Source organism: Ranitomeya variabilis, chromosome 1 (assembly GCF_051348905.1).
Source record: "Ranitomeya variabilis isolate aRanVar5 chromosome 1, aRanVar5.hap1, whole genome shotgun sequence".
Lineage (NCBI taxonomy): Eukaryota > Metazoa > Chordata > Amphibia > Anura > Dendrobatidae > Ranitomeya > Ranitomeya variabilis.
Genome location: NC_135232.1, coordinates 1,067,891,224 through 1,068,035,402, shown reverse-complemented (window position 1 = coordinate 1,068,035,402; position 144,179 = coordinate 1,067,891,224). Strand labels below are relative to the sequence as shown.

The following is a 144,179-nucleotide window of genomic DNA, read 5'->3' as shown; positions in this document are numbered from 1 at the left end:
AATTTCATCTAATTTGCAGAATAATATTAGAAATGTCCTATATAGGAGAACAAAGACCTGGTGGAATAGAGCATTTTTAGAAAATTATGTCAAGAAAGGTTTTATACCGAGAGGATTACAAATTTTTATATGCTTTACTCTATTATGGTGTACAACCATTTTTTTGTCCTGGATTATAATAATTTTTAATTATATTGTGTAATTCACACTTGTTGCTTTTACTTTTGATTCAAAATGAAATACTGGACCAGGGCTCATCGCTGCTACACAGTTGCTGCAACATGTGCAGAGTGGAATTCCACCGTGTCAGAACATCGCAAATCAAACGGTTAACTGCTTTCTGCAGCAATGCATCCAGGCCAGGATAATTGTGGAGAAATTGCTGTAGCACAGGTTGAGGACGTGAGCCATGCAAGGCACATGTGTGAGGATGCACTGGCGTAGGTCCACTACCAGGTTTTCACCGTTATTGCACACGGCCTTCACTAGCTCCAGGTTCAGTGGAAACAGCCATTGCTCTAACTCGGCCTGGATAGCTGTTCACAACTCTTGAGTTGTGTAGCTGAAATCTCCAAGGCATATTAATTTGAACACTGCCTGATTGCGGTGAGCCATGGCTGTGCAGTACGGAGGTGGAGGGGATTCTATTTGCACTGTTGAAATGCGTGTCTGATTAAGGGAGAGGTTGAGGACACAAGTGGAGGGCCTACAGGAAGTGGAGGAGCCAGGAGCAGTGGAGGAACTGTTAGATACAGAAGTTTGTCCTGCAAGCCTTGGGAATTCAAAGACTTGTGGAGCAGCCTCTTTATCGCCTGCCCCACAGCCACCACAGTCATCCAGTGTCCAGTCAGTGAGATGTAACACCGCTGCCCATGTTTGCTCGTCCAGGTGTCAGTGGTGAAATGCACCTTGGCAGATATAGATTTTTTCAGGGAATGGGTGATATCTGCAACATGCTGGTGTAGTGCAGGCACAGCTTTCTTAGAGAAGTATTGGTGACTGGGCAACTGGTACTGGGAGACTGCGATGACCATCAACTTTTGGAAACTGTATCCACCAGGCGGAAAGGCTGTATTTCCATGGCCAACAGATTAGAGATGGTGGAATTTAAGCTCTTAGCTTTGGCATGTGTAGTAGGAAACATTATGTGACCACAACTGCGGACCGAGAGCTGGCTGCTGTGCTGAGAGAGGGTGAAGTACGGAGAACAGAACAAACTGCTGGACTGTGGGTGAGGTGCAGGCAGAGATGTTATGATAGATTCAGAAAGATGTGCTGTGCTTGGCAACACAAAAACAGCAGTCATGTCCACTTCCGTACCAGCTGACAGTCTCTCACTCACCCTGACTGTAGGGGATAAACAAGTGGATTTTCCATTGCGGGGACCTGTGTGAGAACACTTGGCACAGTGACGGAGGAAGTAGAAGCAGCAGATGTGGTTGATGGGACGGCCGGTGGTTGGCATTTTAGCAAAGTGAGATTCCCAGACTAATTGATATTGATCGCACATGGGGCTGTTCATGCATGTATTATTGCAATTTTTGCCTGTTTTTTGCAAATTTCTCCGACAACCTGAGGTGGGTCATTCTTTGAGTTCTCAAAAAAGGAGAAGACATAGGCAACCCTTGCCACCCCTGCACACTCATTTTTTGGCCACACCCAAAGTTGTCGCTAAGGATGCAGTGGTTGTTGTGTTTGCATTACTTTGTGTCTCTGTGGGAAGCCGCAATGTAACCTCCTCATCTTCCTCCACCTCTACCTCTTATGTTGAGCTACTCAGCTGGGTTCACACCAAGTGGGATTTACAACCTCATCGTCATTCTCTCTGTTCTCACACTCCTCACCCTGAGAGTCATCCTCCTGCTCTTCCTGCCCTGACACCACAGTAGAGTCTCATCAGGATCACTTCCACCCCTGGTAATTAACGTCTGGTGATAAGGGTCTGGATTCTGCTTGAATCCTACTTTGTCTGGCCCCCGGTCCAACATGAAAAAATTTGGTCATCAGTGCAGATGCTTTCCTCTTCTGGATTCTGGGATTCTTCAGAGCAGACCTCTGATGTCCATGGAATAGAATGTGTGAACAGCTCTGCATAATGGCCCATCTGTGATTCCCCACAATCAGTTGGGCATTTGGAAATTTGTGATGCGGGGCGAAACAAGGGTGTTTGGGGTGCCACCTCTGAGAATTGTACTATTTGTGATGTTAAGGTGGAGGAAGAGGAGAGGCCAATTTATGCAGCGCTCACCATATACTGGAGCAGGTGCTCTTTCTGAGGCTCATCTACAAAGGTGTACCACTGTGTGGCTGCCAAAGACAGGGAGTCTAGTAGCCCATTCAGTAACAGATGTCAGTGGTCTTTGGATAGGACGAGATGGTGTTTGTTCAGTTGAGCTGTCATTAACACCTAACCCACATGCACATCGAACATCAAGTCTATTCCCTCTTTCACCATAACCTCTCTTTTTCCCACTCATGTTGTATGTAGCCTTATCCTCCACTCCTGCTGTCACTGTTATTACCAGCAGCAGGTGTCGGATGATGGGAGTAAGAGTCCCAAAAGCCCCCACCTGCTGTCTTCATTCTGACTTTAATATAACTCTCATCATTCTCCTCTGCTCACGCCGATCGCCGGCAGAGCAGGGGAGAATGATGAGAGCTGTCTTCAGCACCTGCCACTGAGAACAGCACTTATTGTAGCGTTTCTTCCCTGGCGGCCGTCCCTGTGATACTGATGCGGCACACGGGTAGCACACGGTTGCCACACCTGTGCCGCAAGTATTACACACACGGACACGGATATCTCCGATACCGGTTTTTCCGGTACTGGAAATATCAGGACATGTGAAAGAGACCTTATTTGAAGTTCAAAAGGCATAGAAGTTATCGGATTTCCCTCACAATTATTATTATCTTTTTGCTAATAATATAACATTTCCTTTACCAAGGACCTAGTGATGTAAAACATTTATGCATACAATTAGAGCACATTACATTTATCCAACTAATAACATATGTCCCCACAGACCAGGTATAATTTCCCCCACAGCTCCCAGTATAATGTACACACAGTCTAACATGTAATATGTTCCTCCAAGGCCCTCTTGTGTTAGCCCACACAGTCAGCTCCTCGTTATGACGCCACTGCCAGACCCACATATGTCCCCACAACCAGCCCCTCTTATGTCCAAATGGCAAACCCCTTTATGTCCCTATAGTCAGCCCCTTGTATGTCAACACAGCCAGCCTCTCATGTCCCCACAGCCAGCCTCTCTTATGTCCCCATAGCCAGCCGGTCTTGTAATGTCTCCCATTTATTGGCAAACATATATAAGAAAAGTGAAAAATGCTTATACGCTCCTTATCCAGGCTCCACTAGGCGGTGGATAGTGTCATTGTATCGTGCCATCCGATGTCCCCAGCATGCGCCATCTCCAAAAATGGCCTGCATTCTGATGGAGTCACCAGTGTAGCAGAGAGCAGATTACAGCTCCTCTGCTTCTGACCCAGGCGGCACTTACAGCAATAGTATTGATGTTTGAATACCAAGTGGCCACAGATATTCAGCAATGTCACTTTCTTTTGCACCTCGAGCAGCAGGAGGTGAACAATGAACATCAATGGTTTGTATTGTGGGATTGCAAGGAAAATCCACTATTCTCCAAAAAGAGTATTACTGTCCATCTGCAGCTTGCTAAAGATCATCTTGGCAAACTAGAAGACTATCGGAACAATGTTTTGTATGGATAAGATTAAAATAAAGCTTTTTGGTATAAAATGAGAAGTGTTATGTTTGGAAAAAGAAAACATTGCATTACAGAATAAATCTCATGCCATCTGTGAATCACAGTAGTAGTTGTATCATGGTTTGGGCTTTTTTTTATTTGCTACATCTGGGCCAAGACAGCTTGCAATCATTCATGAAACAATGAATTCTGATTTTTTTCAGGAAATTCTAAAGGAAAATGTCAGGAGATCTGTCAATGAGCTGATGCTCAAGAGAATCTGGGTCATGAAGAAACATTGACCCAAAGCACAAAAGCTGTTCTACAAAAGAATGGTTAATAAAGAATAAAATAAAGTTTTCGAACGGTCAAGTGAAAATCCTAACCTTAACCCTATAGAAATGTTTTGGAAGAACTTGAAGCGAGCAGATCAAAACAAAAAGAAAAAACAAACAACATAAAAGAGTTGAAGCTTTTTTGTGGCAGGAATGGACGAAAATTCCTCTAAGTCGATGTACAGATCAACAATTACCAAAAACGTATAGAAACAGTTATTGCTGCAGATGGTGTTCACACCAGATACTGAAAGGGAAGGTACACATACGTTTACATCTTACAGAAATGTGATATTGGATAATTTTCCTCATTTAAAATAAAAGGTTAATCTTTTTTTAATCATTTAGTTATTTTCATCTACATTTATGACTTGTCTGAAAATCTAATGTAGTTTTTCAGTCAAATTTATGTAGAAATATGGAAATTCGGAAGATTTCTAGCATCACTGTATATTACAGATTTTTAGGATTCAGCAAGCTGCAGTGTTTGCTAAAAATTGCCCAAGAATGTACTACCCCTTTAATACATTAATTGCTCTGTAATTCAGTAGTTTATTATTATGCAGGTTCAAAGACAATACGAACATTAGAAGTGAGATGAAAGGAATGGTAATCAGATTTCTGATAAGGGATACGTTTTTATTTTGACGGAATCAGGAAGCTAAGTTAATCTAATTCTTCTAAGACCCCTGGAAACATCTCTGAATCCCAGGTCACTGCTGGGAACAATGTTGTCAGAGTATTATGTCACTTTAATGGACTGACAATAAAACATACAAAACCGAAGACAAAATGGATTTGACAGAAAAATTGATAAGAAACATTCTTTCCTGGGTATTGACTTGTATATAAGGCAAAATACCGTATATACTCGAGTATAAGCCGACCCGAGTATAAGCCGACCCCCCTAATTTTGCCACAAAATACTGGGAAAACTTATTGACTCGAGTATAAGCCTAGGGTAGGAAATGCAGCAGCTACCGGTGAATTTCAAAAATAAAAATAGATGCTCCATACCGTTCAATATTGCCCCATAGATGCTCCATATAAAGCTGTGCCCCATATAATGCTCTGCACCGTTCATTATGGCCCCATAGATGCTCCTTATAAAGCTGTGCCATATAGAATGCTCTGCACCGTTCATTATGGCCCCATAGATGCTCCACATAAAGCTGTGCCATATATAATGCTCTGCACTGTTCATTATGGCCCCATAGATGCTCCACATAAAGCTGTGCCCCATATAGAATGCTCTGCACCATTCATTATGGCCCCATAGATGCTCCACATAAAGCTGTGCCCCATATAGAATGCTCTGCACCATTCATTATGGCCCCATAGATGCTCCACATAAAGCTGTGCCCCATATAGAATGCTCTGCACCGTTCATTATGGCCCCATAGATGCTCCACATAAAGCTGTGCCCCATATAGAATGCTCTGCACCGTTCATTATGGCCCCATAGATGCTCCACATAAAGCTGTGCCCCATATAGAATGCTCTGCACCGTTCATTATGGCCCCATAGATGCTCCACATAAAGCTGTGCCCCATATAGAATGCTCTGCACTGTTCATTATGGCCCCATAGATGCTCCACATAAAGCTGTGCCCCATATAGAATGTTCTGCACCGTTCATTATGGCCCCATAGATGCTCCACATAAAGCTGTGCCCCATATAGAATGCTCTGCACCATTCATTATGGCCCCATAGATGCTCCACATAAAGCTGTGCCCCATATATAATGCTCTGCACTGTTCATTATGGCCCCATAGATGCTCCATAGAAAGCTGTGCCATATATAATGCTCTGTACCATTGATTATTGCCCCATAGATGCTCCATATAAAGCTGTGCCATATATAATGCTGCTGCTGCTGCAATAAAAAGATCACATACTCACCTCTCTTGCTCAGGACGCCGGCACTTTCAATATTTACCTGCTCCTCGTGCGGCTCCGTCTCCTCTCCAGCACTGATGCTCAGCAGAGGGCGCGCACTGACTACATCACCGCGCCCTCTGACCTGAGCGTCACTGCCAGAGGACGCTGGAGACTGAGCCGCACCAGAGCGAGGAGCAGGTAAATATCGCGCAGCGCTCCCCGTATACTTACCTGCTCCTGGCGCGGTCCTTGCAGTCCCTGCTTCTCCCGGCGCTGCATCTTCTTCCTGTATTGAGCGGTCACAGTTACCACTCATTTTCAGTCATGAATATGCGGCTCCACCCCTATGGGAGGAGGTGGAGCCGCATATTCATTTCTGTAATGAGCGGTACCATGTGACCGCTCAATACAGGAAGAAGATGCAGCGCCGGGAGAAGCAGGGACTGCAGGGACCGCGCCTTCACACACCTTGGGCTAAGTTCATACGTAGTGTTTTTGCTGCATTTTTGCATAGCTTTCAATGGCAAAAAAAAATTCCACCTGAAATGTAATTTTATCATTTTAATACCTTCTCTGTCCATGTGGTGTTTGAGACATGATTAGACACATTTCATTTTTATGGTGGACGTTCAAAGATATTTTGGGGTTGTTTTACTGAATCTGACCGTTGGTTTCAGGATGGTAAGCAGAGGAAAACAACAGGTCAATCCCCAATCTCTTACAAAACGCTCTCCTGAATTTAGAGACAAACTGCACCCCCCTATTGGATACAATGTTCAAAGGAATGCCATGCAATCTCACCACATGATTGATGAATAACCTAGAAAGCGTCTCAGCATTAGGTAACCCTGATAACAGAACAAAGTGAGCTTGTTTACTGAATCGGTCAACCACCACTTAAATAACAGTTTTCCCACTAGACAAAGGCAAATTAGTGTTGAAATTCATGGACAAATGAGTCCACGGTCTTTCTGGAATAGGCCAATTCCCCGGCCGGCCGGTTATGATAAAATTTAGCGCAGGTGCAAACCTCACAAGCAGATACAAAACCTTTAATGTTGTTAAGCATGGATGGCCACCAAAAAAGTTTACATATAGCTTTCTGCATAGCAGTGACCCCAGGTTGACCACTCAAGGTAGAGCTATGATACTCTTGCAACAGACGTAATCTGAGATACACGGCCACATATAATTTAGATCCAGGAGTAGCAGGAGCCAAAGACTGGAGTTCGTGAATCTCAGCCTTCAACTCCGAGGACACCATAGAAATTACTATACCGTGAGGAAGAATGGAGTAAGGCTTTTCTGGAGGAAAAACTGAATCAATGCTGTGTGACAAAGTGTCAGCCCTAGCATTCTTAGAACCCAGCCTACATGTGATAGAAAAATTTAATCTAGAAAAAAATAAGGACCACCTGGCCAGTTGAGGGGTTAAACGTTTAGCAGATTTAATGTAAGCTGCATTTTTATGATCAGTCACAACCGTGACCTGATGATTATCTCCCTCAAAAAAATGCCTTCATTCCTCAAACACTAAATTGACAGCAAGTCACGATATCCAACATCTTCATTTCTCTCAGCAGATGAAAATTTCCTAGAAAAAAATGCACATGGCCGTAAGTTCATAAGGGTTTTAGGACCTAGAGATAAAACAGCCCCCATCCCAACCTATGAGGCATCCACCTCTAAACAGTTTCTGAAGATCAGGTTGGGTCAAAACTGAAGAAGACATGACGCACTCTTTTAGTTTATGAAAGGTCTCAATGGCATCTGACGACAAAACATTAAGATCCATCCCCTTACATGTGAGATCGATAAGAGGTTTAACGATCTGTGAAAAACCCTTAATAAATTTTCTATAATAATTGGTGAATCCTAAAAACCACTGTAGTGCTTTAAGGTGGTGAGGTTGAATCCAATCAATTATAGCTTTCACTTTCCCAGGATCCATCTTAAACCCTTCAGCAGATATGATGAATGCCTGAAATAATATTTCCCGAACAAAGAAAGTACGTTTTTCTAATTTGGCAAACGAAGAATTTTCCCTGAGTCTCTGTAAAACATAACGAACATGCTCATAGTGCGAATCCAGATCAGATGAAAAAATTAGAATGTCATCAAGGTATACCACAATAAACCTTCCAATGATATTAAAAAAAATGTACAGTAATTCATAAAATCCTGAAAGACAGCAGGTGCATTGGTTAAACCAAAAGGCATAACCATGTTCTCGAATAAACCCTCAGATGTTAAAATGTTGTCTTCCACTCATCACCTTCCTGGATCCGTATCAGATTGCAAGCCCCTCTAAGATCAAGTTTATAAAACCATTTGGCCTCAGTAAGCTGATTATATAAGTCGGGGTTGAGCGGAAGTGGGTAAGTATTTTTAACAGTAATTTTGTTTAGTTCACAAAAAATTGAAGCAAGACAGTTTCCATAGCACAGTATAGCAATCACTCAGAGCAGAGGAATTGTGACACATATCTAACATTGAGTTCCAACGCATGATGACATCGCATGCCAGTCGTTGAGCAGGAAGGGTGGCAGCAGCTGTAGCCAACTTGTGGAAATGGACATACATGTGTCGTACTTTCACAAGTAGCTCAGGTAGATCTTGGTAGGTTTTGAGAAACCGCTGAACCATTAAGTTAAGCACGTGGACTAGGCATGGTATGTGTGCTAGGTTACCAAGCTTCAAAGCTGCCACCAGTTTACGGCCATTGTCACAAATAACCATGCCTGGTTGTAGGTTCAGGAGCGATAGCACAGATCAGTTTGGTCTGTTAGATGTTTGAACAACTCCACGGTGGTGTGTGGTTTGTTACCTAAGCAGATTAGCTTTAGCACAGCTTGTTGCCGCTTGGCCGAGACAGTGCTGCAGTGCTTCCAGCTTGCGACTGATGTTGACATTTTTGAGATGGAGAGTGAGGATGAGGTGCAGGAACTGCTATAGAAGGTGGGGTCAACCCTGATTAAACCAGGTCCCGCAACCCTTGGTATTGGTAACACGTGTTCCGTCCTGGGGTTCGACTGGGTCCCGGCTTCTACAATGTTCACTCAGTGTGCCATCAGTGAAATGTAGCATCCCTGGCCACAAACACTTGTCCAGGTGTCCGTGGTTAAGTGGACCTTCCCAGTCACAGCATCGGTGAGGGCACGGTTGATGTTATGTGACACGTGCTTGTGTAAGGCGGGAACAGCACATAGGGAGAAAGAGTGGCAGCTGGGGACCGAGTATCGAGGGACGGCCGCCACCATGAGGTTGTGGAGAGATTCTGTCTCTACAAGCCTAAACGGAAACATTTCTAGGGCAAGCAGTCTGGAAATGTGGCCATTTAGCATTATAGCCAGTGGGTGGGTGGCTGCGTATTTATGCTTGCATTCCAAGGACTTGGGTAGGGACAACTGTGTGTTGCGCTGGGAAAAGGACGTGGACATGGTTGCTAATTGTGGTTGCAAGTGTGCAATGACAGGTTCAGAGTGGGAAGCATCTTTGCCTACGTCATGGACAGGGGATTAGCATGCCTTTAGAACAGGGAAAGAGGCAGTGGTGTCACCCGCAGATACTGTTTCTGGACCCTGGCATTTGCCCACGTCGTCGGGTGCTTTGCTTGCATGTGCTTGAGCATGCTGGTTGTGGTGATGCTGGTAGTTGTGCTGCCCCGTTGATGCTAGCATGGCAAATGTTGCCAGTGGCATTTTTTGGGTTAACTGGACTGTATTTAAAAAAGTGCCATACTTGTGAAGACCTAAACCTTGGCTTGGCAACTTCACTGTGTTGGTGCTCTGGGTATCAGTTGCGTGCTTGTGTCCCTGACCACCCCAATGCCTCTTCCTGCCTGCTGTGGTGCAGAGGTTCCCTCCACCTGTGCAGGCCTGTCCTCACTCTGCATGTCACCTTCCAGGGTTGCGTCAGTGACTTCATCGTCCACCACCTCGTTTACCACTTCCGCACCCTGGTTCCCCTCCTGACTTGCTGACGTAACAGCATCACTTGCTGGCAATTGTGTCTCATCATCATACAGCTCTTGCGACAGTAATTGCATTTTCCTACCGTCGCCTTCTTGTGAGAGTGTCTGCTCAAATATTTCAGCATGGCTACATGAGATCTCCTCATGTCCCAGCTGGAACGGGCAGGGCGATAGGCCATAATCTATAAATGGAAATGTAGACAGCTCTTCAGAGTGTCCAAGTGTGCCATGTCTCCAGGCACTCGGCATGGTGGGATAAAGGAGGATCAGGGTGAGGATTATATGGTCCAGAATCACGGCTACTGAGAGAATTGTGTGGTAGACAGGGTAGTGCTGGCAAAGTGACTGAAAGCATTTTCTGCTATCCATACAACAACCTTTTGTGTAACGCTCCCCCTACAAAGTGACACAGAAAGCTAGATCGACATGATGTGTGCTTGTTGTGCTCCTGTGGCAGGCACAGTTTCACCTTGACCACGTTCTCAGCCTCTGCACTCACCATCAGCATTACGCCCACTTCCCCATCCCTTAACCTTGCCCATTTTACACTACGTATGATATATCCCTGTTGAGAAAATGTTGCAGACAGTATTATAATGCCAGCAAAATTTGCCCACTACAGGTGGACATATAAGACTGTAGTATCAATATAGCAATGATATTTGAAACCAAATTTTTTTGTGTGTGCGTTTTGAGGCTCAACTCTTTTACGATAAATGCCGTATAAAATGACACTGCTGAAAAATTGCAGTATTACAATGCCAGCAAAATCTGCTGACTTCAGATTGACATATAAGACTGCAGTATCAATATAGCAATACGATTTTTTTAGCAAAGGTTTTTTAGGGGGTGCTTTTGATGACCCCTCTAGCATGATAAATGCTGTATAAAATGTCACAGCTCATAAAAAAGGCTATATTACAATCGCAACCAAATTTGCACACCTCAGACAGACGTATGAGACTGCAGTATAAATATAGCAATATGATTTTTTTTAACCAACAATTTCTCTTTCAGGGGGTTTTGAGGTCGGAATATAGCACAATAAATACCGTATAAAATTTCACTGCTCAAAAAAATTGCAGTATTGCAATGTCATGCAAATTTGCCCAATTGAGATGGATGTATGCGACTGCAGTATCAATATAGCAATGCTATTGAGATCCATCCAAGTTTGGCTCTATGCTTTTGATGCACAGCTGCTGCAGTAAAAATGGTGTATAATATTTTCCTGCTCAGAACAATTTGCAGGATTAAGAACAAAAAGAATATTGTTAGCCCTGAGAAGAGGTTTTGGTATAAGTTGCAAATTGCAGCGTAATGAACGTGCAATTCACCCTATCCTGGTCTACATGATCCTTTCAGCACACTCTCTCCCTAAGTGCTGCTAACAGTAGTATTACTATGTATTAGCCCTAAGATGGACTGTTGTTGTACTTCACATAAATATAAATGTTATTGAATCTCTGGCTAATATGCAGCTACAATTTCATCCCTCTCTTATCAGCATTCAGCACCTCTCCCTACTCTACCTGTTTCCAGGGTACAGTGTGACGAGCAAGGCGTCATGGGTCTTATATAGACCTGATGAAGCTATGTGGCCAGCCAATCACAGTAATGCCACAACCAAGATGGCTACAGCATTACAGTGACTGGCAGGCAATCCTCACATGTTTATTGGCTGTCTAAAAAGTGCCAAACATGTGGGACAGGGACTCCAGCTCCCGCTCGAGCATTAAAAAAATACTCGCCGAGTAACGAGCATTCCGAGCACACTGATGCTCAAGCGAGTCACGAGTAGTGACAAGCACACTCGCTCATCTCTAATCACCGGGACTAGAAAACATACGTTGTACATCAGATGTGTGTTATTGTTGCAAGGGATTTAAAATTCACTTGTAAGAGTTATGAAAGAAAGATCAAAATCTTTATACTGTTAGGGTAAGTACACACATGTGGCCCAATTCATCAAAGCTTTGATTCCATGAAACAGGTGCCAAACGCTTTGAAAAGTCGCTACATTTTTTGACAAGGCACATGGAAAGGTCAGCCACTTATAAGATGCACCAAAATTATTAAGTGGTGTGCATCTCTTAATGAATTAGGTATCTCGTACTCCAGCAAGCCCTTCATTATACTGGTGTTCTCAATGCCGGTTTTAAAGGGATTCTTCACTAATCAGACAACCCCTTCTCTGTCCTCTGACTCTCCTTTTTAAAATAATAACACATTGTCACCTCTGGTGCCAGCGCAGTTTCAGAAGGGGCCGGAGCCGTACCTGTAGTCAGAAACCCACATAACGGTGATTGGGCCAGGAGAGGGATATGAAGTTTGAATGGGGGCTATGGGATTTAATCATGAAGGAGTGGGAGGGGCAGTAAATGGGAGGTATAAAAAGAAAAGTGCTGGAAAAGAGGGATCATTCTTGTCGGCAAATCAATAACAAGAGTCCACACACACACTCCCTCACCTCTTTACCTTTCAGGATGTCTAATTTGGAGGCCCTTATGGCCCAGCTGAGAACTGCGGCAGGAGAGAGGTGAAGCCTGGCTGAAAGAGCATTTATCCGAGCTGCTGGGGAGAGGAGAGACCCAGCCTTAGCCTGAGGTATCCGGTCGGCGGACGAGGAGGAAAAGGCCGCCGGAAAGATTGAGCCCCGATGTGACCCCTTGCTGCAGGCGTCGGTTTAGGAGCCTCACTGGGGACCTTCCGTGCAGCGGGCACCTGCAGACTACATCTGGACTGCGCCCGTGGCCTGGGAGGAATCCTAACAGCCAGCCTGGGTCTGCAGGAGGAGTTAGGCCGCAGCGTGAGCAAGTTGCCCAGCCTGCTTCTCCTGGAAGACCAGAAGTGGATTCCTCTGTGGCAGGCTCTACAGGCGATGCTCCTGTCAGAGGGCCCGCTTGTAAAATGGGAGACCGTTGACATCTAGTGGACGAAGTTGGAACTGCAGGTGGACGGACGACTGGAGCTGGATCCAGAATGCAAGGAGAGAAAGGTTAGGCCTCTTTCACACTTCCGTCGTCTGGCGGCCGTCACAATCCGTCGGTGCAACGTATTGATGGATGCGTCAAAAATAGTGTAAAACGGATGCAACGGATCCAGTTTTTCAACGGATCCGCTAGACGGTTCCTTCTAAAAACTGGATCCGTTACATCCGTCTTATCAGTTTTTTCAATCCGTTTCATCCATTTTTTTGACGGATCCGTTTTCTATACCTCCAAATGGGAGGCTCCCAAATGTGATTGGCTACTGGAAAATAATGGAAACCTATATATTGAGTGTTTAACACCCCATCTTTGAGAGGGTTTAGAGCAAGTGGCAGAAATGGAAGGAGTTCTACCAAATATTGTGACCATCTATGCATCTATCCATCAGACAGGTTGCTGGCAGGCTTCTTGCTTGTATGCTTCTCGCTGGCACATTGAGGAATGACATGGCAGGTTTATACAGATTTGGGGCTGTCTGGCCAATTGGCTACTAAATACTGATTTGGAGCATGCTCAGTGTAAAAAACGGAATCCAGCACTGGATTCCGTCATGTGACACCACGACGGATCCTGCGTCCATAGGCTTCCATTCTAGCCAACGACAGACGCCGCAGGATCCGTCGTGGCACGTTTTTTCGACGCAGACAAAAAACGTTTCATTGTACGTTTTTTCAAGACAACGTGTCAACAAATTCCGATAGATCCAGTGCACGATGGACGAAACATGTGGCCATGCGTCGCGATCCGTCGCTAATACAAGTCTATGAGAAAAAATGCATCCTGCGGGCAAATTCGCAGGATCCGTTTTTTTCACAAAATGACACATTATGATAGAAATTGAAAGACGGAAGTGTGAAAGAGGCCTTAGGTGGCAGGTCCCGGTAATGGGGTTCCTGATGCAGCGTCTGCTAGTATCACTGAACGGTGACTGAGGAAAGGAGATGGTACCCAGGAAAGGAGAAGACGAGCCACGGGGAGAGGTCGTCAGGCAGGCAGCAGGCGCAGGACCAGGCAGCAGTATGCTGGCCTGGTCAACGAGGAATCGGCACTTGGTTTACAAACACCCCCAGCCACCACAGAGGTGAGGGGTGAGGGACAGATGGAAGACAGAAGCGAGAACGAGACATCAGGTCAGAGAGCACTGTTCTGAGAGAGGCTGGATGCAGGATCTGTCACTGGCAGGCTTACTGCACCTGCGCAGCTTAGTGAGTATGGCTCTTTGTTTTTTCCTTCAGAATGTTAGATTGTCAGTTTTGGGGGTAGGAGGACAGCTGGGGTCCCCTTTGGTTACTCCAAGCAAAGGAGGAAGTAATATAGACATTTCTGGTATTAGGGATTTATTAGGCAATGTGAAAGAGTTCTTGTCATGTTTGGAGCATGGATCGGGAATGGGGAATAGGGTATGCCCAACTACAGCGTGGTTATCAGATCAGGTTAGCCCGTCAGGGATAGGAAGCACTTGCGCGGGAAAGTGAGTCGGGGCAAGGAGGGGTATCAGTGTCAGTTCAGACGGAAAAAGAAAAAACAGATGTGGTAAAACTAGATGATAGAGCAAAAGGGGAGTTATACGTGTGTTTCGCGGGGGGCTCATTTAAAAAAGGAGGTAAAAGAAAAAATTTGGAATGATGAGTATGTGGAGATATTTTCCCTGCTACCATTAGAGAAGTTTAATCTTGATAGGGGGAAAAAAGTAAGATAGCAAAAAAGAGGAGGAAGAAAAATGGAGATACCGCAGACTTTTATAAACTGGCTATAGGCATTTGCAATTTCAGCAAGTGTAATCAGTGAGAAGGCTTCTGAGAACTGTTTCCTCCTTTTTTGCTATATGGACGCTATAGGGAATGCACATAGAACATATAGGAGACAAGCCTGGCTTCGCTACGACAAACAATTTAGGCAAAGGAAGGCAGTACGCCCTAGTATTAGGTGGGACCAAAGAATATTGGACTATGGTTAATGGTTATGGCTCCTTATAAATATGGCCAGTCCTTTCTTGGGGGAGCAAGTGGAGGGAACCAAAACGGATCTGGCGGAGGCAGTGGTCAGGGGTCACAGGAAGAAAAAGAGAAATCAGGAGCATGTTGGCAATTTAATGAGTAGCAATGTAAATATGGGTTCAGTTGAAAATTTAGCCATGTCTGCTCACATTGCTTGGGTCATCTCACGGGGCAGCCAGTTGATTTAAAAAAGGGAAGGGAACAGGTGGTACCATTAATAAAATAAGAGGAGGCACCGGTGAGTCTTCACGTAATGGTTCCCTTTCTAAATAGAATTCCGGACGGCAGACAGAGGCAAACAGAGACCTTAGACCGGAACAAATACAATGAATAGGGAGGTCGAGCTCTGTTCAGTATAAGTCTTATATTTGTCATTAAGATGTATGAGCAGTAGTGGTTGTTTAAGGTAGGCATGAAAATTGGTTGATATTTTGAAGTGTTATTTGTTTTTTTCTATCCGTAGTAAAGGTACCGTCACATTAAGCGACGCTGCAGCGATATAGACAACGATGCCGATCGCTGCAGCGTCGCTGTTTCGTCATTGTGTGGTCGCTGGAGAGCTGTCACACAGACAGCTCTCCAGCGACCAACGATGTCGAGGTCCCTGGGTAACCAGGGTAAACATCGGGTTACTAAGCGCAGGGCCACGCTTAGTAACCCGATGTTTACCCTGGTTACCAGTGTAAATGTAAAAAAAAACAAACACTACATACTTACATTCCGGTGTCTGTCGCGTCCGCTGGCGTCTGCTTCCCTGCACTGTGTAAGCGCCGGCCCTAAAGCCGAGCGGTGACGTCACCGCTGTGCTTTGCTTTATGGCCGGCACTGACACATTCAGTGCAGGAAGCTCTGAGCAGCAGCGCGGACGCCAGGGGATGTGACAGACATCAGAAGGTGAGTGTGTAGTGTTTGTTTTTTTACTTTTACAATGGTAACCAGGGTAAATATCGGGTTACTAAGCGCGGCCCTGCGCTTTGTAACCCGATATTTACCCTGGTTACCATTGTAAAACATTGCTGGCATCATTGCTTTTGCTGTCAAACACAACGATACACGCCGATCTGACGACCAAATAAAGTTCTGGCCTTCTAGCTCCGACCAGCGATATCACAGCAGGATCCAGATCGCTGCTGCGTGTCAAACACAACGATATCGCTATCCAGGACGCTGCAACGTCACGGATCGCTATCGTTATCATTGTTAAGTTGTTCAGTGTGAAGGTACCTTTAGCCTGGCTTTTTGGACATTCGTTTGTTCATTGGGGGGCTCGCCTTGCAGATATCAGACCTGAGATAAGGCAGCTAGGTTTTCAAAGAGATGCCCTGATTGTTAGATGGTTTGGATTTAGAGGTATGGTATGAAGCAGGGTTTTACCTGAATTGCCCAGGGCTGTGCGTTTAGATAGGATGCCGGATATACTAGTTCTGCATGTAGGTGGAAATGATTTAGGCAGGGTCAGACTGGGATGTCTGGGGCCCAAAGGGGGAATTGACCCTAGGGGCCCACCCTACAGCTATATGCAAATAACATAGCTGTGATTCCCGATATAGTGGAGTGTCAACTGTAAAACACAGGCGGCTGCTGTACATCTACTGTGCGCCACCCTAATTGTGATGTACAATTACGGCAGTTTGCATTAAAGCGTGCTATCCGTAGGTTAGGTAGGTGATAACTTAATGATTGGTGGAATTCAACCATTGAAAACTGCACCGATCAGAAGAATGGAGAACTCTCCCTAGCTCCTGAATGTCTCAGTATATTGCATTGATTTTCTATGGTATGCTGTGCTTACCCGATCACTCTGTATCCACAATGTATTTCACAGCTCCTGCATTTGCACACATATCTGAGTGGTCAGTCTACCCCTCCCCCCTTTTATGACCTTTTGTTTAACCCCTTCCCAACATGCGCCGTACTAGTACTGCTCTGCGGGGACTGAGTTCCCGCAAACCGCAGTTCTAGTACGGCGGCACAAATGCACAGTCTCACAGTGAGCACCATGGCGATCGCATGCGGGTGTCAGCTAGCGCCGATCGTGGGTATTTAACCCCTCTGATGCCGCTGTCAGTAGTGACAGCGACATAGAGGGGCATCGCGAAGGGACGGAGACTCCCTGCGCTCTTCCACCGGAACAACGCGATGTGTTCTGGAAGGAGTCCCCGCATCCAAAATAACCGTGGGGCTCCTTCTGGGTCCTTCGCTGAGGTGGCTTGCCTCCTGCACTGCCTGTCAGATTGCTGATCTGACACAGTGCTATGCAAAGTGTCAGATCAGAGATCTAATGTAACATAGTGATGTCCCACCCTGGGACAATGTTATAAAGTAAAAAAAAAATCCCCAAATAAAGAAAAAAAAAAATAAATATTTTTCAATAAATCCATTTATTTATGTAAATAAAATAAACAATAAAAGTACACATATTTGGTATCGCCGCGTCCGTAACGACCCGCTCTATAAAACTATCCTACTAGTTAACCCCTTCAGTGAATGCCGCAAAAAAATAAATAAAAAACGAGGCAAAAAACATTGCCTTATCATCATACTGCCGAACAAAAAGTGCAAAAAATGTGATCAAAAAGACGGATATAAATAAACATGGTACCGCTGAAAACATCATCTTGTCCCATTAAAAAAAAGCCGCCATACAGCTTCATCAGCAGAAAAATAAAAAAGTTATAGCTCTCAGAATAAAGCGATGCAAAAACAATTATTTTTTATATTAGATTTAGTGTGTAAAAGCACCAAAACATAGAAAAATGATATAAATGAGGTATCACTATAATCGTACTAACCCGAAGAATAAAGCTGCTTTATCAATTTTACCAAACGTGGAATGGTATAAACGCTCCCCCTAAATTTGGAAATTGCTGGTTTTTGTTCATTCTGCCTCCCAAAAATGGGAATAAAAAGCGATCAAAAAATGTCATGTGCCCAAAAATGGTACCAATAAAAACGTCAACTCGTCCCACAAAAACAAGACCTCATATGACTCTGTGGGCCAAAAATAGATAAATAATAGATCTCAAAATGTGGTGATGAAAAAAACTATATTTTGCAATAAAAAGCGTCTCTTAGCGTGTGACAGCTAAACAAACAAAAACCCGCTATAAAAACCCACTATAAATAGTAAATCAAACCACCTTTATCACCCCCTTAGTTAGGGAAAAATAATAAAATAAAAAAAATGTATTTATTTCCATTTTCCCATTAGGGTTAGGGTTAGGGTTGGGGCTAAAGTTAGGGTTGGGGCTAAAGTTAGGGTTAGGGTTGGGGCTAAATTTAGGGTTAGGGTTGGGGCTAAAGTTAGGGTTAGGGTTGGGGCTAAAGTTAGGGTTTGGATTATGTTTACAGTTGGGGTTAGGGTTGGGATTAGAATTAGGGGTGTGTCAGAGTTAGGCTAGTTTCACATTTGTGTCTAAATCTGCAGCATTTAAAACGCATCCGCAAGTGGTGGAAAAAACGCATGTAAACGCGTACAAATGCGGCTTTTTTTGATGCATGCGTTAAAAAAAACGCCGCGTTTGTACGCGTTTACATGCGTTTTTTCCTGCGTTTGCGTTTTTGGTGCGCATGATGAGAAATTTCACAAGAGAAAAATAAAGATAACCAGACACCGCCAATGGGACTACAGAGGGCGTGTTATGGAATCTCTATATATAGACCCTAGGGCTACTGAAATTTTTACAGTTTGCTACTGTATCCTGTGTCATGATGGATCTTTGCATGGAGAGCTTTTATTTCAACCTGGATTTCAGGTTCAAGCTGTTTCTTGCCTGTGCTTTCGCTTGGGAGCCAGACAGACAAATCGCCAAAGATGGAGAAGAAGACAACGTAGGCATTTTTGGAGGCACCCCATTATCGAACTACGTGAGAGCCGTGGAGCCTACCACACGCTCTATGCCGAGCTTAATGCCAACCCGGAGAAATTCCAGGAATACACACGAATGTCGCAAGACTCATTCCTGGATTTGTTGTCTCGTGTCCAAGGAGCCATACAGCGACAGGACACCCAGCTCCGTAAAGCTATTCCACCCGAGGAACGTCTGCTGGTTACATTAAGGTACGTTCAAAATCTAAACCAATGACAGTCCAAATTTAGTGTTTTCTGACATGTATTTTTTGGTTATTTTCCTTTCTTTCTTGAGCGTAATCACACCATAAAAAGAATAGATTGTAATGGTTTTTGTGTTTGTTTTTCTTACAGATTTCTGGCCACCGGAGAGAGTTTATCATCCCTCCACTTCCAATACCAGCTTGGAATATCCACCCTGTCCGGAATAGTTGTGGACACCTGCCGGGCTTTGTGGAATGTACTCCAGGAAGAGTTTATACCCCTACCCACCTTGGACATGTGGCTAGAAATTGCAGAGAAATTCTGGAGTGTGTGTGATTTCCCCAACTGTTTAGGAGCGGTGGATGGACAGCACATCCGCATTATCAAACCTGCCAGAACAGGATCGGAGTATTTCAACTACAAAAAATATTTTTCTGTTGTGCTCATGGCAATAGCCGATGCGAACTGTCGCTTCATCGCCGTGGACATTGGATCTTTTGGCCGTGGCAACGATTCCCAGACTTTCAAGAACTCGGATATGGGCCGCCGTGTGTATGGCAAAAATTTCAATTTTCCCCCACCACAACCTCTTCCCAACACTCAAGGACCACCGATGCCATTTGTTTTGGTTGGGGATGAGGCCTTTCAGATGTGTGAAAACCTACTGAAGCCCTATTTCAGTCGGGATTTGAACCACACTAGAAGGATCTTTAGCTACAGACTGACCAGGGCCTGAAGAACTGTAGAGTATACCTTTGGCATCCTGGTCGCTAAATGGCGCATTCTTGCATCAGCCATGAATCTAAAAGTGGAAACAGTCGACGAGGTGGTCAAAGCCTGTGTGGTTCTGCATAATGATATAATGGTTAAGGAGCAACCCCATATTGAACTTGATGAACCAGTTGCACACCCACTGCCTGATTTCCAGCATCACCCGTTGCGGTCAACAGCAGCAGTTGGTCAAATGCGGGACCAATTTGCGGCCTTTTTTGATTCAGATATTGGACGTGTGTCATGGCAGGACAATGTAGTGTAAATGTCCTGCTGTCCTGTAATTCTATCTGTACCAGTTATTTTCTACAATGATAATAATATTTCTCATTAATAAACTTTAGTTTTGGTTGAGTTGACCGTGTCTCCTATCTTTTTCCTCTCCAAACCCAGGGTGTCCTAAACTTCCAATATTTGATCTGTATGTAATATCAGTTTTTATAATCCAAAACCAGGAGTGGGTGATAAAAGCAGAAGTGCTAGTTATTATGTTAATATCATAATTTAACTCTAATGCTTCCACTACTTGTTTTGGCTTACAAATACTGATATACAACACTGGCCACATACTGCTAGTAGTGGCAGCCATGTTGCTTTATTGGTAAGCTTGTTGGCGTCATTGCGTTATGATTCTCTTCTCCTGTATCCATTGGACACAAGATGAAGAGACAATCACTGTCACACTATCTATACTCATCAAGTCAGGTGTCAGAAATATTGAATTCATGATAAACATATAGAGGCTCATGAATTCACTATTTCTGACACCTGTGCAGGTGAGCATAGACCACCATTGTCCCTCAAGTTGTGTGTAATATAAGAAGAGAAAATGGTGGTTATACAAGGTATTTCTCTAATCAACAGGTCAGCTGTCAGAAATAAAGAGTTTTTGACACCTGACCTGTTTAGTAGAGGTCTGCACTGTATTTCCACCATTTTCTCTTCAGAGTGGCACACTAAGCACAGACCAAAAGAGATTATGGAGATACATGTAATATTTTTTGGGCCACCTCATATCTGTATACTAAAGACACATAAAGCTGCAGTCTTTTTATTTTTTTAACTAGTGGAGATATGATGTTGCCCAAAAAAATAGTGTGTGGCGAAGTTTCATGGCACACGGTGTGTGTTGCCGGCGGCAGAAGACGCAATAAACCAAACATAATTGTGGCAAATCAAACTTTTTTTATTTTGTTAACAACTGAAAAAAAATTATTTTTTACTGCGCCGGCTTGGGGTAGAGTGATGTAAACGGGGTGTGTGAAGTACTGAGGCCTGGCTAACCATGGACGACGCAGAGGTGGCAGGAGAAGGGGCAATGAAACTAGATGGGTCTGGAAGTTCGGGGATTGGGCTTGACACATGAGAGGCTTCAGATGCACTGGAAGGGTGAGACAAACCTGACATTACAGACACATTGGGAGGTGAAGGGGGAGGAATGCTAAGAGTCCTCGGTTTTTTAGGTTTTGGTCCTTTTTTTTGGCTTGCCTGGTTGTGGGAGGTCTTGGTGGGCTCATATGGCGTGGCGTGGTGGCAGGTGACCTGTCAGGGTCCGGCTGCACTGTGCCAGAGTCCATACCGCTCGTAGAGGGTGCAGCCATGCCAGAGTCCCTAGCGCTCGTAGAGGGTGCAGCCATGCCACAGTCCATAGCGCTCGTAGAGGGGAAGGCCATGACAGGGTCCTGCTGCATCATGGAGGAGGCGGTACGGAATGCCATGCCAGGGTCCTGCTGCATCATGGAGGAGGCGGTACGGAAGGTCATGCCAGGGTCCTGCTGCATCGTGGAGGAGGCGGTATGGAAGGCCATGCCAGGGTCCTGCTGCATCGTGGAGGAGGCGGTACGGGAGGCCATGCCAGGATCCTGCTGCATCGTGGAGGAGGCGGTATGGAATGCCATGCCAGGGTCCTGCTGCATCGTGGAGGAGGCGGTACGGAAGGCCATGCCAGGGTCCTGCTGCATCGTGGAGGAGGCGGTACGGAAGGCCATGCCAGGGTCCTGCTGCATCGTGGAGGAAGTGGAGGAGGTCCAAGCAGGAGCAGCAGATGTCATGGTGGTGGCGGTGGGATGTCCAACTGCACTCGGCATGGTTGTGGTACTGTAGTGGTGTCCGGCCGTGGAAGGAATTGAGGTGGCCGTGCAGTGGGATGCAGCAGAGGTGGACATCAAGCGTGACAGTGAAGGCACAGGTGGATATGCCCCCACTGTCTGCTGAAAATACCAACTCTGCTGCATAGCCTGCACGTAAGCAGCATTGCAAGTCTGCATGACACTCAGCTGGAGATTAAGAGTAAGGTGTTTCGACATGCCCTGCTCAATTTGATTCAAAAAATGATGTGCTGGCCTCTGGAGATCGGCTTTCACTTGATCAAGGCTTTTGCTGACCTCCTGGATACGTGCATTTAAGAGGTTATGCAAAGCATCCATTCGGTCACCCAAAGCCTTGATCGCATCGTGTAAAACCGAGCTCAAGTGCATGAGTGACCTGTCCGAAGCCCCCTGCCGCTGCCGGGATGAGCCCAAAAAAAGGGGGCAGTGGAAGAGGACTGGGAAAGGGGAAGACCTGATGGACCAGCTCCCTGGTCTCCAGTTAGTGTGGAAGGCCCACTTGCTGCTGCGCTGGTGGATGGCTGGGACGGGTCCATGGCTGTCGGATGAAGGACCGCTCCAGAACCTGGGCCGACAGTCGTGCTGTATGTGCTGTGAAAAAAGGAAAAAGATAATTAATATAAAAAAAAATTACCAGACGCAATATTCTGTGGAATTAAAAAATACAGATTATGGCAATACAATACAACCTAATGCACGTGATAAATACTTACGTTCTCTGGGCAAGGACCGGTCTTAAAAATGCCAGAACCCGATGGTATTTGTATCTTCTGATCCTTGCTCCTGAACCACTGGGAACACGGCTCTCTTGACGCAGGTCCTTGTTGAAGCGGTCCTTCATCGAACGCCAATGTGTTTTGACTTTGGCTACTGTTAAAAATAAAATTGTGGTCAGAAAAAGTACTTTTGGCCGTGCTCACACAACTGTGTGTGATGAGAGAAACTCCTGAGAGTTTCTTTCATCACACACAGTCGAGTGAGCACGGCCAAGGTCTCTGCTACTTCACACTGCAGTGCAATACTTACCAAATGCAGCTCGGACCCGTGTGCAGTGGATCCCGGGTGTCCCACAACGGGACTCGCTCCTGGACCAGGGTGATAAGGAGGTCATTCTCAATTAGGTCATCCTCCCGTTGTGAAACCTAAAAATTAAAGAAAGTCATTAAAGTTTGCTCAATTTACATAAGGAAAAGAAAGAAAAAAGATGCTGAGAAATGGCATGAATAGGAAAGTCAACATACAAAAGGATTCCAGAAGAAAAAAGTTAAGAAATACGAATGGAAAGAAAGGAAGATTCAAGAATAATACACTGAGGACAGTCAGCCTTGTATACGTACCCGCTGCCATCTTTCCACCGGACCTTGACTCCGCTGCTCCTGCCCTGTCTCATCCGCAGTAGAAGAGCTCTACAAAACAGAAAAAAACAAATTGTCACATGTGTCGATGTGACAGTGAATACTTACCAATCTGACGAGGCAAGTACTCACCTCAATGACATGCTCCACTTCCGACTGTCCTGGCCGAAACTCCTCACCAGATGAAGAATCCGAAGAAGACATTCTGATGCATGTAGAAAGAAAGAAATGGCAGAAATTAGGACATGTAGAGACAGAAAATAGAAAATGAAGGCATTGGCTAGGATATACTCACATTGTTCAGGGTCTTGTTTTCCTCCAAGATGTAGCCTGTCTGTGTCCCGTCTGCTTCAGAGTCTGGTGAGAAGTGACCTGCAACTGTCCACACCCTCCCTTTTATCACCTTGATGGTGGGGGGTGGCTTATCAGTGTCTAGACATGTTTTTCTCAATTGAAACGCATGCGTTCAAAAACGCAACCAAACGCATGTGCAAAAAAACGCATGCATTTACATAGACAGCAATGCGTTTTTTTGCCGCAATCCTTGCGCAATCGACCGCATGCGTTTCCTGGCGGCAAATAGATGCCTCTAGAAATTACTACATGTTGCCTTTCCGCGCCAAGCCGCAAACGACGAGATGACGCATGCGTTGTCAAACGCGGCAAAGCGCGAAAAAAGAAAACGCATGCGTTTTTAATGTTAAATATAGGAAAACACGACGCATGCGTTTATATGCGGTACAAACGCTGCGGCAACAAACGCAAATGTGAAACCAGCCTTAGTGGTGTGGTTAGGGTTATGGTTAGGGTTGAGACTAGGCATGGTATTAGGGTTAGGGGTGTGTTGGGGTTAGGGGTGTGGTCAGGGTTATGGCTAGGGTTGGGATTAGGGTTAGGGGTGTGTTTGGGTTAGGGGTGTGGTTAGGGTTATCATTGGGATTAGGTTTAGGGGTGCGTTGGGATTAGGATTGGAGTTAGAATTGGGGGGTTTCCACTGTTTGAGCACATCAGGGTCTCTCCAAACGCGACATGGCGTCCGATCTCAATTCCAGCCAATTCTGTGTTAAAAAAGTAAAACAGTGCTCCTTCCCTTCCGAGCTCTCCCGTGCACCCAAACAGGGGTTTACCCCAACATATGGGGTATCAGCGTGCTCAGGACAAATTGCACAACAACTTTTGGGGTCCAATTTCTCCTGTTACCCTTGTGAAAATATGCATTATAAACTTTAGCAAAACACTTGGGGGTTCAAAGTTCTGACAACACATCTAGATAAGTTTCTTGGGGGTCTAGTTTCTAATATGGGGTCACTTGTGGGGGTTTCTACTGTTTAGGTACATCAGGGGCTCTGCAAACGCAAAGTGACGCCCGCAGACCATTCCATCAAATTCTGCATTCCAAAACAGCACTCCTTCCCTTCCGAGCTCTGCCATGCGCCCAATCGGTGGTTCCCCCCACATATGGGGTATCAGTGTACTCAGGACAAATTGGACAACAAGTTTTGGGTTCCAATTTCTCCTGCTACCCTTGGGAAAATAAAAAATTGCGGGCTAAAAGATCATTTTGTGGAAAAAATAATTTTTTAATTTTCACGGCTCTACATTCTAAACTTTAGTGAAACAATTGGGGGTTCAAAGTGCTCACCATACATCTAGATAAGTTCCTTAGGGGGTCTTCTTTCCAAAATGTGGTCACTTGTGGGGGGTTTCTACTGTTTAGGTCCATCAGGGGCTCTCCAAACGCGACATGGGTTCCGATCTCAATTCCAGCCAATTTTGCATTGGAAAGTCAAACGGCGCTCCTTCCCTTCCGAGCTCTGCCATGCGCACAAAGAGTGGTTTACCCCCATATATGGGGTACCAGCGTACTCAGGACAAATTGATAAACAACTTTTGGGGTCCAATTTGTCCTGTTACCCTTGGGAAAATAAAAAATTTGGGGCGGAAAATCATTTTGTGAAAAAAATGATTTTTTTTTTTTACGGCTCTACATTATAAACGTCTGTGAAGCACTTGGGGGTTCAAAGTGCTCACCACACATCTAGATTAGTTCCTTAGGGTGTCTACTTTCCAAAATGATGTCACTTGTGGGGGGTTTCCACTGTTTAGACACATCAGAGGCTCTCCAAATGCGACATGGTGTCCGATCTCAATTCCAGCAAATTTGCATTGAAAATTCAAATGGCGCTCCTTCCCTTCCAAGCTCTGCCATGTGCCTAAACAGTGGTTTACCCCCACATATGGGGTATCGACGTACTCAGGACAAATTGTACAATGACTTTTGTTGTCCAATTTCTCCTGTTACCCTTGGTAAAATAAAACAAATTGGATCTGAAGTAAAAATTTTGTGAAAAAAAGTTAAATGTTCAATTTTTTTACAACATTCCAAAAATTCCTGTGAAGCATCTGAAGGGTTAATAAACTTCTTGAATGTGGTTTTGAGTATCTTGAGGGGTGCAGTTTTTAGGATGGTGTCACTTTTGGGCATTTTCTGGCATATAGGCCCCTCAAAGTTACTTCAAGTGTGAGGTGGTCCCTAAAAAAAATGGTTTTGCAAATTTTGTTGTAAAAATGAGAAATCACTGGTCAACTTTTAACCCTTATAACTTCCTAACAAAAAATTATGTTTCCAAAATTGTGCTAATGTAAAGCAGACATGTGGGTAATGTTATTTATCAACTATTTTGTATGATATGATTCTCTAAGAGCATAAAAACTAAAAGTTAAAAAATTGCAAAATTTTCAAAATTTTCGCCAAATTTCCATTTTTTTCACAAATTAACGCAAGTCATGTCAAAGAAATGTACCACTATCATAAAGTACAATATGTCACGAGAAACAATCTCAGAATCACCAGTATTTGTTGAAGCATTTCAGAGTTATGACCTCATAAAGTGACATGGTCAGGAAGTTGAAAACAGGCTTCGAGGTGAAGGGGTTAAAGGGAATCTGTCACCCCTTTTTTTATATGAGGTAAAAATATTGTTCAATTTAGCGTCAGCTCTGCATTAAAGCAGTACCTTTCATACCCCCTGACTCCCCACCTTTGATGACTAAATACCTTTTTATTCTCTCCAGCTTTGTATGTAAATTTCCTCGGTCTGGTCCGATGGGCGGGGCTTATTCGCATTCTCTCCCCCTGCTCCTTTGCTTGCTGGACGTAATGAGATCTGTGAATAGCACAGATCCTGTACAGTTTCCGCGCGTGCGCATTGAATTGGCCTCTCGCGCATGCGCAGTATGTTTCGCCCAACTGTGGTCAAAGCATAAAATCACTATTGCGCATGCGCCCGCATTTTTCATTACGTTCTATACCCCCTTTCATGGCAAGGCTTCCGGGGCACAGAATGTAATGTAAAATGCCGGTGCATGCCCAGTAATGATTTTTAGGCTTTGCCCACTGTTGGGCAAACCATACTGCGCATGCGCGAGAGGACTTTTCAATGCGCACACGCGGGAAATGTACGTGCACTTACCAATGAAGAAAAATAAATGCGTAGAGCAAGACAGGAGGTGGGGAGAGAAGGCGAATAAGCCCCGCCCATCGGACCGGACCGAGGAGATTTACATACAACGCCAAAGAGATTAAAAAAGCATTTAGTCATCAAAGGTGGGGAGTCGGGGGGTATGAAAGGTACTGCTATAATGCAGAGCTGATGCTGAATTGAATGATATTTTTATCTCATATCAAAAAAAAGGGGTGACAGATTCACTTAACTCTGAACATGTGTTCTGTCCACACACCCCCACATCCACTCACAGCTGAGTGATCTTAGTAGCACATATATTCAGAGCCATGCGTCTGATCCAGACATAGTCAGATTGAGGCATCTTTCAAATTACAGATTTCTAATTACACTACTCTGAATTAGACTAGAATTGGACTGGCATTGACTGTAAGGTAACGGAATATAAAAGCACTGCAAGGTTTCGGTTTCTTTTCACTTTCACCCCATACTACTCTATTTTTTCCTACCTCCTGTAATACCCCCATCTAGTAAGGACCTAGTAATTTCCCCTCCATCCTCCCCAGCCATCTTACCTTCTCCTCACAACTGTTCCACCACATACAATCCTTTTTTGCCAGACACACGGCCGCATCATGTCCTATCCTGCTCCCACCTTCTAACGTTCTGTCTGCTACTCCTCATTGCTGGTGACGTATCCCCAAATCCTGGTCCTCCTCAACACATCCCCAGACCCATTTCTAACCCCCTGCTACGATCCTCTACATGTTTTCCCAGCCATGATAACCTCATACCCATTCATCCAGCACCCACTCCCCCGGTCCCCCTACCTGGAGCACTATGGAACACACGCTTTATCAACAACAAACTGTCATATATCCATGACTTCTTCATCGCCAACAAACTCTCCTTCCTTGGCATCACTGAAATATATGAGGGGGCTACATTATACTATATGAGTGGGCTACATTGTATTCTATGGGGGCTGCATTATATTCTATGGGGGGGCTAGATTATATTGTATGGGGGCTTCATTATACTCTATGAAGGGACTACATGACCGCGTATCGCCAATGCAGGATCCTGTTAGTCATGAATCCTCCAACCCCAACTACCTTGCTCCCCATTAAAACCATACCCTTTTACCTACCCAATGAATTGACACCAAGACATAAATTTCTTTTGGATAATTTGGCCACAGCGGCCATTTTATTAACAAACAAATACATTAATAACAAATGTAAACATGGTAAATATAAAAACCTCGAGGGGAGGGTTCTTGGAGCAAAAATCTGGCTCATAATAGGCCGAAAGCCTACCACAAAATTTGACCGAAAACACGTATTTACCCTCAGCCGTAACCACCAGCTCGAGGGCACCATGTAACCCGTTTTGGGCAAAACCAACCCCAAAGCTCCCGAGGTAAACACCCCGTCCAGAGCCTGTAACAAAAGCCAGATCAACCCTCTAAGCATCATCACCAACTCCAAGAACCCCACCCCCCGCCAAACCGCCACTGTGACGATAATAACAAAAATTCGTTCACCTGATAAATAGAACATAAAAAATTGCAAACAAAATTAAAAATAACAAAACACGAAGATCCCCACCAAAATATGTTCCCTTGGATTGCCACCAAACAAAGGGAGGGTGGGCGGGACTCACTTCGGCTGTGTCTAACTGACTGACCCCCTTTCCCGCACTTTTCCCAGGTCCCCCCTCCCAATCCCATAGAATTCCCCGCCCCCACTGCTATCCACCAATCCTGAGCCTCCCTTCTAATTTTTTAAAAGAAAATTACTACCCTGCTCCCCATGGCAACGCAGTCATGTGGGGGCTTCCTCTTAGCTGCGCCCCATACAGCCCCCCCTCTTGACCGCGTATCGCCAATGCAGGATCCTGTTAGTCATGAATCCTCCAACCCCAACTACCTTGCTCCCCATTAAAACCATACCCTTTTACCTACCCAATGAATTGACACCAAGACATAAATTTCTTTTGGATAATTTGGCCACAGCGGCCATTTTATTAACAAACAAATACATTAATAACAAATGTAAACATGGTAAATATAAAAACCTCGAGGGGAGGGTTCTTGGAGCAAAAATCTGGCTCATAATAGGCCGAAAGCCTACCACAAAATTTGACCGAAAACACGTATTTACCCTCAGCCGTAACCACCAGCTCGAGGGCACCATGTAACCCGTTTTGGGCAAAACCAACCCCAAAGCTCCCGAGGTAAACACCCCGTCCAGAGCCTGTAACAAAAGCCAGATCAACCCTCTAAGCATCATCACCAACTCCAAGAACCCCACCCCCCGCCACACACGAACAGCCCTGACCACCTCAGGCTCGTGAGTGCCCCACCATCGCCAAAGCTCTTTCTACACCGTCCTGCAGACCGAGCGCCCATAAATCCATGCCAATCTCGTTAAGGTGCACTCCATCATCTCGCCAGAAATTCCCAACCCCGGCCTCCAGCTCAAAGTGTCTAACGGCAATACCACCGTTCCGCGACACAAAACTCGCCACCGACCTGTTCAATTTCACCCTGGCCCTGTTAATCCCTTTGTGGGAACGGGCCTCCCGCCACGTCCGACGTGGCACAATGTCCGACCACACCGTCAGAATACCAGGGAAAGAAACCCACAGTCTCATAAAATCGAAACGGATATCCCGAATCAATTCCCTCACTGGTTTAGCCCCCAAATCGTTACCTCCCAAGTGAACCACCAAAATGTCCGGGGGGCGATCCAGGCGTGTGGCACGGGAGAATTCCGACAAAAAACTACGCCACAACATTCCACGACGACCCATCCAACGAATAACCACTGCCTCCCGACCAAAACCCAGTTGCCTACCATTCAACCTAGCGTCAGCCCGGAGGGCACCCCAGTAAACGAAAGAGTGTCCAACAATCCAAGCCAAGGAGGGGGGCCGACCTGCAAAACACAACCACAATTAACAAAAAAAAAAAAAAAAAAAAAAACCAAGAAACACACCTCCACTTTTCCGAATCAATGTCGCACATAAGACAGGTAACGATTAGAACTCCACCTGCCTATCTTCTTAATCACCTCCGGCCCCAGTCCCAAACCATCGGCCTCGGACGCAGCCCCAATCCGAAAAGAGTGCGAACCGAAATTCTCCGGATTAACACCCAAATATTCCAAGCCTCTCTTCAAAATAGCTATAAACTGGAAACGCGACAAAAAATCCCCTCCTTGGTGTTGTAACAAAGGACCAAACCTAACCAGGCACACGTTCCAATAAACCTCCAAACAGTGTTGCGGGCACATCCCGCTACCATCCACCCTTCCTAAAACTACCTTCTTTCCCCTGCCCAGCTGGTCCGTCTTCGATTGCCTTATCCAAAAAGTAATACCACCATCCCAAAAACCCACATCTTCCGCCAAAAGACCCCCTGACCTGTCCCTGCTCGGGGAAACCAATTCCCCCAACCGCAAGGCACCAAAAAACGCTAAAGAAAAGGCCAAACGAAACAGTACCACCTCAAACTGAGAAGAACAAATGGAAACCAAGGCCTCGCCTAAACGCTGCAACATTTCAAAAGAAATGGGCCTGCGCTTATCAAAAGTTACATTACCCTTACGAAAACCCTTCAACGCCTGCCGTATCACAAAATCTTTCGTAACGTCCCTTAACCCTTGAAGCTGAAAACCAAAAACCAAACCTGCAATGAACTTATTCAACCTAGACACAGACCAACCCCATTCCACCACCTTACCTATCAGGGCCAATAACGCCATAGTCCTATCGCCATCAGACTCAGTCGGGCCACATTGAGACAACCAACCTTCCCACATAGCCCAAGATGCCGTGTAATCCAACCAAGTCCTATTTGACACTGAAGCTCTAATCAGCCGGCCTCCCGTTCCGTAACCACCTGCCACAGCTGCAAAGGACATGCCGCTCCTGTCGCCTCCGAATCTGGAGCCAATTCCCGGAAACGGTCCCACTGCAAACGAGACAACGCGTCAGCTATGTTGTTCTGAACACCTGGCACGTGCACCGCCGAAATCCATGCGTTCAACTCCAAACATTTTAACACCAATTCCCTGACCAACCTGATTACTGGGAGGGAAGAAGAAGATAAGCTGTTAATCACAGACACCACGCTTGAGTTATCGCAATGAAAACGGACGCGCCGGTCTCTAAAATTGTCGCCCCAAATAAACACCGACACCACAATTGGAAACAGTTCTAACAACGTCAAATTCTTAGTAAGCCCCGTCTTTTTCCAATCTTCAGGCCACACACCCATACTCCATTTTCCTCCACAATAGGCACCATAACCAACACTTCCTGCTGCGTCCGTGTAGATCTCACAGTCAAATGCATTGACATCTTCCCACTGAATAAGCGACCTGCCGTTGTAGCTAACCAAAAAACGCTGCCACACAAGGAGGTCATCCTTATGCTCTCTACTCAAACGGATAAAATGGTGGGCTGACCGAACACCAGCCGTCGCCCTGGACAGTCTGCGGCAAAAAATCCTGCCCATCGGCATAATACGGCAAGCAAAATTCAGGCGGCCCAGCAACGACTGCAACTCCTTCAAGGTAGTCTTACGCATTTTACTGATCCTGTCCACTTCCTGCTTAAGCAACAGCAATTTATCATCAGGCAACCTACATTCCATTTTTTCGGAATCAATGAGAATCCCGAGAAAACTCAAAACCTTGCAGGGGCCCTCCGTTTTTTCCTGCGCCAAAGGAACGCCGAACTGTCCGGCCACCCATTCCATGGTGGCAAGTAGATGACCACACACCGCAGAATCCGGTGGACCAACAAACAAAAAATCATCCAAGTAGTGGATGACAGAAGGAACGGCTGAAACATCTCTCACTACCCATTCCAAAAAGGTACTGAAAGTTTCAAACAAAGCACACGAAATCGAGCATCCCATGGGCAAACACCTATCCAAGTAAAAACCCCCTTTCCAACAACAACCTAACAAAGGAATGCTCTGCGGGTGAACCGGCAGAAGCCGAAAGGCCGACTCAATGTCTGTTTTTGCCAACAAGGCCCCGGGCCCGTACCTGCGCACCCACTTTACCGCCGCATCAAAAGAGGTGTAAACAACAGAACACAACTCATCCGCAATCCCATCATTAACCGACGCACCCTTGGGATAAGACAGGTGCTGAATCAGCCGGAACTTATTCGGCTCCTTCTTGGGCACCACCCCAAGCGGGGAGACAATTACGTCAGCCATAGGCAGCGAACTAAATGGCCCCGCCATTCTTCCCAATTCAACCTCTTTTGCCAGCTTAGCCGAAACAATCTCCGAATGCAAACTAGCCGATCTCAAGTTTTTCGTAGAAAAAGGGACAACATGCGTCGGGTGAGGGATCTTAAACCCCTCAAGAAAACCTTCTCTAATAACCTCTGCCTTAAGAGAATCCGGGTATCTATTTAGATAGGGGGCCATCTTTTGAAGCCTCACCGGAGTCTCCCCCTTGACCGCCACCCACGGATGGCTTGCCCCGTGATTTCTTAAAACATTTAGCGGCCCCATGTGAGGCCCCGCTACAGTGGGAGCACACATGTTTAAACTTACAGGTTGCGCCAAACTTACACTGGCCGTCGTTAAACTGCCAGCATGTCCCCGTCTTTTCCTTAGCCTGTGACCCCTGACCTCCTCCACCGTGTCCTGACTGCTGACCGCTACCCCCTCCGCCCCCTTGAAAGGACTGCCCGTAACGCACCGGTGCCATAACCTTCAACCACAATCCAATGTCTTTTTGATCCCATCTTATCTCGGGCCTCACCGCCTTGCGCTGCCTGAACTGTTCATCGTATCGCAGCCAAGCCTGGCCCCCATAGGTACGATGCGCTTCGCCAATAGACTCCAAATAACAAAAAAGGCCCGAGCAATTCTCTGGGGACTTTTCCCCTATCACGCTCGCCAGAATGTTAAATGCCTGCTGCCAGTTAACAAATGTCTGAGGGATAAGGCGCCAACGCCTCTTTTCCTCCTCCTCCTTTTTACTATCATCTTTCTTTCCTTTATCCAAATTAAATTTTTCTAAAGGAAGGAGAGAGAAAATCTCGAGGTATTCGTCTTTCCAAATCTTTTCCTTCACCTCTTTCTTCAAATGGGCCCCCAGCGGGCCCTCAAAGCACACGAAAACCTCACCTCTTGCCCTGTCATCTAACTTGACGGTATCGCCCCTCCCCGACTCGGTTTGTACCGACACCGACACACCAGCCGCTGAAGACAGCGGCCCGCTAACGGAACTAGCAATTTCGCTCGAACCCCCAACTCCATGACCGGCAACCGACACCCAAGCCCCAGCGGGCGACGCTCGGGCACTATCCGCAACCCCGCCATCCAATCTACTCAAAATCTGTGACATACCCGCCAAAAGTTCTCTAATACCCGGAACCTCACCACCATCCCCACTCCGCTCAACAGACCCCGAAAAACCCGCCACCGGAAAAGGACTGGACATATACTCACGGGGCTGCGCAGGTGCTGTGTCCCCACCAGCCGTGCTTCCTGAAGCCTGCCGCTCGCTGTCTTCACGATGCTCACTCCCCGAGTCGTCGCTGTTTCTTCTCTGCCCCAGGCCCGCGCCCCTGGCCTCCACGTCACCAGGGGGGACCGAGACTGGCGAAGGCGACCGCTCCCTCGACCTCCTGCTGGACCTGGATCTGGCAGCTTGCACAAGTCCCCTGGGTGCCGCCGCCGGACCATCCGCTCTGCGCGCCGCTCCTGCGCTGCCCCGACCACGTGCCCCTTGCCGCGGTGATGCCACTGGCCTGGCCGCCATCCTGCTGCTCCGTCCTGTCCCAGAGCCAGGTGCACCGTACGGCAAAGATCCAGGTGCACCCGCCGCAGTACTTCCCGTGTCCCGGCTCCTGTCATCTGCTGTCGCTGCTGCGCTCCTACTGCGCACCGTCCCCGGAGTCACCGCCGCTGGAGCGGCTCCCCGGCGGGTCTGGCGTGCAGAAATCGGCGCTGCAGCGCTCCCGCGCCCCCTGCCAGGCCGAACCGGAAGTGCGGCCATAACATCCTGTGAAGCGCCGGCGTCCTGCCGCGCTTGCCCAGCTCCTGCAGCGCCTCGTCGTCTCGCGCCGGCAGGGCCGCCGGGTGGATTCCTGCCGGAGGGGGGGGCGGGCGGTGTGGCTGCGCCGCGTCCCCCAGCCCCCGCAGGGTCCCGTGAGGGGCTCCGCGGCCTGCGCCTGCCGCGCGGTGTAGAATCTGGGGACAACCTCTCGGGCGGCCTCGACCTCCTGGAACTCCGGCCCCGGCTCCCGCTGTCCTGGCTGTCACCTCCTCCTAGCAGCCCGGTGAGCTGCTCTTCTAGCCATCCGGCCCTCCTGGATCTCGCCTCCCTCCTAAGCTGCGCGACCAAGCTGTCCACCGCGGCCATGGTGAGTAACGCTGCGGCAGCTGGTCCACTCACTTCGGCTGTGTCTAACTGACTGACCCCCTTTCCCGCACTTTTCCCAGGTCCCCCCTCCCAATCCCATAGAATTCCCCGCCCCCACTGCTATCCACCAATCCTGAGCCTCCCTTCTAATTTTTTAAAAGAAAATTACTACCCTGCTCCCCATGGCAACGCAGTCATGTGGGGGCTTCCTCTTAGCTGCGCCCCATACAGCCCCCCCTCTTTATATTCTATGGGCGGCTGCATTATACTATATGAGGAGGGCTACATTGTATTCTATGAAGAGGCTGCATTATATTCTGTTGGGGGATACCATATATTCTATGGAGGGGCTGCATTATATTCTATGAGGGGGTTACATTATTTTGTATAGCGGTGCTGCATTATACTCTGAGGGGGCTGCATTATATTATGTGGAGTGGCTGCATTATACTCTGTGGGGTGGCCACATTATACTCTGGGGGTGGCTGCATTATGCTCTGTGGGGTGGCTGCATTATACTATATGTGAAAGCCGAAAAGAATGGATACTAGAGCTAATTTAGACAAAATATAAACCTTTATTATAAATAATTAAAACACCACAATAAAAATAGTAATAGATGCAACAGAAAAAAGTGACAGAGAACAACCTAGTACCGCATCAGAAAAACAGAAAACACAAATGGCACTGACAGAAGCCACAAGATAATGTAATACAACTTGTACAAAGAATCAAATAATTCTATCACAGAAAAATCAAGACGGACTGAATGAAAAAACTAATGTGCATATACACACGGGCGCAATATCTCAAACGAGTAATCAAGTCATAGAAAAGTGCCAAGTGCCAAAGTGCATTGCAGAATATAGCCTAAAGACATGGCCACAGACTCAAATTATCCTACACATGATTTCCTAATTTTAAAGTGCATAGTGCTTAGATGCTACTGATAATAAATACATGCAATAACCCAACTGACCTATATGACTAGAACTAATTGATAACCCATAAGTTGGGGATACAGAGCCAATATGGTCTACTAGGGTATAAGTATTCTAAATATACATACAAGCATTATGCAGCACTATGTACAGCCAAAGTAAAAATACATAGGGCAAATTTGCGACATAGGGACAATGAGAAGCATAGGGTAAATGGTAGATAGAGCCAGCCTGTACCTGAATGCGGAAAGAGGGACCCCAACGCGCATTTTGCACACTTGCTTCCCCCCGAGGAAGGTCAATTTTGGTCTCATCTGACTAGACTATATTCTCCCAGTATTTCATATGTTGTCTAAATGTTGTTTAGTAAACTGTAAACTCGCTTCAACATGCTTTTTGCTCAGTAATACAGTAGAGTCATGCATGGTGAACATACATACAGGGGATGGATTTTTAGTGCATTATTTATAGTTTTCTTTTAAACACTTGTACCTGCTGATTCCTGGTCTTTCTGTAGCTTTCCACAGGTCATCCTTGGCTCTTGGACAACTCTACTGATAATTATTTTCACCCCTGTGTTTGAAATCCTGTGGGAGCACCTGGTCATGGATGGTTTATGGTGAAATTATGTTTTTTCATCTTCCGGATTATGTCCCCAACCATGCTGACTGGAACCTTCAGTAGTTTAGAAATCCTTCTGTAACCAATGCTATCAGTATGTTTTTCAGCAATAAGGTTGCAAAGGTCTTGAGACAGCTCACTGGTTTTACCAATCATGAGATGTTTCTTGTGTGGCACTTTTGTAATGACACACCTTTTATTAGTCATCAGCTGAACCTGCTGACATTATATTTCAATAATTGGCAGGATTGCTTTCTAATTACTGATAGATTTCAGCTAGTGTCATGGCTTTCCATGGCTTTTTGCACCCCTCTTTCTTCATGAAGGAAAAAATATAAATAATTTCAGCTCACCACTATGACGGCCGTTTCGGATGCTACACCACAGAAGTAGTACAGTCCAGACTAAGCATAGCTGTACCCAAGCAAAAAAAGGGAGTGTGTCCAGTGAGCGTAGAAGGAAGTGATACATGTTTATGCAAAGAACTTCTCAATATTTAATGAATCCAAAAATATTACATGAATAGACAAAAATTTAACCCCTCACTCCCCAAACCTGAGCGTTTCAGCAGATGCCTTTTTCAAGATGCTTCTTTCTTCATGTGTTCAATACTTTTTCCCCATGTCATTTCTCATTATTGGGGCTTGCTGACATTGCCGTATATTCTCCCATACGAAAGAATCGGATTGAATATGCTAATGACACTCACCGAAAACCCCCGTCAGAGTTTTATCCGAGTGTCATCTTACTGTGGTCTGATTCTCTCATAGCTGAGAAGATGGAGAACTTAATTTCTCCATATTCTCCATTCTCTGTGTACTCGGAAATTGAACTGCACTCAGATGACATCCAAGTGCAGTGAGATGTTTCACATGCACCCAATAGACTTGTATGGGTGTGCGTGATCTGATTATGAGACACACTTGATCTCCACTGCCCCATAGTATAACATTGGGTTGAGTGCTATCCAATAAAACATTGAATAAAACTTATACGCTAGTATAAAAGAGTCTTTACACATAACTTAATTTATGGACATCAATGGTTTGATTTTTTTTTGTGTGGGTTGGATGGGTTGTTACCGACACCTGGTGAGAATTTCATGTCAATAGCACCTGTAGAAAATTGGTGATGTTTCCAGTACTTATTTCATTCGCCGTATATCTAAACCCAGACTAACATTGCCCAGTATTTTAACTTTTTCGAAAGTTTGCAGAAAATTATTTACATGAATCGTCTCCTGTTAGTCTCACTTGTCTTGGTCTGTATTGTTCAGTGAGTTCCTTGTGAACAATCCTCAGGCCCCTTCCCTTTGTCCCTGTCCCCTAACACAATCTGCCAGAAACTCTGCTACCTGCCGAGTCTATGTGACTAAACCAGTCCGGCAATAGTTAAGCCTCTCTCGCCCTGCAGGTAAAGAGTTACACATTGTAGGTCTAGGAAGTATGAAAGAATTTATTTCCATGTCAGGTCACGTGATGCCTTAATTCTCGGTGTCACCAGCTCCAGTCCCTCATTAGGAGAGGTCATGCAAACTGCAGGCGGCTCCAGCAAGTCACATTCATTTCACATTCAAATCCAGAAGACGGACTGAAAGCTATGGAACCTACATAGAAGAAGACGTCTCCACCCCGGGCTGAGAGAAAAGACAAGTAAGGAACCTTCTACCTTCTATATAGCGCTGTGCTCAGCTTCTGGCCGGGTTCACCTGTCCTACCAGCCATGAGTGCTGCCACACCTGTGACACCAGGACAAGGACGCTACTGTCTGTCACCGCCACCACTCCACTCAATCACTCACTTCACTAGATAGAACTTTTCAATTAATTTAACTTCAAATAACCTGGGTTTACCTGCCGTCTTGTGTCCATTAGAAACTACCTTTTTTTCCCCATTTTTTTAAGCTATGATATTACTATTGGCCATAAAATAAAGTTAAATATTAGATCAAAGTTTTACAAACAAACAACAGAATTATTACTATAACATGTAGAAATTATATCCAGAATGGAAATAATTAAAATCACAAGCCATTTACGAGATAACATGCAGGGGTGTAAGTATAGAGAGTGCAGGGGTGGTAGTCGCACTTGTGTCTTAGAGTTTACAGGGGCTCACTAGAGAAGACTAATGCTATTAGAGGCCCGGACTGTTGGGGGCCCTGTTGGAGATTTTGCAGTGAAATTACGGTAATGGTTAAAGGAAATGTATTAGATATTATTTCACTATAGAATACGGACAGATCATTGTGGCAACCAGGGGTCCAACAGGTAAGGAAGGGGGTCACCACTAACCTCAAAGCAGATGGGATGGTGCACGATGATGAGCTATTGGGCTGCACAGGGCTCATATAATGTTCTTGCACAGTGGGCTCTTTTCTGAGACCCCCGGCGTCAGTCACAGTGCCATATGTCTGGGTGAAGTTGTGAATGCCGGGAGTTACAGCCTATTCTGCTACTTGTTAGAAGGAAAATACAGTGATGCAATTGAATATTTTCAGTTTTATACTTACCTGCGTATTGTGGCCAGAAGCTGCAACATAAATCATTGTACGATGTGAGTGCAAATAAACAAAAGCATGTTTTGTACATAAAAGCCAGTAAAAGTTGGCACGGTGACATCCCGGATAATATACATGGAGCAGCACCAAGTTTGTCATTTGTTAGATTTTAGGTTTACATCGTATTGTATGTTAAAGTCATTGGTGTGCCGTTAATGTTCAAGGACAAATCGTGCTATGCTACATCTGTGGCTGAGGTACTAGAGTCTTCCGAGAAAATTGGTCCAGTTATACAGTGCTAATCACACTCTGATCAGAGTTTAAACAGAGTATGATCAGAGTGCGATCAGAGTGCGATCAGAGTGTGTTCAGAGTGTGATCAGAGTGAGTTCAGAGTGTGTTCAGAGTGCGATCAGAGTGCGATCAGAGTGTGTTCAGAGTGTGATCAGAGTGCAATCAGAGTGCGATCAGAGTGTGTTCAGAGTGTGATCAGAGTGAGTTCAGAGTGTGTTCAGAGTGCGATCAGAGTGCGATCAGAGTGTGTTCAGAGTGCGATCAGAGTGTGTTCAGAGTGTGATCAGAGTGCGATCAGAGTGTGTTCAGAGTGTGATCAGAGTGAGTTCAGAGTGTGTTCAGAGTGCGATCAGAGTGTGTTCAGAGTGCGATCAGAGTGTGTTCAGAGTGTGATCAGAGTGCATGCAGTGTAAGTTCAGAGTGCAATCAGAGTGCGTTTAGAGTAAGTTCAGCGTAAGATCAGAGTGCGATCAGAGTGTGATCAGAGTGAGTTGAGAGTTCAGAGTTTGATCAGAGTGTGTTCAGAGTGAGTTCAGAGTTTGATCAGAGTGTGACCAGAGTTCGACCAGAGTGTGTTCAGCGTGTGATCAGAGTGTGATCAGAGTGTGCTCTGATTTTCTCAGATGTGGAAAAAAATGGGAAAAAAAGCCAAAAAGCCTTTCTCCATCCTCTCCATTCTGTAAGTCCATAAAAATCTTGATAACATTTTTGGCGGACCCATTTGATTTGCATGGCTGAGTGCAATCCAATTTACAGATGAAAATCGCACATGCGGCAATATTTTCCATGGACAAATTCATGCAGAGGAAAAGAATCTGACTTATGCACCATTGAATAACGCTGTTCCGAGTGCAATCTGGTGTTTTGTCGGATCGCACTGGGACGGAAAATACGGTCTTCAGCATGATACCTGAGAAAGAGACCTGACGTGTCAATCTGCCATAACTTTCAGGTTACTTTTGGCTACAAGCTGTTATTACTATTATTATTATTATTTATTTTTAGAGCAACATAGATTCCATGGTGCTGTACATGACAGGGGTTACATACAAAGCACAAATATAAATTACAGGCAAGAAGCTAACACTGACAGACGGGTACAGAGGGGAGAAGGCCCTGCCCTTGTGGGCTTACAGTCTATAGGGTGAAGGGGAAAGGGACAGTAGGTCGGGGTGGTTGCGTCATTTCCGGTGGGAGAGAGGTAGCAGTGGGGTTGTTGCAGGCTGTATGTTTTCTTGAAGAGATTTGTTTTCAAATTCTGTCAGAAAATTTAACGTTTGGTGACGCTAAAGAGAAAAAGAGGCTGATTTATCAATGCTTTTATGCCTTTTTCTGGAATGAAAGTGGTTCTAATACTGATTTTTTAAATCTTATTTGTGCTTAATTAATTATTTAATTTGCGCCTTTTTTAAGTTAACTTTACTTGGTTTCATCTATTTTGTTTTTGTTTTGTTTTTTCAGCATTATGAGCCTTGTTTTGGTTATTCAGAAGTTTTAGCCTTATTCGTAATTTGTGACTTTTCAAAACATTGCAACATTTTGGTGAAATTGTTCCCAATTAGCGGAGTACAAAATCTATCTAATTTTTTTTGTGCAGTTGAAGACGAGTGTGCAACACGTTACAACATATTGAAAATGATCGTACATCTTTTTACTTTTAAAAATAAGCAAACAAACCAACAAAATAGCCATTTTTGAATTTTTGCCAATTCATAAAACATTGTGAGCCAGATATTAATGAATTTTGGGCAAGAACCAACAGTACAAAATGAAAGACAAAAGAAAAAATTACTTAGTTTGTACCCAATTCATCAAAATCAGCAACATTTACGCTGATATTGGTGAGAGGACGTGTCGGAGTTAGATGCTCCTGATTCATTAAAAGGAGCACGTCCCTTAATGAAACCTGTGTGTCTGAAAAGTGGTGTGCGCCTCCATGCACCTCGCCAAAATTCTTACTCTAGTCATGAACTGGAGTAAGATTTCCGGCATAAATGGTGACACAGCTTGTCATGAATTAGATCAGCTGTAGCATCACGCTCCCGTTCCACTCCAGCTCTGCTAATTTTGGTAGAACTGGGTGAAATTGCAAAATAATCCCCAAAGATCATAATCTTCAAGAATAAGGTATCTGAAAGTGTGCTCAGCCTTTTGTATTTTGGCTTTGTCAGGGTCTCAGCCCAAACAAGGTCAAAACCTGGCTCCTGGATAAACATAGAGATACATGTATAAAGTTGTATGGATGTGGATACATATACAAAGAAACAATCCCTTCTGCAGCAATATTTCTTGGAACTAGACCTTAAGGCATATCTGCTATTTCAGGTAACTTTTCAGAATAAGTTACGTAAGTACTTGAAGAATAACATAATCTCTGGCCAATACATGACCCGAATCCTGTATTTTGTCACCAGTTTTCCCTCTGCAGGCTTGATATCTATTTTACAGCTGTCTCTGAGCTAGTGAGTGGAGACTAGTTGTTCGGATTCTCCCATATACAGTACAGCCCGCAGAGATGGATTCTTGTTCTTCTTTCTCTGTAGAACACAGAGAGAATCACCAACAAGGTAGACATTACACATGAATACAAAAAATAAGTGAAATACATTTGCTAGACGCTGCAGCTCGATCTGCCTATGTCTGTCTGATCTCTCACTGTGCTGAGTGCTCCTCACTCCTCCTGCCCTGTCTACTCTCCATAGAGTTTAATAGAAACTGTAACCTGACGCCTCACTGGGCCTGTCTTGCTTAGACCATGACAGATCTGAGCTGATTTTTTCCAGAGTGAATGAGGTCGGGGCGGAGGGGAAAGATGTGATATAGGGTTAATCTGCAGGTAAATAGCGTTGCAATGATGCCCGGACGTCTTAGTGCAGATTCTGGGAAAAAATGTGCTTATTTCCTCCCAGGAGCTGCCGGCTTTCAGTCATAATGCACAGTACAGCAGCACACAATAGTCTGTAAGGTCGCCCTGGTACTGTGATTGACAACCGACTCTTCAGAGATGCAGTAGTTTTCTTTCCCTTAGACTATGTTCCCACAATGAGTTTTTGGTGAGTTTTTAAAACTGCGTATTTTCAAAAAAAAATGCAAGTAACCTAATGGGTGCAGAAAATCTGCAACAACAAAAACTCACCAAAAGCTCGTTGTTGCAATGTAACCTTACGCTCCAGCATGCAATGCAACTGCATCTGCCGCTGTCTAATAGCTTGTCTGCCCTGCACTGAAAACCTACCTCTCTGTAGGCTACAATCACACATCCAATGTACATGCCTCTGTGCTGTCTGCTTTTTAAAAGGACAGCACACTGACCCAAAAAGTTCCATTGATCCATACATACATCTGTTTTATAAATGGATCGGTGCGTCCAGTCCGTGTCCCATTCTTACCATCTCAGTGGATCAGACTTGAAGTGACCATGACGGCTCATACAAGCTGCCCGATGCTCTGGCTGTATGAACTCAGACATGTTCGACTCTGAAGTGTTGAAGGGTTTCAGAGGAAAATGTACCTTAAAAGCTGCCAGGGACTGAGTCGCACGGGAGGCTAGTCAGACAGGAGGATCCCTCACACGGGAGGCTAGTCAGACAGGAGGATCCCTCACACGGGAGGCTAGTCAGACAGGAGGATCCCTCACATGGGAGGCTAGTCAGACAGGAGGATCCCTCACACGGGAGGCTAGTCAGACAGGAGGATCCCTCACACGGGAGGCTAGTCAGACAGGAGGAACCCTCACACGGGAGGCTAGTCAGACAGGAGGATCCCTCACACGGGAGGCTAGTCAGACAGGAGGATCCCTCACACGGGAGGCTAGTCAGACAGGAGGATCCCTCACACGGGAGGCTAGTCAGACAGGAGGAACCCTCACATGGGAGGCTAGTCAGACAGGAGGATCCCTCACACGGGAGGCTAGTCAGACAGGAGGATCCCTCACACGGGAGGCTAGTCAGACAGGAGGATCCCTCACACGGGAGGCTAGTCAGACAGGAGGATCCCTCACACGGGAGGCTAGTCAGACAGGAGGAACCCTCACACGGGAGGCTAGTCAGACAGGAGGATCCCTCACACAGGAGGCTAGTCAGACAGGAGGATCCCTCACACGGGAGGCTAGTCAGACAGGAGGATCCCTCACACGGGAGGCTAGTCAGACAGGAGGATCCCTCATACAGGAGGCTAGTCAGATAGGAGGATCCCTGTGATTACAGGTCTCTCCCTATATGCGCACCGAGAGAGATCTGTCAATCTAAGTGCAGAGAAGCCATCGGGAACCCTGTGGCTCGGGCAGCATGTATCTGCTGTCAGATTTCCTTGAGGATCCATTAAAAGCAGATGAAAAATGGAAGACAATCAGAGTTCTCAGCGTTCCATCCGTGTTTTATCCTTTTTTAACTAATCCACTGAATGAATAAAGCAGTTCATCTTCTTGAGTTGTTAAAAACAGATGAGAAAAAATACAGACGCAACACAGATTTCAAATAGAGGCAAAAAGGGATCAAATTGAGTGAAAGCTCTCTGCTTTACACAGATATAAAAGTAGCGCAGAGGTGTGAACGTAGCCCTACACCTGTGTGCAGCTTGCACCCGACCCAACGCCCAGTAATCCATTTGAGCGCCTGCTGTTAGAGACGGATTACACAGGTGACTGCAGGCAGTGGACAATACGTTACACTGCCTGAGTATTCAGGGGTTTTTTTTTTTGGGGGGGGGTAAATCTGCCACAGGGTTCCAGAGATATGGGTCTACATATCTAGCTCCATCTTTTATGGCCTTTAGCAAGGGAGCCATACTAACAGGGTAATAATACAGAGCAGCCTAAAGACACGCCCCAGAGGATCCTGAGAGCCACGCTCCTCTGTAAAGACCATTAAAAATTAGCAACAAATAAAAATACCCATATCTCTGGAACAGCATGGCGGATTTAAAGAAAAAAAGGGGATCACTGAGAAATAAACTATGGCCACCTGGTGACAGTTTTATCAGCACTTAAAGCAGTAAGGTGCAATAGCTAGATTTAAAGAAATGGGAAATATTTCTTTTTTTTTAATGATTCAAAAATCCATCCAAATTGTTTTTGTGAATAATGTTGACTTCTGGGTGAATAGTGTCTACCTATGAACAAGGTCTTAGCATATTCTATGTGCAGAGTTTAGTATCACTGCACCTTTAAGAAAGCATGTCATAGATTTGATATTTAGATGTAATATTAAGTCTGTTCCTGCCACAAGCCCCAAACTGATGTTCTCGCCTGTCACAAACACGTCCCCATGTATTCTGCTGGATTTGTTGCCTGGGAAGTATGAAAATGAGAGGTGCTGACAGCAGAGCAGTGAAGGATCGTCATCAGGTGCAGCCGATGGGAAGACTCTGTGTATTCTACATTTGTTTCTGAGACTTTCCACAAACTGAATTTATGACATTTTTGGTAAAAAAAAAATCTCATAATAGTGGATGCCATTATTACAAAGCTTCTTAATTAGCTTCATGGTGATCATGTGGCCACAGATGTTTCCTGATTCCCTGTCCGTAATCACACGGATGATCTCTGCAGTCACCGTCCCCAGCCTTTCTCCACCATTAGGGGAAGTCATGATGAGCACACCACATACCATTTCATTATGGAGTTTAAAGGGAATCCGTCAGCAGGTTTTTATCATTTAATCTCAGGACAGCATGAGGTAGGGGTTAAAACACAGATTTCAACTAGGTGTCACATGTCGGCGGCTGCAGGTAGCCAGAGTTTTTGTTATGTAAATTTCCATCTACACTGGGAATAACGCTATGACCGCTGCAAGATATACTAGGAAAGTAATCAGCAGAGAATGTTGGACCTAAAAACGTCATAATGATAAAATGTGAAGATTTACTGAAAGGTTCACATTGACTTGTAAATTAGAGCATCCCACATATGACGCCATTTTTCTTGTATAGAGAAGAGACTCATCTGAATACTCTTACGGTTGATATAACAGGAGCTGTTACCTCTAAAGGCCGATTCTCTGGGGTCAGGTAGATTTCTTCCTATAGAAAAATCTGTAATTTTCGGCTGGGTAACAACTGTAGCACTTTCTATCTCCTAATGATCGTCCTACACTGCAGTTTATTGCTGCAGTGGCAGCTGGGACTTTGGATTCAGCCGTCGTGTCATGTTACTTACACTATGTTTAATCTACACATGAAACGTTTAGGTGCTTACTCAATGTAGGTGAACTACAACTCTCAGCATGTATCATAGCGCCAATCTAAAATTGTATATATTGTTTAATACTTAGATAATCTTAGAAAATCTCTTCAATGCACATCCAGGATCTGTCATGTAGAAAATCAATGCAGGGAAAAAAAGATGTGTATTATGATGTGCAACCTGAAAAAGAGCAGAAAATGTCATACTCAATGGAGTTTATTATCCTTCTGAGCATGAAACGTTAGTCCAAACTCTGCAGGACCACAGTATAGGTGACACCTTGCTGGGACCCCTACCTTCCCAGACACCGGGGACCTCTGGCAATCTTATAGACGATGAATGAAGCGATGACGGATGCGAGGCCAACACACCGTCCTGGCAGTTTTATCTGGAGTCATTCAATAATCAGCAAATTATCTATATTCTGTATATATGTAATAACTTGCAAATTTGGGAATAACCCTTTAATACATTTTGCAGTATAGATGGAAAGAAGTTGGATGTAAGGTTCAAGTAGGGTGACATAAAGTGCAATATCATTCTGTGCGGCAGATCTTCTAATTCCTTCTGTTCTTCACCCTCACTTAATCCTTATAATGAGAAGTCATTCAATAGATTTGACAATCTACAATCTGGTTTCCATCCCCATCATTCCACTGAGACTGCCCTGACCAAAATTGCTAACGAGTAACGACCTACTTACAGCCAAAGCTAACGGACAATACTTGTACTCCTCCTTCTAGACCTGTCCTCTGCTTTCAACACAGTTGACCACTGCCTCCTACTACAGATCCTCTCCTCCTTTGGCATCAAAGACCTCGCCCTATCCTGGATCTCCTCATACCTTTCCAACCGCACATTCAGCGTCTCCCACTCCCACACTATCACCTCATCTCACCCTCTCTCTGTTGGAGTCCGCCAAGGCTCTGTTCTAGGACCCTTACTCTTCTCAATCTATACACTTGGCCTGGGACAACTCATAAAGTCCCATGGATTCCAGTACCACCTGTATGCTGATGATACTCAGATCCACCTCTCTGGCCCAGACGTCACCTCTCTGCTGTCCAGAATCCCGGAGTGTCTATCAGCCATATCCTCCTTCTTCTCCTCTCGCTTCCTCAAACTCAATGTGGACAAATCTGAACTCATCATCTTTCCTCCATCTCACAGATCTTCCTTACCTGATCTATCCATCACCATTAATGACATCACGCTTTCCCCCGCATCGGAAGACCGCTGCCGCGGAGTAACCCTTGACTCTGCCCTGTCCTTCAAACCACACATCCAACCTCTTTCCACCTCCTGTTGCCTCCTGCTCAAAAATATCTCCAGAATTCATCCATTCCTCAACCCTCAATCTACTAAAATTCTTGTGCATGCCCTCATCATCTCTCGCCTCGACTACTGCAACATCCTTTTCTGTGGCCTCCCTGCTAACACTCTTGCACCTCTCCAGTCCATTCTTAACTCTGCTGCCCGACTAATCAATCTCTCTCCTCGCTGTTCCACTGCTTCTCCCCTCTGTAAATCTCTTCATTGGCTCCCATTCCCTCAGCATATCCAGTTCAAATTAATAATACTGACCTACAAAGCCATCCACAACCTGTCTCCTCCATATATCTCTGACCTAATCTCCTGATATCTTCCCTCACGTAATCTTCGGTCATCCCAAGACCTCCTTCTCTCCTCCACACTTATTATGCTCCTCACCTAATCGCCTCCAAGACTTCTCCCAAATATCCCCCGTCCTCTGGAATTCTGTGCCCCATTATGTCCGACTATCAACCACACTTGGATCCTTCAGACGGAACCTGAAAACCCACCTCTTCAAGAAAGCCTACGGCCTGCAATGACCCTGCTGCCTCCTCACCACCACCGGAGCTACCGCCTTAGCAACCCCCGAACCCATTGTCTCTTTCCCCACCATCCTGTAGAATGTAAGCCCGCATAATAATATGAAGGGGTTTTTGCAATTTCTATTTTTACTACGTGTACATTCAATATCCAATATAGAAGAACTGATTTGAGGGATCATAGTTGACTAAGAATGGCACTTGTTTGCATACACTAGTCATGTGGGACCTGACAGGTTCCCTTTAAGAGGAATTTTGTAAGTTCTGATGTCTTGTTTGATTATCAGAAGACGACTGCTGCGATATACTGTCAAGTCAGAAAAGAAGAAGAGTTTGGGTACCTAAAAAAGATTCAGAACCTTAGTGAAGGCATCAGTGCAGCGCCCCAGAGTCCTGGTCGTTGCAGTATCATGGCTCAGCCACTAAGGGGGGCCATGGTGCGTTCGATGGCACTGAAGGAGTTCTCTGAGCAGGTATCACAGTCACCAATACATTTCACAGCTGGGCCTCCGGGGGGAGCTAAGGGTGCTATTCATTAGGCCACTCCCCACCATAGTGGGTAAACTGGGGGTCAGGCAGGAAGTTAAAGAGAACGCTGACGGGATTGAACGGAGCAACACCCTGTGGCAGGGGGTGTTGTGAAGGGAGAGACTGTAGGGTCTCTGCCAGGGGTGGGATCCTGGCAGAGGCTTGGCATTGAGAGAACGTAACGGGTCCGCGCAGGCTCCTGGAAGCGGCGGGACTCATGAAAGGACTAGAAGCGAGATAGATTGTGCTGAGTGAGAAACGAAATCAAGCGAAAGGAGATACCAGTGAGGGTTGTGCTGAAAGAGGCAGCACCTTACTGAGGCGCACTACCGGTGGCCGGAACGCCGAGGAGGTAAAGAGTTTCAAGCCATACCTCAGACCTACGGCAGGGCAGTTAGCTTGAGGCGGACTGTCTCACGCATCACCCAGGAAGGCAAAGGGGGGTACCAACAGGAGAGGGGCGCAGATAGAGTCCCGGAAGATCTCCGAGCCTCCCCGTCATACGGGTGCGTTCCTACCATAGTATTTGGAGGGACGAGGAAGATCATTGCGAATTAAGTTGTTGTGAGGGAACACGAGAAACAGACACAACAGTTGTGGGGTACTTTCCGTAAGCACAGCAGGGAAGGACTGCAACACATAGCGCTAGAAGGAAGGCACCGATTTCCACCTGCAAGGAGAGCTCTGGAAGTGCCATTGGACCGGCCGGACTTGCGCAGCCTGGTGAGCCGTATTCTGGACTGAGGACCCAGAGAGCTTCAGTAAAGAGGTAAAGAGACTGCAACCTGGTGTCCTCGTTATTTACCGCGACCTGCACCCCACAACTGCACCGCTACACCGTTACTACACCACTTATTGCACCGGACGTCCCCCACTGACAGGCAGGGCCACGGACCGGGTCTAGCCACCGTGACAACCCCAGGACTGAGACCTAGAGGCCCGGCTCCGGGTACCCCTCGGCCCTGCGGCGGTGTGGGGGCGCTCCAATTTGGCGTCATGAACAGGATCTACTTAAGCCTGAAGAATCAGGTCATGTGTGCCTAGAGACTGTGATTTACTGTGCTTGGACTGTACTTTATTGCAAGACTGTGTGCTGTGCCATTTGCCGCCAAAATCCGCCGCCATTGCAGCGCTGAGGAGAGCGCAGGAAGAGAAGAGGGGCGTGGAGTGGGCGTAGCCGAGCTGGAGAGCGCGAACAGTAATGGCCGCCCAGTCTAAATATTTCTGTGCAGTGAGGACGTGTCCGTCAGCAGCAGAGATCCGCCTCCTAATCCTTAATGGGGGGCGGAGGCAGAGAAAACGAAACTGCTCACGCAAGAGAGAGCGGGAAAAAGACCAGGAAGCGACCCACGTGGAGGACGCTATGGCTAGCAGCTCCGAACCCGACAGCGGGGTTGAAGTGGAAGTCTCCCCTGACTACCCGGCTGAGCCCAGCAGCTTGTCCTCCGTGGATAACACCAAATTCCTGAGAGCCGACATGGAGGATTTATATAACCAGCTCCTCCAACTGCATGTGAGAGTCCAGGCCCCGCATCAGGTAGGACCGGCAGTGGATTCCCGGACATCGGAAGAACCAACGGGACCTGTTGCAGAAGGTGGAATCGTACCAGTGGGTGAGTCCGCCGATCCTACCCCACTAGCAGAGGGTGTGTTAGTGGGTCCCGTAGCAGCACCACCTCTCCCGGGGACCCATAGACTTCAGCGCCTGTTACCATGGGAGGAAGCCACGGGCATGGAACACCGTATGCGAGCCCCAATCACCCCTACTCCCTTGCCGTGTGAGGTCAGCGCGGAGCGCACGGTGTGCCGCTGGGTGAACCCTGGATCCAATCTCATGGGGTTCCCCGGGGTGGAGACCCAGAAGGGAGAAATGGTACAGGCCCTAAGCTGGGAGGAATACCAGATCCAGCTAGAACAGCGGTGGCGAGAGGAAGAGAAAGCACATCAGGCTAAACGGGAGGCCTACCATCAAAAAGATTTGGCGGTCAAGGACCGGGCCCGTAAGGACCCCACCACTCACCAGGCCCCGCGTAGGCAGGGTATCGTCACTGTCTTTAAACTCCAAGGAGGCTGGGGCTTCATTAAAGAACCGGGGCTATACGCGGAGGTCTTTGTTAACCGACGGGATGTTGAGTCACACCTTAGAGAGGGACATCCAGATCGAGACCTCTATCCGGGAGACAGTGTTACTTACACCCGGCATTTTGGGGAAAAGGGGTGGTTCGCCCTGAACGTCTACAAGAAAGAGAAACCAGCCCCTGTAGCCAAAGTGCCGCCGTGTGACCGACCTGTAACCACCCTGGTCGCCTCCACCTGCCCAACCACAGAACTAGCGATCTGCCGCCCGATCGCCACAACCACCGTAGTGGCTAAAGAAGTTCCTCTGCGGGCGATCAATGTCCCTGATGTGCCAGCACAGAGAGAAATGGGAACACAGACCTTGATCGCCGCGCACGACCTGGTCGTGCAACAGACCCGAACCCATGGGGTGTATCTGGCAGCGGGAGTGGACCTGAAACCTGGATTGCAGGGGTCCGCCCGCCAGGAGGCGCCTCATGGAAACTTCTGAAAGAAGAGTCACTTTATGAAAATGTAAATAGTTAACTGTTCATTCCTTTAACTGTTCCTGTTTGCTACTAAACCCGTCTAGGGTTAAAGGTGACCCCTTGTTGACCCGGGGCCACTATTGTTGTTCTCAAAGTTTTGCACAAGTTTAAAAGAACTGCAGAAATCATGGACTGTGCATGATTCGAACTTCCCTTGTAAATAGTTTGCACCTTCTTAAAGGTGCTCCCTACTGGTTTTAGCCAAAGACACTTTGCGAAGATATTTGCCCTATTGGTTTGAGCCAAAAGACACTTTGCGAAGATTCCTTCTCTACTGGGTTTAGTTAAAGACACTTTGCGAAGAAACCTTTCCTACTAGTCCTAGTTAAAGACACTTTGTGAAGATCCCGGGCTGGAACTTTGCATAAGACTGGTAGGCTAAGAAGACGAGCTACCTCAGAAAGACTTGGTCCCCTCTTAAAGGGGATGTGACGAAGTAAATTTGAAAGAGATACTGTTACCGAACAGTAATGTGATAATGATGCCTTGAAAAAGAAAATGTAACTGTTTTACATGCCGAGTTATATGTGTTGAAGTTGTTGAAATGTGAAATCTGAATAATGTTTTGTAGAAAGGAAAGATGCAGAGAGCCCGTAGGGGTAGATGTAGAAGCCTGCATAGTTGAAAGTAAAAGAAGTAATAATGAAGGTGAGGATAGAAGGTAAACCCCGCGTCCCCATTGAAAAGTTACTTTGTTACTAAGGACAGAGAGTGAACCCGTAGGGGTTAGAGAGTGAGTCCTTAAAGGAGCCGAGTAGAGCGGGCTCAGAGTTCTTTAAATGAAAGGAATGTTATGTCTATACTGTGTATAGTAGCGAAAGGCAGTAGGCCCTGGCTGAACAGGGCGGTCCTGTAAAAGAAAGGAGAGGCAGTAGGCCTGGTGCCGTAGGGACAGGCGGTCCTGCAGGTTCACAAGAAGGAGAATGTAAAGTTGAAATGCCTTATAATGTGATTATAGGAAGGCCTTTGATAGACTAAGAGTGTGAGTTTCTTAAAGGCAATGTTAAGTTATTGTTCCAAAAATTGCACTAAGTAGAATACCCGGTTGGGTAACAGAAGTTATTTATGCTCTGTAATTTATAATGTTGATTATGTTTGTAACGTTAAAAGTGTCCTCACCTCCCATAAAGGGAAGCTTACTTAAGTATACTTACTGTTATTTGCACTCAACAAAATTGTATGTCTTTTTGCTAACCTGTATTGTTGTTTTTCTTCCCAGTCCCGGAGTACTGTGTTTAACCAGGGGGGAGTGCAGCGCCCCAGAGTCCTGGTCGTTGCAGTATCATGGCTCAGCCACTAAGGGGGGCCATGGTGCGTTCGATGGCACTGAAGGAGTTCTCTGAGCAGGTATCACAGTCACCAATACATTTCACAGCTGGGCCTCCGGGGGGAGCTAAGGGTGCTATTCATTAGGCCACTCCCCACCATAGTGGGTAAACTGGGGGTCAGGCAGGAAGTTAAAGAGAACGCTGACGGGATTGAACGGAGCAACACCCTGTGGCAGGGGGTGTTGTGAAGGGAGAGACTGTAGGGTCTCTGCCAGGGGTGGGATCCTGGCAGAGGCTTGGCATTGAGAGAACGTAACGGGTCCGCGCAGGCTCCTGGAAGCGGCGGGACTCAAGAAAGGACTAGAAGCGAGATAGATTGTGCTGAGTGAGAAACGAAATCAAGCGAAAGGAGATACCAGTGAGGGTTGTGCTGAAAGAGGCAGCACCTTACTGAGGCGCACTACCGGTGGCCGGAACGCCGAGGAGGTAAAGAGTTTCAAGCCATACCTCAGACCTACGGCAGGGCAGTTAGCTTGAGGCGGACTGTCTCACGCATCACCCAGGAAGGCAAAGGGGGGTACCAACAGGAGAGGGGCGCAGATAGAGTCCCGGAAGATCTCCGAGCCTCCCCGTCATACGGGTGCGTTCCTACCATAGTATTTGGAGGGACGAGGAAGATCATTGCGAATTAAGTTGTTGTGAGGGAACACGAGAAACAGACACAACAGTTGTGGGGTACTTTCCGTAAGCACAGCAGGGAAGGACTGCAACACATAGCGCTAGAAGGAAGGCACCGATTTCCACCTGCAAGGAGAGCTCTGGAAGTGCCATTGGACCGGCCGGACTTGCGCAGCCTGGTGAGCCGTATTCTGGACTGAGGACCCAGAGAGCTTCAGTAAAGAGGTAAAGAGACTGCAACCTGGTGTCCTCGTTATTTACCGCGACCTGCACCCCACAACTGCACCGCTACACCGTTACTACACCACTTATTGCACCGGACGTCCCCCACTGACAGGCAGGGCCACGGACCGGGTCTAGCCACCGTGACAACCCCAGGACTGAGACCTAGAGGCCCGGCTCCGGGTACCCCTCGGCCCTGCGGCGGTGTGGGGGCGCTCCATCAGCATACAGGAGTGATCAAATTTATCAATAGGGACGAATAGAATATGACTGTAACAGATGTGCAAGAAGATGATGGGCGTATAGTGTTCACTACATTGGAGAGGTTTTATAATTAACCTGCCTATATACAGTGTTCTATATATCAGGTCACCAGGTCTAGCCTAATGGTGAATGTGATTAAAATGAGTCTTTCAGCAGAAAACAACTGCTCAAACAAAGCACACAAGTTTGGTGAACCTCCTATAAAGCCAGAGGTGTCAATCAAGGAAGAGGGAGTGGAGATAGATGGAATATAAGTAGGAATGAAACTGGTGCCCAATATGTGACATCAATTTTAACCTAAAGAAGTGGAAAGTGAGCGACTTAAAGCTGTCACTAAGAAATACAGTTAATATGTTTTTATTACTGTGTGACTTCCGATAAAACGCTTGAAGAATGTCGCCTGCTGCCATTGCCATCTTACACATAGGAAACACAGCCCTAAAATAAGAAGGTTGTCTTTCGGTAAAGCAAACTTGAACAGATTTTCTTATTATTAGTTGATATTGAGAATAGCCAGAAATGTGGTGAAAGAAGAGGTGTAATTCATTAACTGAAGCCATACTCCAGGTACTTGTAATGGCTTATCCTAAGAATGTCACAGAATTATGTGTAGTCTATAATTCTAGAACAGGTACGCCAGCATTTTTATCGACCAATTGCCAAAAGCTTGAGAAGCCTGACATCTTGTAAAGCAAATTGTCCTGGAAGAAACTAACCTATAATAATGATTAATGACATTCAATGTACAGTGTCTTAGTGGACTTGTTATAGCAACACTAGGATATTCAATAGTCTATAGGGGGCAGAGTTATATTTAGTGCTGGTTTGCTACTGGAAATTGGTTTGGTAAAAGACACAATTTAACCAGAAGATGTAAAATCTATAATTCATAACGTGGCACAATGAGAATATTATGTGAAAATAGGGGTTCAGGGATTTTCTAAAAAGGGTTTTCCAGATTTTCATTGCCATAGGCATTTTGTGTGTAAAAATAACAAAATCAGCAGTACTTATCCCCTGCTGCTCCAGCACTCCTCAGGTCTTTGTTGACTCTGAACGTGTCCAAACATATTAAAAAGAAAAAAAAGAGGCACCGGTAAAACGCGCGTCGGGAATCACCAATCGATCTGAGGTATATAACACTATATGCTTTACAGCATGTTTTATATAAATGTAATTATACTTTTTGTACCTATATTTGCCTATTTATGATTTGGTTGTACCTTCACCTTGATGGGCACGTTGTTTTCTACCTATACCCTGATGATATGACATACAAACAAATCCTGGGCTATATTGCACTCCATATTATACTTTACTTTGGCTGTGTATACTCTGATGCACTTCTCTATATCCTTTTATGATATCCCTTTGTGATACTAAACATTATCCATACTGCATGTTTATTTCTGATAATATTTGCACAGGTGCACTTTACATCTGATGATAGTGATATATATACTATGTACGCACTGATGCACTTTATTTAGTGATCTATATTACACTATAATCTCTTTAGTGTATCATATAACAGACACCGTGCACATATAGGCCTTACAATGCTCTATAGATATATATGATTTTTGAGGTGTGTAGTGCAACAGCGCATGTGTATGCTGTGATTTTTGTACATCTATTCCTCACACTATTTTGGATGTGTATTTTGTTCATATTTTTGTGGCATTTCCCTTCGCATGTTTTAATTTTATAAATAATAAATGTCGTTTTATATATTACCCTATACCTTTTGGTTTTGTATCCTTTAGTAGGTTTTTCAGTTTGATTTGATATATTGTCACTACGTATATATAAATATATATATATTTATATTTAGGTTTAGTGTCCGTACATACTAGTAAAAGGGCTTAGAAAACAAGGAGACAGGTCAGACAGTTGCAAATGGACCCCAGTAGAGTAGTAGAGAGATGGCGCAGATCAGGTTGATCTCATTCTCTTTTCATTGGTTGGTGAGAACTTGTGCTGGATGCCCCTCCCCAGAGGAGCAGCTATGTAAGCAAAGAGGTTCGGCTGACTTTTTTCTTAACTCCGACCCCACATTTTCTAATAACACAATCTAATCTTTGTTCAGGATGGCATCATGGTTTCCTGTTTAATAGGACGGATAAGATAGATCCATTAATGTTCAATATTCTGTGAAAAATTCTATGTGCTAATTTAAGAGGGGAGTCTTCATGCTAGCTCTCTTCTATCGTGCATTATGATTTTACTTGATTGTCAAGCTCATTCTAATGAAGGCGATTTTCTGAAAGTCTTTTTATGTGACTTTTAATGAGGATGATTAAATACAAATTCAATTTATGGGGTAACTCAGAGCATAGACAGGACTTCTGGCTTGTTTGAAAGATTAATAGTGGCAAGCCATGGGCATAAAAAAGATATACTCACCATGGGAATCTGCTCCCTGCTCCAGCGCTGCATCTTCGAGTCTCCTCTGGGTCACTTACAATGAGGCCATGACACCCAGCCACCGACTGCTGCAGCCAATGATTGCCTGCAGGATCATGAGACTGATGATTGGGACCTAATCAATTTGGGATGGCATTACTGTAGCAGAGAGTGAGTTCCTGGGATGGGAATATCTTCTTGTCTTTTTTTAATAAGGCAGAAGGTTCTTTAGAATGATTTCTATGTTGGTAAAAGATATAATAATAAACTTGGCACTCAGTATTTGAACAAAAAAGAGCCTCCTTTTATTTGTGCATCCAGACAAAAATGGTTCTGAACGTTTTCGGTCCGTCACAGGACCTTCATCAGAACATTCTTTAACATGAACTGGATGTGAAGGGGTGCTCTGTAAGCGGTCATGAGCATCCAAATTATAGGGACCTGCTGCAGTGGGTATGTGCTGTAGACCAGCTGGGCATCATAAGCCAAGGACAGTGCAAAAGGCAAAGGCAAAACTATTGCAAAAAGAAACGCGCTGTATACCAGTATGAGAGTGCGCTGTGCAGCAGGGAGGAACGCTTAAAAGAAACTTGTCATTAGATTCATACTGCCCAAACCACGAACAGCATGTATGCCTAACTCTGAAATGACTACTGTGATGCGTTCCCCGGCTGGGTTCTTCCCGCCCAACTCCAGCTGATTGACAGATCTCTCCCATGTGTGTACATAAAAAGACACAACTCAACAGGAGCGTGGCGGTCAGAAACTGGCCAGCGACAACTGCGCAGTCAGGCTCTGATTCATGGTGCCCATAGGTCAAGTAGCATGGATCTAATGACAGGTTCTCTTTAAAAAAAAAAAGATCTGCAAATGTTTACATCTTCAATCCCCTCCTGATCCAGCGCACCTGCTCCGGTAATAAGCTGCCAGTCTTTGTTGATAGGCAACCAATACAGAAGTGCTACACTGCCATTTGCCCAAAGCAGCTAATCAGTGACCTCAGCGGTCACATGTTTTATTATGTACACAGTCAATAATCAACAGGCCTTGAGACTAGTGTTGAGCGCAAGTGCTCGTTACTCGAGTTTGCCTAGGGTGCTCGGGTACACACCGAGTATTGCGAGTGCTTGACTGACATGTTTGAGTCCTCGTGGCCATATGTTTCGCGGCTGTTAGACAGCCATAAAACATGCGGGAATTACCTGACAAACACGGGCAATCCCCGCATGTTTTGTGCCTGTCTAACAGCTGCGAAACATATGGGCGCGGGGTCTTGAACATGTCACTGGAGCACCGGCGATACTCAGTGCGCACCCGAGCACCCTAGGCAAACTCCTGTAAGGAGCACTTGAGCTCATCACTTTTTGTGACCACTGTGGTATGCTAAGGAAGAAAATAACATAAATGATACATCATGCATCCAAACAATAGTAAATTACAGTATTACACGTGTCTGTTCTATAATTTTCAGCCGCTGCCATTAATGCTGTTCTTCAGTTATTTTTATGCAAGGGCTGCAGGTTCCCTTTAAATCACTAGTAAGTCACATGCTAGTAATAAACATCGAGACACCAATGAGAATTAGCTGTAATTGTATGTTCCACTTTAAGGAAACATTATTTTAGTTGTTATACCCATTCCTCACTACCATATAATCCAGCAATTTGTTTCCTTGTGGATGCCACGAGAATGACGGCATCAATTCTACCAGGATAAACTAATGCTTAACGAATGGCAGTAGGGAAACCATTCACAATGACAACGAATGGAATAATTACAGCTATAGCGGCTTTAGAAGAGACATTTTATTGGCCGGCATGGTGGATGTGATCATTACTGTAAGATACACTCTTCTTGTATTGTGACTTTTAGTGGGTGGAAAAACAGGCTCGTAATATGGAGTGTTAATTGCTGGAGAAAGAGAACGCCTCTGGGAGTTGTTCCACTATGATGACAAATAACATGAGGTATTGAATCCTACAAGAATGTGGGGGAACCAGGTTGGACGTGTAATTCATGACCTCAGAGACAGACACATCACCGGGAACTAATGGCACGTACTGTACAGGTTTACCGCCTACCATTCTCCCATCACAAAGTCTTTCTCTAGTTACAGAGATAAATGTATAAATCACAGGATCACGGAGATGAAAAGGTTAAATGCTGAACAGTTCTTACAATGGAGGAAAACGTAAAATGAAAAATTCACGCGGCATATCCAAAATAATATAATAATTGTTATACTTTATTAGGAAAAAATATACAAATATTCAATAACCGTAATGCATAAAAAAATAGTAGTTAGGGGACGGCAGAACACTCGTACAGATCACATAGTGGCGTGGAGGATCACTGCTTATGATGAAATATATCAGAGACATATAAATCCGACCATAAAGAAATAGAAGGAGAACAATATTATTAATCCACCAAAGTATTCTAAACAGATTAACCCCTTCACTACCCAGCAATTTTTCGCTTTTTGTGTTTTGGATTTTTTTTTTCCATCCCCTTCTTCCACGAGCCATTACATTTTTGTTTTTCTGTCAATATAGCCGTATGAGGGCTTGTTATTTGCTGGAAGAGTTCTACTTTTGAATGACACCATTCATTTTACCATATATTGTACTGGAAAAGGGGAAAAAATTCCTAGTGCGTTGAAATAGCAAAACAAATATCAATTCCACAATTGTTTTATTGGATACTTTATTTACCATGTTCACTTTATGGTAAAACTGAGCTGGAAATATGATTCTCCAGGTCACTACGAGTACGCAGATATGCAACATGTATAGTTTTTTTTTGTTTGTTTTTTTTTGTTAGGTGGTGAAAATTAATTTGGAAATTTGTAAAAAATATTTATTTTGTTTTTGTCGCCATTTTCCAAGACACATAATGTTTACATTTTTCGGGATCAGGGGCTGGGTGAGGACTTATTTTTATGCCCAGAGCTGATATTTTTAATGATACTATTTTGGGGTAGATATATTGTTTTGATCGCCCGATATTGTATTTTATTGCAATTTTGAAGAGGCTAAAAAAAGTACTTTTGGCATTTTGATTTTTTTTTTTCATGACGCCATGTACTGATTAGATTAATTTACTTTATATTTTGGTAGATCGGACATTTCTGAAAGCAATGATACCAAATATATGTATTTTTTTATTTTTAACGGGGGTGATTTGAACTTTTGTTGGGGGGGGTAATGTTTTTAAATACTTTTTTTTTTACTGAATTTAATAGTCCCCTAAGGAGACTTGAAGCTGCGATCGTCTGACCGCCTGTACTATACATAGCAGGGCTTCAGCAATGTTAAGTATAGCACAAATCACTATTTCCTATGAACGCCGGCCACAGGCCGGCATTCACAGGAGGCTCGTAATGACAGGAACAGGATCATCAGCAGACCCTCAGCTCTCGTACCCCCCGATCACATAACAAGCAGGATGGGACAGCACAAAAGTATAATGTCTACAGAGTGCCGGTGTATAACTGGTATCTACCATCATACCGTCACTGTGCGGTGGTAATTTTAGTGTTAATACCGTGGTTTTTAATAATGACCAGTATGGTGTTATTATTCAGTCAATATGCGGTGGTATTATGTAGTCATGATGTGGCGCCATTATTTTGCCCTTGTATTCTGTATACTGATTTTTCCTCAGTAACAGAATAGTGATAATATTTTTTTATCTATTATTAATAACATAATTCAGTACAAATGTATAGTATAGAAAGATATAGCACGTAGCACTGATTTGTGTACACACTTGCTCATTGCAGTCCTTTTCTGAAAATTTGCTTAAGCCCTGGTAATGTGATCATGTGGAAATTCCAGTGGCAGAGGTTACTATTTTCCATGCTTAGGAATAAGATGAAATGCTCAGTGCAGAGGAATATGTGAAAGGTCATTCCTTTCTGTATAATACATCCATATATCTTGTCTTCTAGGCTGTAGGTTTTAAAAGAAATAAAATGAAAAACAGTGTATGTTAATTTATTAGGGAATAGTATTGCCAGCAACTCTCCATAGTATATCTTTTACTTAAATGGAATTTGTCAGCAGGTTTTAGCTATTTAATCTGAGAGCAGAGACCCTGATTCCAGTGATGTGTTACATATTAGGCAGTGTGCTGTAGTTTCAATACAATCAGTGTTTTATCAGCAGGAGATTATTACTAGAGGACTGGGAGTCACATGCACACTAGTCAGGCTGATCTGTGTAACCCCGCCTCCACCACCAATTGGCAGTTTGCTGACAATGTACAGTGTACACAAGAAGCTACCAATCAGGGGTGTGGGCGGGGTTATACACAGCTCACGATTTTGAGCACTGCAACATCTACTAGAGCAGAGAAAACAGGGATTCTATCAAGACTACAGCAAGCAGTCCGGTAAGTTATGCATCACTTGAATCAAGATTTCTGTCTCTACATCATGTTACTCTTAGATTTCATAGCAAAAATTTGCTGACAGATTCCCTTAAAATCAGCCCCTAACAAATGGAAGCCACAAATAGAGAAAAAAAATCACACCCTCAATATGCCGTGAAGCAGCTTTAACACATTGATGGTAGTAGTCGTGACTGACATGCATAGAAGAGGTGGTCCTGAAGATAAAAATGGGCCCATATTATAGCACTAGGTTTTGCCCATTATGACTCTTGGTCCAGTTCCCCACAGCTTTGCTAATATTGCCAACCCGGGATAAGAACAACTATGGCCGAGTCCCTTCTCTCCGAGTCTCCAAGCCAACTACTTGTGCTGCCTGTATGGTATGGACGCCCCTGTTCTTCTTACAGGTTACATAGAAGATATAAAGCAAAGGGGAATATGCTGTAGCTGTATAACCTTTTGTTCAGGTTAAAATAGGTTGGGTTAGGAGAGGTATGTTAATTACATTCTCGTGATGAAATATAAACATGAATGTTTGCTTGGTTATTTACAGAGAGCCAACATATATTCTGCCTGTTTATTATTCCACCGGGCCTTAAAGCATTTTACCTATTTATCTTATGCTAGACAGCGGACACTCCACAAAACTGAAATTGCAACATTAAGAAGGAAAAGTTGTGGAATTCTGGAAATCAGAGGATTTACAGACATGTGAGTGATTTACAAATGATTGAAAAATGGAAACAACATTTTCGAAACATCTCAATTTATTCAGAAATCTCCTCACTTCCACGCCTTGGCTGCTATCAATAAGTATATTAATGGTTGTCTGAGGAATGTTCTGCCTTGCTAAATGCACTTGCAAAATCATCAAAATCCACTGCTGGCAGTTCCCTTTCCATTTCCCAACCAGTATTTTCTAAATGTGCTAGAGATGTTGTAGGCCATGGTACCAGGTTTAGGACAAGTAATCTGTTCAGTTTAGAATGAGAAACATGCAGCCTGGTGTTTTAGTGTTGAAAAATGGCTCCTGGGACACTTTGTAGAAATGTCCACACCACTGGTGCTATAACCACATCAATGGAACTCCAAGCTGTTAGTATACCTGGAATGAAGACTATGCCACCCCACACCATACACCTTGGAGTAGGACAGGGGTGGCATTCCTTTGTGAAAGCTTCTTCTTGGAGTTGTCTTTACAATAATCTGTGGGTAATCATTGCGTCCAAGCAAAGTGTGAATTATTGCTGAAGCGTATAGATGTCCATTATCACCTCCATTGCCACCTTGCTCTGCACCTTGGTAGCCATCAAAAGCGGTGGCGTGAGGTCAATGAATAAGCCTTCACAAGGGAATGCCACGCAGTTCCTACTCCAAGGATGGGATGGTAGAATGTGCGTTAGGCGGATCCCCCTATTCTTTATTCCAGGTATGTAAACAACTTGGTCTGATATTAATTTGGTCATGGAAACTTGGAGAAAAAGTGGATATAAATCCACATTGCTAGAGGTCCAATATAAGATGAGAGACCAAAAGAAAGGATGCATGCGGCCTTTGTTTATCAACGCGTTTTGAGGTCTTCATGCCTCTTCATCAGGACAACCCACAATGATGGAGCTCCCTCCCTATGTTTACTTTATCTTCAAGTTGATAGCGCTCCCTCCCTATGCCCACTTTATCTTCAAGTTTGCATCCTATCATTTTGGTGGATCTTCAACATCTTATTCATGCAAACAAGCTAACAAATGGGTTGTGACTGTCACAACCCCACCAGGTGAGTAATTCCTGCTTTAACTATGTGTAAACCAGATAAGACCCTATTGTGCTTACTGTCATTCCAGTTTTTATTTCATTCATTTGGTCAGGCAACCAGTGGTTCAGCCATTTCTTCAGTGTGTTGCAGGAGATGTTTTTTGAACATGGCAATGCCAGGATGCATGGAGCTTGGGCTACTGTGAGCATCTAAAAATGGTACCGTGGCCTGCAGCATCTCCAGACTTGTATCCCATCGAGCACATTTGGGACATCGTTGGTCAGTAATAGCAAAAGGAGCTAATCTGTTGCACATTCTGCTGAATACAGATGGGTGCAGAGATCACATGTGGCCTCTGCAGTCACTGACTGTCCTCAGGGTTGGGACAGCTGCAAAAATGATGTCCCATTGGCACATGTGACCTCCATGTTGAAGTAATGAAGGAAACAAAGACCAGGAGCACAGAGGGTGTAACAGGTAACTAATGCTTATTTTGGCAATTCACCCTCTTAGCTGTTTTTTAGTTCATCTCAGACAATGCCTTTAAAATAACATGTGTAAGTGCAAATCTGTTTTGACTGCAAAAACAAAGAAACATTATATTACTGGCATATTATTTATTATTCTTATAGATGAGAAGTTCTTGGTGCACGTTATAATCAAATGACATCTGCCACAAGGCGACCTCAAAGATAGATCAATGGTTCAATTGTTCTCTAGGTGGACAGGCAGATAGATATCTAAACAGACAGATGAGAGAGAGAATGCGATAGAGAAAAAGAGAGCGCTCTGAGTCAGCGTCAAGTGGATGGATTCACTAAGTAGATAACTCGTAGCTTCAGTGATATGTATGAAGCAGGAGCCTTAGTACACGCCCAGACACGAGATAATGTCACAAAAAGGAAATATTCCCGGGGAGTTTATTATTGGTCACTGTGATAAATAAAGGTAAAGAAAAATTATGAATGCACATCAATTATCTTAATGACAACGGCGTCTTCAGCTTAGAAGGAAGGAACCAGGTTCAGGACTTGTCTTTAATGAGATGGAAGTCTACATAAAACATGATGAGGACTAGAGAGGTATAACTAGTTATCTCATAGCAAACACCTACAAACTGTCTCGCTGACCATGGTAACATTATCTCATCGGTTTCTTAAACGGAACCTGTCAGCTCATACATGCTGCCCAAACCATGAGTAGCATGTGTCAGCCACCGGCTGTACGAACACAGCCATGTATGTTTGTTAAAACACACTTTTAACAGGTGCCAAGGACCGAGACACGCAGGGGACTAGTCTCACAGGCAGGTCCCAAATGACTTCTCCAAGCCCACTGACAGTCACTGGCAAGCCTTTGCCTAAAGGCTTGTCAGTCATTGTCAGGGGGCGAGGAGGCGGCTGTCATAAGTATGAACACCACAGCATTTCAGAGACAAACATACATGGCTGTGATCATACAGCCAATGTCTGAGACATGCTGCCGACGGTTTGAGCAGCATGTACTGTGTCAGCTGACAGGTTCCCTTTAAAAGAAACCTATCAGCAGGATTGTGCACTGTAACCTACAGACAGTGTCAGGTCGGCGCCGTTATACTGATTACAATGATGCCTTGATTGGTGAAATCCGTCTTGTGGTTGTTGTTTAATCTTTATTGGCAGTTTTGAGTTAATGATATGCTCGTGCTCCGGGTCGGCCTGTGGGGGTCTTCGTGTGGTGCTCTGATTAGATATTCATGATGCAGACTGCTGACAGGTCACTGATCCCTCCCTGACTGCCCCCTAGTTTACATAATGAATATTATATACACATATTGAAAAAAAAAAATCTGCAGGCAGGCGCCAGCCGTGGCACTTGCGTTGCAGTATAATCGCATATGTACTGTGTATATAATTAATATGTTTCAGGATATCCTGATATTCAAAAAAAAAAATCCATTTGAAAATGGCCACCACTGCATCTACTACTGCGCATGCGCCGGTGGTGCCATCTTGATAGAGAAAAAAAATAATTTCTTCCTCCAAGATGGCTCCGCCGGAGCATGCGCAGTAGTAGCTGTCGGCGTTTATAAACATCTTTTTGACATTGGGTGTAATAGTACGCCGATGCCAGACTCCCCCTCTTTGGTGTGGGTTCCAGGGCTGAGCCCGCACCTTTCCGAACACATAACAGTTGACATGTGCCCACAACAGCCGTTGGTGGAACCGTGACCCACCCGCAGCTGTTAACTAGGTAAATGCCGCTGTCAATCTCTGACAGCGGCATTTAACTCGCGCTTACCAGAAGTGCGTAGCTAATTCTGTGGACCTTGTCTGTTGTACACAAACTCTGGACATACTGTATTTGCTATCTGGCCATAAAAGAGAAGAGTCACCATATGGCGTCTCTTGTCACTGGAGGACCACTAAGGAAAATAATAGCGGTCCATTTAGGTGGAGGTCAAAAGAAACAATGATTGCAGAAAACAACAGATTTGCATTGTTTACTTGCTGGAGATCTTATCAATATGGGTGAATTATAGCTTATCTGCAAGATCCATACTTCATAGTCCGTAGCAGTCAGACTGGTTTACGCTGTTTACTCTGTGAATTCAATGTGGAGCGACGTGAAGGCTCTGGAGCTAAAATGGAAAATTGGAATAATGCAAAGGACTGCGTATTGTATGTTACATACAGAGTTCTTCATTCATTTTATCATTGGCTTTGGCAAAGCTTTTCAGTATCTATTATTATATTATTATGCACATGGTAGAATCTACCAATAGGACAGAGGAGTAAAACCATCTGACAACACAAAAGAGAAGGCAAGCTGACGTAGGTCATTTATATACAGAATATTGACCTCTGGGAATATATAGAAATATATAGAAAGTGGTTACAACAGCAAAAACATACAACTATTTGTTTTCTGGAAATAGTAATCTGCCAAGAAATACCCAGAAACGGTGAAGCGTTTTCTCCCTTCATAAAAATAATAAAAAGTGATACATTTTTCTGACGTGTTGTATTTCAACTCAATAGTAATCTGACAACCCCTTTAATTTTGTTAGACAAGCACAGACCTAAGACGAAATGCAAGGCCAAGAGATGATTGAACCGATTCAATGCAAATTGAATTTGAGATGAATTTTATGAATTTCCCAGGTCACAACTAATTCAAACAGTTTGCGATTCGATGTTAATACTTGCCACCTTTTTACATTTTGCAACAAACTGAATCAGTCACAGAAGTTTGATATAACCTCAGGCGAGAAAGCAAAACCTTCCCAAGAATGCCTTACAGCTATCTTAGCGTTTGTGATAGCGCAGGCAATCAGGCTATCATAGCCTGTATAAAAGCTGAGGCAGGGAATGCAGCAACCATTTTATAATGATTTAAGATAGTGAGAGGACATTAGCACTCACAGTTCAGCAATAAAGACAGGAAGTGAAAGTCCTTAAACATTGGACAAATGCTCTATACTGCAATGTGCTGTACAACTGCAGCAGTGAAGAAAACAAGAATAGTAGTTTGCAAATGATATAGAGATTTAATTGATAGAGGGAAAGTAAGAGATAAAAGAGGTGCCAGTATTAATGCCAGAATCAGTGTGATTGATCAGTGATATGGTGTAGCTGGCATCTGTCATGCTGCAGTTGAAATACAATTACATTTGTATTCTTTATTCTTAATGCACTAAAAAGCAGAAGCAAGACAGCACAATAGTTTTTACAGTGATAAAAAATCTTAAATTAGTTTTAGATGGTGTGCTTGCTTGTCTCATGTTACTGCACCAAGTTTTTGCATCTTTTATGCATTCATTTTTGTGAATGTCCCTGTCCCTACATCATAGTGCTGTCAGATTACATAGCAAAAACCTATGGACAGATTCTCTTTAAAGATATTGAAAGAGGTTGGATATACTCCGAAGAAACCACAGTGCAGGTCTACCTGCAATTTGCAGTAAATTTCTTACCCACAACCCACAAATCACATTTTGGGGAAATATTTGGGCGAACGTTTCGATCATCTCTAGCTAGGACATATTTTACTGGAAAGCATTGTGGCATTAGGATGTTATTAGACCTCTGATCTCATTTCTATGAAGCATGTGATAGGCAGATGTTTTATATGGTTTATACCTATATTTAGTGCTTTGTGTTTTTTCCGATGGCCGCTTTTACGCAAGCTGCTGCTCTTCTTGTGCTGACTGTGGCCTTTTCCTCCCATGTATTGTGGTAAAAGCTTTGACCTTTTACTATTGCATATCAGTGTAAATGTAAGCTGTGGGCCATAAGGCGGATGACTTTGTTTAGTAGTTTTCAGAAACCAATCTTGCATTTAGAGGCAATAAGCCTCGGCATTACCGCTGCTCTGGTAATCACTGTCACTTTCAGTAAGACTTGAAAGTTGTGCAATGTATCTCACCGAGATTAGATGAGCGCAGTGGGATTTTACACCTCATGGGCTGACAATGACACAATTGTTCTCTCTGTTAGGCAGTTTTATAATATGACAACAGGTCATTTTACCAATAAACCATATTATTATAAAAGACTGGTGTGAATCCTTCCATTACCCGAGACTAGCAAAGCTGCATTAACCTCTTCAGTACCAAAAACCATCAACAAAGCAGATTTGAAACCCTAAACTAGATAAAATCAGACAAGTCTAAAATTAGTCTGAATTTTTCCTTGGGTTCCTAGACTTGAGATTCATATTTACTAGATCAATCATTGGGGTTTGGCATTGGAAAACTCTACAAGTCTCAAGTCCCAATTTTTAGGTTCAATAGACAGGCAGCTATGCATTTAACTAGGTTGGAGATATGGAAACCTACGAGTGCTGTCAACTCATGTTTCTATAACATCTATATATGTAAAGCCAAGTCAAGATGTCATCATTGTCGTAGACCACTTCCATTCTAAAAAATATCTTTTGAAAATAACAATATTGGAACATGCAAGATCATCGTTAGGCATTGCCTCCTTTGCCCACCTTAGCAAATGTTGGGGGGGGGGGGAGAATGGACCTGTTGGATTTCACAAGCCTGATGCTTTGCTCTCAAGGGAAATAAGGTATTATTAATGGCATCAGCTCATTCCTTTTTTGCAAAAATAAAAAATTCCTCAGAAGTGGACAACCCTTATTATAAAAGGAGAATTTATAACTTTTTTTTTAGCTGAGCCCCTCTCACCTGATTTATGGAAACAGACCACATCAAAGTTGAATGAGCTGCAAAATAGAGAGCCTGTAAAAAATCAAGCAGAGCAAAACTGTTAATAAAATCTGAATGGTAAAATTGATTTTAACCCCAAATACATCCATTTAAATAAAAATAAATAAATAAATTCCCAACGGTAGACAACCCTTTTAAGTACACTGGCATGTTCAACTCCGTCCTAAAAGCTCCGTGGGAAGTTGTGAGAAACAAAAAAGGTGTCTATTAACTTTCTTGGTTGTCACCTCATTGACTTAACACTAGGTTCATTTGTGATTGACTAAATAAATGTTAGCCTGGGCTTAGAGCAGCTGACTTGCCTTATTAGCCAAGACTGGTTCCCACATTTGTGTATCTTAGTGTTTATCTCATTTTAAACATCCTTGACCCAAATTTTCTACCTGCTAAGTGCTGAATGTTGACTCACTTTATCATTGCCCACAAGGTTAAACAGTCTGACGATGAATAAGTGCGATATTTCATGTTACTTCTAGTTTTGATTTGGGTACAAAGGAATAAACTTTTTATGCTATGAAACCTTTACAGCAAAAAACTAATAAACTTAAGGAGCATTACACTGCAAGATAATCGTGAATGAACTTTGTTAAAACTGCCCGTTTCACCATTATCTTGCCATGTAAATGGACTGACGATGTGCGAGCAAAACGCAAAGCTTTGGCGCAAAAGTTCATCATACTTGGTGGGGCATCTTCTCGTGTACACAGGACTTGAGCTGCTAAGAACTGTGGCCACCTATGTGCACCGGGCTGTCAAGCATAGATCACTAGGTGTGCATCGCTTGCTTTGGTCTGCTTGTGTCAGCAGGCACTCAAGTGACCCTCGATCACAAAATGCTTACCGATGGGTGGTTTTAACGTGCCTCTTGTTTCAAATGTACAAGCAAATATTAATTGTTCAGTTGACCTTGGTAGAGATGGTTGGATATAAAAATATAGTCCAGGTGAAATAAGAAATGAAAATGCCTCTCAAACATCACAGATAAATGAATTTCCACTATAAATCACCCTAGCACATTGGCACTTCAGTACCAGAGACATAAGTGAATCAGACCATTTGTTCCCCAGACCTTTTATTACATTCATATCCACCCCTAAAACAAAACAGCACTATACATTTCTCAGGTATAGTCACCATATCTGGTGCCCTCGGTTCTCCTCTCTTATTCTTTTAGATATCTAGTCTGTTGTCTCCTCCAATATGGCCACCAAGAAGTATGGGGAGTGCTGTTGATCATGTGAAACTTGCCTTACTTTCTGTTCCCGTGCTTTAGGTTGCCATCATCGTCTTCACCACTGGTCCATCCCTTTCAATGGAAAAGCAGGTAAGGCATGGTTCAGACTTTTCACAGCACTCCCCATGCAACAGTGGTGACTATTTTAGAGAAAAAGAGAATGGCCGATGGATTACTGAAAGGCTACAGATGATCAGTGGCCATTAAGGGTTACAGTGGTCACGTGACATAATAATGTCACATAAGCCCCAGGAGAACCAGTGCTGACACTGCTGAAATGGCGTTGGCACAGGAGGGGCGTATACTGCAGGTGTTATTATTATACTAGGGGGAAACATTGGGATTGCGGAGGGGTTTGTCCGAGTAGTGGACAATCCATTTACGGACAGGTTGTCCAGTAGAGGACAGTCCTTTTAATGCGTTGTTGTTAGGTAAAAAAATCCTACATATGTATCATTAAATTCACAATGCAGCAATTTCCAAAGCTTGGGAGTTTCTAAATATCCACCAATTTGATGGTTCTGCTAGATCAGAAATCATCCATCACAGTAGCATCAGCAATGTCAAGATGAGATATAGGGAGTTTTTAGGTGTTCACATTAAACAGCAATCGCAAGTGATTTTATTTTTCACTCACTCCGGGCCGGTTTGATGCTCACACTCCAGGTACAGACCACAAAGTCCAGAACGGCTGCAAGTGTCTTGGCTCGAACACAACATCCCAATACTGTACATGCCATTGAGGCTGTCGAGTTCTGGTCAGGAGACCCGTGGCCGGTCCAGACATTGCAGTCTATGCTCAGATCGCAAAATGTTGGATGTGGGAAACCGGCCCAATCTACCTTTTGGACCCCTTTCATTCCACCTTGTTCCTCTCTCCCCATCACATGCTTATGGTGGGGTGGGATGAAATAACTGACTAATACTTGACAAACGATAGGCGTGAAAGGCAAAATACTCTTGCCACTATTATTAACACATTACTATCCGCACAATAATAAGAGCAATGACACCAATGTTGTTGTAAGCCACAGAAAGTAGCAATTAACATCGATGACTGCAGTCATCTGACATCACATTGTCTGATCACCGACGCGTTCCATTGTAAACTGAAATCTGCAGCTTGCTTCACTTTATTATCGCTGTTGTTCGCTGTATGATAACGTTACGCTCATTAGACACCAAGAAGTCAAAAGAAATAATTGTTTATAAAAGCTAAACAAATATTTTATGCCAAACACATTCACTGTGTGAGCGGTAATGAGACATATCCACCGCAGCCAAGTGAAGAAAGTCATACAAATGTCTTATTTCTACCTCTTAGGAAACAACAGGGGTCATGACAGGAGAATAATGCAGTTTTAATGACAGCAGCAAAGTGTCCAGGAACATACAGCTCAATAAAAAAAAGATCCACTATAATGATTGTCCATGTGCCAGTGCAGATATGGGAATTATATAATAGTCTCTAATAGGTCCATAGTCCAGAAGTGTCTAATAGGGCAATTATGTGCTGATTAATTTCATAATTTATTTTTATAGCTTTGTTTTTCTCATTCAGAGCCCTAAATCCTCTATTTATACAGTATGTGACTAGTGAAATACTGGCTGCCTGCAGCCACCACTAGGGGGAGGTACTGAGCTTATTAACTGCTACATTCATAAATTGAACTCAGAGATGAAATGGTATGCAGTACACACTCAGCTCCCTCTAGAGGTGACTCTGTTATTGAAAATGTGCTTTCACCAAAAACATACAGAAATAAATTGCTCTGCTGGACAAAGGCGTAAGTCAGGTCACGGTCTGGGGTCAAAATACCAGGAGATAGCGGATAAAAGCAAAAGGACAAGACAAAGGGATAGTATTAGTCAGAACACGGTACAAGGGTCAGGCAGTGGAAGATCAGAACTCAGAACAACAAAATCAGGCAAATACTCACCAGGAAGCATAAACTACATCTGTCAGGGATCAGAGGCTAACAGTTCAGTTAAATAGCTTGGCAATCTCCAGAACAGAGAACACCTGGAGAAAGTCTCGTACCTCCCAGTCCCAGATTGGACAGTCAAGCTGTCAATCAAAGCACTGACAACTCAGCAACCCATCACAAGATTGGACAACCGAGCTGTCAATCAAAGCACTGACAACTCAGCATGACCCAATTTCCATAGGACAGCAAAACAATTACTGTGAAGAAAACTGGTTCCTTCTGTGTCCCTCCCCTCTGTACCTGGGTGGGCTAACAATCTCCACCCTTCAGCTTCCCTGCAGAATCTATTCCTAATACCTAATAAATGCAATAACTTCTCTCAGGATGATTGGATCAGTACACGGGCGGTATCAGTGCATGTGGTTTGTTCTGCCGGTCATAAAGGGATCAAACCTGGACCCATTCGATTGCAGTGGGAGGCTGATCTCTATATCTCAGGTTCCAGAACTCTCACTGACCCGGGAGCTGCACTGTCAGATGCGCAATTTCTTCAGGGCTATGAGGATATTTTTTTATGAGCCTGTACCTCGGACGATGCGTCCATAATTCATAATTTCATGTTGTAGACGGGGGAGACAATAGACGTGTCCTCCTGTATCTGGAGCGGCCCCCAAACGCAGGGCAGCGGGGTACTTGGTACCGGGTCCCTCGGTCTCGGTTCTAGGGGTGTCACGGTGGCCCGACCCGGTCCGTGGCCCTGCTAAGGGGCGCCCAAATAAAGATGTAGGTGAAAGTTTGTCAAGTGTTCGTGACGCCACCTGTGGTAATCGGTCAGGGTGACCGACGCTGCTAGGGGTCCGCTGGGGTGATGGAATGGCAGCTAGATGGTGTAACTTCCCACAGGTGAAGTATGTCCCCAGGGCTTCCCTTGATGAGTAGATGGTAATGGTGTAGGTTGCAGTAAATGACGAGGACACGGGGTTGCAGTCTCTTTACCTCTTTACTGAAGGCTTCGGCATCCACAATCCAGAGCACTGCTAACAGGGCTGGCTGAGACCGGCCAGTCCGAAGGCACATCCAGAGTTCCCTTTGCAGGTGGAAATCAGTAGCCTACCTACTAGCGCCTGTGTGTTGTAGTACTTCCCTGCTGAGCACCACGGGATAGTCCTCACAACTGTTGTGTATGTTTCTGTTCTTTCTCTCCGTCCCCCAGATGATATGGATAGGACGCACCCATATGACGGGGTAGGCCTAGAGTTATTTTATAGGGACCCTAGAGACGCCCCTCTCCCACAATTGCCTCCATTGTCTTCATTAGGTGTAAAGGTGAGACAGCCAACCTAAAGTTAACTGCCCTGCCGTAGTTCAAAGTAATGCGTAGAGCCTATTACTTCCTCGGCATTCCGGCCACCGGCTACGCGCCTCAGTAGGATGTTGCCACGATCTTGGGGCACGACTCCTTCTGGTTCTATCGCCTTTGTGCTGTGATCTCGTTTCTCACTTCTCCACAATATACTTCGCTTCGTGTCCTTTCTTAAGGTGCCGCCGCAATGAGGTGCAGGCACGGCTCCATAACTATCTGTCCTTTCGCTAGGCCTCTGCCAGGATCCCACCCCTGACAGGGACCCCCCTGAATCTTCCCAAGTAACGCTCTCCTCTCACTAGATGTTACCTGGGCAAAACCCAGTCAGCTTCTCCCCAACTTCCTATCCAACCCCCAGTTTTACCAGAGTGTGAGGAGTGGCCTAATACATAGAACCTTTTGCTCCCCCTGGTGGCCGGAGTGTGAAGTGTAATGTGTGACTGTGATACCTGGTCAGGTGAACTCCTTTAGTGCAATCAGACGTCCCATCACTCCCCTTAGTGGCAGAGCAACAATACTGCAACGACCAGGACTCTGGGGCACTGCATATCCATCTGACATGTATGCTTTAATTGAGCCCCCAGGCACCTCCATGCCCCGTGCTGGCGTGGCTTCCTCATTCAAGCTTTGAAGTGCCATCTGCCTGCTACACTGGTCTCAGTCCATTACCTTACTAAAGGGTCTTCTTTCAAGTAGGGAAAAGGTGGGGGCCAGGAGTGCTCATGTCCCTGCAGACGTGTGACCAGGAGAATTCTGATATGAGACAAAATGAAGTCAGGCCAATCTCTAATAGGAGGCCAGCATTATGCCCCATATCCAAGATGGCAGCTGCTCCCTCTTCACAATTACTGAGAGGAGGAATCCTGACACCAATCTTTTTTAGTGAGTTATTAGTATTCTGCCAGCACTATAGGTCCTGGAACTGCACTTCCCTCATGTTCATCTATGCTCTGCCATTACGAAATGACTTCCGTGCCTCAAACTTTAAGCCTCCCTTCAGCTTGCAATACCATTTATTCTTCCAAGCATGGAAATAAAAACATTAAACCCATGAGAAAACTTTTTTTTTTCAAATAAAAATGTATATTTTATAGCCTTTGCCATATTTTCTTGTGGTTATTTTATATGCAATTTGATAGACAGCGGAGCAGAGAGATCGTACCCCTCCCCCATGTCCTGTAATCCTTCCCAGTTGGATGACTGCTAGAGACAGATGACACTTTACAACAGGCAGTGGACAGCAACTTAGACAAAAAGGTAATAACCAAGTGGCTGGCAGTTGGATATTTCTTAGGGGGTTTTCATGCTCGACACTAGGCTTAACATTATTCTAATACTTCCTGTCCTTTTCAGAATCCAGGTGGTTAAACGCATCAGTAGATTGGCTCTGACCCTACTGAACTCTAAAATGTTATGGACATGCTCTGATCTGGGTGAAGGTCGTTGTGTAGGGAGTGTGAGGAAGTGAGCTGTGGCCGTCACCTATTCTGAATGGTGGATCCTGTTATCTTCTGTAAAAAGAGATGTTACCTTTCGTTGTAATCCTGTCTGTGGTGATAATGAGACTGCTTGAAATGTCTTCTAAAAAAATGTATTATTAGGTTTAGCGCTCTTGTGATTTATGGACAGTGATATGGAAAATGGAAAATAAAATATATATATATATATATATATATATATATATATATATATATATACAGTGGGGCAAAAAAGTATTTAGTCAGTCAGCAATAGTGCAAGTTCCACCACTTAAAAAGATGAGAGGCGTCTGTAATTTACATCATAGTTAGACCTCAACTATGGGAGACAAACTGAGAAAAAAAATCCAGAAAATCACATTGTCTGTTTTTTTATCATTTTATTTGCATATTATGGGGGAAAATAAGTATTTGGTCAGAAACAAACAATCAAGATTTCTGGCTCTCACAGACCTGTAACTTCTTCTTTAAGAGTCTCCTCTTTCCTCCACTCATTACCTGTAGTAATGGCACCTGTTTAAACTTGTTATCAGTATAAAAAGACACCTGTGCACACCCTCAAACAGTCTGACTCCAAACTCCACTATGGTGAAGACCAAAGAGCTGTCAAAGGACACCAGAAACAAAATTGTAGCCCTGCACCAGGCTGGGAAGACTGAATGTGCAATAGCCAACCAGCTTGGAGTGAAGAAATCAACAGTGGGAGCAATAATTAGAAAATGGAAGACATTCAAGACCACTGATAATCTCCCTCGATCTGGGGCTCCACGCAAAATCCCACCCCGTGGGGTCAGAATGATCACAAGAACGGTGAGCAAAAATCCCAGAACCACGCGGGGGGACCTAGTGAATGAACTGCAGAGAGCTGGGACCAATTGTTATGGTTCTCAATGGCAAGAGAACATAGCCCAGCAAACATAAGAACTAGCTCTTGGAAGGATGGAAACTAAACTGACCATGAACTAAACCTGCCGCACAACTAACAGTAGCCGGGTAGCGTAGCCTGCGTTTTATCCCTAGACGCCCAGCGCCGGCCGGAGGACTAACTAATCCTGGCAGAGGAAAATATAGTCCTGGCTCACCTCTAGAGAAATTTCCCCGAAAGGCAGACAGAGGCCCCCACAAATATTGGCGGTGATTTTAGATGAAATGACAAACGTAGAATGAAAATAGGTTTAGCAAAATTGAGGTCCGCTTACTAGATAGCAGGAAGACAGAAAGGACACTTTCATGGTCAGCTGAAAACCCTATCAAAACACCATCCTGAAATTACTTTAAGACTCTAGTATTAACTCATAACATCAGAGTGGCAATTTCAGATCACAAGAGCTTTCCAGACACAGAAACGAAACTACAGCTGTGAACTGGAACAAAATGCAAAAACAAACAAGGACTAAAGTCCAACTTAGCTGGGAGTTGTCTAGCAGCAGGAACATGCACAGAAAGGCTTCTGATTACAATGTTGACCGGCATGGAAGTGACAGAGGAGCAAGGCTAAATAGCGACTCCCACATCCTGATGGAAACAGGTGAACAGAGAGGATGATGCACACCAGTTCAATTCCACCAGTGGCCACCGGGGGAGCCCAAAATCCAATTTCACAACAGTACCCCCCCCTCAAGGAGGGGGCACCGAACCCTCACCAGAACCACCAGGGCGATCAGGATGAGCCCTATGAAAGGCACGGACCAAATCGGAGGCATGAACATCAGAGGCAGTCACCCAAGAATTATCCTCCTGACCGTATCCCTTCCATTTGACCAGATACTGGAGTTTCCGTCTGGAAACACGGGAGTCCAAGATTTTTTCCACAACGTACTCCAACTCGCCCTCAACCAACACCGGAGCAGGAGGCTCAACGGAAGGCACAACCGGTACCTCATACCTGCGCAATAATGACCGATGAAAAACATTATGAATAGAAAAAGATGCAGGGAGGTCCAAACGGAAGGACACAGGGTTAAGAATCTCCAATATCTTGTACGGGCCGATGAACCGAGGCTTAAACTTGGGAGAAGAAACCCTCATAGGGACAAAACGAGAAGACAACCACACCAAGTCCCCAACACAAAGCCGAGGACCAACCCGACGCCGGCGGTTGGCAAAAAGCTGAGTCTTCTCCTGGGACAACTTCAAATTGTCCACTACCTGCCCCCAAATCTGATGCAACCTCTCCACCACAGCATCCACTCCAGGACAATCCGAAGATTCCACCTGACCAGAAGAAAATCGAGGATGAAACCCCGAATTACAGAAAAAGGGAGACACCAAGGTGGCAGAGCTGGCCCGATTATTGAGGGCAAACTCCGCTAAAGGCAAAAAAGCAACCCAATCATCCTGATCTGCAGACACAAAACACCTCAAATATGTCTCCAAGGTCTGATTCGTCCGCTCGGTCTGGCCATTAGTCTGAGGATGGAAAGCAGACGAGAAAGACAAATCTATGCCCATCCTAGCACAGAATGCTCGCCAAAATCTAGACACGAATTGGGTACCTCTGTCAGAAACGATATTCTCCGGAATACCATGCAAACGGACCACATTTTGAAAAAACAGAGGAACCAACTCGGAAGAAGAAGGCAACTTAGGCAGGGGAACCAAATGGACCATCTTAGAGAAACGATCACACACCACCCAGATGACAGACATCCTCTGAGAAACAGGAAGATCCGAAATAAAATCCATCGAGATGTGCGTCCAGGGCCTCTTCGGGATAGGCAAGGGCAACAACAATCCACTAGCCCGAGAACAACAAGGCTTGGCCCGAGCACAAACGTCACAAGACTGCACGAAGCCTCGCACATCTCGAGACAGGGAAGGCCACCAGAAGGACCTTGCCACCAAATCCCTGGTACCAAAGATCCCAGGATGACCTGCCAACGCAGAAGAATGAACCTCAGAAATGACTTTACTGGTCCAATCATCAGGAACAAACAGTCTACCAGGTGGGCAACGATCAGGTCTATCCGCCTGAAACTCCTGCAAGGCCCGCCGCAGGTCTGGAGAAACGGCAGACAATATCACTCCATCCTTAAGGATACCTGTAGGTTCAGAATTACCAGGGGAGTCAGGCTCAAAACTCCTAGAAAGGGCATCCGCCTTAACATTCTTAGAACCCGGCAGGTAGGACACCACAAAATTAAACCGAGAGAAAAACAACGACCAGCGCGCCTGTCTAGGATTCAGGCGTCTGGCGGACTCAAGATAAATTAGATTTTTGTGGTCAGTCAATACCACCACCTGATGTCTAGCCCCCTCAAGCCAATGACGCCACTCCTCAAAAGCCCACTTCATGGCCAAAAGCTCCCGATTCCCAACATCATAATTCCGCTCGGCGGGCGAAAATTTACGCGAGAAAAAAGCACAAGGTCTCATCACGGAGCAATCGGAACTTCTCTGCGACAAAACCGCCCCAGCTCCGATTTCAGAAGCGTCGACCTCAACCTGAAAAGGAAGAGCAACATCAGGCTGACGCAACACAGGGGCGGAAGAAAAGCGGCGCTTAAGCTCCCGAAAGGCCTCCACAGCGTTTGGCAAAGGACCAATCCATAAGACTCAAAGCGGCGCCAGAGTCGACATAGGCATCCGCGGTAATAGATGATAAAGAACAAATCAGGGTCACAGATAGAATAAACTTAGACTGTAAAGTGCCAATTGAAACAGACTTATCAAGCTTCTTAGTACGCTTAGAGCATGCTGATATAACATGAGTTGAATCACCGCAATAGAAGCACAACCCATTTTTTCGTCTAAAATTCTGCCGTTCACTTCTGGACAGAATTCTATCACATTGCATATTCTCTGGCGTCTTCTCAGTAGACACCGCCAAATGGTGCACAGGTTTGCGCTCCCGCAGACGCCTATCGATCTGGATAGCCATTGTCATGGACTCATTCAGACCCGCAGGCACAGGGAACCCCACCATAACATCCTTAATGGCATCAGAGAGACCCTCTCTGAAATTCGCCGCCAGGGCGCACTCATTCCACTGAGTAAGCACAGCCCATTTACGGAATTTCTGGCAGTATATTTCAGCTTCGTCTTGCCCCTGAGATAGGGACATCAAGGCCTTTTCCGCCTGAAGTTCTAACTGAGGTTCCTCATAAAGCAACCCCAAGGCCAGAAAAAACGCATCCACATTGAGCAACGCAGGATCCCCTGGAGCCAATGCAAAAGCCCAATCCTGAGGGTCGCCCCGGAGCAAGGAAATCACAATCCTGACCTGCTGAGCAGGATCTCCAGCAGAGCGAGATTTCAGGGACAAAAACAACTTGCAATTATTTTTGAAATTTTGAAAGCAAGATCTATTCCCCGAGAAAAATTCAGGCAAAGGAATTCTAGGTTCAGATATAGGAACATGAACAACAAAATCTTGTAAATTTTGAACTTTCGTGGTGAGATTATTCAAACCTGCAGCTAAACTCTGAATATCCATTTTAAACAGGTGAACACAGAGCCATTCCAGGATTAGAAGGAGAGAGAGAGAGAAAGGCTGCAATATAGGCAGACTTGCAAGAGATTCAATTACAAGCACACTCAGAACTGAAGGAAAAAAAAAAAAAACTTCAGCAGACTTCTCTTTTCTCTCCTTTCTCTGTCAATTAATTTAACCCTTTGTGGCCGGTCAAACTGTTATGGTTCTCAATGGCAAGAGAACATAGCCCAGCAAACATAAGAACTAGCTCTTGGAAGGATGGAAACTAAACTGACCATGAACTAAACCTGCCGCACAACTAACAGTAGCCGGGTAGCGTAGCCTGCGTTTTATCCCTAGACGCCCAGCGCCGGCCGGAGGACTAACTAATCCTGGCAGAGGAAAATATAGTCCTGGCTCACCTCTAGAGAAATTTCCCCGAAAGGCAGACAGAGGCCCCCACAAATATTGGCGGTGATTTTAGATGAAATGACAAACGTAGTATGAAAATAGGTTTAGCAAAATTGAGGTCCACTTACTAGATAGCAGGAAGACAGAAAGGACACTTTCATGGTCAGCTGAAAACCCTATCAAAACACCATCCTGAAATTACTTTAAGACTCTAGTATTAACTCATAACATCAGAGTGGCAATTTCAGATCACAAGAGCTTTCCAGACACAGAAACGAAACTACAGCTGTGAACTGGAACAAAATGCAAAAACAAACAAGGACTAAAGTCCAACTTAGCTGGGAGTTGTCTAGCAGCAGGAACATGCACAGAAAGGCTTCTGATTACAATGTTGACCGGCATGGAAGTGACAGAGGAGCAAGGCTAAATAGCGACTCCCACATCCTGATGGAAACAGGTGAACAGAGAGGATGATGCACACCAGTTCAATTCCACCAGTGGCCACCGGGGGAGCCCAAAATCCAATTTCACAACAACCAATGTAACAAGGCCTACCATAAGTAACACACTACGCCACCATGGACTCAGATCTTGCAGTGCCAGACGTGTCCCACTGCTTAAGCCAGTACATGTCCGGGCCCATCTGAAGTTTGCTAGAGAGCATTTGGATGATCCAGAGGAGTTTTGGGAGAATGTCCTATGGTCTGATGAAACCAAACTGGAACTGTTTGGTAGAAACACAACTTGTCGTGTTTGGAGGAAAAAGAATACTGAGTTGCATCCATCAAACACCATACCTACTGTAAAGCATGGTGGTGGAAACATCATGCTTTGGGGCTGTTTCTCTGCAAAGGGGCCAGGACGACTGATCCGGGTACATGAAAGAATGAATGGGGCCATGTATCGTGAGATTTTGAGTGCAAACCTCCTTCCATCAGCAAGGGCATTGAAGATGAAACGTGGCTGGGTCTTTCAACATGACAATGATCCAAAGCACACCGCCAGGGCAACGAAGGAGTGGCTTCGTAAGAAGCATTTCAAGGTCCTGGAGTGGCCTAGCCAGTCTCCAGATCTCAACCCTATAGAAAACCTTTGGAGGGAGTTGAAAGTCCGTGTTGCCAAGCGAAAAGCCAAAAACATCACTGCTCTAGAGGAGATCTGCATGGAGGAATGGGCCAACATACCAACAACAGTGTGTGGCAACCTTGTGAAGACTTACAGAAAACGTTTGACCTCTGTCATTGCCAACAAAGGATATATTACAAAGTATTGAGTTGAAATTTTGTTTCTGACCAAATACTTATTTTCCACCATAATATGCAAATAAAATGATAAAAAAACAGACAATGTGATTTTCTGGATTTTTTTTTCTCAATTTGTCTCCCATAGTTGAAGTCTACCTATGATGTAAATTACAGACACCTCTCATCTTTTTAAGTGGTGGAACTTGCACTATTGCTGACTGACTAAATACTTTTTTGCCCCACTGTATATATATATATATATATATATATATATATATATATATATATATATATATACTGTATATTTTAAAATACATTTAAAATAAAAATCTAATTAAAAAAATGGATAATTTTCCTATAACCCCTTCTCTTTAAAGGGATCATCTGGGATTATTTTTTTTTTTACTATGGGCATAAGTACTAACAGGCAGCTAGTTGCTAACTACCTGCCTGCTGTGCCCGGCGTTGATCTCCACCACAACAGAGCAGTCACAGACCTCTCCTATTGATTCAGCAGCTTTCACTGACATCACGTCATCAGAGCAGTGGCTCCTCTTTCACTGTCCTCTGTTGACAGGACTTAACTACAGATGTTACTGATGATACTGATTGACAGCCAGCTCCCCACTTCCTTACTGCGGGGAGCCGCTGTGAATCAACATGACAATGGCAGTCACGCTCAATCGATAGAGCAGCCCAGAAGTGGAAGAACTGCTCTATTGATGCGGAGCAGCTACTTCGCTGTTAGTTCTTAGGACCACAGTCAAAAAAATAAAATTGTCCTGATACCCCCTTCAAGTAGTAATAGGTGGACATTCATTGTAAGGCTAGATGTATGTGCTGTTGCCTGGTGCGTTTATTTTGCTGCCGTCATCTTTTCGATAATAGTAAAGGATCCAGAGAGCAATGCAGGAATTATTTAATTGCACAAGGCCTTTCAGGATGTAATGTCATGAGAAGATTGGTATTTATGTCATTCACAAATATTCTGAGAACCATATCTGACTTTATATTATGAATACCCTCTACAGTCAGTATCGGCTTTGTAGCATAGCTTGCTTGCTTTATTGCTGCTCGTGGAGAATTGTAATTCTGCAGATCTAGCTCATACTTATCCTACATTCATCAGCTGTTATCCTATATCGTATCTCCGATCCTATGGGAATGGGTGAATATTGCACACAACTACAAGTTGGTGAAGGATTTTGTTTTTTTAATAAAGCGGCATTGTTAATATTCTAATTCGTGCACCGCTGACATTCATCTTATGAAATTCACGCTTCTCATCAACATTTTTAATGCAGGTCTTAATAATATATGAAACGATTGCTCCCATGAAAATACTAAAGACGCCATGCTAATTTCAAGGTCCAAAGATAAATGAATTGAAAGTGTGCAAGCACCTTGGAGAAAGGCAATTTTACAGCTTCGCTGTTTGATGTGCTCAGTCAGGTAGAAGGTGAACGTCCCTGAATGTCTTTTTGAAGTCACTACACATTTACAGCATCAGAAATGTGTTCATGGGGAAATATCTGATGAAATGTAATATGTCAGTGCAGGGGACAATATGGAAATTGTAAGAATCCCGTAATCACTCGTCAGGAGATTAAAGGATTTCTGAAGGGTTTTGCCAGCTACCAGCAGTACACAAAACGGCCCTTCTAACACAATATTCTGCCAGTGAGGGCTAATTGTTCACGCTATTAATATGTAGATGTGGAGGGGTTGACCTAGAAGGACATTTAGAGGTTTCCAAATCTTAGAAATCTGCCATACCTGCACCAAACACCACAGAAGGAAAATGAGCAGAATATACAGAATACATCACAAATTGCGACTGAAGGATTTGAGGTCAGTTCCACATCACGAGGTCAGAATTGGCTTAAAACACAAATGTAAATATGAACGTCAGCTTTGATATGAGGGATTTTCCAGGAGTTTGTGATTTTTATTTTTGCACAGACCTACAAAGAAAAATTAAATTACATTAGCATGGCCATATCCATGAACTCATACCCCTATACTGTTTTCACTGGTGACGAAAACACAGCTCGTAAATAGACTCGGAGGATACGATGGCTAACACTCAACTTAAAGATTAGAATGACGGTGCTAGTGAAAGGGGCCAGTGGTCCCATAAAAAATAGTTTAAAAAATCACTGCACACGTACGAGTTGAAAATTATGCTTCAAGTGAGAATTTATTAATAGTGATTGCTGAAGCGACAGGCAAAATGACGTTTCGGCCAGTTAATAGCCTTGATCACATAGTCGCCCATTTAATGAAGCATCTTAGGTCAAAGATAATTATCCCTGTGGTGTAGTATTTCATACAATATGAAATGGTGTACCAGGGATCTTTTCACAGGTGCTGACAAAAGAAGGCCTGTCACTTCAGCAATCACTATTAATAAATTCTCACTTGAAGCATAATTTTCAACTCGTACGTGTGCAGTGATTTTTTTGAACTACAGCTCGTAAATAGTTTGGACTTTTTTATGTTAACATACGGATGCGAAACCTGGATGATAAAGACACAAGACAAAAGAAGAATCAACGCCTTCAAAATATGGTGCTGGAAAAGGATGTTATCAATACCATGGATGGCAAGAAGAACAAGCAAATCTATTTTGGCACAAATCAAGTCAGACATGTCACAAGAAGCAAGGATCACCAAGCCACGACTTGCCTACTTTGGACACATCATAAGAAGAGAGTAATCACTAGAGATGGGCATCCTGGTCAGAAGAAAAGAAGGAACAAGGCGAAGAGGAAGACCACCAACCCGATGGCTTAATACTTTCAAGAAGATGACGTCGAAGAAGACCCTAGTGGAACTATATAGGCTTGCATAAGATCGATCTTTCTACAGATTGTTCATCCATCAAGTCACCATGGCTCGAGATCAAACCAAAGGCCGTTTGAAAAAAAGTAGGTATAAATTAGGAAGATGTTCTGATGACATCTTATGGTCTGTTGGTGGTTGTTAGGGAAGAAACTGAAGATGAACCTACACCATTTGATGCATCTGGAACATTTAGGACTACAAGTTCTCCTTCTGGAGATTACTTCTTATCTTTCTCTTGGAGGAGCGCTCATTTCCACACATAGCGCATGTTATGAAGTGCCAAGTACTAAAATAAGGATAACATTCTCCTTGTTTATTACACTCACGTGACTTTTCTTGATTGTATGAAATATGACGTTCTAGCGATATCGTTACGATCTCGCAGTGTCTGACACGCTACTGCGATCAGGCACCCAGCTGAGAATCGTACGTAGTAGCAGATCGTTTGAAACTTTCTTTCGTCGCTGGATCTCCCGCTGACATCGCTGGATCGTTGTGTGTGACAGCGATCCAGCGATGCGTTCGCTTGTAACCAGGGTAAACATCGGGTAACTAAGCGCAGGGCCGCGCTTAGTAACCCGATGTTTACCGTGGTTACCAGCGTAAAAGTAAAAAAAAAAAAAACAGTACATACTCACCATCTGATGTCCGTCAGGTCCCTTGCCGTCTGCTTTCCGCTCTGACTGTCTGCCGGCCGGAAAGTGAGAGCAGATCACAGTGGTGACGTCGCCGCTGCGCTCTGCTCTCACTGTACGGCCGGATCTCAGTCAGAGCAGGAAGCAGACAGCAAGGGACCTGACGGACATCAGATGGTGAGTATGTACTGTTTGGTTTTTTTACTTTTACGCTGGTAACCACGGTAAACATCGGGTTACTAAGCGCGGCCCTGCGCTTAGTAACCCGATGTTTACCCTGGTTACCTGGGGACTTCGGCATCGCTCCAGCGCCGTGATTGCAACGTGTGACCGCAGTCTACGACGCTGGAGCGATAATCATACGACGCTGCGACGTCACGAATCGTGCCGTCGTAGCGATGTAAATGGTACTGTGTGACAGTAATCTAAGACTTTACAAAGAACTCTCCAGATGTTTTACCTCCGATTAGTACTTATCCAGACCAAGAACACTACTCGGTGGGGGTGAAGAAGAAGCAGTGATACTGGTAGAATGTTCAATATTTGATCATTATTTTATGTGTATAGCGCCAACATATTCCGCAGCACTTAAGAGGACATGTACAGGCAATATCAAACATTAGAAAATGTATCATAGGAGTGAAGACCCTATAAATATGGGGGACAAAAAAATTATAAAAATGCTTTTCATATATGTTCCAACCATGATTGTAATAAATAGGGGTAATGTATAAATGCTACCTTCACTTACACTGAATGTAGGTGACATTCCATAGAGTCAACCAATAAGGCTGCCAAGGTGTTCCTGGAGGAGAAAAAGACTCTTTCTAGGCACATATTTTTGATTGGTGGTAAGAACCTGATATTTAGTTTACACAGGTGCTTAAATGTTAGCACAGAAGTGGAAAATAGAATAGGAACACTAATGAATTCATAAGTGTGACCCCAAAGAGGTCTAGGTTCAATCCTTGATATGAAACTTGCCTTCCCCCCAAATACACCTACTGTATTACACCTAGTAACGTACATTACATGGACTAAAGTATTAGAACACGCTTATTAATAATTTAATTCATATTGCGCATGCAGTCACAGTGTATAACATATGGCTCATCACCATGCTGTCTGCCTATACTAACATATGTGAAAGAATGGGTCGTGGTAAAGCACTCACTGATACCAGCACGATCTTGTAATAAGATATCACCTTTGGAACAAGTCAGTTCAGTCTATGACATTTCTTCTCTACCAAATATTCCACAATTACCTATGATTGAGAAGTGAAAGAAATCACAGCAACTCAGCCACAAAGTGGAGACACATAGTTACAGAGTGGGGTCACCGATTGTTAAGGAGCAGAAGGTATAAAAGTCACTCCGAACTGCAATAACTCAAGTGCTCCAAATCTATTGCATTAGCATCAGGACAAATATTGTGTGACAGAAGCTCATGGCATGGATTTCCATGGCCGAGCACCTGCATGGAAGTCATACATCATCAAGCACATTAGCACTGTAAAGCACGTTGCACACATGTTGGAACCATGATCTGAGTAGTGATGAACCAGACTTCTCTACATAACAGTCTAAAGAACCAGTCTGGATTTGGCAAATACCAGGAGAACATTACCTGTCTGACTAAATTGTGGCAACTGCTCCACCTTTGGTGGAGGAGAGATAATGCTGTGGAGATGTTTTTCAAGGTCCATAAAAGCATTGTTGGGTGAGTTTGGTGTGGAAGAACGTGACCAGCCGCACACAGCCCTGACCTCAACTCCATCCAACACCTTTGGGATAAACTATAAAAGAGATTGTGAGTTGTTTTATCAAGCATCAGTGTCTCATCTCATAAATGCTCTTCTGGATCAAAAAAATCCCATAGACACCCTACAAATTCTTTTAGAAACCTTCCACAGAAGAGTGGACGTTGTTTTAGATGCAAAGTGGAAACTCAATTAATGCTTATATATTTAAAAGGGGATAAAATAAAATCTTCTGTATATTTAATGTGTAGGTACCCCAATTACAGCTGAAAAAAAGATTCACAGGACCCTGGTCATGATGTTGGCTTTGTAAACACCAGAGGTGCCAGATTTTGACTGCCTGCCAAGTATGCCAGCTTTTATCAGCCGGCTGAAGAAGTTCTCAGGTCAGTGGAAATGGTGTTCCAAAGTGGACCTCAGACAAGGGTCCTGCAAATGTTTCTGCTCTACTCCAGCCTCAATACTTTTGTCCATATTATGTATCTATACTGTATATATTGATAATATACATTTGTTTAGTGCAGGGGTGGATTAAGGGTAGCCAGGGCCCCGGGCTGTTCAGACACTGTGGGCCCCCCCCCCCCGGTCATGTGACGGGGGTCATGTGACGGGGGTCATGTGATACCCGAACCAGATTATTCCGGAAAAATGGCCGGGCCCTACTCTACTGTAACCTATTAAATATTTTTTGAAATCTGCAATACAATTTAGGTATATTTTGACCAATAATATCACATACAAGGAACAAATACCACCGCGCCATGACCAGACCACAAATTACAACCACAGTGATCGAATAATATCACATACAAGGAACAAATACCACCGCGCTATGACCAGATCACATATTACCACCACTTGGTAACCAAATAGCACATTCAAGGGACAAATACCACAACATTTCCAGACCAAATATTACCACCACATAGTGACTGAATACTACAATACTGATTAGAAATTAAAAAAAAAAGCCACAATACTATCACCATAAGTGCCAGTATTCACAGGAGATCTGTACTTAGTATGCAGTGTCTGTGTAGAGGTAATACAGAAATCACTGGTGACATTATACACAGGAGCTCTGTATATAATGTATAGGTAATACAGTGATCACTGGTGACATTGTACACAGGACCTCTGTATATAGTATACAGTGTATAGTGTCAGTGTATAGGTAACACTGACTCACCAGTGACGTCTCTGGGTGAAGTCCTCCATCTTTCATCCAGCACAGACCGCCATCATTTCTTCCAGCCAGGACTCATTTCTGCAGGAAATAACACAGTTATCTAGAGCTCGCAGAACACATTACTTAATTTTTCACAACTTCTACATTACACCACATGGAGAAAAAAAGGCGACATAGTGTCACTCTGCACAGTAACAGGACCGCCCCCCCTCCCATTTAAAACAGTGTACTCAATAAATAAAATAAATACATCACTGCAGTAATAATATCCCTTAATTAGCCCCTATAATAATATTCCCCACCCTGGCCCCGTGTGTCTCATTCCTGGCTCCAGCCATATGTTCTCCCATCCTGCACTCATGAGTATCCATTCTACACCATATGATCTCCCCATCCTGCCCCATCTGTCTCCATCGTATCCATCCTGCCCCATGATCCAATCCTGCCCCATGTCTCCAATCATGCCGCGTGTCTACATTCTGCCCATGCCTCCAGTCATGCGCCCAGTGTGTCCAGCAATCTGCCCCAGAGTGTCCAGCATATTACCCCCAGTGTGTCCAGCATATTACCCCCAGTGTGTCCAGCAATCTGCCCCAGTGTGTCCAGCATTGCCCCCAGTGTGTCCAGCAATCTGCCCCAGTGTATCCAGCATATTACCACCAGTGTGTCCAGCAATCTGCCCCAGTGTGTCCAATTGTCCAGCATTGCCCACAGTGTGTCCAGCATTGCCCCAGTGTCTCCACACATTGCCCCAGGGTCTCCAGCATTGCCCCCAGACAGTGTGTTCAACAATATGCCCCAGTATGTCCAGCATATTGCCCCAGAGTATCCAGCATTGCCCCAGAGTATCCAGCATTGCCCCCAGTGTGTCCAGCAATCTGCCCCAGTGTCTCCAGCAATCTGCCCCAGTGTCTCTAGCATTGCCCCCAGTGTCTCCAGCAATGTGCCCCAGTGTCTCCAGCATTGCCCCAGTGTCTCCAGCAATCTTCCCCCAGTGTCTCCAGCATTGCCCCAGTGTCTCCAGCAATGTGCCCCAGTGTCTCCAGCAATCTGCCCCCAGTGTCTCCAGCAATCTGCCCCAGTGTCTGCAGCAATCTGCCCCCAGTGTCTCCAGCATTGCCCCCAGTGTCTCCAGCAATGTGCCCCAGTGTCTCCAGCATTGCCCCAGTGTCTCCAGCAATCTGCCCCAGTGTCTCCAGCAATCTGCCCCCAGTGTCTCCAGCAATCTGCCCCCAGTGTCTGCAGCAATCTGCCCCAGTGTCTCCAGCATTGCCCCAGTGTCTCCAGCAATCTGCCCCAGTGTCTCCAGCAATCTGCCCCAGTGTCTCCAGCAATCTGCCCCAATGTCTCCAGCATTGCCCCAGAGTCTCCAGCATTGCCCCCAGTGTCCAGCAATCTGCCCCAGTGTCTCCAGCAATCTGCCCCAGTGTCTCCAGCAATCTGCCCCAGTGTCTCCAGCATTGCCCCCAGTGCGTCCAGCAATCTGCCCCAGTGTCTCCAGCATTGCCCCAGTGCCTCCAGCATTGCCGTTCGCAAAAAAAAAAAAAGGGTTCTCCTCACCTTACCAGCGCTCCAGCGGCGAGCAGCTCCCTCCAGCAGCGCACACTCGCCGGCGACTGACAATGACGTCAGACGCCGGCGACGTGTGCGCTGCGGCCGACTTCAGCTGCCAGCCTCAAATCGGCTGGCGGCTGTTGTTAACCGCCGCAGCGCCGGAAGGGGCCTGGTGAGCAGATGAGAAGGGGCCCGATGCCGGCCCCCTGTCTCTGCCCACCGGGTCCGGGGGCACATAAATGCCGGCGGCGGCGGGCATTCACAGTACTCGGGCGGTCAATCTGTGCGGTAGCCCAGGGCCCCCCCCACACCACTGGGCCCTGGGCTACCGCCCATATTGACCCTCTTATAATCCGCCCCTGGTTTAGTGTATACCATGGCCTGATCCAACTACCGTATTTAGGTTCCTTCACAAACACCAGAGCAGAATCATTGGTTGATAGGTAGTCTGGAGGGCCAGATAAATAATTACTCTAGGGGACTTTAGTTCTCACTGCAATGATAAAATTATCCTATTTTGACTGCATTTAATGCAGAAACCATTAATGATCAAAGTTTTATATATGCAAGAAATATAATCTTGGCTCCTCGCGTGTTCCCGCGCACACATATGCTGTGTAAATGTGACAGGTGGCATCTAGTTTGCATACAACCTGCAGGCAGAAGCAGAAGTGAGATCCTACATTCCTACAGCAGCTAAGATATATTGATCTCATAAAATAAGAGTGTTCCACTGCCCTTTGTGAAAATGACCCAAATGTCTACAGCCAGCTGATTTCTACAAGGAACGTGAGACATGAATTAGATGCTGCCTCCAAAAGCAAAGTGACTTGTTATACAAGTCTGATATTAAGGAAAGATTATATATAGACCTAATTATATATTGCATTGCCTCTTTCCCATGTGAGGAACTGATGATCCTGCATTTCGTGTGGGAGATTAGGACAGGGTGGGCTCTGACCCTTCTCACAGGTTCCCAAGAAGTCACAGTGGTGGTCTAATGAAAGGTCTGCAAGTATCATAAAATGCTATACAGATGTTTCCTTCAATATCTTTCTTTTTGACTTGACATATACTGACAAGATGTCACGAGATGACCAGCTTTGGGGAAAAAAAATCCCTTTGTTATATACTCTGTCGGGTGTTGTATGTGCTATATGTCACAGTTTGAGAATATATCAAATTTATATCAAGAGCCTTACACAAGATTAGTGGAAAGATTATGTTAGAGTGAAAAATATCTGTGCTGTATGTCATATAGAGATTGGTAGGAATTTGAACGCCATTATTTCTACCAAAAAAATGTAGGGAACTCGGGAGCCGTAACAATGATAGCAATTTGTCTAGAAGTTGTGTTGGACAGTTTCAGTTTACAGAAAATTGGACCTAATTTTAGATGAAATTCACAGACCAGCACTAATGTAATTATTGCATCATGGCTACAGTCATCGTAGTTGTAGTTTAGTAGTTTTACCTACATGGTTAGCACTGCATTGGTCATGTCCATAACAACCCATGAATCACCTGCCTTGTTCTACAGGACATTGTGTGTTAAAAATGAAAAGGAACTATTGCACTTGGCTGACAAACACAGCACCAAGCTACATATTAACTGGATGCAATGTGGACACTGAAGAATATGTTTTTCCTCCACTATAAATCATTACTATAACTGTAATGACTTTAAAAAAGAAAATCCTTTTTTTGCATGCATTTGTAGAGGAAGTTTGCATCCACGATGTCCATATGTCATTTTAGGGAACGTAAACTTTTACACACAAGTATGAAAATTACATTATTAGCTCTTACATACTAATAAGCTCTAATTTATATGCTTCAGATGCTTTCTGCTCTTGAACCTATATCTTCCATAGAATATAGCTGTTCTCTCCAATCCTCCTCAACACCTTATTAATGCGGTCACCTGGACTGGAAAGATGGGGAATCGTTCTCAAAGTCAGTAGGAATTCTAGCATCGAACACTCTTTGACCAAACAGCTAAACCATTTTCGATAGTCAACAAAACCCTTCAACCCCTCTCCAAGGTTTGTTATATGTACCGCATTTTACTGTAGTTCTGCAGAGGAAAAACACTGCTCTTCTTTCTTCATTCATATAATAAAAGGGGCTAAATAATGCTATAATGTTGGATTATATGTATAGAATAACGAGTGGCGCTCAGTATTACAGGGTTAATAATACTGCTGCGAATACAACAATCACCACCTAAGATTGTATTCATAAAAAAAATTACCAAAAAAGATAAAAGCATATATCAGTATTCACGCTGATTTAACCCTGATAGGAAAAGACCAGATTTCTAATAGTCCGTAAATAAAAACTCAAATAATCAAAGGATAAATAACCGCTATGATAGTTCATCCAATAACTTCAAATCGCCCCTTCAGGGTTTACATGGATTTACCAATGAGTGCTACACAGGAAAAAACTTGAGGACCATCTGTGTGCTGGTAAAGTTCTTACCCTGATGGAAGGTCTGTGCAACTGAAGAAAATCTTGCTGAAGAATAAAGTCCAAATATGCGAATAGCGATCGATAGCTGCCCCGGCCGGTGGCAGCATATCGCTCCTCTAAGCCCCACGTGCAGCGGCGTCCGGACAGGTAGGCGTCCCACCTAGTGCGTATGGTGGGAACGGCGCTGGAGTAGGACCTGCGTGCCGGAGTGAGCAGCGTGACCACGCACGTGACTAGAGGCCCAGTACGGATGGTGGTAGGGACCAAAACAACCGACGCATTTCGGAGACGTCTGTCTCCTTCTTCCGGGATGGCCCCTACCCCCAAGTGGCAGTCCTTATATCCGCCATCCGCACAATGAATCACTGAAAGCCGAAAAGTTCAATCCCACTATTCAATCCTCTGGGAATAATAGTGTCCAATATAAAAATCCATCCTGTTTCTGCTCTTCACATGGTTTTAATAAAATTTCCTCCTCTCCAATGTGGATATATTTTCTCAATGCCCGCAATCTCCATATGTTGTGTCGTTCCATTATGATGTTCAATAAAGTGCTTTGAAAGGGGGTGACCCAAAAACTTGTTCTTAATATTTCGAAGGTGTTCACTAATTCTGACCCATAGGGGTCTTTTAGTGCGCCCAACATATACCTTTTTACATGGGCACGTGACCGGCCGCACACAGCCCTGACCTCAACTCCATCCAACACCTTTGGGATAAACTAGAAAAGAGATTGTGAGTTGTTTCATCAATCATCAGTGTCTCATCTCATAAATGCTCTTCTGGATCAAAAAACTCCCATAGACACCCTACAAATTCTTTTAGAAACCCACCACAGAAGAGTGGACGTTGTTTTAGATGCAAAGTGGAAACTCAATTAATGCTGATATATTTAGAAGGGGATAAAATAAAATCTCCTGTATGTTTAATGTGTAGGTACCCCAATTACAGCTGAAAAAAAGATTCACAAGACCCTGGTCATGATGTTGGCTTTGTAAACACCAGAGGTGCCAGATTTTGACTGCCTGCCAAGTATGCCAGCTTTTATCAGCCGACTGAAGAAGTTCTCAGGTCAGTGGAAATGGCGTTCCAAAGTGGACCTCAGACAAGGGTCCTGCAAATGTTTCTGCTCTACTCCATCCTCAATACTTTTGTCCATATTATGTATCTATACTGTATATATTGATAATATACATTTGTTTAGTGTATACCATGGCCTGATCCAACTATTTAGGTTCCTTCACAAACACCAGAGCAGAATCATTGGTTGATAGGTAGTCTGGAGAGCCAGATAAATAATTACTCTAGGGGACTTTAGTTCTCACTGCAATGATAAAATGATCCTGTTTTGACTGCATTTAATGCAGAAACCATTAATGATCAAAGTTTTATATATGCAAGAAATATAATCTTGGCTCCTCGCGTGTTCCCGCGCACACATATGCTGTGTAAATGTGATTAATGTTGGATTAAAAATGAAACCTATATTATACTGGGGAGTGCACCCACAAGAGATTAACAGGCCTTCGCCATTGTGAGAAAACAATTAGAAAGAGGGCGGTGTCGCAGGTTTCGAATGGCGCAGACTTGTTATTGATTTGCATGGAGTGGATCTGGAAAATAAAACATAACTTTTAATACGCAAAAGTCGATAAAACTAGTCACCCAAGTGAACACATAATATGGGGCCAAGTCACCACCATATATAATGGATTTAGAAAAAATGACAAGCCCAAGACAGGATTAAAAGATTCCGACAATATATGCCGAATCAATCTGGGATAAGGTTTATAAAGAAGCTGTGCAGCAATCATGTAAGACAGCGACTAACCCTATACAACCAGACACATATAGAAACAATGGACAGTAATGAGCATGTACTGTAAAATATGCTTACTGAACTATTGAACAAAAAGGAATGGTCTCACCAATTCCATAAGGCAGGCATCGGAGCACCGGGTTTTCTTTGGTCAGATGCACATCCGGTTAATGAAGAGATGACAATCCCTATGTCAATCCCTATGGGGCTGCAATAAACTATCGCCCAAGCTCCTGCCCTTACAAGGGCAGTCCACATCTACCCCTGTAAACATATGCCCTGCACTCTCCCTGTGTTGTATAGGGTTTGTCGCTGTCTTACATGATTGCTGCACAGCTTCTTTATAAACCTTATCCCAGATTGATTCGGCATATATTGTCGGAATCTTTTATGTGTTCACTTGGGTGACTAGTTTTATCGACTTTTGCGTATTAAAAGTTATGTTTTATTTTCCACTTTTTTGCTTTATTATTTTTCATCACTAAGTGGTATTATCTGTAGGACTCGCACTCCATATACAGACATTGCTTTGCAAGTGGAGTGGATCTGGACCTCAGGTCTTGACTGGCGTAGTCTGGTTTACGCACCTTGACCAGCGTTGTCTGGACCCTACTCAGGGGCACACCATAACACTCTGGTTCATGCCTTTTGGCTCACTCCAGGATTTCGGCCTCAGGGTCCCCTTGCACACACGTCCTGCTTGTCTCACTGGTTTATGCCAAATCTCTTCCCAGTTTGCTGCTCTGGCCTCTTAAATCAGGGAACTGCATTATCAAGCCAACATGACCTGGTGCACCATCTAAACTCTTCCTCCCCGAAACTCTACCTGTTAGTTCCGCAGGGTTCCCATGGGACAGTAGGTGGCAGTTTCCAGACACAAATACTGCATAGTGCTGGGGAATGTCATCCTTTGCTGCACACCCTCTTAGGCTGGTTTCACATTTGCGGAGGGCAGAGCTGCGGAGGGCTGCGTAGTTCCTCTGTTAAGCCCCGCCCACTGCCGCACCTCTTCCATTCAGCTCCACCTATGTCGGCATTCATTCTGCGTACCTATCTTTAATATTTGGTACACAGGCCATGTGAATGTATGCGGATGCCTCCGCATGCATCGTTTTGATGCTGCGCCGAACTGCATCGAACGCAACATGTTGCATTTTGTTGTGGTTGGCTCAACATACCCAATGTTAAAGATAGGTACACAGGGTACATGCTGATGTAGGTGGAGCTGAATGGAAGAGGTGTGGCAGTGGGCGGGGCTTAACGGAGGAACTATGCAGTCCTTCGCAGCTCTGCCCTACGCAAAATGTGAAACTAGCTAACATTCATGTTTTCCTGCTTCTTAGTTTGAGGCATTGTATGCTTGTATTTTTGCTTCTTTGGTGAAGGACAAAACATTCACGTTTTCCTGTTTCTTAGTTTGAGGCATTGAATACTTATTTTTTTGCTTCTTTAGTGAAGGACAAAAGGAGTGGCTGGGCATGGCTATTTTAATACTGAACGACCAGGATGCATTATTTATTGACCCCTTCCTGACCTTGGATGTTATCAACACATCATGGTTGGGAAGTGCTTCCCAACCTTGGACGTATTGAGTACATTTGCGCCATCGCCACCAGGTGTTCAGCTGATATGACAGCTGACACCCAGCACTCAATGCCAGGAGCGCTCCCTGAAGATTAACCCCCTAAATGCTGCAATCAATATTAATCACAGCATTTAGATGTCAGGCAGAGGGAGGGGATTGGCATACCCCGCAACGTCATCTAGGGGGCTCGATCTTTGCCATGGTGATCAGATGTCGTTATAACGACATCCGGGTCACCATGTTTTAGCAAGTTAGGTAGAACATGCTCTGTGGGTGATCTAACTAACTTATGTCAGTGCAAAACTGACAATTATAAAGCATAGTAATGCTCCTGCTATGCTTTATAACTGAGATCAGACTGCTAAAAGTCAAAGTATGCATAAACAGAAGAAACCAGCATCAATTCATGGTGACAAATTCCAAAAACTCAAGTTTATTCTGCCATCAAAAAATTGCCATTGCTAAAAAACAATTTTTCATCTACTATTGATTTGTTCATTCTGCCTCCCAAACAACGCGTAAGGTTTGGCTCACATTTATCCTGCGCTTACACCGATGTTTCCATGTAAATCTCTGAAATACGTGATTCAGACGAAACCCCAGGCAGAACATTCACTATAATGAGGCAGATGGAATCTGTCTGGCCTGTGATCCAGCAGTGTTCTTGTTTTTAGGCGTGCATAGCAGCGTGGTCAAACACAGTTTTGTGCACTTCTGAAAAGAACAGAGGCCAAAACAAAGTCCAGAGTAACTTTTTGCCTCATTATAGTGAATATCCATTCCAACGTCCCTTGGGGGTTTCATCTGAATCGCATCAATAGGGGACTTAGATGGAAACCTCGATATAAGTGCCCAACAAAGAGCGCAAGATAAATGTGAAGCCAAATGTTAGGTAAAATGTTCCAAATCAATTGACAAAAAAAGTCCTCACTCAGGTCCGTCTTCTTTTAATGGAAATGTAGGGGGCTTCCATGTTACTGGTAGCACAAAGGCTGTGGAAAAGTGAAAAGGCTCCCCTCCCAAAAGAAATCCAATGAATCCTGTGCTCACAAATCCACATGCCCCCTTCTTTCTGAGTCCCACATTGTGCCAAAACCCCATTTAGCGACCACATGTTTGGCATTTCTGTTTACATGTGCAAGTCTCCAGAAGCACAAGTTGTTCACTACCCTGTACTGTTCACTAGAACGTACTGGGCACTACAATGTACTGGTCATGACAACATACTGGTCACTACAACGACAGTTTGCACTTTTCACTGAGCAACATCCACTGCTGCTTGTTTTTAGAGAACACCCATGGAGTCAAAATCATCACTACACCTGTAGGTATATTCTCAAAAGGGTATAATTTAAAAAATGGGGTCAATTGAGGGGGGATTCTGTTCTTTTAGCACCCAGTGGCTCTGTATGTGGAGTCTGCAAACTATTCTATCCTTATGACTAAGCAGTATTGCACAGCCCTGCCGTGCGCCCACATATGGGATATCGGTGTACTCAGAAGAAATTTCAATACACTTTTTGGGGTCCATTTTCTCTTGTTACTCTTGTGAAAATAAAAAAATTGGGGCCAAAAGAACATCTTTGGAAAAAATTCAATTTTTGGTTTTCACGGCTCAACGTTAAAAAATTCTGTGAAGCATCTGGAGGTTCAAGGTGCTCACCACACATCTAGATAATTTCCTTGAGGTTTCTAGTTTCCAACATGGGGTCACTTGTGGGGGGTTTCCACTGTTTAGGCACATCAGGGGCTCTCCAAATGCATCCGCTCTTGATTCCAGACATTTTTGTGTTCAAAATGTCGAACAGTGCGCCTTTCCTTCCAAGCACTGCCGTGCGCCCAGATAGTTGTTTTTCCCCACATATAGGGTTTCATCATGCTCAGGAGAAATTGCACAATAAATATGGCGTTCCATTTTCTCCTGTTACGCTTGTGATAATCAAAAAATTGCATCTAAAGTAACATTTTTGTGAAAAAATAAATTTTCATTTTTTCCTTTCACATTGCAAAAATTCCTGTGAAACACCTGAAGGGTTAATAAACGTTTTGAATGTGGTTTTGAGCACCTTGAGGGGTGCAGGTTTTAGAATTTTATTAATATAGGGTATTTTCTGTTAATGTGACATCAAATGTGAGGTGGTTCGTAAAAAGATGGTTTTGTAAATTTTGTCGGAAAAATGAGAAATCGCTGTCAACTTTTTACCCTTATAACTTTCTATAAAAAAAAAAATAGTGTTTCAAAAATTGTGCTGATGTAAAGTAGACATGTGGGAAATGTTATTTATTAACTATTTTGTGTGACATAACTCTCTGATTTAAGGGCATAAAAGTTTGAACATTGCAAAATGTTTGCCAAATTTCCTATAACGCAAGTCTTATTGATCACATTTTTCTACTATCATGAGGTACAATATGTCTCAGGATCCGTTGAAGCGTTCCAGAGTTATACCCACATAAAGTGACAGTGATCAGAATTGTAAAATTTGACCTGGTCATGAAGGTGAAAACAGGCTTGTGGGGTAAAGGGGTTAAAGAGGTTGTCCGCTGCTTTATCACTGATGATCTTTCCTTAGGTCCTATCCTTAGGATAGGTCACCAGTGTCTGATCGGTCGGTCCGACACCCAGCACCCCCGCCGATCAGATGTTCTCAGGGTCAGTGGCCACAAATGCTCCTTTGCTTCATCCACCAAAACTCTGTGTCCAATTGCACTGGCTGCAGTGTTTATAGACAAAACAGCTATTTCACTGCAAAATCAAGTTTTCAAGATCAATTAAAAATAATTATCATTACCACTGATGATGAGATGAATATGGATCACAATGGATTCATTTCCTTCAATGTACTTCAGCTGATTTCTTGCTTTTCCTGCTCTGACTTTAGTGTGACAGAAATATATGTATAGAAGACTCCCCTCCCCTGCAAAATGAAAAATTAATAGTCTGAAACACTTAGAGCAGTGCACGAGCTCAGTAGATCGTCTTGGTCTGTAAGTTAGTGGGGGTCTCAACACAGTGACCCTCACCCATCAACAATACTGATACAGGCTATAACACACCAAAAAGGATGACAAATCTTTTGATTATTTTGGCCTTCTTTGTGAATTTTTCTCCTTTCTTTTAGCGAATGTGAACAAGTAAATTACATAACATGTAAATCGGAATCTAGATGAGTGGCTTAAAAACTGTGCTCTGATTAGTAAGCGATACTCCAACAGTCCCCGAGAATCTACATAAGATATTAGCTGCAGGGAATTAATGAACGGTCATGTGCCACAATTGTGGAATTACAAAGCCGTATGTGTGAAAAAAATATTAGAATTTTTGCCTTTTTTTTTTTTTAAATGCACTTTTGAGGGGCTTACTGGGAATGCCATCCACAGTGTGACAGATTTATTGTAATTTATGACAGAAACTGTTTGAAATTATAGCACAAATCTGTTCCAGCTCATAAATATGTCCCCTATAATTTCCAATGTAGTTAGGATAAAGGGAATCTGTCACCAGGTTTCCATTATCCCATCTGAGAGCGGCATGACGTAGGGGCAGTTTCACTTACTGATGTGCTTGCTACAGTTTTAATGAAACCACTGTTTTATATGCTACAGATCTAACCGTTCTCTGAATGCTGAGCTCTGTATAACCCCACCCACACCAATGATTGGCAGCTTTCTGTGTACCCTGTGCATAGCCAGAAAGCAGCAAATCAGTGGTGGGGGCAGGATTATAGAGAGTTCATGATTTTGGAGGACTACATGGCAGCAGGTTTACCAGTCCTCTACTTATATTATCCTCCTGATAAAACAGATATTTTACTAGAGCAAGGAGGTCTGTAAATGATCATTGGAATCAGGGTCTCGGTCTCTTCATCATGCCGCTCTCAGATTAGATGGCAAACACCTGGTGTAGATTCTCAGCAGTATAAGGGTACCGTCTCACATAACGATTTACCAACGATCACGACCAGCGATACGACCTGGCCATGATCGTTGGTAAGTGGTTGTGTGGTCGCTGAGTAGATGTAATCATTTAGGATTTAGAGAGAAATCAGTGCCGTTTTGTGTTGTTAGGGGCCAGTACAGGTACGCTCTGCTATCTTAGCTTTGAACGAATAATGAGATGATTTTGGAGACTATTCCTCTTTCCATGAGGTGTGTCTTCTGCGGCATTGACTTTGGTGGGGACACTGGGATGACAAAGGTTTCAGCTATTTCACATTGACATGGGGCCTTTTTTCCTTTCTTTGCCCTGTGACAACATTGTTATGCAGAGGAATGCCCAATCCTTTTGTCCTTGACATGCACTAAACTTCTTTTGTAAGAGTGAGAAACTTCAGAAAGGACTTCCCACACACTATGTAAATGTAACATTAATGAAAAGGACTAAAGGTATGGAAATGAATCTGACCTAGGCTCCTAAAGCTATCCAAAATTCACATTATTCGTCAGTGTCCCTATATCTAAACCACATAACCTTAGTGCTGATACAGATGTGGGGATTGGGGAGCGTCGATAATTTCTACGGAGGAGCATGAGGCAAAGACGGCAACGACAACTCAACACACAACACAAGTAGCCATGTGGTTCTAGCGTCAAGCTATTTTATGGCAGATTTCATGGAGTGAGGGCAGAACTTACTCATTCACAAACTTTTGCTAGAGAAAACCACAGCATAGGTATAAATTCATTAAGAAACCCTCCGACTCCCACCACATCCATGTCTATTTTGGAATCAGCTAATATAATGTGATAAAGCGGGCAACAGAACGCAAAATCTTATTGATGCAAAATTTAAAAAAAAAGAAAGTTCTGATTTGATTTTTCTTCTTAAAATTGCTTTGTGGAGGAATCAGAAGGTTTGGAAGAGCAGCGCTTGACCGGTCTTTAGCATTCCCATAAGTTGAGTCCTAGCAGTTGGACTCAAAGCAATTGGAAAGTTATCCTGTATCTTATGGATGCTGGATAACTTTTAAACTTGAGAATACCCCTATCATTAAAATCCATCATTGATCTCGTTTTGATGGTTGGGGTGAAAAGGTTACGCTACTCATCCGGCCCATTAAATGGCCACCGATTGGAAACTTGTTCGGATAGGTAGACCATGCTTCAGATGCACGAAGAATGATCAGTAGTAGATCGTTCAGCGCACGTACACTGTCAGTGTTCTCGGCAGCACTTGGCTTGCTTATACAGTGTGCAGTCTAGAATGATCATCTTTTGAGCAAAGCAAATTGGATCACTGGCGGCCTGCAGGATAATCCGGAAAAGAGCATTCCTAGAAACACTCATTCCCGATAATCATGCAATATAGGTGCACTTTAGCTCTTATATATGTCTCTTACAGAGATCCTATCAGCTGATTTATGACCATAAACCACATTAAAAAGGAGAGGTGAACCTTCATGTGGTCATAAATCAGCTGATAGGAGCTCAGGAAAAAACAGATAAAACTCTCCCGTCAGAACAAGCGAACTGATCTTTAATTCCTTCATTCTGCAGCCAGCAATGGACAGTCCAGCACAGAGGGAGAAGATGGATATGGGATATGAGGAGCGTGGAGGCCTGAGCCTTACAGTGAACTGTCATAGATGTATACAGCTATGACTTATGCGTCTGCTGTTGTTCCAGTTTTCAAGTGGAACAATCTTTTGGCCTTTTCTTCGCAGAGGCACAAAAGCTTCGTGGTTACACATTGGAAGAGGTGCACAGCACAATGGTTTACACTTCCAAAGGGTCTACAATCATAGCGGTGCTCAGGCAGGCACGAAACATGAACAGTCTTTAGTCAGAATAATATGTGTGGGTCGGCAGATTAGTGATGACTTTATTTCCAGTCCAATTTTCCTTTTTTTTTTTTTTTTTTTACTTTTTTACTTTTTCTTAGGCTGGTTTCACATTTGCATCTGTGTGCGCAGCGTTTGATCCGCATACATCCACATGCGTCATGCGTACATATATTTAACATGGTGTACGCACGGACATGCTTTTGCGTACGCATGCGTCATTTCGCATGTGCGGCGGGGTTCGGCGAACGCAACATGTTGCATTTTTGGAGGTGTCAAAAATCCATCTAATATGTGCAGGCATGCGCATGCAGATGAGTGCGTTAAAAAAACGCATTACTGTCTATGGGAACGCATGCATACGCATGTCCTTGCGCACGCATGCGTTCGATGCGCTTGCGTACTTCGGAGTGCGCATGTCCAGGAACTAACTGAGACATGCCCATTGAGACACGCCCTCCTGGAAATATCAAGCGCATGCGGATAAACAATGCAAACGCAGGCAAAAACGCATACAAATGCATGCACACGCAGCGTTTTTTTTGCCGTCATGCATAAGCTGATGCAGATAAAAACCGCTGTGTAAAAATGCGTTTGAATGCGTTTTGGCATGCGTTTGCGTATGCAGATGATACGCTGCGCAAAAATACGCAAATGTGAACTTAGCCTTAGCCCTCACTATCACGCATGGAGACTCACTTCTTGCGCCTCAGTATCAGCATGGAGGAGGACTCGGTACTCCTCCTGTATGGACTTAAAATACAGAGACCATTCCTCTCCAGCCTGCTCATCTGTATATAATTCAGTAGCCATTTGCAGTCAGCTGACGTCACTATGTGGGAAGATATGGCTCAGGTTCTGGTTCTCCAAGGACCGCATCAGAGTGTAACATCACACTACAAGCTCACGCCCAAAAGTGCACCATAATTACTCACTAAATAGTATCTTCCTAATACACCATACAAAGTGACAGTGGACACCGCGTCCCAGCAACACACCTCATTAGGGGACCCAGACAATTATCTCCAATACCTTGACATTGGACATGTTCCTCACAGGCGCCATGTGACATACCACCTGGAAGCCACCGTAACATAGAGGAAAGCACCACCCATAGGGAACATGGCACAGTACAGCATCACATAACCTTCAGATACAACACGCCAGCAACATATTAAACATACTGATAAGAAAAGGGTGAGACAGAAGTTGGTTTCCATCCAGGATTCTCACTGGAATTACTCTAGACTTTTCAGGTCTGGTAGCATTTAATATATATGTCCTAAGGACTTGTATTAAAATTGATGAGCAGTGGAGAACAAAGAAGGGTGCGGTGGTTTGTGTAACGCTCGCTGGCTGCGACTATTCAGCCAACATGTAAATTGTTTCCAATAAAAGGCACAGAGCCTCCAGATAAGACGTCTGTGCCTCGCACTTTGCATTTGTGACGTAATGTGTGCTCAGGGAGGACTATTTACCATGCTGTCCCAGCCGTGTGCTTTGTACATGGGCTGCGCATATCACACAAGGCACAGATTGGCAATATGACTTCTCATGTGCAGCCATGGAAACATTTCACCTATGATTTCATTAAGAGCTTTGCTCGCAGTCTGCAATTGGTTCTGTCTTACCAGATGTTCAGCCATATGTCCGATTAAGCATGCAGCTTCGTACCATAAGACGTGGACCATATGCTTGTCTTTTAGTAATGTGAAGGTTTCCATTAAGATCGCGTTCTCACTTTAATCAATAATTTCTCAGAAAATAGCATTTTCATTAATATGGTAAATTCATCCATGTTTTCTCATTGTCATCTTTCTGTTGTTGAGAGGTAGCTCTGTTTAATGTGGAGCGTTCACTGTACTGGGTTACAATGGGGATCCTTATAAAAGCTCATTTTTTCATACCCCTTGATCAAATGATTCAACAGTGCACTTTAACAAGTCATTGTCAGCATTGATAGGTATCCTGTTAAACTTCAGGGACCAAGGATGGAGGCCACATTCTCTTACGATTGCTATGGAGACCCAAAGAGCAATCTTTGATTACATCTGATATCATTATTGTGTTTAAATGAAAATAATGGGTCAAATTAAATACCCCATAGTAATGGTTTAATGCTAGTATGTAGATTAGATAGCTGGCAGCAAACGATCTCCAACGCAGCTCCCATACTAAGGAGCACTTAGCCCAGCGAGTGCTCCAGTGGTCTAACGGGTAAAGTTTCTCCTTGTGGAGAACTCTAAGCCAGTGTAAGGAGACTTATAGGCCATGCAATGCTCCCCCAGAAATGTAAATATGAAAATATCTTGTTTAGTGACGAAGAGGACAGGTACTCTAGCTACCTATTGGAAGCAACAATCTTAAAAGTCGACATAGACCCTTAATGAGTCTTGCCACATGACTAAGAAGCCGAACCAGACACTTCATTTGCAGACACATTTCAGGTTTCAGGGTATTTGCCCCTCATCAATAGTTGTACTAGAGGTTCAAGTCTTCTTCCTCTCTGAAGAGGCTATTCGCATAATCTATGAGAGGGACGCTGCTAGAATCATCTGTTAGCGGCTAATCTCCCCACCGAACTAAAGGATCAGGCCATTAAAGTACAGATGCCCAATTCTTATGTCCCTCTAGATAATTGGTTTGGGTGCAGCCACAAGGCCCCTATATGAATTAGATGGTTGGTTGATCCTGCCGAAATCAGCTGGTTCAGCTGACTTTCATCTAATGATATAGTGGTCATAGGTTGTACCAAAAAAATTGCTAAATCTGATGCAATCTATGAGCAATACAAATATTTTACAATCCTTAGGCTGCGGTCACACTTGCGAGTGCAATGCGAGAAACTCACACGAGTCTCTCGCATCAATACCCGACACTGCCACCGGCACTCGGGACCGGAGCGTTCAGCTGCATAGAAATACATGGAGCTGAACGCTCCGGTCTTGAGTGCCAGGTATTGATGCGAGAGACTCGTGTGAGTTTCTCGCATTGCTCTCATAAGTGTGACCTCGGTCTTAGAAAGAGGGTTGTGGCTAACAGGGATTTGGGATGATTTTCTGAAAAAGCATGGCTTAAAATTGACGAAAATCTTACTGCAAAATATTGGCCTAAAGTAAGTCGTCCATGAAGTGGCGTAGGGATAAATGCCTAAATATAAAGCAAGATGCACCAAATCTGTCACATGGCGTGAGACAATGATCTAGTGGTAATCTCTCTAATCAGGCATTAATAAATCTGCCTCTCTCATGGTAGTGTTGTTATAGTGTAGTATTATTGGAGTGCCCGCTAGGACCTTGGGGTACGTGGGCCGGGTCCGGTGGTCATTACAGGGGTAGTCACGGTGGCAGTTACCCAGTCCATGGCCCTGGGTGTCCAAGTTAAAGGGAAAATCTTTAAAGGGGTTGTTTTGAATAAAGAATGTTCGTGATGCCACCTGTGGTATTTGGTCAGGGATGACCTACACTGCTTAAAGGGGTCCACTGGGGATGGTGTTATTGCATCAGGGATGGTATGGTTTTCCACAGGAGGACACAAGGTTGTAGTCTCTTTACCTTTTACTGATAGTATGCAGGCACAGTCCAGGGTACCGGTAACAGGTGATGGTGAGGTACGGCCAGCCTGGAAGCGATTTGGAGTCCCTTTAGCCAGGTGGGGTTGAAAGTCTTCCTTACTGCGCTGCAGTGTGCGTCCCTTGCTGCCTAAGGCTTCAAACAAGGTCTTCTCTCTCTCTGTCCTATATGTAGGACAGTACCCGCATGGCAGGCAACACGAGCCTTTTTGCAGGTATCCCTAGTTTGCCGTCACCAGAATATTGAAGGTTTTCCAATTGAATGGTGAACAGCTCAGTTGCTAATATTATAAAATCTCTACTAGATGGAGGGTGGTAATGTCACAATGGGGCACTGTTGTTGCCTAATGGCATCCTGTGATAATCTAATGACTTTTGCATCAGGGGACTCATGTGCTCGACGCCTACGTTTATATGCATTGTTTTTGTCTGAGCGATGCTGTTGCTCTCCTAGAGTCTCATTTGCCCTTTGTTGTCTTCAACATTGTGCCTTTCATTGTCATTGGCGTACTTTTTAGGAGGAGCCATGTTGGCGTTGATATTTGCTTTTTAAAGGGGTTTTCCCATGAACGAAAGTTCATTTTAAAAATTGACTATGTCTGACCGTGTACGGAGCATACCACATCTCCTGGGCAGGGGAGGAAGCAAAAGATAATACTGACATTACAGCAGGGGATCACAGTGGATTCATTTTGTGAGGTAAAATATTTCACTGACTGTTTTTAAAAAATATTTTACCTTACAAAGTGTATTTTCTGCGATCTCCTGAGGTAATGTCAGTATTGTCTTTTACTTCCTCCCCTGCCCAGGAGCTGTGGTATGTTCAGTACACAGTCAGACACACACAATTTTTAAAATGAACTTTTGTTCGTGGGAAAACCACCAAAAGCAAATATCAATGCCAACATGGCTCCTCCTAAAAAGTACGCCAATGACAATGAAAGGCACAATGTCGAAGACAACAAAGGGCAAATGAGACTCTAGGAAAGCAACAGCATCGCTCAGACAAAAACAATGCATATAAACGTAGGCGTCAAGCACATGAGTCCCCTGATGCAAAAGTCATTAGATTATCACAGGATGCCATTAGGCAACAACAGTGCCCCATTGTGACATTACCAGCCTTCATCTAGTAGAGATTTTATAATATTAGCAACTGAGATGTTCACCATTCAATTGGAAAGCCTTCAATATACTGGTGACGGCAAGCGTTCCCCTGTATGACCTGATTTGCCCTTGTTTTATGGACATCATCGAGTGCTGCCCATCACTGAGGCTTATTCTGCTGGTATTGATAGGCAGATCAGGTTGCAATTTTGCAACTTAATACATTTCCAAATTAAATGATCACTGCACAGCACTATGGGTGCAGCAGCTTCTGACATGAGATAAATAAAAAAAAAGTGCTCCTATCTGAGAGACGTGCAGCTGTTATGTAGTTTGTGCCTATAGGGTATAATAAAAAAGCAGCATGTCATCCATGTAACCATGCTGGCAAGAAGGCAAAATACAGAGAGGAACCTCAGTAAATAGGACGATAAAAACGCATGTGACAAAATGGAGAAAAGGAGAATGTGTAAAGATTCTGAATCCGAGGGAAACTCTAGGTTAATATAGAGGTTTTATTGATATTTTTTGCAGAAAATATTTCATTTTTAAAATGAAATCAGTTTTGATACGAAAATAAATATCAGATTCTCTTCTCTTTATTTTTCTTCTCCCCTTTTTTCAAGTTATAGCACAGATGGGGGAATGATATTTGGCATTTTCAGTTTTTTTGCTATTCATAGTTTATCCCTTACTGACCAAGCCACTTTGGTTTTTTTTTAAACAATTTTGACCTTAGTGACCGGGCCAAATTTTTTAAATCTGTCCAGTGTCACTTAATTTGGTAATAACTCTGGAACACTACAACAGATCCCACTGATTCTGAGATTATTTTTATGTGACACATTGTACTTTATGTTAGTGGTAAATTTAGGTTGATATGTTTTGTATTTATTTGTGAAAATATCAGAATTTTGGTGAAAAATTAGCAATTATCAAAATCTCTATCTATCTAATCCTTAAACCAATTAGCCAGGTGGTACAAAATAATCAATAAATAACATTTCCCACATGTCTACTTTACATCTGCATCATTTTCCTTTACCTCCAAATTTTTCAGTTTTGCAAGAGGAAACCGTAAAAGTGGACCCCACATTTTGTTACCCACTTTCTTCTGAGGGCAACGATACCCCACAAGTAATCAAAAAGTACTGTTTTGGCACACAGCAGGAATCAGAAGGGAAGAAGTGACATTTGGTATTTGGAACGTAAATTTGGCTGGAATAGATTGCAGACCCCATGTCTCATTTGCAGAGGCCCTGATATACCAAAATAGCAGAAACCCCCATAAGTGGCCCCATTTTGGAAACTAGATTCATCAAGTAATTCATCTAGGACTGTGTTGAGCATGATGAATCCATCGGTGCTTCACAGAACTTTTTAAAATGTAGATGTAAAAACAAAAATTACACTAGGATCCAAGGAGTAACATTTCTCTTTGCAGCGAGGGACATGTTAAGCATGCAGAGATGAGACTTTTAAGCCGCAGTTCTCCCCTGGGAAATATGCAAATTGTCTCTTCAGAGAGGAAGAGAACTAGAACTCAAGTGCAAAGTATAGGAAGTAGCGTTCCTAAAAGTCAATGTTGACCCTTTAACAAGACTTGTCACATGACAAAGGATAAAAGCTTTTATCTTAGGTCATGTGACAAGGCTCGTTAAAAGGTCGACATTGACTTTTAGGATCGCTACTTCCTATCGGGGCACTAAAGTGCTAGTCCTCTTCCTCTCTGAATAGACAATTTGCATTTTTGCCACTAAAATGTTGTTTTAGCCCCAAATTTGTATTTTTCACGATGGATAATAGGACAAAATGGACCCCAGAAATTTGTTACACAATTTCTATTGAATGCGACGATAACCCATATGTGGTAAAAAAAAACAAAAAAAAACCCCTGCTCTTAGGGCACATGGCAGGGCTCGGAAAAGCAAAAGCACTAACTGATTTTTGGAGTGTAAATGTGTCTGGAATAGATTGTGAAGAAACCTCCCACAAGTGACCACATTTTGGAAATAAGACCTCTCAAAGAACACATCTATTGATGTACTTACCGTTTTTAACCTACCAGTGATTCACAAAACATCTTAGCATTAAGATGTGAAAACAAAAAATTACATTTTACTTTTTACATTTTTTACCACCAAATGTATAATTTCCACGCTGGGTAATAGGAGAAAATGTCGCTTACCAGTAATGTGGGAACCCCTATATTTCCAGTGACAGATGACGGGACCCTGAGTGGGGGCTGGTTTTGTGCAGGATAAATGAAGGTTTTTATTAGTAATATTTTGGGGCACATTATATTTTTTGATCACTTTCAGTATAAGACTGTATCACATTCTTGCATTCTACATAGAGTGCTTACATCGGGATTTCCGTGTAAATCCTACAAAAATGCGATTGAGATGAAATCCCTGACAGAATCACCCACTCTAATGAGGCAGATGGAGGCACTTTGGATTCTTTTTATCTTCTCCTCCAGTGGTATCCATAATTTTAGGCGTGCACAGAACTGTTGTCGTCCACACTTGTGCGCTAAAAAGATGCCTAAAATAAAGTGACACCACCGGAACAGAGATTAGATGGCATCCAAAGGGACTCCATGTGCCTCAAATGAGTGGTTCAGTCAGGGGTTTTGTCTGGATTGCGTTTATGGGATTTACACGGAAATGAGAAGTGCTCAGCGGAGAGTGCAGGATAAATGTGACCCAAGCCTAATTCCAAATTTTTGGGAGTGAGAATTAAGGAACAAATGGGCAGCTGTACAAGAATAGTTCTTATTTTTATTTTTGCACAGTTTATTGTGCGGTATGTGTGTAAAGAAAAGGAATTCAGTTGTTTTTATTTTGTATTTTTTTGGCGCAGTTCACTGTGCAGTAAAAGTGATAATACCGATTTGTTTGTCGTGTCAGTATGATTACAGAGATACCAGATGTATCATTTTTTTTATCCGTTGTCACTAGTGATGAGCAAGTATATTCGTTGCTCGGGTGTTATGACCCCAATGGCGAGGGTCTCAGAGGAACGTGGAAGTCTGCAGAATACAAAAATCCAGCTCATAGGGCAGTGGTAACTGGGTTGACCATATATCTACTCCTAACGCCAACACTAGAAGTAGCCGGGGATCATTCCTACGTTGATTCTAGATGACACGCGCCAGCCGGAGAATCTAGCTACCCCTAGTAGAGGAAAACAAAGACCTTTCTTGCCTCCAGAGAAGGGGACCCCAAAGCTGGATAGAAGCCCCCCACAAATAATGACGGTGAGGTAAGAGGAAATGACAAACACAGAAATGAACCAGGTTTAGCACAGAGAGGCCCGCTTACTGATAGCAGAATAAAGAAAGGTAACTTATATGGTTAACAAAAACCCTATCAAAATCCACACTGGAAATTCAAGAACCCCCGAACCGTCTAACGGTCCGGGGGGAGAACACCAGCCCCCCTAGAGCTTCCAGCAAAGGTCAGGATATAGATTTGGAACAAGCTGGACAAAAATACAAAACCAAAACAAATAGCAAAAAGCAAAAGGCAGACTTAGCTGATATAACTGGAACCAGGATCAGTAGACAAGAGCACAGCAGACTAGCTCTGATAACTACGTTGCCAGGCATTGAACTGAAGGTCCAGGGAGCTTATATAGCAACACCCCTAACTAACGACCCAGGTGCGGATAAAAGGAATGACAGAAAAACCAGAGTCAAAAAACTAGTAACCACTAGAGGGAGCAAAAAGCAAATTCACAACATCGGGTTTGCCTGAGCATGCTCGGGCAAACCCGAGCAATGAGTATACTCGCTCATCACTAGTTGTCACTTTTACATGCTAAAAACAATATTTTGCAAAAGTTTATTTGTTTTTGCACCATCATATTCTGAGCAATGTAATTTCTTTTGTGTTCTCCTGAATGAGTCATATTAGGGCTTGTTTTTTTGAGGGACGATTTGGTGCTTTCATTAAAACCCTTCTTTTTTACATATGACTTTTTGATTGCTTTTCATTCTATTTTTTGTGTGATCATATGATAAAAAAAGACATTTTGGGCATATTTTGTCTTATTTTTTACTTTATTCTGTAAGATGTACTTTTTTTATTTTTTGCTTTTTCTCAAAGGCTGCGTTTTTAGTGTTGAATCGGCTTTTCGTGATTCTTGTGCTCTTTTTTGTTTGTTTTACATATTTCAACTTTTTTTGTCCCACTGTTGGACATGTATATTTTTCATTTTAATCACTGGTCTCATGCACTGCAGTACTCGTGTAGTGCAGTGACTGAGACCTGTCAATGTCCCACTGACTTAGCCTGTTAGACTCTGAAACAGTGAGATCTAACAGGCTACCATACCCTGGGGTCATTAGATTACCTCAGAGCACTTACAATTACAATTGTGGGTGGTAGATCCTGTCAAAGGGGGTCTTTTAACCCCTTTTTAATCACTTACTTATTGGCTAAATTGCCCCCGATCGGTGCCAAACCTGGCAGAGGCTGATACCGCAGGGTGTCAGCTGTTATATACAGCTGTCACTGGTGAGAATTTTGCCCAAAGGGAGGCACTATTTGCTTATTTCCGAGGGAATAAGGCCACGTAATGACGTCATTTTAATGGATATCGGCGGTCATTGAGGAGTTAAAAGTACAAGGAAATTAATAATTTCTGAATCATATTGAAATTATTTTCCTGCTATATTCTAGTGTCAAACACTAAAAATTACACTAAAAAATGTGGAAATTTTAATTGCCTTAACCAAATGGACTTGTCTTTAGGCTACTCTGGATAATTACCATATGAACCACATACCCTTGGTTTAAAAAAAAATAAATAAAAATTAGTGCTTATCTATAACCAGATGTTAGATTTAAAAAAAGTAAATACTTAGGGGAGCAGCAGGAATGAAACAAGAGCAAAATCTGCCCAGTTGACCTGCTGACGGGTTCTCTTTAATAATGCATCAATAGCTGCGAATTCACTGCCCTGTGTGAGTGTTAACAGTTACGCGGATGCAACAGCGCAGACAATGAGGAGGCAGTGGTACTTAAACCAGCTGCTATTTATTCGATTAACACAAAGGACCAGGTGCCTTTGACCCAATATCAAGGGATAGCACAAATAGGGAAAATAACACAAGCTATGTTCCAAGAATACAGTAGTTCAGATGAACAGGATATTGACACAATGCTTCTTACACACCGTCGTTCTATTATTACCATTAAATAACTTATCGCCAGTGATGTCTTAGTACTAATACCCCAACCTTAAGGGCGTCACTGTCACTTCTGGGCCCGTCACGGTTGTCGCACTCTAGGCAACACAAAATGACACACAGGCCCCAACGTTGCTCAACCATACTATCCACTAGTCCGCAAGTCCCAGGTTGGTGAGTTAGTCTGCCCACGCTTCACACTCTCCACCTTCGTTCCCTGAAACATGGCCCCGGTCATAACTTTGTACCATACGTCTACACTGGAAGCGGTCACAGCTCCCACGTCCGTCCCTTTGCTGCGGCCTAGTCTCGGCTCAGCACTTGTCTGATTTTTACGATTGTGTGCCCGAGTCCTATTTGTATGAAGTTTAGGTTGGATGTCATAGCCTCAGCAATCCTACAGACTTCTTTGTACGATGTTTCATTTTTAAACGAGAGTTGTTCCGAACAATTTTTTTTTTAGTAGATTAGTAACCGGCGTATGACCGTATGATTCATGCCACATGCTCACCATTTAATCTTTTTAATGCCTTATAAAAAGAAAAATTATTATTGTATTTAAATGCGTTATCATCATGATGCCTCTCACACCTTCTATACTTTACTAATAGACAATTATTCTTTCTACAGGTATGTGGCTCCAATGTCTGATGTTTAATGGAATACCTCCCAGGTAAAGCTTTATTTTTATTATTTTTTTTACTTTCTGTAAAGATGTAGAGGATATCTTTTTATCCCTGTAGTTAGAAATTGTAATTCAGTTATCAAGTTCTTCATTCTCATGGTGTCCATTGGGTAAATGAGACCTTTTTTCCAACTGGTGCAGTGAGTAAGCACATAAACTTTACCAAGTTGACACTGTGCTGGTAGTGATGCTTAGGTTACATTCACACATTCAGGATTTGGTCAGTATTTTGTAAGCCAAAACCAGGAGTGGGTGATAAATACAGAAGTGGTGACGTGTTTCTATTATACTTTTCCTCTGATTGTCCCACTCCTGATTTTGGCTTACAAATACTGAGGTAAAATATTGACCAAATACTGAATGTGTGAACGTGGCCTTAATGTGAAACCAGCCATGTATTGTACTTACAGCCTTAGGCCTCTTTCACACTTCAGTTGTTTGGCGTCAGTCTAAATCCGCCATTTTCCTCAAAAAACGGATCCGTTTTTTTTTTCGACGGATCCGTTTTTTTCCCCATAGACTTGCATTAGCGACGGATTGTGACGGATGGTCGTCCGTTCCATCTGTCATGCGACGGATCCGTCAAAATTTGGCGGACGTCATCTAGACATTGACGGTCATTGCAACGTTTTTTGTCTCCGTTGAAATGACGGATCGCGACGGATCCGTCGCGTCCGTCATTCCATAGAATGGCCACCTATGGGCGACGGATCCGTCGCAACCGTTATTTCGACGGATCCGTCGCCCCAATCCGTTTTTTCAATTTTTTTCAATTGCGCATGCTCCAAAAAGTATATACAACCCCCGAGTAACGGATCCGTCAAAAAAACGGATCCGTTACATCCGTTTTTTCAACAATTGTGACGGATCCGTCGATCCGTCACTTTGTCGGAAGTGACTGACGCCAAACGACTGAAGTGTGAAAGAAGCCTTAAAGGCAATTTTTCGAATATAGGGTTACAGACAATACAAACAAACCACTATTCATCCTCTCTAGGTCTAGTTCTGCCCTTTTTTCTGCTGGTGGTCTTTGGTTACAGGCTGCCACACACTTGACCATTGTGACCAATCACTGGAGCACCAGTGGAAAGGCAGCGCTGGACCTGATAACTGAATATCGGTGTGTTTGTGTTTTCAATGTCTATAACACTATAATAAAAAAAGAATATCCTCAGAAAGCCTTTTTATGTCCTTACTGCTCCATGATGTATATCGGTCATGGTGCCAGGTTAGGAGCTGAGCCTTCTCTACACCGGGCAGGTGCTGGCACAGATGAACAGAAAGCACTTGCCTCTAACAGCAGCAATCGGAGCCCGCTCAGATCGCTGCAGCCAATCTCTACAGCAGTACTGAAGTGGCACAATCCTGGTGGGCAGTCCACTCCGGTTCCTCTTCTTCTGATACAGAAGGGCTTCCATGGTAGCTGGGGGTAGTTTTTTTTCAATTTCACCTAACTTGAATTTTTTTCAGTACATTATAAGGTACAATGAATGAGGTTATAAAAAAAAACTCGTATCGCAAATAACAAGCCCTTCTACGGCTATGTCAATGGAAAAATAAAAAAGTTATGGCTCTTAGATTAAGAGGAAAAAAATTAAGAGTAAAACACAAAAAAATAAAATTGATTGAAAACTTACGGGGGTTAAAATAAATGTAGAATTGTGCACAACCCGTTTAACTTGTGTTTCCCCAATTATTTTGTCTTTATTATTTCACAAACAGGTATTGAGAGACCTTAACCAGATGGGGTGCAACTGCTGCCGAATGCTGAACAGGTACACTGCTTATTTTTACTACACAAATATTATGTATCACCATATTCTATTGATGTCCTGTCTGATCCAAAATAATAAGGCCACGTTCATACGTTCAGTATTTGGTTAGCCAAAATCAGAAGTGGAACAATAAGGCCGGAGACACACTGGTGCGAGATACGGCCGAGTCTCGCTGGTTAAAAGCAAGCTGTGGCACCTGCATTCTGGAGCGGAGCGTGCAGCTGCATAGCAATACATGGAGCCGCACGCTCCGCTCCGGAGTGCAGGTGCCACAGCTTGCTTTTAACCAGCGAGACTCGGCCGTATCTCGCACCAGTGTGTCTCCGGCCTAAGAGGAAGAGTATACTAGAAACACATTAACACTTCTGCATTTATCACCCACTCCTGGTTTTGGATCACAAATACTGATGTGAAATGCTGACCAAACACTGAGCGTGTGAGCGTGGCCTAAGTGGAAGCGCTAAAGCCAGCCATACATGTTGGATGGCTGTTGGTCGATTGATGGTTCAATCAGCAGCCATCTCGGCTGGGTTTACCATAGACCAGCTGATCGTTATTGTGTGCTCTATGAGAGAGATGCTACTGCCACGTCTGAAAGCGATTACTACAAAAGGATCAGCAGACCAAAATCGGACATGCCGGATCTTTAACTCCCCAAAATCAATTACGCAGGACTCTTTTACACATTACAGTGTCAGCCAAACCCGGCAGATTGGGCAGAATTTAGTGTAATGTGCATGGGAGCTTAACATTAGAAATTTGTATTGCCAACTGATTTACACCGGATGATTGCAAACATTCATACAAACATTCGTTTCGAACACCAATCAGTATACATGTCATGACAGTAACATGAATGCCTGTAGAGCACCGTGGTCATTACGTGGCTCGCTTAATCTTGCCTCTTGCTGCACTGCTACATCTTACATCTTAGGGTGGTTTCCATTTTGCCTTAGGGGGTGTAGATGGTCTCTGCAGGAATTTAACTCTGCTGTGTAAAGATTAGGTTTGCCTGACAATCCTGTCTCAGCAGGCTCTATATCTGGCAGCTCCTCCCACCACACTATGCCCAAATGTTGGTTTTTAGCCTGTTGGTCCTGGTAGTAGTGATGGGCAGTCCGGCTCTTTTTGGTGATCCGGCTCTCATGGCTCCGCTCACCAAAAAGAGCCGGCTCTTTCGGCTCACAAAACGGCTCTTTTTGGATCCTAAATGGATCCCTATTGAATAGCTGTTCAGGCATCCGAAACTCCGCCCACCTACCGCAGAAATTCCGCCCACTTCTGAGAGCCAATTAAATTGAAGAGTGGGCGGGGTTTTGCTCAGGTGGGGGGAGTTACGCCTCCCGAAGTCCGGGATTTTACGCCCAGTGAGAGCCATTCAGGAATTTTAGTGGCTCTCACTGGCGTGCCGGCTCCCATCGTTCACAGCAGGGAGCTGGCTCTTTGTGTCTGCTCGTTCGCGAACGACACATCACTACCTGGTAGTGATGTGTTTGTGCATTTCTGTTTCTCCATTACTGACCTAGCTTGCCAACCCATTCTGTCTGAACTCTCCACTCCTGACCTCGGCTACGTATCCAGAACCTGTGATGCCTGCCCTGACCTTGGACTGTTTGACGCTGTTGTCTTTGCCCTCCTGTACTGCATTCTGTGCCTCTGAATCTTCAGTCCAGGGACTGCCCTGGAATGGCACCTGGTGACTACCTGCAGCCATGCCTATCCTCGCCACAAGAGACTCTAGTGACAACCAGGTAGACACTTAGTCACACCCCTTCAAAAGTAAGACCAGCCTGTGGCGCAGTGGATTCACACCCCTCACTGTTACAATACACATGGCTGGCATCAAATACTTATTGAATTGCCACATTGTCGCTCAGTGTTCAACGTTGAATGTGTCCATTTTGAAGGCCCCTAAAAGTCCAAATCTACATTGTTTCTTCTTTATTCAGGGTGTGCCTCATGAGATATTAAAATTTTTTATATCTTAACATCTAAATGGCCATGTTCAAGGGCATTCGTATCAGAGATCTGCGGATGCGGCTGTAGTGGGGCCCTTGGAGAGCTATGATTCAGTCCTTTTTGGCCCCTTGACCCTTATATACTGAGTGGAGAGGACCTGTTTCTAGTTCTATACAGAGTAACTGCATTGTTTGCAAACAATGGAGAGGACTTGTCCCAAAGGTAAAAGAAAGGACTCAGAGAGGAAAGGCTGTGTGTCCCTCTGTGTGTCTATCTGTGTGCTTTTCTTAGATTCTTATACTACTAATTTTGGAGATAAGTGCACATAACCTGCAGCGATGTCATCATAATTTTCTTCAAATTACCTGTGCAATAAATCTTGCATGGCAGAATTCACTTACAACTGTAGGTCATGTCACAGAGGCCACAACAATAGGATTATAGTGGCTAGAAACCAAATCAATTATGCCAGATACAAAAGTTTCTAAACTATATCATGAATAATGAATAAGAATTTGCCATTTTGGTGAGGGCCTAAAAAAGAAAAAGAATCTGAAGTCTTATGGAGCACATCAAACTCCCGCTCTCAGGCTACATGGATCTGAGTCCGTCAACTTTTAAAATAGTAGGTGGAGTGGGACATGACCAAGTCCATTCGAATAATTCATGATTTATCCAACTAAAGTACCCAAAATTACACCAAAAATGTACTTAAAGGGAACCTGTCATGCCCAAAATCGAAGATGAGCCAAGCCCACCAGCATCAGGGGCTTATCTACAGCATTCTGGAATGCTGTAGATAAGCCCCAATGTAACCTGAAAGATAAAAAAAAAGAGGTTAGATTATACTCACCCAGGGGCGGTCCGGTCCGGTCCGATACGCGTCGTGGTCCGGTCCAGTGCCTCCCATCTTCTTACGATGACGTCCTCTTCTTGTAGCCACGCTGCGGCTCCAGCGCAGGCGTACTTTGTCTGCCCTGTTGAGGGCAGAGTAAAGTACTGCAGTGCGCAGGCGCCGGGAAAGGTCAGAGAGGCCCAGCACCTGCACACTGCAGTACTTTGCTCTGCCCTCAACAGGGCAGACAAAGTACGCCTGCGCTGGAGACGCAACGTGAAGACAAGAAGAGGACGTCATTGTAAGAAGATGGGAGGCCCCGGACCGGACGGGGATGCCCATCTTACTGGGACCGCCCCTGGGTGAGTATAATCTAACCTCTTTTTCTCATCTTTCAGGATACATCGGGGGCTTATCTACAGCATTACAGAATGCTGTAGATAAGCCCCTGATGCTGGTGGGCTTAGCTCACCTTTGATTTTGGGGGTGATAGGTTCCCTTTAAGCCTGAGCTAGAGTACCATTTCTGGTGTGGCACATGGCAGTTGAATAATGTGAGAAATTCATTTAGGGGATCATGCTTCTGAATTAATTTGGCACTTTACTTCAGCTAACAGTTCATCAAGACTGGGGTGCAAAAGAGGTACAACACAGCCCTATGACATTAATAATTACCTGCACATGAGCCAGATTCACAGTGCCCACACAGTAACTGGGTACATACTTGTATACAGTATCCAGACAATTAGTTTTTTATGTATATGCTAACATCTCTATTGGTTTATGTCCACATCCCTGGTGGTCATAGAATCCTAGAATGTTATTATTATTATTAGACATACATTTTTCCATGGTGCTTTACATGTGAAAAGGGACAAATATAGACAAGTACAATAAACATGAGCAAAATCATGGCACACACAAGTACAGAAGGAGAGAGGACCCTGCCCACGGGCTCACAGACTACAGGCGATGGGTGAGGATACACTAGGACTGTAGGCTTGTCGGAAGAGGTGATCGTCAGGTTCTTTTTGAAGGTTTCCGTGGTAGGCGAGAGTCTGATGTGTTGGGGTAGAGCGTTCCAGAGTATGGGGAGGCACGGGAGAAGTCTTGCGATTGTGGGAAGAAGAGATAAGAGGGGAGTAAAGAAGGAGATCTTGTGAGGATCGAAGGTTGCGGGTAGGTAAGTACAGCGAGACCATGTTGCAGATTTATGGAGGAGACTGGTTGTGGATGGATTTGTACATCATAGTTAGGGTTTTGAACTGGAGCCTCTGGACAACAGGAAGCCAGTGAAGGGCTTGGCATAGGGGAGAGGCTGGGGAATAGTGGGGAGACAGGTGGATTAGTTTGGCAGCAGAGTGTAGGATGGATTGGAGCGGTGTCAGAGTGCTAGAGGGGAGAGGCCAGAGAGTAGGAGGTTGCAGTAGTCGAGGCAGGAGATGATAAGGGTGTGCACTAATGTTTTTGTGGTTTCGTGGTCAAGGAATGAGCGGATCCGGGAAATATTTTTGAGTTTGAGATGGCAGGAGGAATCAAGGGCTTGAATATGTGGCTTGAAAGAGAGGGCAGAGTCGAGAATCACCCTGAGGCACCGAGCATGTGGGACTGGGGAAACTGAGCAGCCATTGACATTGATAGATAGGATTGTGGAGTGAGAAGGGGGAGAGATGATGAATTCTGTTTTGTCCATGTTCAGTTTTAGAAAGCGAGCAGAAAAGAAAGCTGAAATAGCAGACAGACATTGTGGGATTTTGGTCAGTAAGGAGGTGAGGTCAGGTCCAGATAGGTATTAGAATTGGACGCGACCTAAAGGGTCGTGTCCAACCCTCTGCTCAATGTAGCGCAGGTCTAGAGTATTGGTAGATTAATGCAGAATTCTTAAAAGTCTTGATAAGAATACTTAACTTCTATGCCAACAACCCAGGTGGTCTAATTATAATGAAAGGGTTTATATAAACATTCCTGATGGTCTTGGGCAGAAAGGAATCCATTATCTTTTTCTTCTTGGCAATTCTGACAAGAAACACTGGTGGTGTAGAGATTCTTTTCCCACACCAGACATGTCATCTGATAATAGGAATTGTAAAATAATTTTTTTCAGTTACATTTTTATCTGTTGGGAAACCGATTATAATATGTTGGTGACGAGAGCAGATTTTATATACGGTAGTTTGTATATATTTTTTTATAAAAATGTTAAGATTTGAGAGTCCTCAGTGGTTGATACCTTTTAATGGCTAACTTAAAAGATGGTAACAAATTGCAAGATTTGAGACTGATCAATCAGGTCTTTTCATCAGGCATAGAATTCTATGCCTGATGAAGCGACCTGAGTAGTCTCGAAAGCTTGTAATTTGTTACCATCTTTTCAGTTAGCCATTATATGTTATCAACCACTGAGGACTAGTGTTGAGCGATACCATCCGATACTTGAAAGTATCGGTATCGGAAAGTATCGGCCGATACCGTCACAGTATCGGAATCCAATCCGATACCGATACCCGATACCAATACAAGTCAATGGGACTCATGTATCGGACGGTATCCCTGATGGTTCCCAGGGTCTGAAGGAGAGGAAACTCTCCTTCAGGCCCTGGGAACCATATAAATGTGTAAAAGAAAGAATTAAAATAAAAAATATGGATATACTCACCTGTCCGACGCAGCCGGGACTTCAGCGAGGGAACCGGCAGCGTTGTTTGTTTAAAAATCGCGCTATTACTTGGTTACGTGAATTCCCGGCTTGTGATTGGTCAGGTCGGCCATGTTGCCGGGACGCGGACCAATCACAGCAAGCCGTGACGAAATTACGTCACGGCTTGCTGTGATTGGTCCGCGTCCCGGCAATATGGCCGCCCTGACCAATCACAAGCCGGGACGTCACGGGAGGCTGGACACGCGCTCATTTTAAAATGGGCGCGTGTCCAGCCTCCCGTGACGTCACGGCTTGTGATTGGTTGCGCCGCGATCAACCAATCACAAGCCGGGAGGCTGGACGCGCTCATTTTGAAATGGGCGCGTGTCCAGCCTCCCGGCTTGTGATTGGTTGACCGCGACGCAACCAATCACAAGCCGTGACGTCACGGGAGGCTGGACACGCGCCCTTTTTAAAATGAGCGCGTTTCCAGCCTCCCGTGACGTCACGGCTTGTGATTGGTTAATGGCGGCCATGTTGCCGGGACGCGGACCAATCACAGCAAGCCGTGACGTATTTTCGTCACGGCTTGCTGTGATTGGTCCGCGGCCCGGCAACATGGCCGCCCTGACCAATCACAAGCCGGGACTTCGCGTAACCATGTAAAAGCGGGAATTTTAAACAAACAACGCTGCCGGTTCCTGCGCTGAGGTCCCGGCTGCGTCAGACAGGTGAGTATAGCGATATTTTTTATTTTAATTCTCTATTTTACACATTTTAACATTAATGTTGTTCCGATACCCGATACCCGATACCACAAGAGTATCGGAATCCCGGTATCGGAATTCCGATACAGCAAGTATCGGCCGATACCCGATACTTGCAGCATCGGAATGCTCAACACTACTGAGGACTCTCAAATCTTAATATTTTTCTATCTACTGGCTAACATGGTACAAAGTATATTTTTATATTCGCATATATGTTTTGAAGTAATATTCTATATGAAGTCATATTCTGGTGTCTTTCAGTTATATGTTCAAGCCACAAGAACTACCGCCAAATGGACATGTGAATGAAGCACGCAGCTACGAGCATGACCGATCCAAGTCACCAACTATAAAGATCAGTGAACTTATGAATGAGGGGTACAACATAATTGAACGAGACAGATTCACTGATTCACATGATTTGTACAATCCGCCAGAAAAGATCAATGCTAAAAAGGATGATGCCGACTCCACGGAACCAAGTTTCTCACCATATGTAGCTTTAAATGAGAACTTCATAGAAGATGTCAAAGAACAAGATGATTATTCCTCCCAATCTACTGACAACTTGACGTCAACTCATCTTTCCAGCCAACATATACCAAATGACCACACAGCCAATTCAGACGAGCCAGAATGCATGCAACATGAGCTGTCTGGATCAATACTGGAAAATATTTCTCTTACGGAAAGTGCAATACTTGAGGTCAAAACTAGTGATTTAAACTTAGAGTCCTCCACTGACATTGGAAAAGTTATACAATTTGATAGTCTTCCTAAAGAGGCAAACTATGTACAGGACCCCAACAAAGATCCTCCAGACAAAGCTGACCCTGGATCCAGTTCCCAATCAAATGAACATGTTCCAATAGAGAGGTCAAGATTCCCGTCATTGATTGACCTCATGATCGAAAGAAATGCAGCAAGAGGTTCCAGTAAAAGAAAAGTGGTTACAAATGGGGAAGTCCTAGAAGATGATATAGATCCAGATGTGGCTGAAGCACTAGCAGCACTGGCCGCTGCAATAGCTGGTGAAGAGTATGAGGACTACTAGAGACCTGGGAGAGGGGGTACGTGCACTTTAAAAGCAAGTCAAAATTTAAAAGCAAGTCAAGACAGTAAAATTTTCAGAAAAACAAATTATAATGGGAAATATAATAGAGGTCATCATGGACACCAGATGATGTTATTTAAAGCTGTTGAGGAAATGCTTAATACATTATGTCCATTTTAAGCAGATGTTCTGTATACCACTGGTTGGTAGAAGCAGTCTCCCTTATCTTGTAATTTAATTTCTCAGTGCAACTATTAATATTTATTGGAATGATTGTACAGTGTGATCTTTTTGTTATTGTTTAATCAAGGACAATTGGGCCTCGTGTATATAAAAAAAAATGGGGTTGTTACATAGAGTCTGTATTGCAGAAGAACTTGTGTTGATAAATTACTTTTTTTCCTGATACCCTCTATCCATCCTATCTATAAATGTAAAGGGTTGGTACATTTTAACATTAAATGGATTCTATTTTTTCATCATATAAACCTATGGTAGATCAGTTTGTGAGAAAAGTAGAATCATCCTTTCTCAAATGTGGAGGACTATAGACAATTATTCACACATTTGTAAATTTATTTTACTCACTTATATGGCACCATTAATTCCACAGCACTTTACAGACATCATCATCACTGTCCCCACTGGGGCTATCAATGTAGGTTACCTATCAGTATGTAATTATAATGTGGGTGGAACCTGAAGAACCCGGAGGAAACCCACACAAACACCGAGAACATACAAACTCCTTGAAGATGTTGCGCTTGGTGGGATTTGATCCCAGGATCCCAATGCTCCGGAGTAATAGTGCTAGCCACTGAGCCACAGTACTGCTGTAAATGTTGGTCTTCATATAGATGTCCGTTTTTCACATACAAATGTGTACCTATCTTAGTCTATAGAATATATGGGAAAGGGGAAAGGAGAGTCAGCTCACCGATATGTTGTAGCAGGACAACCATGAAGCCTCGCACAGAGTTGCCCCGGACCAGACGTAGTAACAAAGAAAGAAATGGAGTATCCAGCCAAGCAGAAGGTAAATATAAAATCCAAGGTTTTATTAAAGATGTTTAACCCCTTAAGCCAAAAGGGTGGTTTGCACATTAATGACCGGACCAATTTTTACAATTCTGACCACTGTCCTTTTATGAGGTTATAACTCTGGAAAGCTTCAACGGATCCTGATGATTCTGACATTGTTTTCTCGTGACATATTGTACTTCATGAAAGTGGTAAAATTTATTTGTTATTACCTGCGTTTATTTGTGAAAAAAATGGAAATTTGGCAAAAATTTTGAAAATTTTGCAATTTTCCAAATTTGAATTTTTATGCCCTTTTTGTTAGAGAGTTATAAGGGTTAAAAGTTGACCAGCAATTTCTCATTTTTACAACACCATTTTTTTTTAGGCACCACATCACATTTGAAGTCATTTTGAGGGGTCTATATGATAGAAAATAACCAAGTGTGACACCATTCTAAAAACTGCACCCCTCAAGGTGCTCAAAACCGCATTCAAGAAGTTTATTAACCCTTCAGATGTTTCACAGAAATTTTTGGAATGTTTAAAAAAAAATGAACATTTAACTTTTTTTCACAAAAAATTTAATTCAGCTCCAATTTGTTTTATTTTACTAAGGGTAACAGGAGAAAATGAACCCCAAAAGTTATTGTACAATTTGTCCTCAGTATGCCGATACCCATATGTGGGGGTAAACCACTGTTTGGGCGCATGGCAGAGCTCAGAGGGGAAGGAGCGCCATTTGACTTTTCAATGCAAAATTGACAGGAAATGAGATGGGACGCCATGTTGCGTTTGGAGAGCCACTAAAGTGCCTAAACATTGAAACCCCCCACAAGTGACACCATTTTGGAAAGAAGACCCCCTAAGGAACTTATCTAGATGTGTGGTGAGCACTTTGACCCACCAAGTGCCTCACAGAAGTTTATAATGCAGGGCCGTAAAAATAAAAAATCATATTTTTTCACAAAAATGATCTTTTCGTCCCCAATTTTTTATTTTCCCAAGCGTATAAGAAGAAATTGGACCGCAAAAGTTGTTGTCCAATTTGTCCTGAGTACGATGATACCCCATATGTGGGGGTAAACCACTGTTTGGGCGCATGGCAGAGCTCGGAAGGGAAGGAGCGCCGTTTGACTTTTCAATGCAAAATTGACAGGAATTGAGATGGGATGCCATGTTGCGTTTGGAGAGCCCCTGATGTACCTAAACATTAAAAACCCCCACAAGTGACACCATTTTGGAAAGTAGACCCCCTAAGGAACTTTTCTAGATGTGTTGTGAGAGCGTTGAACCCCCAAGTGTTTCACTACAGTTTATAACGCAGAGCCGTGAAAATAAAAATTATTTTTTTTCCACAAAAATTATTTTTAGCCCCCAGTTTTGTATTTTCCCAAGGGTAGCAGGAGAAATTGGACCACAAAAGATGTTGTCCAATTTGTCCTGAGCACGCTGATACCCCATATGTGGGAAGGAACCACTGTTTGGGCGCATGGCAGAGCTCGGAAAGGAAGGAGGGCCGTTTGGAATGCAGACTTAGATGGAATGGTCTGCAGGCGTCACATTGCGTTTGCAGAGCCCCTAATGTACCTAAACAGTAGAAACCCCCCACAAATGACCCCATATTGGAAACTAGACCCCCCAAGGAACTTATCTACATGTGTTGTGAGAACATTGAACCCCCAAGTGATTCACTACAGTTTATAACGCAGAGCCGTGAAAATAAAAAATCATTTTTTTTCCACAAAAATTAATTTTTAGCCCCCAGTTTTGTATTTTCCAAAGGGTAACAGGAGAAATTGGACCCCAAAAGTTGTCCAATTTGTCCTGAGTACGCTGATACCCCATATGTTGGGGTAAACCCCTGTTTGGGCACACGTGAGAGCTCAGAAGGGAAGGAGCACTGTTTTACTTTTTCAATGCAGAATTGTCTGGAATTGAGATCAGACGCCATGTCGCGTTTGGAGAGCCCTGATGTGTCTAAATAGTGGAAACCCCCAATTCTAACTGAAACCCTAACCCAACCACACCCCTAACCCCAACCACACCCCTATCCCTAATCCCAACCCTAGCCACACCCCTAACTCCAACACACCCCTAACTCTGACACACCCCTAACCCTAATCCCAACTGTAAATGTAATCCAAACCCTAACTTTAGCCCCAACCCTAACTGTAGCCCTAACCTTAACTTTAGCCCCAACCCTAACCCTAACTGTAGCCCTAACCCTAGCCCCAACCCTAACCCCAACCCCAACCCTAGCCCTAACCCTAATGGGAAAATGGAAATAAATACATGTTTTAAAATTTTATTATTTTTCCCTAACTAAGGGGGTGATGAAGGGGGATTGAATTGACTATTTATAGCAGGTATTTTAGCGGATTTTTATGATTGGCAGCTGTCACACACTAAAAGTCGCTGTTTATTGCAAAAAATAGTTTTTGCGTCTCCACATTTTGAGAGCTATAATTTTTCCATATTTTGGTCCACAGAATCATGTGAGGTCTTGTTTTTTTGCAGGACGAGTTGACGTTTTTATTGGTATCATTTTCGGGCACGTGACATTTTTTGATCGCTTTTTATTCCGATTTATGTGAGGCAGAATGACCAAAAACCAGCTATTCATGAATTTCTTTTCGGTGGGGCGTTTATACCGTTCCACGTTTGGTAAAATTGATAAAGCAGTTTTATTCTTCAGGTCAGAACGATTACAGTGATACCTCATTTATATTTTTTTATGTTTTGGCGCTTTTATACGATAAAAGCTATTTTAGGGTATGTGTCCACGTTCAGGATTGCATCAGGATTTGGTCAGTATTTTACATCAGTATTTGTAAGCCAAAACCAGGAGTGGAACAATTAGAGGAAAAGTATAACAGAAACATATGCACCACTTCTGTATTTATCACCCACTCCTGGTTTTGGCTTACAACAAATACTGATGAAAAATCCTGACCAAATCCTGACGCAATCCTGAACGTGGACACATACCCTTATAGAAAAAATAATTATTTTTGCATCGCTTTATTCTGAGGACTGTAACTTTTTTATCTTTTCGCTGATGATGCTGTATGGTGGCTTGTTTTTTTGCGGGACAAGATGACGTTTTCAGCGGTACCATGGTTATTTATATCTGTCTTTTTGATCGCGTGTTATTCCCCTTTTTGTTTGGCGGTATGATAATAAAGTGTTGTTTTTTGCCTTGTTTGTTTTTTTACGGCGTTCACTGAAGGGGTTAACTAGTGGGACAGTTTTATAGGTGGGGTTGTTATGGACGCGGCGATACTAAATATGTGTACTTTTATATTTTTTTTATTATTTAGATAAATAAATGTATTTATGGGAACAATTTTTTATTTTATTATTTAGGATTTTTTTTTTTTACACATCTAAATATTTTTATTTTTACTTTATAATGTTGTCACGGGGGGGACATCTCACTATAGGGTCAGATCGCTGATCTGTCACTTTGCACAGCACTGTGTCAGATCAGCGATCTGACAAGCAGGGCTGCATGCTTACCAGCGCCTCCCTGCAGGACCTGGAAGTAGCCCCGTGGCCATTTTGGATCCGGGGCCTGCAGGGAGGAGACGCTCGGTACAAGGGGAGCACATCGCCTTGTACCGAGGATCTCAGGGAAGCACGCAGGGAGCCCCCTCACTGCGCGATGCTTCTCTATGCCCCGGAACGCTGCGATCATGTTTGATCGCAGTGTTTCGGGGGTTAATGTGCCAGGAGCAGTCCTTTAATGCAGCTATTAACCCTGTGTGACCAACTTTTTACTATTGATGCTGCGTATACAGCATCAATAGTAAAAAGATCTAATGTTACAAATAATAATAATAAAGAAAAAGGTTATTCTCACCTTCCGACATCGCACGCTGTCCTTGGCAGAGCAAGCGGCAGGTTCTGGTGCCAAGGATGCTATGCGACAAGGACCTGCCATGACGTCACAGTCATGTGATCGCGACATCATCACAGGTCCTGCGCTCATACCAACCCTGGGACCGGAAGCTGCCGCGTGCACCGCACACAGGCGCCAGGACTTCAAGGGGCATTTGGAAGGTGAGTATATGTTTATTTTTTATTTTAAGTCTTTTTTAACCACGCATATAGTGCCCACATTGCTATATACTACGTGGGCTGTGTTACATACTGCGTGGGCTCTGCTATATACTATGTGGCTGTGTCGGTTCTGTTATATACTACGTCGACTGTGCAATATACTATGTGGCTCTGTTATATACTACGTGGCTGTGCAATATACAACGTGACTGTCCAATATACTATGTGGTGGTGTAATATACTACGTGCTCTGTGTTATATACTACGTAGCTGTGCAATATACTATGTGGCTGTGTCGGTTCTGTTATATACTACGTCGACTGCAATATACTGCGTGGCTCCCTTATATACTGCGTGGGCTCTTTTATATACTACATCTCTGTGCTATATACTATGTAGCTTGGCAATATACAACGTGACTGTGCAATATACTACATACCTGTGCAATACACTACGTGGCTATGTTATATACTAAGTGGCTATGTTATATACTACGTAGCTCTGCTATATACTACGTACGCTGTGTTACATACTACGTAGCTCTGTTATATACTACGTAGCTATGCTATATACTACGTCGGTTGTGTTATATATTACGTCACTGTGCAATATAGTACGTAACCTGTGCTATATACTACCTACATATTCCAGAATACCCGATACATTAGAATCGGGCCACCATCTAGTATGTGTATATACACACACACACATATACACAAACGTGAAATTAGACTATTCCGCGCTGATGGTAAAAATGGACATGCAGACGATTTGATACAGCACACCGATAAGGATGTTTAAATGAGGCCTTGTATTTTTGGCATGTCAGTGGCTCCGTCAGGGCTTCTATCTGAAACCCTGAGAAATTGTATTCTGGTAGAACACTTGACAGGGCCAATGACTTTAGTAAAGCAGGCGAAGTCACTTTGTGCCCCGTCTGGCCTCTGTTTGGCAATTTTTGCCTTTTTTTGAAGCGGGAAGAAAAGCACACTTGACCATGCCAAAATTAAGGCCAGAGAGCATAATGTGGCTGTCTGCCTCATTAAAGTCAAAGACCCCATCAGGGGTTCTGCCAGAATCTAGTATTTCATAAATTCAGACGGAAGCCCCAATGAAGCCAATGATGTGTGGTCCAAAATGCAATGTGATCCCAGTCTTAGTCATTAACTTTCATAAAGCCTTGTGAAGTCCATACAATTAGTACTTCAGAAATGGGCTATAACAGAACCTTGTTATTGAATTTATTGACCTAAATATAAAAAATTTTATCCTCTACTACGGTGTACAGTCATTTGTGGTTTATAATATTCTGTCCTTGATGGTTCTACATATATTTTGAATCATAAAAACACTACTCTGAAGGATTATGACAGAATGACCACGTTAAGTGTCACCCATCTGAATCTGATAATTACTAGTGATAAGCGAACGTGCTCAATTAGCGTCTTATCCAAGCATGCTCAGGTGTTATGCAAGTATCTCGGTCGTGCTCGTATAATATTTTGAGCCCCGAGACAGCATGTTTTGTGGCGGAAAAAAGCGGCAACACATACGGGGATTGCATTTTTGTTAGCCGCAACACGAGAGCATTGCCTGTCTACAGACGCAAAATATGCAGCTGCAGGAATGCAAAAATATCCGAGCACACCCAACATGCTTGGATAACATGCTATCCGAGCACTTTCGATCATCACTATTAATTACCATTCAGGCCTTACTCCATTTCTTATTCTTGACGATTGGAATAATCTGGTAACATTTCACAGTCTGCAATTTACAGGTGTTAACCAGATATAAGCCATCATTTCTTCGAATTACAGACATATCTGACATTTCTGTCCTTATTTTGACATGTCAGCAGGTGAAATGTACAGAAGTTAAATTTCTTAATTCCTTTGCTTCTTCCTTATTAGCTTAGTTGAGACAAGGGGCTGGCAATGGAGGCAGTTGTATAGGGCATTAATGAGAGGGGAGAATAATGCATACCGGTAGATTGAAAAAAAAAAGAGACTATTAATAGGACATTATTAATCCATTAATAACATGGTAACCTCAAGGTATTATAAGAGCTTTACTTTAGTGGAATTTCATCCATGATTTTTACCCAATTCCCCCATCTGACAGCTATGATGTTGAGGGTAGGGGGAACATTTGTAAACCCACTTCCTGGGCTTCATGACAACTTGTGGAGAAATAGTACAGCTCACTTTAAAACTTCATTGCTACACGTGTGGACATTGTTGGTACCCTTCTGGTAAAGTGAGGAAAAATCCGCAATAGCCACTAATATAACTTGATACTGACAAAAGTAATTTTCTATTTAAATTTACAGAATATCAACTAATGAGAATCAGACATTGTTTTTTAATTGTGGTTCAACAGAAAAGAAAGAAAATTGCCAGGACAAAAATGATGGTCCCTTTATCTTAATATATTGTTGTCCAACCTATTGCAAACAAACAATTTCTGTAACTCTCAATGAAACTTCTGCCCCCGTCCCCAGGTATTTTGGCCCCCTCCTCATGAGCTATCTGCTTCGGCCGTCTCAGGTGTGAAGGTGCCTTCTCCAGACTGAAGGCTACAGTTACTTTAACAGATGTTCAATAGGATTTAGATCAGAACTCATAGAAGCTACAGTCCCATAGACCTTAAGCCTCTGAATAATATGTGCAATTGCAGTAATATTAAACTGTGTGGAGATTGTCTTATAATCTTTACCTTTAACATGCTTGTCTATCATTTTCTTTCAAACCTCCTGACAACTCTTTCCGTAGCTTTCTGTGGTCCATGTTCACACCATGATCCCAAACAGCAAAGTGACTACTTTTCCCCAATAAAACAATGAAAAAAAGTCAAATACACACATTTTGTATCACTGCATTCAGAATTGCCCAATCGATATAAAAAAATTAACCCAATCGCTAAACGGCATAACGAGAAAAAAGTTCAAGACGTCAGAATTACGTGTTTTTAGTCGCTGCTTCATTGCAATAATATGCAATAACGGGCAATCAAAAAAATCCTATCTACATCAAAATGGTATCAATAAAAATTATCAGCTCAGCGCACAAAAAATAAGCTCTCATCCAGCTCCATATCACGATAAATGGAGACGCTACAGGTCTTGGAAAATGGTACCATTTTTTTAACCAAAATTTGAATTTTTTTTTCACCACTTAAATAAAAAAAGAACCTAGACATGTTTGGTGTCTATGAATTCTAAGGCTACGTGCACACGTCCGGAATAGCCGCAGAAATTTCCACGGCAATTCCGCAACTGTGCCGCAGGTAAAACGCATGTGGAATTGGCATGTATTTTCCCGCTAAACACTATCGTTTTACAAGCGTAATTAGCTTGCAGAATGCTAACGTTATACAAGCGATCTGTAGCATCACTTAGAAAACTGATTGACAGGTTGGTCACACTTGTCAAACATAGTGCTTGACAACCGTGACCAACTTTTTACTATTGATGCTGCCTATGCAACATCAATAGTAAAAAGATATGTTAAAAATAATTTAAAAAAAAATCGTGATATTCTCATCTTCCGGCGTCCCCCGCAGCGTTCCTAATGCTCGCGATGCTCCCGTTCCCAGTAATGCCTTGTGGCAATGACCCCAGATGACGTAGCGGTCTCACGAGACCGCTACATCATCACAGGTCATTGCTGCAAAGCATTACTGGGAACGGGAGCATCGCGAGGAGCAGGAAGGCTGCAGGGGCGCTGGAAGGTGAGAATATCATGATTTTTTATTTAAATTTTTTTTTTTTAACAATTATATGGTTCCCAGGGACTGGAGGAGTCTCCTCTCCTCCACCCTGGGTACCAACCGCACGTGATCCACTTACTTCCCACATAGTGGGCATAGCCCCATGCGGGAAGTAAGCGGATCAATGCATTCCTATGTGTGCGGAATCCCTGCGATAACGCACAAAGAATGAACATGCTGCGTTTTTTTCTGGAATACGATTCCGCCGCGGAAAGAAACACAACATGTGCACAAAAATTGCGGATTGCATTCTAATAATAGGATGCTTAATGTATGTTTTTTTGGGAGTTTTATCGCGAAAAAACACAAAAAATCCTGAACGTGTGCACACAGCCTTAATGACCTAGAGAATCATAAGCGCAGGTCAGTTTTAGTATTTAGTGAATATGGTAAAAAAAAAAGAAGTGTGGAATTGAACTATTGTTTTGCAATTTCATCGCACTTGGATTTTTTTTCCCGTTTTCCAGTATACGATATGTTAAAACCAATGGTATTGTTAAAAAGTACAACATGTCCCACAAAAAAACAAGCCACCATATGGCTATTTTGACCACAAAAAAAAAAAAAAAAAAAAGTTATGACTCTGGGAAGGAGGGGAGAAAAAAAACGAAGATGCAAAAATGAAAATATCTCCTGTCATGAAGGGGTTAAAGCTTCTGGATCCTACAGAAAAAAAAAATGAAACTTGGTTCCCCACCATATGTGCCATTTATAATACTGGTATTTCTGCCATGAAAAAAGGGCTGAGTTAAGGCAGTAACTTTATAGCACTCCTAACAGAAGTGATCACATACTGAGCCAAGTAGAATAATGAACCACTAATAATGATTGGAAGGTAAAAAAAGACCAGAGGTGCCGGGAAATGGTCACTGTGATGCCTAATGATGGGATTTAGTGGCAGTCCAGGCACTGTGATTTAGCAATTACAATAACAGCATGAGAAATGTAATAGTGTTCCCTTCATTTCAAAGGACATGTGAGTAACTTTTCCGATAAGTTCTTACACGCAGCCTTTGTTAGGATACTTATTCTGGGGTTTGCTGATTACTGCAAATAGGAAATATAATCTCTAGTCTGAATGAAGAATCTTCTGGATCACACAATACAATGTTCTTCAACCAGCCATCAAGAAATCAGCCAACTCCGTATTTAGTATGGAATAGTACAGAGCTGAACAGAAGAAGTCACCAGTCTCATAATTGCCTAATAAGAGTACCATTAAGGCTGCCGTCACACTAGCAGTATTTGGTCAGTATGTTACCTCAGTATTTGTAAGCCAAAACCAGGAGTGGGTGATAAATGCAGAAGTGGTGCACATGTTTCTATTATACTTTTCCTCTGATTGTTCCACTCCTGGCTTTGGCTTACAAATACTGAGGTAAAATACTGACCAAATACTGATAGTGTGACGGCAGCCTAAAGATGAACGCATAGCAACTCTCCATTCTTAAATGCTACGGTACTTTTCTTATTTGGGAAGTACTGGAAAAAAATATCATGAACTGAACTAGTTGAAGAAAATATTCCCTTAAATTAAATACAAGGAAACTAAGGTCATAGTTGTGTCTCACCTTTTAAGCGCCATCAAACTACAGCACTGTTTTAGAAGTTTCCAACAATCTTCCAATAACCAACAAAATTGGAACACAAGGAGGAAGCAAGTAGAGTCCTACCTTAAAAATGCACATGAGAAAACGGTTTCTCAATTCTAGGAGGCTGACAGACAAGTCTGGTCAGATCCTCCTCCATTAGTGGTCTTTTTGTATACAGAAGTTGTGCAGTCTGTGAGGAAAGAAGCACTAACAAGTGTAGGAGGAGAACCTACTTACTGCATGCATAATTAAATTCACAATGCAACAATTGCCAAAGACTTGGAGTTTGGACCAATTTGATGGTTCTGCTAGAACAGAAACCATCCATCACAGTACCATCAGCAATGTCAAGATGAGATATAGGGAGTTTTTAAGGCGAGTGTTCACACTAAAGAGCAAATCGCCAGTGATTTTATTTTTCACTCAATGTGGGCCAGTTTCACGTTCACAGTCAGAGTACAGACCATAAGGTTCGGAATGCCTGCAAGTCTCTTGGCTCAAACACAACAGTCTCATATACTGTACATGCCATTTAGGCTGTCGAGTTCTTGTCAGGAGGCCCATAGCCGGTCCAGACATTGCAGCCTGTGCTTGGATCGCAAAATGTCAGATGTTAGAAACCAGCCTTACAAAATAGCAGCTGTAAAGGGTTAATCCCAAAAAATAAAAATACCTTTTGACCTAACCAAATCTGTCATTGTCTATAAAAATACTGACTATGATATATACAAGGGAAATTCAGATCAATTGCATAGCTGAATTTTACGGTATAAATTCAGGAACCTATCAAACTTGGATAAAGACTGTCAGGATCGGATGAAGTTCTCCCACTTCACCTCCTATAGCAGAAGTTAGAATCAGTAAAAAGTATATAAACAATCTGGCACTCTTTTCAATGCAAAAATACTTGTTTATTCAGATAAAGCAATCCCAAAAATTCATGTAACGTTTCGGTGTTACAATCAGACCTTCATCAGACGGATTGCAGACTGTTACCGGGTGCCAAATGACAGCGCAGAGAAATGGTAAATCCCTGAGGAAAGCGCCTGCAATTCATCTGATGAAGGTCTGATTGTAAGACCGAAACGTTACATGAATTTTTGGGATTGCCTTATCTGAATAAACAAGTATTTTTGCATTGAAAAGAGTGCCAGATTGTTTATATACTTTTGAGATATAGGAGTAGTATCCTTATTTTGGCACCTTCCCACACGGAGTGACGCGCATCCTACTTTTAGAATCAGCAAAGGTGGTCCTGTACATATTAGTAAGTACCATAAAATCTTGTCCTCAAAAAAGCATCTGTCACTTACCACAAATGTAATTTATAATTTGATGTAATTTCTGTTGTTCTCCTGAATCCAACATCATTTTTCTTTTTTTTTTTCCAGCTGCTCTCTATTCCTGAGATACGACCCTCTCTTCCCTGTATATAAATCTAGTCTTGTTAGCCAACTGGACATAGTTCTCAAGAAAATACCTACAGAGAGGGGATAAGGACCACACCCATCTGGTTAAAAATACCACCATTATGTAGTGGGAAGAGGAGACCATGTCTCAGGAACAGAGAAGTACAGGAACAAAAGAAAAGCAATGGAGGATTCGGAAGAGCAGCACAATTTACACAAAGTTGAAAAAACGGTAATAAGACCTACAGGTAATTGTGTTTCCAAGAATCCATCCTGACAGCATCTATGGAGGATGGCCTTCTTATCCTTACTGGGACAGGAAACAATTAGAGGTTAAAAGGACACTCCCATCTCCACCCCTCAGTGTCTTTTCTAAGTACCACACCAGGATGGATGCAACATAATTTATTGATCATTCTTTATACAAACGTTATGTCACATAAGTATAGAATTTCTCAGAAGGGACGGAACTAACCATGCTGTTAGGATGGATTCCAGGAAGCACAATTACTGGTAGGTCTAATTACCGCTTTCCAGGTTATCAATTGTGACAGCATCTATGGAGAATACCAAAGTATGGTGATCTAGGGTGGCACCACTGCGTAAAGAACTTTCCTACTGAAGGCCATTTGCCCTGAGACTACGTCAAGCTTGTAATGTCTCGAGAAGGTACGCAGACTAGACCATGCTGCAGCCCTACAGATCTGATCCACTGATGCTCCCCCCCTTTCTGCCCATGAGGTGGCTAAAGCTCCAGTTGAATTGGCTCTTAGTGTGTCAGGAGGAGGTTTTTCCTCATCCTTGTAAGCCAGACCAATCGTAGATCTGATCCACCTTGCTATTGTGGATTTTGCCACCTTTTTACCCCTATTTGATCCCCCATACTGCACAAATAAGTCCTGTCTCCAGTCCCTGGTTGCTTTCAGGTAGTGGAGAATCATCTGCCTAAAGGTACCTTCACACGAAGCGACGCTGCAGTGATAGCGACAACGATGCCGATCGCTGCAGCGTCGCTGTTTGATCGCTGGGGAGCTGTCACACAGACCGCTCTCCAGCGACCAACGATGCCGAGGTCCCCGGGTAACCAGGGTAAACATCGGGTTGCTAAGCGCAGGGCCGCGCTTAGTAACCCAATGTTTACCCTGGTTACCAGCGTAAAAGTAAAAAAAACAAACAGTACATACTCACCTGCGCGTCCCCCAGCGTCTGCTTCCTGACACTGAGCTCCGGCCCTAACAGCACAGCGGTGACGTCACCGCTGTGCTTTCACTTTCACTTTAGGGCCGGCGCTCAGTAAGTGTCAGGAAGCAGACGCTGGGGGACGCGCAGGTGAGTATGTACTGTTTGTTTTTTTTACTTTTACGCTGGTAACCAGGGTAAACATCGGGTTACTAAGCGCGGCCCTGCGCTTGGTAACCCGATGTTTACCCTGGTTACCAGTGTAAAACATCGCTGGTATCGTTGCTTTTGCTTTCAAACACAGCGATACACGGCGATCGGACGACCAAATAAAGTTCTGGACTTTATTCAGCGACCAGCGACATCACAGCAGGATCCTGATCGCTGCTGCGTGTCAAACTAAGCGATATCGCTAGCGAGGACGCTGCAACGTCACGGATCGCTAGCGATATCGTTACAAAGTCGTTTCGTGTGAAGGTACCTTAACATTTAGAGTGTGAAAGGACTGTTCATTGGAGTTTCTAGGGTGCTGGCAGAAGGAGGGTAGTACGACTTCCTGGTTCATATTCGGGACTAGTCAGTCCTCAAATATCCATAGATAAGGGCCCTTGATAGACAGGGCCTTTAATTCATCTACCCTCTTAGCTGATGTAATTGCTACTAGGAAAGCCATTTTTAATGAGTCTCCTAATGTCCATACCGCTAACTGGTACATATGGATGCTTAAAAAGTGCATTGAGTACCAGGTTTAGATCCCAAGGTGGAACAGATTTCCTCACCGAAGGTCTCAGCCTTTGTACTGCTCTGGAAAACCTAACTATCCAGGGGTGGGCTGATAGGGCTGAAATTTGTACTCATAGGGTAGTTGGTCTAAGGCCTTTTTTGAAGCCTGTCTGCAGGAAATCAGGGATCCTGGGAATGTATGGGCGACTTGTATCCACCGACGACTCCCCTCTGTCCATGCAGAAATGCTTCCAGATCTTGTTATAAACAGCAGAGGTTACGGGTTTCCTGCTTGCTTGAAGGGTAGAGATCACTGTCAGAGACTACATCTAGCTTGTAATCCCCTTAATTTCAGGACCTGACTCTCAGGATCCATGCCGAAAGCTGTAGACTGTCCGGATTGTGGTGGAACACTGGGCCCTGGTAAAGAAGGTCTTTTCTCCTTGGGAGCAGGATGTGATCTTCCACTGACATCTTCCTCAGAAGAGTGAACCAAATCCTTCTCAGCCAGAAGGGTACCACCAAGATGATCTCTGCCCTCTCTTCCTGTACTTTCCTCAGTACTCTCAGAATCAGAGGAAGAGGGGAAATGCATAGGGCAGTTTCCCTCCCCAGAATTGGAATAGTGCATCGACGCCCACCGGATTGCCTTGAGGGTTTAGAGAGAAAAAATTCCCTGACCATCCCATTTTCTCTGGATGCGAAGAGATCTATCTGGCACGCCAACAGCATGCCAAACACTTCTTCACTCAGCTCCCACTCTATTGGAGATAACTTCTGCCTGCTCAAGAAGTCTGCCACCCGGTCCCTGGATCCTTCTAGCTCGGCACGCAAAAAATAAGCCCTCACCTCACCCCAGATCACGAAAATGGAGACGCTACGGGTATCGGAAAATCGCGCAATTTTTTTTTATTTTTTTTTTTAGCAAAATTTGGAATTTTTTTTACCACTTAGATAAAAAATAACCTAGACATGTTAGGTGTCTATGAACTCGTAATGACCTGGAGAATCATAATGGCAGGTCAGTTTTAGCATTTGGTGAACCTAGCAAAACAGCCAAACAAAAAACAAGTGTGATATTGCACTTTTTTTGCCATTTCATCACACTTGGAATTTTTTTCCCATTTTCTGTTACACGGCATGGTAAAACCAATGACGTCATTCAAAAGTGCATCTCGTCCCGCAAAAAATAAGCCCTCACATGGCCATATTGACGTAAAAATAAAAAAGTTATGGCTCTGGGAAGGAGGGGAGCGAAAAACTAAAACGAAAAAACGGAAAAAGCTCCGGGGGTGAAGGGGTTAATAAAGGTTATTATGGATAGCACCATTCTTTCTGCCCACCAAAGGATCTTCCCTGCCAGATGTTGTAGGGCAGGATGCCTTGGACCCACTTGATGGCGTAAGAACGCCACTGTTGTTGACTACCGACTGGACCTGGAGTACTTTCTATAATGGGTACAGTTCTCTGAAGTTTGAAGACCTGGCTCTGATTTCTGGGCTCCATCTTCCCTGGAAGTATCTTTCTTCTATATGGCCACCCCAGCCTAGCTGACTTGCGTTGGTGGTGATTACGGTGCAGGGGGAGAGAATCCAAGAAACTCCTGCCTGGAGGTTTTCCTTAATGGTCCACCAGCATAAAGATCTCACAGCAACAGACAGGTGCATCACGGTGTGCAGGGACAGTTCGCGTTTGTCCCAGGCCGATAGAATGGCTCCTTGGAGGCCCAAAGAGTGGAACTGACTCCACTGAATCCAGGGAATGCTTGAGGTCATTAGTCCCAGGATCCTCATTACCTGCCTGATGGAACAATGGCTTCCTGTCAATTGGCGGATCCTGTCCCTTATGGCAGACTGCTTCTATATTGGTAAGAAAGATGTTCTTAGGTGGGAGTCTAGAACCCCCCAGGAACCTCTTCCTGGATTCTGGAAAGAGATCCGACTTCTTCCAGTTGATGACCCATCCTAGTTTCTGTAACATGGCGACTAAGGTCCTGCAGCGCTCCATGAGTTGTTCCTTGGAGCCATCTATATTCAGGAAATCGTCTCGGTAGGGGGCTATGATGATATCCCGTTTCCTTAAGCACGTGACTATTTCCACCACCAGCTTGGTGAGCACCCTGGGTGCTGAGGCTAGGCAAAATGGAAGGCAACGGAATTAGTATTGACAGACTGTCCCCTGGACCCTCAGAGTGAACCTTAGGTATTGTTGGAAGGAAGCATGGATGGGAACATGGTAGTGCGCATTTTTCAAGTCTAGGGTACACATTACCACATTTTTGTCTGTTAGGCTGATTGTAGACCTGATGGACTTCACCTTTAATTTTTTGTAATTTATCCAGCAGTTTAGGGGTTTCATGTTTATTATTGTCCAGATCTCCCCCTCTTTACAGAAGAGACTGGAGTAGTGGCCCTCGCATTTTTCTTGCTCGGGCACCGGGACTATTGCTCCAATCTTTAGGAGTTCCTGGACATCTGACCCCACATGGGGGAAACTGCCAACTGGAGGGAGTTTGTTATTAAGAACCTCGCTGGTGGCGACTGGGTAAACTATTTTGTAACCCAAAGAGATTATCCCCAACACCCACTAATTGTCCGAGATCTCCTGCCACCTTCCCAGGTACCGACCTAGCTGTCCCCCCACTCTGTGTCAATTTCTTCCTGAACCTGAACCAAAGATGGAGTCCATACCCCTACCTCCCTTAGGGTAGCTCCATCTACCTGACTTGCCCTTCCCCTTATAGCCTGACCTCTGGTTAGGGGTGTCTATGAAAGGGCTGATATCTCTTTGGTTACTCCTCTGGGAACCCTTTCTTTTTGTCTGATGCCTTTTCTAGGATATCAACTAGTTCAGGCCCAAACTCTATTGGCCAACTATTGGATGGAACACAGATTGCTTTTGGACTGTGTATCCCCCGACCATGTCTTTAACCAAATAGCTCTCCGGGCAGCACTAGATAAGGACCCATTCCTGGCTGCAAATCAAACTGATTCTGCCAATGCATCAGCCATGAATATGGTCACTAGTTTTAGGAGGGGAAGGGATTTCAGGATAGCGTCCCTGGGGGTTTGGACCTTAAGTGTTCCTCCAGGTCATCAACCCATAGACGCATGGATCAAGCCACTGAAGTCACCGCGATATTGCCACAAATTATGGCCGCCAATGTCTCCCAGGTTCTCTTCGGGAGACTATCTGCCTTCTGATCCATCGGCTCTTAGGATCGAAGGGGATCGAGGTCCTCTTCGCCACCTTGGCTACAGGAACATCGATCTTGGGGATGTCTTCCCAGGCTATGATGTCCTACGGCTCAAAAGGCAGGCAAAGCTTGAAGTCTCTGGGAATAAACAGCCTTTTTTCGTCATCTTCCCACTCCTCCATGATCATTGAATGGATGTGGCTGTTGACCGGGAAGACTCTGTTCCTCTGGGACCTTAACCCACCAAACATCTTGCCCTGCACGGAGAAGGGATTCTGGGTTTCCTACACCTGCATAGTGCTGTTTACTGTTTGGAGGAGATCATCTGTGTCCTCAAGGGAAAAAAGGTATCTCTTTCATCCTTCTGGAGGGTCAGCAGACATTTCCCCTTCTTCCTGGTCAGATTCACATGACCCTTTTGGGTGTTGCTGAAGTGGGTGTTCCTCCCTAGAATACACAGATTACATGCCATGTGTTTCTATGTGTGGGGTGAGAGCTTTAAGTGGGTATCTCACTAGTCTACTCACGTGCCCCTGGCTCTGTCAGGGCTAGCCTCGGCTTTGGCAGATTCCTCCATGTCCAAGCATACAGTAGGGCAGCCTACAGCCATCTAGGACCCTATTTATACGATACCCAAACCAGGGCACTGACCAGATCCTCGCTTCGCCAGATTTCTTCCTGTGTTCCACCGTGGAACACACGATGGCTGTGACCCGAAAGTGCTCTGCCCGGCCTGCAGAGATGATGTCGCCATAAGTGCGCCCACAGGGGATTCAGCATACTGGAGGCAGACATTGGAGCCGAGAGCCTCCGGCAGGAGGAGGCGGCTTGCAACCTGGGAGCAGCACTCCCCAGATAGGCTGAGGAACCCCCCCACTGAAGGGTGTTGGCCACAGACCACTTGACAGCAGGAAGGAAGAGGCTGGGCCCCATGATCTGCACTGGGTCTGCCAGGTGCAGTCAGGGATACGCCGGAGCGCTTTCTCGTCATTCCTATCCTTAGTGGGACAGGAAAAAACTGAGAGATGGAGATGGGATGGTCCTTTAACCTCTTGTTGTTTCCTGTACCAACAAGGATAAAAAGATAAAAAGGACATCCTTCATAGGTGTTGTCAGGATTCATGACCTGGAAATACATATTTATGGCAAGGGACAGGTCCTATTTACCACATCTGTTAGAATAAAGTGGGCAGCTCCCTTGACTTATGCTACAAAATTCATCCAATATAAATGGTTCACAGCCTCAATAGCAACAACCTAACAAGGATTGTTTAATCCACAAGGCCATTTGCTTGACTTTGTTTGGGTTTAATATATAGTTGCCAGGGTCAGACTGGTCCACCAAAAAAAACATTCACCCCTCCAAAGGGAGCGGGCTTTAAGTCCATTTACACTGCACGATTGTTGAGAACAGACATTCCTAGGAATCCTCTTCTCCTTATCATCTTGCTGTCTAAACAGGCTGTCACTGAGTGAACAAGCAAAACGCACTCTCGTCTGGGGAAATGATTGTCTGGTTTGTCGAAAAGATCATCGTTCTCAGCAGAGTATGATTCTTTGTAAATAAGACATGTGTTGCCAAGAGCGATGGCAGCCTATGTGCACTGACTACTACAGATCGATCTCACATCTGGTGACCATCTAGCTGAATAAATAAGATATCAATCAACCGTAAAATAGCAAACATTTACCAATCAGCGGTCATTTAATACCCCATAATCATGTATTATAAATGCACACAAAGCCCCAATCTAATTTGGAGCGGACTTTAAAGCTTTGATACGAGTCACTTGCCACTAGTGCTTATTTCTCATGGGTTTAATCATGATTGTTGGGAGGGTAAAGGATTCTTAGTCTGCCATTACTTGTGACAAGAAACTGGTTATTTGTATGAAAAGATGTTAATTTATTCTATTTTCATTTCTTTGCTCTATCGGTCTCATGGATTACTGTGATAATGCACATGTAAGGTTTGCTGATGGGTATAAACTGCCTGAAATACTAACCACGATGGCTGAATTATTTGCAATCCATACAAAAGCCTCGGGAACGTTTTCATTAAAGCAAACATTCACTCGTACACCTATAAAAAAAGTGCCTATATCAGGTCTTCATCCCGGATCCCTCCCAATGATTTATTGGACATCAAAGTGAAGATAAATCTGTAAGTGCTACACACCTCACTATGTCAACAGTGATTCAATGCGAGTGATTCAAGGCTGTTAAACAATCCATAAAAAGGCCAAGATGGTGAATAGGTTTTATTAGGCACTGTACATGCTCATACTATTATTTGGATGTGACATGAGTTTTATAAGGAGAATGAAGTAATATTCAGACTAAATTTCCACTATTTCATTTTTCAAACTCGTGGAATAAGTTTAATCCTATTATAGTACTATAATACTCACATCCAACATTCACATTCTGAGTATGGGCCACCTTGTAAGGAGCGTCTGCCAATCTCCTGACCTGAACTCAACAGGCTCAAAAAGGTATAGGTGAAGTTGTAGGTGAAGTTGGCGAGTTCAGACCCAGGGGCCCCCGACCAGTTGATCTTGGACCATAAATGTTGGATGTGAGGAGCTGGACTGAGTCTAATGTGAATATTGTACTTTTCAATCAGACTTATAACAGTAGGTTTGAAGCCATCTGTGTTGATAGTAAAGGTACCGTCACAGTAAACGATATCGCTAGCGATCCGTGACGTTGCAGCGTCCTGGATAGCGATATCGTTGAGTTTGACACGCAGCAGCGATCTGGATCCTGCTGTGATATCGCTGGTCGCTGATTAAAGTTCAGAACTTTATTTGGTCGTCAGATCGCCGTATATCGTTGTGTTTGACAGCAAAAGCAACGATACCAGCGATGTTTTACAATGGTAACCAGGGTAAATATCGGGTTACTAAGCGCAGGGCCGCGCTTAGTAACCCGATGTTTACCCTGGTTACCAGTGTAAAATGTAAAAAAACAAACACTACATACTCACCCTCTGATGTCTGTCACACGTCCCTCGCCGTCCGCTTCCTGCACTGACTGAGCGTAAACAAATCGGACATTGATGGCAAAATAGTTCACTCTGTGACGTGTGCAGGCATCCATTTTAAGAAACAGAAAGCGTCCCTTGAGAGTTTTTTTAAGTTCTTCCTTTTGTTTAAAAGCTTCTTTGATTACTAATTTTCTAATACTCTCTCTCTCCAGAGAAACACCAAGCTTGCGGGCCATTTCCCCATTCAGACACATAAAATCTGGTCGTGAAAATAATGAAATAGGCACACTGTCCTTTACAACAAGCTCTATGATCTGTTTTTCAAATGTATCTACTGTCATTGTCACAGTAACTTTGTCACCGACGAAATATCTTGCAACTGATGGCTGCAAAGTTCTCTGCTCCTTTGTTTGGCTGGAAGAGCTGGGCACTGGTTCATTGGTTTGGATGCAGTCTTTCTCATCCACTGATTTCAGTACTTCTGGATGAAAGTGCTGTAAATTTCTCTTTAGATTAGAAGATCTGGTAGGAGCATTTTTATCTTTGCCTGAATATGCACTGATCTTGGCTTCACAGCATTTGTTTTCGTCTGGATCATTTGTCATACACTGACAGACATAATGTTTTCTATCTTGAGTGATGGTGAAATGTTCAAATACAGCTGATTTAATGTGACGCTTCTTTGACATTCTCAGGTTTTTAATTGTGCATTCACAATCCAAATGACAATTGTTTTTCCTAAAAACAATTGTACAAAATTATTGCCAGGTCGTACAACTGATATAGTGGTCAGTAAGGCTACGTTCACATTTGCGTTGTGCGCCGCAGCGTCGGCGCCGCAGCGCACAACGCAAACAAAAACGCAGCAAAACGCATGCACAACGCTGCGTTTTGCGCCGCATGCGTCGTTTTTTTCATTGAATTTGGACGCAGCAAAAATGCAACTTGCTGCGTCCTCTGCGCCCCGACGCGGGCGCCGCAGCGACGCATGCGGCGCAAAACGCAAGTGCGCCGCATGTCCATGCGCCCCCATGTTAAATATAGGGGCGCATGACGCATGCGGCGCCGCTGCGGCGCCCGACGCTGCGGCGCTGGCCGCAAATGTGAACGTAGCCTAATACTGTTATTCCTCATGTACTCACAGTTAACTGATGCAAAGTTTGTTGAAAGGATAATACTTCTTACAGTCTTTCTCTTCTGAGTAGCAGCTGTGAGATGCTTGGAAGACGCACACCTAGTAAACATCTAGTCTAGAGGAGGAGCTTTACTACTAAGAATTTGCAACACATTTTCACTTTCAGTTTCATACATTGTAAGTAGGGGGGTTGGGGCAGCATGAGGTTAACCAAGTATAAGATTAGATAAGGGCAGTGGAGAACAGTGACACACAAGAAGTAAAGGTACCGTCACATTAAGCGACGCTGCAGCGATATAGACAACGATGCCGATTGCTGCAGCGTCGCTGTTTCGTCGTTGTGTGGTCGCTGGAGAGCTGTCACACAGACAGCTCTCCAGCAACCAACGATGCCGAAGTCCCCGGGTAACCAGGGTAAACATCGGGTTACTAAGCGCAGGGCCGCGCTTAGTAACCCGATGTTTACCCTGGTTACCAGTGTAAATGTAAAGAAAAAAAAAACACTACATACTTACATTCCGGTGTCTGTCGCGTCCCCCGGCGTCCGCTTCCTGGCACTGTGTAAGCGCCGGCTGTAAAGCAGAGCGGTGACGTCATCGCTGTGCTCTGCTTTACGGCTGGCCGGCGCTGACACAGTGCAGGGAAGCGGACGCCGGGGGACGCGACAGACACCGGAATGTAAGTATGTAGTGTTTGGGTTTTTTTACATTTACAATGGTAACCAGGGTAAATATCGGGTTACTAAGCGCGGCCCTGCGCTTAGTAACCCGATGTTTACCCTGGTTACCCGGGGACCTCGGCATCGTTGGTCGCTGGAGAGTGGTCTGTGTGACAGCTCTCCAGCGATCAAACAGCGACGCTGCAGCGATCGGCATCGTTGTCGCTATCGCTGCAGCATCGCTTAATGTGAAGATACCTTAAGTCATACATGGAAAGTTCCTCCTTGGTTTTCCATGAGAACGTACTAGCAGCAACAGACAGAAATCTCAGCAGTCTGGTGTCACCAACTCCCACTTCAGTGTGACATCTGCCCCATCCTAACATTTGGCATACACATTAGACCCAAGTCTGTGGGATCCGTGACAATCGAATGGTGACATGCTTGACCAGTTTTGGGGTTGAGGACAGAAGGTGCTCACCAGGCTCAGACTGGCTCACAAGATAAGAGGTGAAGCCCCCAGTGGACACCTGCCAGTAGTGGGCCCTCACTCCACCGATCTGAACAAAAGCTGGCACAATAAACGTGATTTAATATGTAGATATAAAGAAGGCATCCCATTATTCAGGTAGCAAACTACCCAGTTTATTATTATATAGAAGCAAAAGTACATTTGGGAGTGAGGGTGATGTAATCTAATATATAAAGCTGAATGTGTGTATGTATGTGTGTATGTGTGTATGTCCGGGACTGGCATCTGAACCGTCGCAGCTACAGCCACAAAATTTTGCACAGTCACACGTCTGGACCCCGAGAGCGTCATAGGCTATATTGTGAGGTGAAATTTTAACCCCGCGCTTTCCAATTCACCAAACAATTTTGCCCCTATCTACATAATGGGGAAAAAGTGAAAGGAAAAGTGTTGGGGGCGTCGCAGCTACAGGCACAAAATTTAGCACAGTCACACGTCTGGACCCTGAGAGCGTCATAGGCTATGTTGTGAGGTGAAATTTTAACCCCGCGCTTTCCAAATCACCAAACAATTTTGCCCCTATCTACATAATGGGGAAAAAATGAAAGGAAAAGTGTTGGAGGCAAATTAACAGCTGCCAGATGTGAACAAGGGGGACTTAAAGAATGAGAGCGATGGCGCCAAAGAGTATATACTGTACAGTTGCTAAGGTGGGGCCCTGACATGGGATAATCACACCACCACGGGGATATGAACACACACACAAAATGCGCCACACACTACCACGTGCTCGAACACATATACCACCCTCAGCGCACATTTCACCGCACATACACCAACCTCGCCACATAAAAGTTGAAACACAAAACACCAAGGTTACTTACCGGTAGCCGGTTTTTCCGGAGCCCATGACAGCACACCTGAGAGAGGGATCCGCCCAGTCAGGACAGGAAACCTACTGAAATAAAAGGGCGGTACCTCTCCCTCGCTTCAGTTGGTTTTCAGAGCATGAGAGGCCCTTTTGGTTAGTACATGGTAATCCATCACCACATTATAAATATAACAAAATACACCCAGCTAAAAAGTGTGCACCAAAGGGTGAAAAAAAGAAGGGAGGGAATATACAGGTGCTGTCATGGGCTCCGGAAAAACCGGCTACCGGTAAGTAACTTTGGTGTTTTCCCGTCTCCCATGACAGCACACCTGAGAGATTTTTGGAGAAAGAACCACCTTAGGGAGGGACCACCGCTTGTAGCACCCTTCTACCAAAGGTAAGGTCAGACGAGGAGGATAGATCTAGCCGGTAGTGTCTAAAGAAGGTAGACGGAGAGGACCAGGTAGCGGCTTTACAAATTTGATCTATTGATACCTCTGCTTTTTCAGCCCAGGAAGTAGACACGGCCCTGGTGGAGTGAGCCTTGATGCCATCAGGGATCGGGGCGCCACAGGAAGCATAGGATAAGGAAATAGCCTCCCTAATCCACCTGGCAATAGTACACTTGAATACCCCATATCCTTTCCTACTACCCTGGAAGGCTACGAAAAGGGATTGATCTTTTCTCCACTGACTAGTCAAGGATATGTACTGCACAATAGCTCTCCTCACATCCAGTGTATGAAATTTTGCCTCCCCTGGGTTCCTAGGATTATTACAAAAGGAGGGCAACACAATCTCTTGACTTCTATGAAATTTAAGTACAACCTTTGGAAGGTATGCCGGATCTGGTCTGAGTACTACCCTGTCATCAAAAATTTGCGTGTAAGGAGGGGAGACGGACAGGGCCTGTAAGTCACTCACCCTACGGGCTGATGTTAACGCAACCAGGAGTACAGTTTTAAGAGTGAGTATCTTTAATGATGATTCCTGCAGGGGTTCAAATGGACTATTGGTTAGAGCATTTAATACCAGATTTAAATCCCACGGGGGAAGTCTCTGAATTTTTATCGGTCTAGACCTACTACAGGATTTAATAAAGCGGGACACCCATCTATTGGAGGCAAGATTGCAATTATATAAGGCACCTAACTTCAGCACAAGGGTTCCCATCAGGACAGGAAACCCAACTGAAGCGAGGGAGAGGTACCGCCCTTTTATTTCAGTAGGTTTCCTGTCCTGACTGGGCGGATCCCTCTCTCAGATGTGCTGTCATGGGAGACGGGAAAAGTCGCCGCTCAAAACGCGCCACGCGCAAAACTCTCCACATGCAAAACTCGCCACACGCAAAACTTGCACACGCAAAAAAATTGCCACATGCACAAAAGTTGCAACACATGCAAAAGTTGCCTCACACAAAACTTGCACATACTCAAAAGGCACCACACATAAAACTCGCCACGCGCAAAACTCGCCATGCGCAAAACTTGCTGCACACAACTTACTACACTAACCTGTCACATGCAACTCGACACACAAAAAGTTGCTACACGCATGTCGCCACACAAAACTCATCTCACAAAAGTCGCTACATGCATGTCGCCACACGCAACTCAACACACACAACTTGACACACGAAACTCGCCCTAAAACACACACAAGTCTGGTATTATCCTTCAAAAATAAAAATCTGATTAATAAGCTGACAAACTACAAGAGCAACAAATGTACCATATAGGAATCCGGCAGCTGTCAGTCACATGACCAGTCTATTATGTGTATGTGTGAGCTAATATATACTGCCAGGGGGTGGGCTTACTGTTGGCTGGGGATTTATCAGGCTGCCAATTTAGCTTACAAATACTGAGGTAAAAATACTGACCAAATAACGTGTGAACGAGGTCTAATACAGGAGGAGATGACATACAGATATATACTATATACAGGAGGAGATGACACAGGTATATACTATTTACAGGGGAGATGACACAGGTATATACTATATGCAGGAAGAGATGACACAGATATATACTATATACAGGAGAGATGACACACAGGTATATACTATATAGAGGAGGAGATGACATACAGGTACATACTACATACAGCAGATGACATACAGGTATATACTATATACATAAGGAGATGACACAGGTATATACTATATACATAAGGAGATGACACAGGTATATACTATATACAGGAGCAGATTACCTACAGGTATATAGTATATACAGGAGGAGATGACATACAGGTATATGCTATGTATAGGAGGAGATGACATACAGGTATATACTATATACAGGAGGAGATGACACACAGGTATATACTATATACAGGAGATGACACACAGCAGGTATATACTATATACAGGGGAGATGACACACAGCAGGTATATACTATATACAGGGGAGATGACATACAGGTATGTACTATATACAGGAGATGACATACAGGTGTATACTATATATAAGGGAGATGACAAACATGTATATACGGAGGTGAAAATGAGAGGTGTGAGGTGAAAATGAAAAGGTGTGAGTGCAAAATGAGAGGAGTGAGGGAAAATAGTGGAGTGATCGGAAAATGACAGATGTGAGGTCGAAATGACAAGTGTTAGGAGGGAATGAGAGTGAGGGGGAAAATAAGAGGAGGGGGAAAATGAGAGGTGTGAGGGAGAAAATGAGAGATGTGAGGGGGAAAATGAAAGATGTGATGGGGAAAATGAGAGGCGTGATGGGAAAATAAGAGAAGTGAGGTGCTATAACTAACCACAGATATTTACTATGCCCAGGCAACGCCGGGCTCTTCAGCTAGCTTAGATTTACAATCTCCATGCTTTTCTCATGGTCAACTTTATGTGGCCTGTTCAAGAGTTGGAACAGCCAAAAATCTGTTTGTCTTTGCACCTGAAGGAAAAACTAAGAATGTCGTTTATCAAAAGGCTCTCGATTAAGTAGTAGACGATTACTTCACATTACTTGGCCAATTTAGTTAAATCTGTGTGGAATATCTCTGGTGTTGAAATATATGTTGTAAAATGCTTCTATTAGCTTAGTTTTTGCCTTTTAATAATTACATTTCTATCTATTTGTTTTGTGGTTTTTTGTGCAGAATACATTTTTGTTAACACATTCTATTTTGCTAACAGCAGTTATTACCCCGGGCGAAGCCGGGTAGTACAGCTAGTATTTGTATATAGTTGAACTTTTGGGGCCCAAAGACAATGTCACTGGTGGGCCCTTGGCATCCCAGAGAGACGCGAGTACTCACTATCTGTGGGGTTGGATAGTGCTAAAAAAATAACAAAATGAATCAAACTTACCTGTGAAGGTACCTTAAGCATTGATGAACTGTTATCTGTTGCACTGAACAGACATTAGTCAAGAACATGGAAGTGGCAGTAGGTAAGGAAAAGAGGATCATGGTACAAACCAGTAATTGTTCTGTCCTCGGGGAACACTGGCCCACCTCGTAGCATTACTGAAAGTTGATTTTTTTTCAGTGATGAAAGATCCATTTTGGGTGCGGCCACAAAGACGTGTTGTTTTTTACTACCTTATCCAACAGTGTAATGTTTGGTGACCCTTTAAAAGGGAGTCGGTGCACCCTTGGTGTGGCTAATTATGAACAAAGTGACCAGCATGCTTTCACATCTAGGGAGCACACTGTCTAATATGGTTCCCTTTATTTTGTCCTGTAATGATAATTGTAGCTTACAATAAATTGTTATCTAATGTGATGTATGCGCACACTATTTAGTAAAATCTTTATTATTTTTATTATTCCACCGATGTTTTCGTCATTCTCTTAAGAGAATATCTGATCACTGTAAAACCGTATTTGATAATTTAGGCATTCGTGGATCTAATCTTCTAATGTCTGTAACCTGCGGCTCTCTACAGTTTTTTTTGTGGAATTGTACCTCCCTGTTAGGCCACATTCACGCTATCAGTATTTCACATCAGTATCTGTAGCCAAAAAACAGGAGTGGAACAGAGGGAA

The 144,179-nt window shown here is 43.9% G+C and overlaps 1 protein-coding gene across 2 annotated transcripts; it reads left to right on the top strand.

The window, feature by feature from the left end:
* The first annotated feature begins 37,105 nt into the window (after positions 1-37,105).
* On the top strand, positions 37,106-117,614 carry PGCKA1 (PDCD10 and GCKIII kinases associated 1). Of its 2 annotated transcripts, XM_077279927.1 has the most exons (5): positions 37,106-37,270; positions 59,440-59,523; positions 108,007-108,049; positions 109,784-109,836; positions 116,299-117,614. In XM_077279927.1, the coding sequence occupies exons 4-5, from the start codon at positions 109,805-109,807 to the stop codon at positions 117,089-117,091; spliced, it is 825 nt and encodes a 274-aa protein (XP_077136042.1). In that variant the 5' UTR covers positions 37,106-37,270; positions 59,440-59,523; positions 108,007-108,049; positions 109,784-109,804; the 3' UTR covers positions 117,092-117,614. The 2 variants fall into 2 exon arrangements, with proteins under 2 accessions (XP_077136042.1, XP_077136041.1); XM_077279926.1 differs by lacking the exon at positions 59,440-59,523 and having other exon boundaries at positions 116,299-117,613.
* The last annotated feature ends 26,565 nt before the right edge of the window (positions 117,615-144,179 follow it).

Coding starts and splice junctions, on each gene's coding strand:
- PGCKA1 (XM_077279927.1), top strand. CDS start 109,805: ATGGGGTGCAACTGCTGCCGAATGCTGAACAG. Junction 109,837..116,298: donor TGCTGCCGAATGCTGAACAG/GTACACTGCTTA, acceptor GGTGTCTTTCAG/TTATATGTTCAAGCCACAAG.